Below are 144,179 nucleotides of genomic sequence, written 5' to 3' on the forward strand. Positions count from 1 at the left end.
TACCAAATGGGTCAGAAATACATCACAATAGGCTTCAAATACATTATAATGGGCCGCATCATGTGGGCCTCAAATACATCAAGTGGGCCGTATTAATGGGTTTCACCAATGGACTTCATATACACAACAGGGGAGCCCTACTCATGGGCCTCATATACATAACATGTGGGCCCTACACATGGGTCCATATGCATCAAATGGGTCACGTATATGAGTCTCAAATACATTAAATGGGCCACACGTCATAGGCCCAATACATATCACAATGGGCCTTAAATACAAGGCAGGTGGGCCCTATCACATGGGCCTCAAATATACATCATGATGGGCCTCAAATGGGCTTGGACCACATCAAAAAGCATTTCAATAGTTGTAGGTGTAATATGTGTATCACTGTACACTATTATTGCAAATGGCTAGGTCCACTTGAACTTTAGATTTGACTCATTCTTTCACCCATGCCATGAAATGATATTTCAAATGTTTAGACAGTATAGATATAACACATGCATCATGGTAAGGCCCACCGCCAGATGGACGGCGTGGGATACAAAATATACATTATAATGGGGTCCACAAAACTTACTGACATCACCAAATGAATGGATGGTGGAAATAACACTGCCTCATGGTGGGCCCCACTGTCCAAATAATGGACGATGTAGATAAACGATGTAGATAAAACATATACATCAAGGTGGTACCCACCATCCAGATGGACGGTAGGATGAAACACATACCTCATGATCATACACACAGAACTTGCTGTGCATGTACAACAATTATATAGCTAGTGTAAGGTACACTAGCCAGTCCATTCCAGGAGATGAGTCCCACGTGGGGCCCACCATAACGTTTATTTTCCATTCAATCTGTTTAGAAGGTCACAATGACCTGGATAAAGAAGAACAACAAAATTCATATATATCCAAAACTTCTGGGACCCAGAAAGGGTTTCAATGGTAGACATTCAATTGTTGTTGTTTATGACGGTGTGGTCCACTAGAATGCCGTGAACGGCTGATTTTTGGGATGTTGCAATGATCAAAGGGGCTCCATCAAATGGACAGTGTTGATGTTCAACATGCATTAAGGTGAGGCCCATGGTGGGGCCTGCTAACCTGTGTCCATGCTACGGACGCTGTCTATATTTTTTTATTTTTCTAGGGATTTTCATAGGTGGGGCCCACATCGAGATAATCCAGTCCATCCGCTGGGTTCTCCTGCTCGTGACGGGTCTAATAAGCCCCATATTCAACATATATTGACGTATAGAAACATCGCAGTGGGCCCTAGCAGATTTTAACCATAAATATTATTGTTCTCTACAATATGGCCCCCCAGAGATTTGGATTGGCTTCATTTTTTGGCTCAATGCCTAAAATAAGCTGGGAAATTGGATGAACGGTGGGGATTAGATCCATACATCAAGGTGGGGTCCACATGAGTGGCCCACCAGAATTTTTGGATCAAACTGATATTTGTGTATTCACTCCATCTAGGGATGCTGAGCTCCCAGCACGCGAACGGTCTGAATGGGGCACGCCACCAAAGTGGCCCCATGTCCAGCAATGGACAAATGCCCTGGATGAAACAAGGACATCTGGTGGGGTCCATGGCAGCATGGCCCACCTACTTTGGATCAAATCGATACTTGTATTTCTTTGTAGCTAGGCCAGCCCAAAAATCAGGCAGCGTGGCTATTAGATGGTGGACAGCAAGGTGGGTCAATCCCACTAGATGAACGGTCTGGATATTACATGCATCATCAGGTGGGCCACTCATCATAAAAGAAAAGGAAAGAGAGAGAGAGAAGCACCCACTTCAAGATCTTCCCCTTCAACTTCTACCCATATGCTCTAATGCCCTTACGAAATTTCCTCAATGGTGGAGATGATGCTATAAAGGTTGGATTGGTGAGGATCCAAGAGGGGTAGATTTTTGCGATGGGTTGAACGTCCATGGCTCTTGCAATCGGGAATGAGGAAGAAAGAGGGAGGGAGAAAGCGATAAGAGAGAGAGGGAGAAGTTATGGCTTGACATGATAATGTAAAGCCATCATAAATGTCTAGGTAAGGGGAGGTGTTGACTTAAGAAAAGGAGCCATTATTACTTGTGTAAGGACATGACATCACCCTCCTAGGGAATGGTGCCATATGGGTAGGTAGGTTCTGCAATGTGCAATCCACAGCCATTATAATGTGCGGGCCACAACTTATGATCTAAGCGTCACATTAACGCACAAGACGCAGCATTTGAACCGCGGCGATGATGCGGTCGTGACGGTATAAGTTTTGAGTCAAGCCAACTCAAATTTACGGGATGCAACTCAGGGTCATGCGCAAATATCGATTACAGGTCGAGGGTCACCAGAATTTGACCGAGAGGACCACGAAAGCCTACGGAACAGTACGGGCTAGGATACGAGCCTCACATATATGTTGAAGGATTGAAACATAATTTGTTAAGCATATATCAAATATGTGATAATGATCATAGTATAAAATTTTCAGATCACAGATGTGAGATAATTAACAATCAATGTCATATAATATTAAATGGTCGCAAGACCTCTGAAAATTACTATATCATTGTTGACTCTTGCTCAACAAAACATTCATGTTACATGGTCCAAACAGACAAAATTGAACTTTGGCATCAACGTCTTAGACATGTAAATTACAGAGATTTATACAAATTGAGTAAACGAGATCATCTACGTGGTCTACTAAAATTGAAAAAGGTAGAAAATAAAATATGTGATGTCTGTTAAATAGGCAAACAAATTAGGAGTAGTCATAAAAAGGCGAACTCCTTATCCACTACAAGACCTCTTAAACTACTCCATATGGACTTAGTTGGATCAACTCGAACAGAGAGTAGGAGCGAAAAGAAATACTTTCTAATTATAGTAGATGACTACACTAGATACTCATGAGTAGCCTTCTTAAGAGAAAAGTTGGATGCTTTTAACGAAGTCAAAACGTTAATTAAACATATCCAGACTGGAAAAGAACGGTCAGTAATCAGAATAAGAAGTGACCATGGTACTAAATTTGAAAATAGCATTTTTGAAAAGTATTGTAATGACCATAGAATATTACATAAATATTCTACTCCTAAAACCCCTCAGCAAAATGGAGTGGCTGAGCAAAAAAATAGAGGTCTACAAGAAATGCCCAGTGTTATGCTAAATAACTTAAAATTGGCTAAAAATTTATGGGGCTGAAGCTATTAATACCACATGTTACATTATTAACCGTGTGTGTATAAGAGCAGATAAAATTAAAACAACTTATGAACTTTGATTTAATAAAAAACCCTCTGTGAAATATTTTCGTACCTTCGAAAGCAAGTGCTTCATTTTCCGAGACCAGGAACATTTGGGAAAGTTTGAAGCTAAAAGCGATGAGGGTCTATTTTTAAGATACGCTCTAAACAGTAGAGCATATCGTGTCCTAAATAAAAGAACTGGGGTGATACAGGAATCTATAAATATTATTATCGATGATCAAACTGTTACACCCAAACTTAATCAAGATGATAGAATTATTGTAACCAATCAATTTGAACCATCATCAAAATGAGATTTAACCGAGATAAGATTAGTCAAGGATCATCCGACTAATCAAATACTTGGTAACCCTCACATTGGTGTTCAAACCAGAAGATAGTTAAAAAACTTATGTAATCATACTTGCTTCACTTCCCAGATAGAACCAACTAATGTAAATGAAGCCCTAGCTGATGAAAGTTGGATTTTGGCTATGCAAGATGAATTAAATCAGTTTATTAGAAATGATGTTTGTTATCTAGTTCCTAGACCTTCTGACAGACATGTGATTAGAACTAAATGGATTTTCAAAAATAAATCTAATGAATTAGGTAATATTATAAGAAATAAGGCATGATTGGTTTTACAAGGTTACACTTATATTAAAGGGATTGACTATGATGAGACCTTTGCACCAATTGCTTATCTTGAATCTATCAAATTATTTATTTCCATTGCATGCCATAAAAATTTTAAAATATATCAAATGGATGTTAAAAGTGCCTTCTTAAACGGTGACTTAAACAAGGAAGTATATGTTGAACAATCTAAGGGCTTTGAAGATCTCAAACTTCCTAATGATGTTTACCATCTTAAAAAGTCTCTATATGATTTACAACAATCCCCAAGAGCGTGGTATGAAAAACTGACTAAATTTCTACTTAATCAAAAGTTTAAAATAGGGAGTTTTGATAAAACCTTATTTATCAAAAAATGCAATGAAGATATATTGATTGTGTAAATATATGTAGATGATATTATTTATGTATCAACTTGTACTGACCTCTCCTCTAAGTTTGTAAATTCGATGAAATCAGAATTTGAAATAAATATGGTCGGTGAGCTAAATTATTTCATTGGTCTTCAAGTGAAACAGCTCAAAGATGAGATATTTATCTCTCAAACCAAATATGATATAAATCTAGTGAAGAGATTTGATTTTGAGAATGGTAAAAAATTTTAAACACCTATGGCTACAACACTCTAACTATCTAAAGATGAATTAGGTAAAAGTGTTGATTCTCGTCTTTACCATAGCATGATTGGTGGTCTATTGTACTTAATAGCCAACAGACCTAATATTTCTTTTAGTGTTGGCATATGTGCTAGATATCAGTCTAACCATAAAGAATCTCATTTATCTGCTATCAACAGAATTATCGGATATGTTGCAAGTACTGCTAACTTAGGTTTATGGTATCCACATGATACATCTCTACAAATAGTTGGATACACTGATGCTGACTGGGCAAGTAATATTGATGATATAAAATCTACAAGTAATGGATGCTTTTATATTGAAAACTGCCTTGTTTCTTGGATGAGGAAGAAGTAAAATTCAGTGTCATTATCCATCGCAAAAGCTGAATATATTGTGGTAGGAATGCTTGCACGCAACTTATGTGGATGAAACACATGTTAGCAAACTATGGTATTGATCAAGACACCATGAATCTATAATGTGATAATACCAGTGCAATAAACATTTCTAAAAATCATATTCAACATTCTCACACAAAACACATCGATATACGAATCATTATATTCAAGAATTAGTTGAAGACAAGACTGTTAAGCTTTAATACATTCATACTGAGAAGCAGCTTGCCGATATTTTGACAAAATCCCTAGACAACGTCAGATTCTCTAATTTAAAACATGTCATTTAATTATATTACATTAATTAATTATATTGTCTTTAAATAATTTTTTCTTTATTACATTTTATTAATTATTATTTTTATTAATATTTGCATAATAGAAAATTTGCAAAATTGTAAAATTTTTGGGTTGTTCGGCCAACCCATAGCTGACCGACCAATTTGGCTAGCCGAGCACATGCTCAGGCTAACCGAATTACGCGTGAAATGGGTAAAAAGGGGGAAAAACCCCAAATCACCTCATTTCCACTTCTTCTTCCTTGGCTAACCAGTGCTTCCTTTAGCCAATCCATCACCCTAGCTTCCTTGTAAGTGGTTTATTTACATTTTTCTTCTAAAATTAAGTTCTTTGTTGCATTTTATTTAAGTATTTTGCATTTATCTTAAATCTAGATCTTTCTTTTTTGGTGGGTTTGCTCTAAAATTTGATCTTCTCAAATCCATCCCCCATTTTTCTATTCCTTGTATATTTTCTTCCATAGAACCGAGATACAGGTGCACCATACGTAGACCTCATTTCGGTTCCTCTTCCCGCTCTGCTCCTCGGGTTGTGCAAACCATACGCGCACTAGATGATGATCCGGAGAATGTTCAAGAATTCTGCTCTCAAAGCATTATTATTGAGCAATCTGTGAATGTTGATCACATCCCTCAATATGGTCTCTTTGAACTCCTCTCCGAGGTAGGATGGAAGAAACTTTTGAAGTGGGGCTGGGCGACTTAACGTTCCATCGTAGAAGGGATGTATGCATCCATTAATGAAGTTTCTTCCAATAACTTAACATTTAATATTCAATTTATGGAAGAAACTATCACAGTAACACCCTCCATCATATCGTCCATTATGGATATTGAGATGGTGGATGATGGGGTACCTATGCCTAGTCTTTCTGAAGATGTGAACAATTCTGAAAGAAAATTGCTTAACTGGGTATTATGTGGTTTTGATGCCGAATGGCGGTCCAGTAACTCTCTCCCTACCTATAATTTACTTCCAAAATACTGCGTTCTTCATCTCATCTTCACATCTAATGTCTATCCCAGGGTAAGGAATAAGACCGACCTTACTCCCTTCATGATGCGTGTCATGCATGTTGTTGCATCCAGTATTCGTATTTGTCTTCCATCTTTGATTTCCTTCCTGATTATTCAATATCGCCTCCATCCATGCCATGACTCCATTCATTTTATATTCCTCATGACTTCCCTTGCTTTGTGCTTTAATGTTCAAATTCCCACGATCGAAGCACTGGAATTTGAACTCCCATTTGGTAATGCAAACCTGAATATGATGCCGTTAAACCCGCATCCTGACCAGCTAGGTGATCAGGTAGAAGCTAGTGAGGACGGCGTCAACATGGACAACATTTTTGCTAATTTGGATGAGTCAGGAGACACGAATGATTCTGATTTCCAGCCTTCTCAAATTATTGATAGGATGGAGAGTTTAGAGAAGAAGGTGGATATTTTACAAGTATCCCAGGACTTACCCCATCAAACTCAAAAACAGAACATGAAGTATGTCAAAAAGTACATTCATCGCTTTAACAGGAGTTTGAGGATTAATGATCCTAAGATGCCTGCACCGTGCTCATCTGAATCAAAATGATTATACAATTATGGTCTATAATAACTCTTTATTACTCCTTGGATCTGTTGCACTTGTACTTAGATGTTTCTCTTTAGACTACTTGGAAATTTGTCTTTATTCATTTGGATGATTTTATCATTAATCTTTATGACATTATCCTTGATATTTATGACTTCTATTATGCATCTTTTGGTATATTTCTTCCTTTGTCAACTTCTAACAAAAAGGAGGAGAGATTATGATATCCAGGGATATATTTTATTTGATTCATGATATGATATGTGAATGAATTTTTTTCTGATATGATATGGGATTATAATTACTTGCATTGTGAAAAATTGAATATATATATATATATATATATATGTATGTATATATGTATGTATGTATGTATGTGTGTGTGTGTGTGTGTGTGTGTGTGTGTGTGTGTGTGTGTGTATGTATGTATGTATGTATGTATCTTTGATTAAGTACTCAGGGGGAGCTACTAATGCATATTCTAAGGGGGAGCATCAAGTAAGAACTTCAAGATATGATACTACAAGTAGTTTACAAATGATCTTTTGAACCAGAGCATATTTTAGTATGATGAGTTTGTAAGATATTGTAATCTTGTATGATGAGTTGTGTATAATTGTGTTATGTCACGAAATTGACAAAGGGGGAGATTGTAAGTGCTTATACTTAAAGCACAGTTAGGATTATCAAATTTCGTAGTCTCGAATGAATCACAAGCACTCATGAAGATGTTCTTCGACAACTCAAAAAGACTATATAAAGACTGGATCAATATCTCAAAGAAGACTCATCATCACAAGCTTTAAATTGTCTTGATTCGAAGTTTGAAACATCTGTATGTGTCAATCATCAGGTGGTATAACCTTAAAATGACCCTTGGTTAGGTGTATTTCATATGATGTCATAATGAACATAATTCTAAGTAAAATACACTATAGTTAGGGCAGCCCGACTTCTAGTTCGGCCAGCTTAACTACATTCGGCTAACCCAACACATTTTGGGCAAGTATATAACAAGATAATGATTTTTCACGTCAAGTTCGGCCAACCTAACCTTGGGTTCGACCAGCCCGAAGTGTTCGGTCAAGTTTCTAGCAACATTAGATTTTTAGATCTCATGGAGATTCGGCCAGCCGAACCCTGTATTTGGCGAGCTGAACTGAAGGTTCGACCAACCGAATTTTTGAAAGATCTTATCCTGCAAAATCTGAGTGTCGCTTGAATGATATCGTTGGAATTCAGCTAGTCAAACCAAAAATCATGCCAACCAAATTTCCAAGACCTTTACCTATAAATAAAGGTCTTCTCTCATTCATTTAAAAAATGAAAATTTATAAGCTATATACTCAAGCAAGGAGAGAAAGTCAGAGCCATCTTAAGCTATTTGTATGGTAAATCTTATATTAATTTAGCTTATTCTATTTTCTTTTCTCAAGTTAGTTTTAATCATTTTCAATAGAATAATCCATACTCTACCTAAGAATCAGAGAATTGAATTTGTAGCATTAGGGTTTTATTTATTGAAAATACATTAGATCTCTATATTCTTTTTGGGTTGAACACATATATGGCTTCATCAAATATCCCAAGAAAGAAGATCGCTTCAATTAAGCTATAGTTACATCTTCAACTCGACATCAAAAGATAAGTACTATATTTTCATTTATTTACTTTTGGGTTTTTTTGAGATAGCCTGAAAATCTCAGTGGGTTGTTTTGTGTTGAGCCCGTGAAAATCACAAAGTGAGTTTTGTTGTGATAGCCTGTGAAAATCACAAGAATTGTATTAGTTTTTTAAGGTGACCCTGTGAAAACCTTAAAATAGTGAAAGCCAAAATTACGAGGATAGTAATTTTAGGAGTGGAGTAAGTGTGGGGTTAAGCACTGAACCACTATAACTCCTTGAGCAGCAGTGGTGAATATTTATTTATTTATTGCTTTCCTTGTGATTAAGTGTCACTTGCTAAGTTTGGTATTTTGATTTCAAAGACGTCGTGAAATAAGGTTGTCTTATCTAAATCTTTTAGGTAACGGTTGTCCTACAAACTATTTGGAATCAAGATTTTAATATTCTAAGTAACTGAGAATATTTGTTTTTATTATTCTGCATTATATCAAAATATTTTCTATTGTCCTTTTTTCCCCCCCCCCCCCCCCCCCCCTCCCCTCCAAAGACATCTATAGCTCGTCCTTTCAGCTATAAATGATGAATTATAATCAATCATATTGAACAACACCTAGGAACTCGTATACCTTCCTCCTAGGAACAAGTCTATATATAGGGTGTAGAGCTATACACGAATCGAGTTAGCTCAGTTAACTCACTCGACTTGACTTGAAAAAGCTCGATTCGACTCGATTCAAAACTGAGTTCAAGCCAACTCGAGCTGATTTTGGAGTTAGAAAAAATTTTGAGCTGAGTTCAAGCTTATCTAAGCTTAAATCAACTTGGATCGAACCAGTTCGGTTACTGGGTTATTTTGATATTGATGTTGCTTACCAAGGGTTCGATGAAATGACTTAACAAAGTGTTGTTTCAAGTGCATACATTCTCCATGGGATCAGTTGGTAGCAAGGAAGGTATGGATATGAAATAAATTACTATTAAAAAAAACATTACCTTATAAAACTACTCTTGTTTCTTGATTTTGATGTTGCCTACTGAGTATTTGATGAAATACATGTAAAATGTTGTTGTTATTTTGCATACTGTGAGAAATTGAAGGTGCGAAGGTGCACTTAATGTATTTATGAAAATGCCGCACAGGATCGAACTCAGCTCGAACTGCCCTGAGCTGTTGACCGAACCAAACCAAGCCAAGCTGGCCAGTTAGGCTTGAGGACCGAACTGAGGCGAGTTCGAGTTGGGGTCAGCTAGTGGCCGAGCCGAGTCGAGCTTGACTCGGTTTGACTCGTGTACAACTCTAATATGGTGTAAGTGGGTATTAAAAAGGAAACTTAAACCAAATGAGTTTATAGATAAGTTTAAAGTTAAATTGGTCACAAAAATTTTTAGACAAAAAGAATGATATGAATACTTTGATACTTAATTACCTGTAATTAGAATTACAAATAGTAGGGTATTGGTTGCAATAACATCTATATACAAGCTAGTAGTACATCAAATAGATGTTAAAAAAAATATTTCTAAATTGAGAGTTAGGAGAAGAAATCTACATGGAGAAATCTAAAGGTTATATAATTATAGAAAATAAAACAAAGTGTGTAGATTAATCAAGTCATTGTATGGTTTAAAACAAGCTCCTAAGCAATAGAATGAAAATTTTGACAATGTTTTAAAGTCAAATGGATGTCTAGTAAATGATGTAGATAGATGTGTATATAGCAAATTCTCTGGTGATGATGGTTTTATAATCTGCTTATATGTAGATAATAGGCTTATTTTTGGAACCAATGTTAGGTTAATAAATTCAACTAAGAAACTCATGTCTTCTGACTTTGATATGAAAGACTTAGGAGAAACAAGTATGATATTAGGTATTCGGGTAATCAAAAAATATGATAGTTGTTGATGCAGAAATCTAGTCGATCCTGCCTCACCTCCTGCAAGCCGCTGAGTACCTGTAATTTAATAGAGAACAAGAGAAGACATTGGGGGCGCCAGTTAAGGCCAGGGACCATTCGATGCCAATGTCGTGATATGGACTCACAGTAGGTGTAGTATAATTAGGATAGTTGTGTACCTTTCACCATAGGTAGGGCCATTATTTAAAGTTGTTTGGTGCTAGTTATATAGATGGTAACTTCTCTACTTAGTAGGTGCATATTATAGAAGTGATCTCCTTCCTGGTATGCTGCCCTTGTCTTCCCGAAATCTTCGGTGAGGATCCTGGGGAGATCTGATCTCAATATATTATAGGTATATTTGTATTCCGAGTTGGTGGTCGATATCCAAGGCCGACTTCCGAGGTCGAGGTCAATAGTCGAGGCCGAGGTCAATATTCGAGGTTGAGGTTGGTACTCGAGGACGAGGTCAGTACCTAGGCCGAAGTCGGTATCCAAGGTCGAGGTTGGTACCCAAGACCGACCTCCAAGGTACCTGAGGTCGAGTTCATCTCTTAAGGTTGACAAACAAAGCCAACCCCCAAAGCCATTAGTCGCACCAAAGCTCGGGTGATTTTTCGGCCCTCAAGCAATCCATTGTCATCGAGTCTAGCTGCTGGCTCATCTGTCTCATACATTTGTTTAGCTCCATTTTACCCATAATAATAGCCCCCTACTTCCGAGCTCTATACTTTATGAGCTCGAGAAGTTACTTTTGAACTAATGTATGAGAAGGTCAGCTTGTTCCATGTATGTTCCTCAATTTAGTTGCCTTTATGTGTGGGTGGTTATGTATGATGACTTAATAGATACGATAGTCGAGCATGTAGTAATAGGTCGTGCACGGCAGAATCAATAGGTCGACCTCAAAATAGTAGGCATTGTAGGATGCCGAGCACTACAGACTTTCTTCCTTTAAATTGAGGGAAGTCCTTTTGGTTGATCGTACAACTTAGTCAAAAGTTGAAAGAAATTCTCTTCCCTTGACATGGGGAAGTTCTTTTATTTATAGAATTCACAGTGGAGGACTTTCTTCCCTTTCATTAATAGAAGTCCTCATACTCAGTCGTGTAGTTCGAATAGTCAAGAAATCATTTAAAAGAAATTCTCTTCCCTTAACTCGGGGAAGTTCTTTTATTGTAGAATGCACAAGCATAGTAAATAGTAAAATACCAGTAGTGTCGCGAGCACTTTTTTCCCTTTGAGAAGGGAGGTTGCCCTGGTCGAGTAGGTCAGTTAGTCAATGTGCTCCTGAACTTCTTGACTCCTTAGGAGTTGTAGATCTTCAAGTGTTCAGCATTCCATGGGTGAGGTAAGAGCTTACCCTCCATGTCTTCTAGTCGATACGTCCCTCTACCTGATGTCGAGGTCGGGGTTGGCCTGTGAGCCTTATTACCGAGTTTGGTTAATTGTTTCAACTCGGTTGTCAGGTTTCCTTGCTCAGCTCAGCATCCTTAAGTACCTACTCCAGCTTGATGTTTATGAGAGTGTATCGATGGAAGTGACTTTCTGGATGTCAGTTGGTAAGTTGGCTTCAGTCTTGGTCATCCTCTTTCTTTCTTTTGGCGTTAATGGTAGAGGGCTCCCCTTCTTCCATTTGATTCCTATCCTTAGCCGAGTTGTTTCCTTATTGAGTAGCTCTTCGTGAACTAAAGAGCTCCTCAGCATTTGAATATTTTTTAGCTTGGTTAAGTAGGTCGGCAAGGGTAGTCAGGGGGTTCTTACCAATAGAGAAGAGGAACTTTCCTTGTTTAAGGCCAGCCACCATGGCAAACAGAGCTACCTGGTCGGAATAACCATTGACTTGGACAATTTCAGCGTTGAAACAGATGACGTAGTCTTTTAGTAGCTTGTCCTCCCTCTGAGTAATCATAAGGAGGTGGGTCGATGGATTTCTCCTATATTTTCCACCGATGAATTGAGTGATGAAAGCTTTACTAAGCTATGTGAGTGAGTTGATGGATCTCAGCTTCAGCTGCCTATACCACTTTTGTGCCACCCTTGACAAGGTCAAGGAGAATGCGCGGCACATCACCGAACTAGTTGCACCATGTAGCTCCATCCACACCCCAAAGGACTCCAGATGCTCGGCAGGATCTCCTGTTCCAGAGTAAGGAGCGATCTGGGGCATCCGGAACTTGGACGGGAGCTGAGCCCCTCGTGATGTTGTCAATGAATGGTGGTTCAGCTTCCTCAAGCATGGCCTCCACGGAGGTCGGACCCCGGGTAACATGCTTGTTGAATGTTGCCAAACTGATTTCGATCTCTTTCAGCTCTGCCCCCCCATAGGACCTCACTCTCTGCATCTTTCCATGCCTTCTCTTCTCTAGAATGTGGCACAAGTCAGACTCAATGATCTCGGTTATTTCGATTGCTTGTGTGGGGACTCACATGCATCGCGCTGATCAGTCCTTTACCACATACGAACAGCGAGGTACCAGTGGAGGTCGAGATTGCTCAGTAGGTGAACCTGTCAAGCCACAAACTTGGAGACCAGGCTCACAAAATTTTCAATCGTCGAATCTTGTGCCGACAGCCTCCATAGTGCCTCATTCTTGGTTACCAGCGCCCATATGCCAAGTTCCGATCTTGGGATCCTACAAGGAGGATTTTTTTTCCAACGTACATTTATCTCGTAAGAAGCATAACCACAAGTTTACCTAAATCACAAAAGCAACATCATCATCACATATCCACTAATATAAACATTTGAATACAATGCTGAAAGGGAAATACATATGTCAAAATCAAAACTCCAGAAGTCAGTTACATGCTCCAAGCTCCATGCTGCTGCAACCTAACATCACTTGCACGCATCTATCGTGCATAAGCTTATAAAAAGCTTAGAGGTTGGTGTAAGTGTGTGCACAAGGTAAGTGTCAAGTAAGCTATATTAGAGTAAGCAATGCAAATCATAATAAGGTAAATACTGAGAAAATAATGTAGATCTGCTATGCAATGCGGAGACATGGTAAGCCAAGTATTCAATACAATGCCATAAAGAGTCAAGTATTAGATGCAAAGGATGCAATGCAATATGCGGTGCAAATGAAATGACCAAACTGGAGCGAAATCCGGATGATAGTACGTAGTATCACAGGCTATGGGGTCCATCACAAGGGAATTCTATCTAAACTAGTCCCATACCTAAATTTGGATAGTCAGACTTAATGTGGTAAACTCCTGATCTCAGGTTAGTCCCGCGCCCCAACCGAAATCCTGGCCATTGTGAAGGTACACGTAGCAATTAGTTGCAGACCACCAACTCGAGTGTATAGTGAATGAATGAATGAATGAGTATGTAACTCCTGCTTAATAAGTCCATATATCAGTATAATTCCTCTCTGGGATCATCACTGGGGTCTATTACACTCTACGCCAGCTCGTCGCCCTTATCCGAGTGCATAACTGGCTAAGTGGAAGAGACCTCATTATCTGCCTGCCAATATCGGGCCCGGCTCGTCGATAGCGGACCCATTCCTCAAGCTAGTCAAACTCAACCTAGATATTGCCCCCTCACTCAGGCGGGTAAGGTCACACCCTCTCCCAACCGACCACGACACAGTGGGAGATGTGGCCTACTGGTATACGGCCCTCATGCGCTCATATATATCCACTCAATCTCGACGTTGGGGCGTCCTCCGGTACCAAGAGGGTTTAGGAATTTTCACCCAGGGCCATTTATGGTAGCTCGATGCTCGAACCAAACATTTTCGTTGTCCCATTTGGCTATCCACGATATGCCTATGGAGGCTATGACCCTGATGTTGCTAGGGCGTACAGTAATCACAACACACAATGCAAGATGCATGAGTCATACAATCTAGTCATGCATCAATCCTGCGCATACCGTGTGCTCATGTGAGATATCCTCTGCCTATCAGGGAGTCTCATAACAACCTACCCAATGACATATGCAATGGTCAACCACATCTCATAGCAAACATGCAGATGATGCGTATGGGCATGTATCATGATACTATGCTGTCACATACTCATAATCGGTGTCAATAATCGACATCAACAATCGACCTCGACAATGTGGACATTTAACCAACATTACTCCCAAGGAATGGCCCATTAGAGCCTAACATATAGTGGGCCCATGGCTTCACACAAGGGCCAAATATACAACATCATGGGCCTCACTCAAGAGCTTAATACACATCACGATGGGTCTTTCACATGGGCCCAATATACATCACAATGGGATCCATCGCCTAACCCTCGAATGCATCAAAATGGGCATCATCACATATGCCTCATATACATCACATTGGGCCTCAAACACGGCTGAATACACATCACAACGGGCCTTAAATATAGGCCGCATATACATCACATTGGGCCTCAAACACGGACTGAATGCACATCACAATGGGCCTCAAATACGGGCCACATATACATCACATTCGGCCTCGACAATTGGCCTCGATATCCGGCCTCGATAATCGGAATTAGCAGTCATACATGACAATCAGAATCGATAATCGGCCTCGATCGATAATCGGAATCGGCAAATCGGTCACGTCAATTGGAATTGGCAATTGACCATGACAATCGGAATTGATTGATAATCAGAATCAGCAAATCAGTCACGTCAATCGGAATCAGCAATCGGCCACGACAATCAGGATCGATCGATAATCGGAATCGGCAAATCGGTCATGTCAATCGGAATGGCAATCAACTATGACAATCGGAATCGATCGATAATCAGAATCGGTAAATTAGTCACGTCAATCGGAATCGGTAATCGGCCACAACAATCGGGATCGATCAATAATCAGAATCGGTAAATTGGTCACGTCAATCAGAATGGTAATCGGCCATGACAATCAGAATCGATCGATAATCTGAATCAGCAAATCGGTCACGTCAATCGGAATTGGCAATCGGCCACGACAATCGGGATCGATTGATAATCAGAATTGGCAAATCGATCACATCAATCGGAATCGGCAATCGGTAACAACAATTGGAATCGATCGATGATCAGAATCGGCAAATCAGCAACATCAATCGGAATGGCAATCGGCCATGACAATCAGAATCGATCAATAATTAGAATCGGTAAATCGATCACGTCAATCGTAATCGGCAATCGGTCACAACAATCGAAATTAATCGATAATCAGAATCCACCATTCTAGGTGGACCCACACGAGCCACAATTACATCAAGGTGAACCCACCGTTCTAGGTGAACTATCTACACCATACATCTATTTTTAGATATCATTTTAGAACATTACCCAAAAATGAACCATATCAAAGATCATATGGATCACACTCCAAATAGCGCTGGGGATGATGATTGGAAGATCATCTGGACCATACCACAAATAACAGTGGAGATAATGATTTTCACCGTTTAAAATTTTACGAGCCCACCATTATGTTATTTTCCATCCAATCTGATCATAAGGTCACATTGACCTGAATTAGAGGAAAAAATTTTTCATATTAATCCTGAACTTCTGAGAAACCAAACGGGTTTCAATCGTAGACATTCAATCTTCCACTGTTTATGCAGTGTGGTCCACTTGATAGATGGACAGTGTGGATCAAATTGCATCACGGTTGGACTCACATGGCACCGTCCAAATGGATGGTGCTGACATGCAGCACATACATTGAAGGTGGATCCCACAGAATTTTCTGATGTTAATGGCAACAACAGTTGCTGTGTGGGACCCAAAACGGATGGACGGTATAGATATACAATACATATATCTGGTGGGCCCCACCGTTCAGCAAATATGAACGACAGGGACAAAACATATATATATATATATATATATATATATATGTATATATATATATCGTGAAGGGGACCCCACGTATGCACGTTTGGGGTATAACACGTCCCAGGCGGGACCCACACTAGCTGACGTAAATACAGCAGTTATACATAGCTGGTGTGGGATGCACCAACCAATCTGTTGCAACAAGGTGGGTCTCACATGGGGCCCACCATATATACATATGGTATAAATATATATTCTAATATTATATTATTATTATTATTATTATTATTATTTTAAACTCAACATCCAACATCCAGATGAATAGACGGCTGGATGAAATGCGTTCGTAAAGTGACCCACTGTCCAAGCAATGGACGGTGTGGATCATACAATACATGCCCCAAGGTGGGTCCCATGTGGGCCCCATCACATAAATATATATATATATATATATATCATATACATATCTCATATATATTATATTATATATATATATATATATATATATATATATATATATCATATACATATCTCATATATATTATATTATATATATATATTTGAAAATCTCCAGCGTCCAGGCCCTGGACGGCCTGGATGTAAAACACATAAATCATAGGTCCCCACCGTCTAGACCACTGGATGGTGTGGATATGCATGACATGTGGGCCCCACCTGGATAAACGGTGTGGAATATATAATACATACTTCATGCAGGGCACACAGCATTTGTTGACGTCATGACAGCAGCAATTAGTTGTTGTAAGGTGGATGGATGGTTTAAATTATAACACATACCTCATGATCAATGCCCACAACTTGCTGACGTCTTTGGCAGTCAGGTGCTGCTGGTTGTCCAACAGATGGACGGCCCGGATGCAACATGTACACGAGGTGGGACCCACCAACAACGACAAGCTGATATTTATGCTTTCTTTCATATGGACTAGCCTAAAAATGGGCAACAAGGTAGGCTCCATAAACTAGATGGTCTGGATCTTTGATCACATTGGATGGGCCACACACACATATATCACCATAAAAAAAAAAGAAAAAGATAGAGAGAGAGAGAGAGAGATCAGTAAGAAGGGGAGGGACCTCGCCACTATGGGCCCTCCGTAGCTTACAATCACACACATCAAGATGGGTCCCACCATATGTGGGCCCTCTAATCATCAAAATCACCCACAAACAATGAAGATTCACCCACTTATCCTTCTTCTTCCTCCCTAGCCTTCTGATGCTCCAAAAGTGCTTCTTCAATGGTATAGATGATGATCCAAGGGTGGAGATGGGAGATAGGGTGGTAGGGAGTGGGCCACACATGGCTCTTCTCATGTAGAGCTTGGACGTTTCCTCCCTTGGAAGTTGCTTGAGAGAGTGAGAAAATGAGAGAGGGAGGAGTGGTGATGGGATGAAAAGGGATGGGTTCTCTTGACTTTGGTAAGAAAAGAATGGGCTAAGCATGGGTTGCTTTGACTTTGGGTGAGTGGGGAATGGGTGTGGGATGGATGTGTACTTGACTAGTACATTGATTGATTGATGTGAAATGTTGTAGAGATTCTCTCCGAATTTGCAACGCATGGTGTTTTCCTCGAACTGAATGCGGGCCCACATCTCTTAGCCTGGGTATCGCTTCAGCACGCGAGACGCGACGTTAGAACCGCGGCGACGACACGGTCACAAGTTTACAAGTTTTGGGTCGAGCCGACTTTGGTATACGGAACACGACTCAGGATCGCACACAAATGGCAATAACAGATCGCGAGTCATCTGAATTTGACTGGGAGGACCGCGAAACTATACGAAACGGTACGATCTAGGATACGAGTCTCATAACTCTCGCCACCTAAAAAAAATTCGTCCTCGAAATTTATAAAACAGACAAGGGAAGAGGAAACATCATTAAGTATATATGTCAAGGCTCAATTAATCTACAAAAAGATGAATATAGCGCTCTCTAATCTCAACGGTATAGAGCCATATCAAAAAATCTCTAAGTTATTCGAACTCGAGGACCTAATCATTCTAAGTTCTTAACAACCATAGAGTTTAAGGTAGCTATCAGCAGATATGTGATGTTATATTCAGGTATTCCCAAGTTATGCTCTAATACCAACAACTGTCATGCCCCAAACTCAGAAACTGGGCTCATAAAATTTTCGATCACCGAATCTTGTGCCGATAGCCTCCGTAGTGCCCCATTCTCGGTTCCCAGGGCCCATATGCCAGGTTCCGATCCTGGGATCCTACAAGGAGGATTTTTTTTCAATGTACATTTATCTCGTAAGAAGCATAACCACAAGTTTACCTAAATCAGAAAAGAAACATCATCATCACATATCCACTAATATAAACATTTGAATACAATGTTAAAAGGGAAATACATATCTCAAAATCAAAACTCCAGAAGTCAGCTACATGCTCCAAGCTCCATGCTGCTGCAACTTAATATCACCTGCACGCATCTATCGCGCATAAGCTTATAGAAAGCTTAGAGGGTGGTGTAAGTGTGTGCACAAGGTAAGTGTCAAGTAAGCGATATTAGAGTAAGCAATACAAATCATAATAAGGCAAATACTGAGAAAGTAATATAGATCTGTTATGCAATGCGGAGACATAGTAAGCCAAGTATTCAATACAATGCTATAAAGAGTCAAGTATCAGATGCCAAGGATGCAATGCAATATGCGGTGCAAATGAAATGACCAAACTGGAGTGAAGTCGGGATGATAGTACATAGTATCGCATGCTACGGGGTCCATCACAAGGGAATTCCATCCAAACCAGTCTCATACCTAAATTTAGATAGTCAGACTTAATATGGTAAACTCCTGATCTCAGGTTAGTCGCGCACCCCAACCGAAATCCTGACCATTGCGAAGGTACATGTAGCAATTAGTTGCGCACCACCAACCCGAGTGTATAGTGAATGAATGAATGAATGAGTATGCAACTCCTGCTCAATAAGTCCATATATCAGTACGATTCCTCTCTGGGATCATCAACGGGGTCTATCACACTCTACGCCAGCTTGTCGCCCTTATCCGAGCGCACAACTGGGTAAGTGGAAGAGACCTCACTATCTGTCTGCCAATATCGAGCCCAGCTAGTCGATAGTGGACCGATTCCTCAAGTTGGTCAAACTCAACCTAAATATTGCCCCCTCAATCAGGCGGGTAAGGTCACTCCCCCTCCCAACCGACCACGACACAGTGGAAGACGCGGCCTACTGGTATACTACCCTCATGCGCTCATATATATCCACTCGGTCTCAATGTTGGGGCGTCCTCTGGTACCAAGAGGATTTAGAAATTTTCACCTAGGGCCATCTATGGCAGACTTATGCTTGAACTAAATATTTTCGGTGTCCCATTTGGCCATCCACGATATGCCTGCGGAGGCTATGGTCCTGATGTTGCTAGGGCATACAGTAATCACAACACACAATGCAAGATGCATGAGTCATACAATCCAGTCATGCATCAATCCTACGCATACCGTGCGCTCATGTGAGATATCCTCCACCTATCAGGGAGTCTCATAATAATCTACCCAATAACACATGCAATGGTCAACCACATCTCATAGCAAACATGCAGATGATGCGTATGGGCATGTATCATGATGCTATGTTGTCGCATACTCATAATCGGTGTCAATAATTGACATCAACAATCGACCTCGACAATGTGGACATTTAACCAACATTACTCCCAAGGAATGGCCCATTAGAGCCTAACATATAGTGGGCCCATGGCTTCACAAAAGGGCCAAATATACAACATCATGGGCCTTACTCAAGAGCTTAATACACATCACGATGGGTCTTTCACATGGGCCTAACATACATCACAATGGGCTCCATCGCCTAACCCTCGAATGCATCAAAATGGGCATCATCACATGTGCCTCATATACATCACATTGGGCCTCAAACACGACTGAATACACATCACAACGGGCCTTAAATACAGGCCGCATATACATCACATTGGGCCTCAAACACGGACCGAATGCACATCACAATGGGCCTCAAATACGGGCCACATATACATCACATTGGGCCTTGACAATCGGCCTCGATATCCGGCCTCGACAATCGGAATCAGCAGTCATCCATGATAATTAAAATCGATAATCGGCCACGATAATCGGCCTTGATCGATAATCAGAATCGGCAAATCGGTCACATCAATTAGAATTGGTAATCGACCACGACAATCGGAATCGATCGATAATCAAAATCGACAAATCAGTCACGTCAATCAGAATCGACAATCGGCCACGACAATCGGGATCGATCGATAATCGAAATCAACAAATTAGTCACGTTAATCGGGATAGCAATCGGCCACGACAAACGGAATCGATCGATAATCAGAATTGACAAATCGGTCACGTCAATCGAAATCAGCAATCGGCCACAACAATAGGGATCGATTGATAGTCAGAATCGACAAATCGGTTACGTCAATCGGAATCGGCAATCGGTCACGACAATCAGAATCGATCGATAATCAGAATCGGTAAATCAGTCACGTCAATCAGAATGGCAATGGACACAACAATCAGAATCTATTGATAATCAAAATCGGTAAATCGGTCACGTTAATCAGAATCGACAATCGGTCATGACAATCAGAATCGATCGATAATCAGAATCGGTAAATCAATCATGTCAATTGAAATTGATAATCAACCACGAAAATCAGGATCGATCGATAATCAGAATCAGCAAATCGGTCACATCAATCGGAATGGCAATCGGCCATGACAATCGAAATCGATCGATAATCAGAATCGGCAAATCGGTCATGTCAATCGGAATCGATCGATAATCAGAATCGGTAAATCGGTCACGTCAATCAGAATCGGCAATCGATCACGACAATCAGAATCGATCGATAATTAGAATCGGCAAATCAGTCACGTCAATCGAAATGGCAATCGGCCACAACAATCGAAATTGATCGATAATCAGAATCAGCAAATCGGTCATGTCAATCGGAATCAGCAATCGATTACGACAATCAGAATTGCTCGATAATCAGAATCGATAAATCAGTCACATCAATCGGAATCGACAATCGGCCACGACAATCGGGACGATCGATAATCGAAATCGGTAAATCGGTCACGTCAATCAGAATGGCAATCGGCCACGACAATCGGAATCGATTGATAATCAAAATCGACAAATCGGTCACGTCAATCGAAATCGACAATCAATTACGACAATTGGAATCGATCGATAATCAGAATCCACAAATCAGTCACGTTAATTGGAATCGACAATCAACCACGACAATCGGGATCGATCGATAATCGAAATCGGTAAATCGGTCACATCAATCGGAATGGCAATCGGCCACGACAATTGGAATCGGCGGAATTAGCCTTGATGATCGGCCAAACAAGGCCTAAGGGAAGGTCATAATGTGGACATTAACCATTATTGCCCATTAATGTAGCCATTTAACCAACATTGCTCCCAAGGAGCGACCCACATAGAGCCAAACATATAGTGGGCCCATGGCCTCACACATCAAGTGGGCCACATCACATGGGCCGAAAATACATCTTAATGGGCCTCCTCATATGGGCCATAAACACATCACATCAGGCCTTGCCCGTGGGCCTCGAATACATCACAATGAGTCTTACCAAATGAGTCAGAAATACATCACAATGAGCTTACCAAATGGGCCGAAAATATATCATTATGAGCCTTACCAAATGGGCTGCAAATACATCACAATGGGCCTCTCACATAGGCCCAATATACATGACAATGGGCCGCACCTCATGGGCCTCATAAACGTCAAGTGGGCCGCATCAATGAGCCACACCAATGGGCCTCGAATACAAAACAGGTGGGCCCCATCACATGGGCCGGGTATACATCATATTGGGCCTCAAACACGGGCCATAATTATATTAAGGTGGGCCCACCGTTCTAGGTGAACTATCTACACCATACATCTATTTTTAGAGATCATTTTAGAACATTACCCAAAAATGAACCATATCAAAGATCATATGGACCACACTCCAAATAGTGGCGGAGATGATGATTGGAAGATCATCTGGACCATACCACAAATAACAGTGGAGATAATGATTTTCACCTTTTAAAATTTTACGGGCCCACCATTACGTTATTTTCCATCCAATCTGATCATAAGGTCACATAGACCTGAATTAGAGGAAAACAAATTTCATATTGATCCTGAACTTCTGAGAAACCAAACGGGTTTCAATGGTAGACATTCAATCTTCCACTGTTTATGCAATGTTGTCCACTTGATAGATGGATAGTGTGGATCACAATTGCATCACGGTTGGACTCACATGGCACCGTCCAGATGGATGGTGCTGACATGCAGCACATACATTGAAGGTGGGTCCCACAGAATTTATTGACATCAATGGCAACAACAGTTGCTGTGTGGGACCCAAAACGGATGGACGGTATAGATATACAATACATATATCTGGTGGGCCCCACCGTTCAGCCCATCTGAATGGCAGGGACAAAACATATATATATATATATCGTGAAGGGGACCCCACGTATGCATGTTTGGGGTATAACACGTCCCAGGCGGGACCCACACTAGTTGACATAAATACAGCAGTTATAAATAGCTGGTGTGGGACGCACCAGCCAATCCGTTGCAAGAAGGTGGGTCTCACATGGGGCCCACCATATATACATATGGTATAAATATATATATTCTAATATATATTATTATTATTATTATTATTATTATTATTTTAAACTCAACATCCAGCGTCCAGATGAATAGACGGCTAGATGAAATGCATACATAAAGTGAGCCACCGTCCAAGCAATGGACGGTATGGATCATACAATGCATGCCCCAAGGTGGGTCCCATCACATACATATACATATCTCATATATATATATATATCTCATATATATTATATTATTATTATTATTTTAAAATCTCCAGAGTCCAGCCCTGGATGGCCTGGATGTAAAACACATAAATCATAGGTCCCCACCGTCCAGACCATTGGACGGTGTGGATATGCATGACATGTGGCCCCCACCTAGATGAACGGTGTGGAATATATAATACATACTTCATGCAGGGCACACAACATTTGTTGACGTCATGACAGCAGCAATTAGCTACTGTAAGGTGGATGGACGGTTTAAATTATAACACATACCTCACGATCAACGCCCACAACTTGCTGACGTCTTTGGCAGCCAGGTGCTGCTGGCCGTCCAACAGATGGACGGCCTGGATGCAACATGTACACGAGGTGGGTCCACACGTGTGGGACCCACCAACAACAACAAGCTGATATTTATGCTTTCTTTCATATGGGCTGGCCCAAAAATCGGCAGCAAGGTAGGCTCCATAAACTGGATGGTCTGGATCTTTGATCACATTGGGTGGGCCACACACACATATATCACCATAAAAAAAAAAGAAAAAGATAGAGAGAGAGAGATCGGTAAGAAGGGGAGGGAGCTCGCCACTATGGACCCTCCCTAGCTTACAATCACACACATCAAGATGGGTCCCACCATATGTGGGCCCTCTAATCATCAAAATCACACAAAAATCACCCACAAACAATGAAGATTCACCCACCTATCCTTCTTCTTCCTCCCTAGCCTTCCGATGCTCCAAAAGTGCTTCTTCAATGGTAGAGATGATGATCCAAGGGTGGAGATGGGAGATAGGGTGGTAGGGAGTGGGCCACACATGGCTCTTCTCATGGAGAGCTTGGACGTTTCCTCCCTTGGAAGTTGCTTGAGAGAGTGAGAAAATGAGAGAGGGAGGAGTGGTGATGGGATGAAAAGGGATGGGTTCTCTTGACTTTGGTAAGAAAAGAATGGGCTAAGCATGGGTTGCTTTGACTTTGGGTGAGAGAGGAATGGGTGTGGGATGGATGTGTACTTGACTAGTACATTGATTGATTGATGTGAAATGTTGTAGAGATTCTCTCCTAATTCGCAACGCGTAGCGTTTTCCTCGAACTGAATGCGGGCCAACATCTCCTGGTCCGGGTATCGCCTCGGTGCGCGAGACGCGGCGTTGGAACCGCTGCGATGGCGCAGTCGCAAGGGTACAAGTTTCGAGTCGAGTTGACTTTGAAATACGGAACATGACTCAGGATCATGCGCAAACGGTAATAACAGATCGCGGGTGGCCGAAATTTAACCGGGAGGACCGCGGAACTATACAAAATTGGTATCGAAGGCCAAGGTTGGTACTCGAGGCCGACCTTCGAGGTACCTGAGGTCGAGTTCATCTATTAAGGTCGGTGAACAAGGTTGACCTCCAAAGTCATTGGTCAGCACCAAAATCAAGTGATTTTTCAGCCCTCAAGCAATCCATAGTCATCGAGTCTAGCTGCTCAGCTAGTCTGTCTCATACATTTATTTAACTCCATTTTACCTATAACAATAGCATTACCCTGTCTCAATCCCATTATGTTGAGAAAATATTAAAAATATTTTATCACTTTAATTAACTATATGTTAGTACACCTTATGATTATACTGTGCATCGCAAGAAGAATATAGGAAGTAGTGTATCTCAGCTAAAATATTCTAAAGTAATTGGTAGCCTAATGTATCCGATAAACTGCACTAGACCTGATATTGCATTTACAGTAGGTAGGCTAAGTAGATATATACGCAATCCTAGATATGATCATTGAAATGCGTTTAATAGAATATTGAAATACTTGAAAGGTACTTCTACATATAGTATTCGTTATACATATTATCCTCCTATGTTAGAAGGATATACTGATGCCATTTGGATCACTAATTTAGATGAAACAAAATCTACAAGTGGATATATTTTCTCCTTTGGTGAAGGTGCACTATCTTAGAAGTCTACTAAACAGACTTATATTGCTTGATCCACTATAGAATCTGAATTTGTTACTTCAGAAAAGGCTGGATTAAAAGCTGAATGGCATAGAAATATGTTCACAGATATAGTTTTGTGGCCAAAATCTATGTTTACTATATCTATTCACTGTGATTGTCAAGCAGCTATTGTAAGGGCTAAGAGTAAAATATATAATAGTAAAATTGAAAAGGCCGAGCTATACGTCCTATAGGGGGGTGAATAGGACTATGCTAAATTAAAAAATAAATGCAGAATTTAAATATTAATAGCACAAATAAATAATAAATAAGCACAAGTAAATAACAACCTTAAATGTGCTAGTATTGAGAGGTTGATACAAACTTAGTTCTAAATACAACCTAACACCAAAAACCAAAGGCTTATGATAGGACAACCTTACTAGAACATTTGTAAGTATCAAAAATCCAAACCAATAAAGAGGCAAAGGACATAGCAAATAAAATAAACTAAGTTATTAAAACATTCCCACAAGTGCATAAAATAAATTACACCATTCACCACAAGTGCTGAAAATAAATTACAACATTCACATACATAGGCACATTCAATCATCCACTACAACACCAGAAATTATAGTAGTTCACTTATGTGTACACCAACTGTTAGAAAACATCCACACAACTACTCCACTCCCTCGGGATATTAGCATTCACTATGAAAAAGGTTTTCAAATGTTCACCTTAAAACCTTCACAATTGTGTCTTTGATTGGGCTTACACAATTCCAAAAACCCCACACTCTAAGATTTTCTGGATCACCTCAGACAAAATCAAATAGAGATTTAGCAATCAGGGTTTTTGTGAGTCCGACTCCGGGTTTGGAGCGTGACAAATACTAAATGGTTTGGCACAACAAAATTTGACAATACAACGGGTGCTAGATTTTCACAATAGCATTTACAATCTCCCCCTTTGTCAAATTTGTGACAAAACCAAATAAAGAAATATGCAAAATAAAGAATCATGCACCAGTCATGTACAATAAAGAATCATGCACCATATAAGTAACAAATGATCAACAAACACTTCTCCCTCTCATTCCATTACTCCCCCTCAATCTAGGAGAGGTGATTTGTAGAACCTATAAAAAAAAATTTCCATACAGACTACACTCCATATTCTATAATCACACATCTCTACAATTTCTCCCCCTTTTTATCACAAAAGACAAAGGAAAGATGTATAAAGAGAAGAGAAGTAAATGAAATAAGAAAGGAAATATCAACATGATAATCAAAATATCAAGAAAAGGCACAATATCATGTCAATATACTAAAAACTAAAAAGATGTCCAAGAAATATCCCAACACACATGATTCCAACACAAATCCAAGAGCAGAAAATATTACTACATATCCAGAATAATAAACAAAAACTAATCAGATCCAGATGAAGGAGCAGGAATAAAAGGATCTATCTCATGTAGTCCCTTGTTAATGCGCCTAAGATATTTGCGCATGTATTTAAATTGAGTTTCTTGAGACACATGTAGACCCTCTAACTTCTCCTCAAGGGATCGCAAACACTCATCAAAATCAGAAGGCTGAAATTCAGGATCAGCCGCAGAGTCTGACTCAATCTCATCAAATAAATCGTCCATATTGACATCATCTAGAGGCAAAGCATCTTCCTCTTCAGTTGCTTCAGCAGCTCCACCAACACTCACATCAACTTGGCTAGGAGCCAACCTCAGATTCATTTTATTTATGTTTGAGTTGTTGAATGGAAGATGGTTAATGGGAGCTTCTCCAACAGGCATAGCCACAAGACTATGGGTGGCTAGTGTAATCATAAGATAGGCAAAGGGAATATCACTATGACATGGATGGAGATGAAACTGAATAATAATATAATAGATAAGAGATGGAAGACATACAGAGACACCAGTAACAATAGAGTGAAGGATGCAAGCCATGAAAGTAGTAAGCTCAGTCTTGTTACCAGACCTACGGTAGACATTAGAAATGAAAATACGATGGAGAATTTTGTATCTGTGTCACATAAATTTGGAACTGAGTGCATTCCTGGAACTCCATTCCGCATTCATGTTGTATAACACTCTAGTGAGCATTCTTTTCTCAGACTCAGACGGTTTTGCTACAAGAGTAAAAATAGTAATACCGTCAACATTAACTGAAAAATCCATCAATCCAGAAATTAAGTAACGGTCCACACCAATTGGACCTTCTCTGGTTATAATAGTAAATGTCAGATTCTCAGTAAAGAAGTCACTAATGCAAGCAAACATGGCCTGCGTAATGGAACAGTATACCAGACCGCCCCAATGTAAATCTTATCTCATCTTACAGATTGAAGGAGTGGAATAATACCAAAAGGAGCCAAATGATCAAAGTTGACTATCCGTTCAACAATCACGTTGCATAATCGAATATCCCGCACATACTCGGGGATCTTCTTCGAGTGACCGAAGATGGCGCATCGTGATTGGAGTGAAACGAGAAAAAGGACCACAAGAACCTTTCTTATTTCTACTCTCCATTGCAACAAGAAAAAACAAAAAATACAAGCAATGCAAGAGAGGAAAGAACGGTTTCAAGTAAATCAGATTTTTAGCTAGAAAACCTAAAAAAATCACTATAAACTTTGAAATAAACAACAAAAACAAGAAAATGACAGTACAAAGAACTCAAATCTATAAGGAAATCGAAAAAGATGCACTAACTATGGAGGAATTGAAGGTGGGTTCGACCGGTCATACTAGGGCTGGTTGGGAAGATGAAGCAAATGGAAAAAAATCCTTTTTAGGCAATAAAAACCCCCAAACCCGAGCAGGTCGACTGTTCAAGTACAGACTCGACCGGTCGAGCCACGACTGGTCGAGTGTGTACTCAACTGGTCGTGCACCTCAAAAATTCTATATTTTTCATATTTTTAAAATTTAAAAAAATTACAAAAATAAAATAAAATAAAAGCATGCAATATAGTACAAATAAACACATGCAATTTACATCATATTGCACATACTATATCCAATTTCAACTTAGCAAACCTGTTTTTGTCAAGCGGTTTTGTAAATATGTCTGCAAGTTGATTTTCAATCTAAATATAATCCACAGAAATAATCTTGTCTTCTACCAATTCATGAATATAAAGATATCTAATGTCAATATGCTTAGTTTGTGAATGATGAATTGGATTTTTAGAAATATTAATTGTGCTAGAATTAGCACAATAGAAAACCATAGTATTTTGTGCAAATCTGTAATCACTTAACATCCTTTTCATCCATACAAGATGGGTGCAAGCATTACCGGCTGCAATATACTTAGCCTCAGCTGTGGAAAGTGATACAGAACTCTATTTCTTACTATACCATGAAACTAGAGAGTTCCCAACAAAAAAGTATCCACCATTAGTTGATTTGCGGTCATCAATATTACCAGCCCAATCAGCATCCGAATAACTAGCTAATTGAACATTAGTATCATGAGGATACTAAAGGCCAAGTTTGGCCAAACTTGCGACATATCGCAAAATTCGCTTTACAGCAATCAGGTGGGACTCTTTAGGGTCTGATTGATATCTAGCATAGATTCCTACGCTGAATGTAATATCAGGTCGACTCGCAGTTAAATATAATAAACTACCTATCATGCTATGATACAATGTAGGATCTACACTTTTACCTGTCGAATCCTTAGAGATTTTAAGTGTCGTACTCATAGGAGTATTAAAATTTTTACCACTATCAATGCCAAACTTTTTAACTAAATTTAGAGCATATTTGGTTTGCGAGATAAAGAACCCATTAGGAAGTTGTTTTACTTGTAAACCTAAAAATTAGTTCAGTTCTCCAACCATGCTCATTTCAAATTTGGACTTCATTAAATCTACAAACTCAACAGCCATGTTAGAACAGGTAGATCCATAGAAAATGTCATCAACATAAATCTGTACTATCAATATGTAATCATTGTGTTTCTTAATAAAAAGTGTCTTATCAACACTCCATATTATAAAGTTATGACTTAGTAAAACTTAATCAATTTCTCGTACCATGCCCTGGGAGCTTGTTTCAATGCATAGAGTGCCATTTTCAGGCGATAAACATGATCAGTATGTTTAGGGTCTTCAAAACCCTTAGGTTGTTCAACATATACTTCCTCATATAAATCACCATTCAAGAACGCACTCTTAACATCCATTTGATAAATTTTAAACTTTTTGTAACAAGCAATGGATATAAACAGTCTGATAGATTCAAGACGAGCTACTGGGGCAAAGGTTTAATCACAATCGATGCGTTCTATCTGAGTGTAGCCTTGTACAACTAGTCTAGCCTTATTTCTTATAATATTACCGAATTCATCAGACTTATTTTTAAAGATCCATTTAGTTCCAATAATGTGTTTATCATTAGGTATAGGAACTAAGTACCATACATCATTCCTTACAAATTGATTAAGTTCATCTTGCATAGCTATTAACCAGTTTTCATCAGCAAGTGCTTCTTTCACATTGGCTAGCTCAATCTGGGATGTGAAGCACACATAATTACAAATGTTTTCTAATTGTCTATGGGGGCGCACACCAGTGAGAGGATTCCTAAGAATTTGATTAGTTGGATGATCTTTAACTTACCGTAGTTCAATGTCATTTTGACTAGATGAAGAGTCAGGTTTATCAAATAAAGGAACTTCATCTTCTTCTGAACTTGAGACAGGTGTATTCAAGTGATCATCTATAACCACATTAATGGATTCTTAAATTACACTGATCCTCTTGTTGAGAACACGATATGCTCTACTATTTATCGCATATCCTAGGAAAATACCCTTGTCACTTTTAGTGTCGAATTTTTCTAGATTTTTCCGGTCCCTTAAAATATAGTATTTGCTACCAAAAACTTGAAAGTATTTGACAGTAGGCTTCTTATTGAACCATAGTTCATATGCAGCCTTATTATTAGACTTTCTAGTATAAACACGGTTAGTGATATAACATGTCGTGTTCATAGCTTTAGCTCGAAGATTTTTAGGAAGTTTCATACTATTTAACATTACATTGGCCATTTCTTGAAGTACTCTATTTTTCCTTTCAACAACCTCATTCTATTGAGGTGTTTTGGGTGCAAAATACTCATGCAATATTTCATGATCGCTACAGAACTTTTCAAAATTGCAATTATCGAATTCAGAACCATAATCACTATGGATTTTGGTGACATCTGATTCCTTCTCAGTTTGCATACGCTTAAGTACCCTTTTCACTTTATCGAAAGTCTCAGATTTCTCTCTCATGAAAACTACTCTTATATACCTGGTAAATTCATCTACAATTACTAGAATATACTTCTTACCGCCTCGACTCTTCGTTCTAGTTGGTCTAATGAGATCCATGTGGAGGAGTTCAAGAGGTTTAGACGTGGCATTGGAGTTCACCTTTTTGTGAGCACTCCTTGTTTGTTTTCCAATCTAACATTCACCATAAAATTTATTCAATTTCTTTAACTTGGGTAGACCTCTAATTACTTCACTTTTACTCAGTCTATAAAGATTACGCTAGTTTACATGTCCTAGGCGTTTATGCCATAGTTCGATCTCATCAGTTTAGACCATGTAACACGATAATTTAGACGAGCTTGAATTACTAACTATATAGTAGTTTTCAGATGTTCTGTGACCAATTAATATCACAGAACCATTCTCATTAGAAATATCACACCCTTGGTTGGTGAATTTTACGCTATGTTTATTATCGCAAATTTGAGAAATGCTCAAGAGATCATTCTTAAGGCCCTCTACAATCAAGACATTCTCAAATGGAGGAAGATTAAAGAGTTAAACCGTACCTTGGCCAATAATCTTGCAGTTGCTACCATCACCAAATGTGACTAAACCATCAATTATATCTTTAAGATTGGTGATCAAGTCTTTATCACCTGTCATGTGTCTAGAACAACCACTATCTAGGTACCACTTTGATTGACTCGAAGCGTTGAAAGTGGTGTGCGCAACCAAAAAAGCAAACTTAGGAACCCATTTCATTACTGTTTTAGGTTTTTGAGTATAGTTGGTCTTTTTATGCTTATAGTTGTTGTATATTCTACCATTCGAGTTAGATTTTAGCAGCTCCTTAAGTAGATCCACAATTTTCTCGGCTAAGGGGTTATGATTTGATTTCTATAGTTGATATGGTTACTTTTAGATTTCATAGCCCGAAAAGTTTTAGGATTTTTGAAACTATTTTGATTCAGACTTTTCCCTTTTGAGTTAGAAGACTCTCCTTTAACAAATTTAGAAGGAGTAGTCTTATATTTAGGAGGGGTATTTTTATCATAGCCCAGACCAGATCTATCGCCACATTTTCTTAATCCGGTTAGTAGTCTTCTAGTTTAGAATCACCCTAAGCATACCTCTAAGTATCCTCATACTCAAGAGAGAAGAGACTTCTAATTTTAGTTTTTCATTTTCAGATTTTAGGTTTTCAATTTGAAAAGTTATGAAATCTAAATCGCACTTAGCTTTTTCAAAACAATCTGAAAAATGTGATTTTTCTAAGACTAGACTATCAAAATTTTCTTTTAATTTTAAAAACTTTTTTTTAAAAGTTTTAATTTTACAGCTATCTTACAACTTTCTCTGTATAGGGCATCATAGGCATCCTGTAAATATTCATCATTTTCAGGATCACTTCTCAGATTTTCATCACTTCTCAGATTTTCTTCATAGTTGAATCACAACTATCTGAGCAAGTGAATTTAGCTAGAGTCATTAAGGCTTTAACCTCATTAGTAGACTCAGGTTTAGAATCATCTGACTCAAAACAAGCATCAGAGCAAGACGATTCATCCCATGTGGCTAACATACCTTTCTTTTTAGATTTGTCCCTCTTTAGACATTTGTTTGCCAGATGCCCGTATTCATGGCAGTTGAAACATTGGTTGTCTTTAATAGATTTCCAATTTTTAGATCGAGTTCTTTTCTTTTCTGAAGGTTTTTGAAAATCTACCCTCTTTTTACATTTGAAAATCTTATAAAACTTCTTGGCTAATAATACCATATCATCTTCAGAATTTTCAGCATTATTTTGAGAAATATTTTTAGAAGAGTTAAGGGCGATTGACTTACCTTCTGAAGCCTTAAAGTTTAACTCATAGGTTTGTAAAGAACCAACCAGCTCTTTAACCCTCATATTATCCGTATCACGAAGTTCCTGAATGGCAGTGACCTTTGAATTGAACCTTTCAGGCAATGAACGTAGTATCTTTGTACAGACTTTACTTTATGGGATACGATCACTAAGACCCCACATAGAGTTGACTATGTCATTGAATTTAGTATAGAAGTCCATGAAATTTTCTCTTTCTTCCATACGTATCTCCTCAAACCGAGTGTTGAGGATTTGAAGTTTAGATTTCTTGACAATAGTCGTACCCTTGTGTGTCATTTCTAGAACATCATAGGCTTGCTTTGCAGAATCACAAGATATAATTCTTTTGAATTCATCTAGTGATAGTGTGCAAGTGATTGCATTTAAAGCCTTTGCATTGGCACTACTCTCACTTTTCTAAAGTATGGTCCAAGAAAAATAAGGTGCAACTCTCATAGATTTGGTTCCATCATTGCCTAGAACTTCATTGGTAGGAGGGGTCCATTTAGTCACTGTGGCTTGCACACGCTCTCATCTATGGACCTTAAAAAGATCCTCATTCTGGCATTCCAATAGGCATAATTGGAGCCATCAAAAGGTGGAGGCCTAGTAATTGAGAGGCTATTAAAATTTGACATCTTATAAGCTCAAATCGATTAGCTTAGGAAATGAATCCAAATAAAAAGAAACTATTAGGCTCTAATACCACTTGAAAAGGCCGAGCTATACATCCTAGATGGGGGGTGAATAGGACTATGCCAAATTAAAAAATAAATGCGAAATTTAAAGACTAATAGCACAAATAAATAATAAAGAAGCATAAGTAAATAATAACCTCAAATGTACTAGTATTGAGAGGTTGAAACAAACTTAGTTCTAAGGACAACCTAATACCAAAAACCAAAGGCTTATGGCGGGACAACCTTACTAGAACGTTTGTAAGTATCAAAAACCAAAACCAATAAAGAGGTAAAGGAAATAACAAATAAAATAAACTAAGTTATTACAACATTCCCGCAAGTGCATAAAATAAATTACACCATTCATCACAAGTGCTGAAAATAAATTACAACATTCACACACATAGGCACATTCAATCATCCACCACAACGCTAGAAATTATAGTGGTTTGCTTGTGTGTACACCAACTATTAGAAAACATCCACACAACTACTCCACTCTTAATATCCACTCCCTCGGGATATTAGCATTCACTATGAAAAAGGTTTTCAAAGGTTTACCTTAAAACCTTTACAATTGTGTCTTTGATTGGGCTTACACAATTCCAAAAACCCCACACTCTGAGATTTTTTGGATCACCTCAAACAAAACCAAATAGAGATTTTTCTAGCACAACCTCAAAAACCAAAAAGATATACAGAATGTAAATGTACTTATCTGGAAATTCTTCTTTGAAGAAGCCCGGTAGAACCGATCCGATATAGACGAAGATGTTTAATGTCCAGTCTCACAGATGAAAAGGTTCTAGTTCTAAATGATTTTTTATTAAATCAACCTGGGCTAGCTTGATTTGATTTTGATCTCAAGAAAGGGGAAAACTCAAATCCCTTTTCAAAGTAAGATTGGAATAAAGATCTCAAAATCAAATAACAAAAGCTAATTAAAGAAAATATTAAATGAGCATAATATAGCTTAAAAATATCACAAACTTATCTCTCAGAGTGGTGTCTTGATTACGCTTTTAATGAATGAATAAACTCTTAAATTCGTGCTCTATTTATATGTGAAAATACTGTTCACTCGACTGGTCCAAGAGTCGGTTCGACTGGTCGAAGGACTAACAAAATTTCAAATTTTCTAGCATGATAAGATAAGACCGTTACTCGACTGGTCGGGTGGCCTACTCGACTGGTCGAGTGGGACCCAGAAATTTGCTGGACTTTGAGTCGAGCTTGCACGATTGGTCAAGCACTGTTCACTCGACTGGTAGAGCAGTCTCGAGGACTGGTCGAGAGCCCAATAGAAAATTTTAAAAATTAGCAACAAACCTTGGACTGGTGGAGAAAACTCTTAAACTGGTCGAGCCAGTAGTTGGACTAGTCGAACAAGGTCTAAGACTAGTTGAGAAAATGACCTATAAACATATGAAATGACCGACATAAAATATGTAATAAGTATGACACAATCTAAGGTCAATATAGGGTCATCCAAACCTATTTGTGAGTAGGAACAAATGAAATATCATTCGCTTCTGAATATTCATATCTTGTGATACTTGAAGCTAGAGTTCGATCTCTTGAACTAGATCTTGAGTTATGCTTGAGTTCTTGAGTCTTTAGCGTACAGTAGTTGAACTTCAAATTTGAACTTGAGTTCTTGAATATGATCTTGAAACCATGAACTTGAACACGCTTCACTTCAACTTGAAGATGTAGGCAAGTTTGATGAAGATCCAGAGAACTTTGAAATGTATGAACCTGATCACTTCAACTTAAAGCATGATACAAATACTAAATGGTTTGGCACAACAAAATTTGATAATACAATGAGTGCTAGATTTTTCACAATAGCATTTACAATCTCCCCCTTTGTCAAATTTGTGACAAAACCAAATAAAGAAATATGCATAATAAAGAATCATGCACCAGTCATGTACGATAAAGAATCATGCATCATATGAGTAACAAATGATCAACAAACACATCTCCCCACATCTCCCTCTCATTCCATTACTCCCCCTAAATCCAGGAAGGCGATTTGTAGAACCTATAAAAAAAAATTTCATACAGACTACCCTCCATATTCCACAATCACACATCTCTACTATTTCTCCCCCTTTTTGTCATAAAAAGACAAAGGAAAGATGTATAAAGAGAAGAGAAGTAAATGAAATAAGAAAGGAAATATCAATATGATAATCAAAATATCAACAAAAGGCACAATATCATGTCAATATACTAAAAAGTAAAAAGATGTCCAAGAAATATCCCAACACACATGATTCCAACACAAATCCAAGAGTAGAAAATATTACTGCATATCCAAAATAATAAAGAAAAACTAATCAGATCCAGATGAAGAAGCAGGAATAAAAGGATCTATCTGATGTAGTCCCTTGTTAATACACCTAAGATATTTACACATGTAGACCCTCTACCTTCTCCTCAAGTGATCACAAACGCTCATCAAAGTCAGAAGGCTGAAAGTCAGGATCAACCGCAGAATCTGACTCAATCTCATCAAATAAATCATCCATATTGACATCATCTGGAGGCAAAGCATCCTCCTCTTCAGTTGCTTCAGCAGCTCCACCAACACCCACATCAACTAGGCCAGGAGCCAACCTCAGATTCATCTTATTTATGTTCGAGTTATCGAATGGAAGATGGTTAATGGGAGCTTATCCAATAGGCATGGCCACAAGACTATGAGTGGCTAGTGCAGTCATAAGATAAACAAAGGGAATATCACTATGACCCGGATAGAGACGAAACTGAATAATGATATAACAGATAAGAGATGGAAGATATACAGAGACACCGGTAACAATAGAATGAAGGATGCGAGCCATGAAAGTAGTAAGCTCAGTCTATTTACCAGACCTAGGATAGACATTAGAAATGAAAATACGATGGAGAATCCGATATCTGGGTAACATAAATTTGGAACTGAGCGCATTCCCGGAACTCCATTCTGCATTCATGTTGCAGAACACTCTAGTGAGCATTCTTTTCTCAGACTCAGACGATTTTGCTACAAGAGTAAAAATAGGAAAACTTTCATCATTAACTGGAAGATCCATCAATCCAGAAATTAAGTGACGGTCCACATCAATTAGACCTTCTCTGGTTGTAATAGTAAATGCCAAATTCTCAGTAAAGGAGTCACTAATGCAAGCAAACATGGCCTACGCAATGGAACGGTATACCAGACTGCCCCAATGTAAAATGTTATCTCATCCTACAGATTGAAGGAGTAGAATAACACCAAAAGATGTCAAATGATTAGAGTTGATCGTCCGTTCAACAATCACGTTGCGTAATCGAGTATCCTGCACATACTCGGGATCTTCTTCGGGTGACCAAAGATGACGTGCCGTAATTGGAGCGGAATGAGAAGAAGAAGGACCACGAGAACCTTTCTTCTTATTTCTACTCTCCGTTGCAATAAGAAAAAACAAGGAATACAAGCAATGCAAGAGAGGAAAGAACGGTTTCAAGTAAATCAGATTTTTATCTAGAAAACCTAACAAATCACCATAAACCTTGAAATAAATAACAAAAACAAGGAAATGGAAGTGCAAAGAACTCAAATCTACAAGGAAATCAAAAAAGATGCACTAACCATGGAAGAATCGAAGGTGGGTTCGACCAGTCGTGCTAGGGCTGGTTAGGAAGATGAAGCAAATGAAAAAAAAATACTTTTTAGGCAATAAAAACCCCCAAACCCGAGTGGGTCGACTGGTCGAGTACCTCAAAAATTCTGCATTTTTCATATTTTTAAATTTTAGAAAATTTACAAAAATAAAATAAAATAAAAGCATGCAATATAGTACAAATAAACACATACAATTTAGATCATATTGCACATACCGATATCTAATTTCAACTTAGCAAACCTGTTTCTGTCACGCGGTTTTGTAAATATGTTTGCAAGTTGATTTTCAGTCTGAATATAATCTACAAAAATAATCATGTCTTCTACCAATTCACGAATATAATGATATTTAATGTCAATATGCTTAGTTTTTGAATGCTGAATTGAATTTTTAGAAATGTTAATTGCGCTAGAATTATCACAATAGAAAACCATAGTTTTTTGTGCAAATTCGTAATCACTTAACATCCTTTTCATCACACAAGCTGGGTGCAAGCATTACTGGCTGCAATATACTCAGCCTTAGTTGTGGAAAGTGATACGGAACTCTGTTTCTTACTATGCTATGAAACTAGACAGTTCCCAACATAAAACCATCCACCGCTAGTTAATTTGCAGTCATCAATATTACCAGCCCAATCAGATCCGTATAACCGGCTAATTGATCATTAGTATCATGAGGATACAAAATGCCAAGTTTGGCAGAATTTGCGACATATCGCAAAATGCGCTTTACAGCAATCAGGTGGGACTCTTTAGGGTCTGATTGATATCTAGCACCGATTCCTACGCTGAATGCAATATCAGGTTGACTTGTAGTTAAATATAATAAACTACATATCATGTTGTGATACAACTTAGGATCTACACTTTTACCTGTCAAATCCTTATAGAGTTTAAGTGTCGTACTTATAGGAGTATCAAAGTTTTTACCACTCTCAAATCCAAAATTTTTAACCAAATTTAGAGCGTATTTGGTTTGCGAAATAAAGAACCCATCAGGAAGCTGTTTTACTTGTAAACCTAAAAAATAGTTCAGTTTCCAACCATGCTCATTTCAAATTTGGACTTCATTAAATCTGCAAACTCAACAGCCATGTTAGAACAGGTAGATCTATAGATAATGTCATCAACATAAATCTGTACTATCAATATGTGATCATTGTGTTTCTTAATAAAAAGTGCCTTATCAACACTCTCCATTATAAAGTTATGACTTAGTAAAAACTTAGTCAATTTCTCGTACCATGCCTTAAGAGCTTGTTTCAATCCATGGAGTGCCTTTTTTCAGGCGATAAACATGATCAGTATGTTTAGGGTCTTCAAAACCCTTAGGTTGTTCAATATATACTTCCTCATATAAATCACCGTTTAAGAATGCACTCTTAACATCCATTTGATAAATTTTAAACTTTTTGTAACAAGCAATGGATATAAACAGTCTGATAGATTCAAGACGAGCTACTGGGTCAAAGGTTTAATCATAATCGATGCCTTCTATCTAAGTGTACCCTTGTACAACCAGTCTAGCCTTGTTTCTTATAATATTACTGAGTTCATCAGACTTATTTTTAAAGATCCATTTAGTTCCAATAATGTGTTTATCATTAGGTCTAGGAACTAAGTACCATACATCATTCCTTACGAATTGATTAATTTCATCTTGCATGGCTAATAACTAGTTTTAATCAGCAAGCGCTTCTTTTACATTGGTCGGCTCAATCTAGGATGTGAAGCACATATAATTACAAATATTTTCTAATTGTCTATGGGGACGCATACCAGTGAGAGGATTCCCAAGAATTTGATCAGTTGGATGATCTTTAACTTACCGTAGTTCAAAGTCATTTTGACTAGATGAAGAGTCGGGTTTATCAAATAAAGGGACTTCATCATCTTCTGAACTTGAGACACGTGTATTCAAGTGATCATCTATAACCACATTAATGGATTCTTGAATTACACCAATCCTCTCGTTGAGAACATGATAGGCTCTACTATTTAACGCATATCCTAGGAAAATACCCTTGTCACTTTTAGTGTCGAATTTTCCCAGATTTTTTCGGTCACTTAAAATATAGAACTTGCTACCAAAAACTCGAAAGTATTTGACAGTCGGGTTCTTATTGAACCATAGTTCATATGCAGACTTATTATTAAACATTCTAGTATAAACACGGTTAGTGATATAATATGTCGTGTTCACAGCTTCAGCCCAAAGATTTTTAGGAAGTTTCATACTATTTAACATTACATTGGCTATTTCTTGAAGTACTCTATTTTTCCTTTCAACAACCCCATTCTGTTAAGGTGTTTTGGGTGTAAAATACTCATGTGATATTCCATGATCGTTACAGAACTTCTCAGCTACTATCGAATTCCGAACCATGATAACTACGGATTTTGGTGACATGTGATTCCTTCTCGGTTTGGATACGCTTGAGTACCCTTTTCACTTCATCGAAAGTCTCAGATTTATGACTTTCTTAGCTCATGGGCTCATAGGGTCCTCATAGGTGGTTGGAGGCCCACCTTAGACCTTGTTAGGACCATTTTCTCCTCAAGGCTTTATGACTCGCTTAGCTTGTGGGCCATTCCAAAGTATTGGGCCCCCACTAGAAGACTTCACTTCTCCTTAGAGTACATGTCTATGTATCTAGACCTTGTCCCTCTTTGGGTATGAGGAATATATTCTACAGGTAGTGCACCTACATCATTATGACCCATATGCATCATCTATATGAATTGATTGCATTGTGTGGTGGTCATAGAGGGATGGAGTTTCTCCCCTTGTGCACATTGAGTGCCTGAAGCTAGTGCATGATCTGTATGCGTGACTCATACATTGGCATCGCATTTCATGATGATTTTGCCCTTGCTTCATCAGGGTCTTGCCTCTACTGGGGTATTCATGGATGGCCGTATGTGTGGACACCGAAAATGTATTTGAGCATATTGGGTGCATAGGATGCCCATGGGTGAAATTTTCAAAACTTTTATGCTACCAAGGATCTGCTCCAACGCCGTGACCAGGTGGAATATATGAGTGCACGAGAGCCTTACACCATTAGGCCGCGACTCCCACTGTCATGTAGTCAGATGGATTTGGGTGTGGCCTTACCCGCCTGTGAGAGAGGGCATTGCTAGGCTGAGTCCGACCAGCTCGTGAATGGGTCTGCTATCTTCAGGCCTTGTTGGTGATTGATTGTCCACAAGAAGGTAGTGAGGTCTCCTAGCTCATTGACTGCATGAGTCTGTAGAGCGGCAGTCATTTTGAAGTGTACTAGACCTCAGTGATTTCCTTAATTATGATTGGATATGAGCACTGACATCACTTTGCATCGCATTCGCATCAGTTGTACCAACCTCTTTATGCATTGCCTTGGTATAGCGCCTAGTACTCATTGCATGATATTTATGATAAGCCTTGGTAAGGCTAGCGACATTGTCATTAATCATGTTTTCCTTCCTACACCTTCTACTATTCTTCTGTGCACCATTAACACACACCTTCACCACCCTCTAGGCTTTCTATAAGCTTATGCATGATTGATGCGTGCAGGAGATTCTAGACAAGCGTCGTAGCGGCAGAGCTTGGATAGGTGTTGAGCCGAGGACCTAGTGTTGCTGACCTTCCCTTCTTTCTTTTATCATCTTATGTATGTCCTTTTGGACCTTATGAAAAATGTAAAGTTCAAATTTATAGTGAATTTTATGATGTGTACCTTTGTTATTCTCAGATATACTTGCTGTGATCTTGGGTATGCTCATATTAGAAATGGTTATTTGGTTATGAAATCTTCCTTGTGGGATCCCAGGATCGGAACCTACCTCATGAGCAGAGAATGAGATACTACGGAGGCTGTTACGGCTAGAACCGGCTATCAGGTTCCTTGTTAGTCCAATTATCAAGTCTGGAGTGTGACAGGAGTTGGTATCAGAGCATAGCAAGTAATTCTATAATAACTCGGGATAACGTCGCATATCTGCTAAGAGCATAGGACAAGTAGTGTCCCGAGATCCTTCTTTTGCTCCGTATTGAGCCTATTATTATCCTAGTTCCTTACATCGTCGTTATTTTGTAGACGATGCCGCCTAGACGTGGCACCCGTGGACATAGCACCCGTGGTCATGATGCTTAAGGTCGTGGTGCCCGTGGTCGAGGCACCTGAGATACCCATTCTACTCGAGCGCATCCTGCTCTTGTTTTAGAGGATTTGATTCCTGAGGTCTTGATTCAGCCAGTTCCTCCTATGGCTCCTGTTGAGCCAGTAGCGCCCATACCTCCAGTTGATCCAGTCCTCCCACCTGTTCCCCCTCCTCAGCCTGTTGTTCTGGTTACAAAGGCTCCTGCTCCGTCAATCGCACCCGTGCTTCCTCTCGAGGTGAGTACCGCTCCTGCTTTCCCGACTGTGCCGGTTGGTGCCCAGCACTTTCAGCAGCTGATGCAGCTTGTTGCTACCTCGTTACAGACTCGTTAGCATGTAGTTGCTCTAGATTTTGAGCAGAGTGATTTGCCGCGCGCTAGCGCTATCTTTAGAGAGTTTAGACAGCATGACCCTCCGAGATTTAAGGGTGAGCCTGACCCATTTACCGCTGAAGCATGACGCACTGAGATTGCGAGGATTTTTGACACTATGCAGTGTCCTGCTAATCAGAGGGTTTCCCTTGCGACCTTTCTTCTTCATTGTGAAGCTCGTCATTGGTGGTCATCCATATCCAGGATGGCTGGGCCAGATTTCGTTTGGACTTGGGAGGAATTTGTGGTCCGTTTCAACCAGAAATTCTTCCCTAAGCATGTTCAGATTCAGAGGGCGATCGAGTTCGAGACCCTAGTGTAGGATGATTTGTCAGTATCATAGTATGAGGCCCATTTCTTGGCCTTGTCTAGGTTTGCTCCTCATTTGACCAGTGATGGGGGCTCATCTTTTTATCACTAGCTTGCGTCCTGCTCTTCGTAGCCATGTGGTAGGGCATTCTTTAAAAACATTCGATTAGGTTATCCACTGAGCATTAGTTTATAAGGAGGACTAGGCTATGACCTAGAGATCGAGAGAGCAGAGTTCTAGTGGAGACCGGAAGTGGAGAGCTCCAGCCGGCAATTCCAGGCAGTACCGTCAACAGAGATGGAGGGGCAGATCAGAGTTTACACAGCCTGCAACTCAGACAATAGCTTCGTCATCATCGTCAGCATTGTTAGCCGCTTTATCTTCTGGCCCCTTTTCTGGTGTTTGCTTCGATTTTGGGAAGGCCGGGCATCAAAGGCGTGATTGCCCTCTCCCCATACAGCAGCAGAGGCCACCGCAGTTGCCTCCTCCTCGTCCTTCGCAGAAGTAGCAGCAGCAGCAAGCTCAGCCTCCAGTTCCCGCTCCTAGGGCTCATCTTCAGTAGTAGAGGCAACCAGGCAGACCTCCACAGCAGAGACATCAGCAACAGTAAAGATAGCAGCAGAGGGGATATCCACACGTTCAGTCCCTGGGTCGAGTATGCATTACAGCTCATCAGGCATAGACTCAGGATTCACAGTCTTCCAGTTTGCTTCTCTTACTAGCTCAGGGCCGATTTTACTTTGCACAACAAGCGCCAGGCCAGGACCCGCAGTCATTGACTGGCGGAGTCGTCGAGGGTATTCTTCTTATTTCTGCTTACGTTGCTCATATTTTATTTGATTCTGGTGCCTCTCATTCTTTCGTGGCCGAGCAGTTTTGCCGATTGACTGGTATTCCATCGGAGTCCGTGTCTGAGGCCTTGGTCGTTTCGACTCCCATGGGGAAGTCGGTCGTGTTGATTCATCATTGCCCTTCTTGCCTGGTGTCAGTGGGCGAGATGTTTCTTCTCATCAATCTGCTCGTGATGCCGATAACAGGTTTTGATGTTATTCTAGGCATGGACTGGCTTGCGGAGTATTGTGTCGTCTTAGACTGTGCTGCGAGGACGGTTACGTTTCACATTCCTGGATTGCCAGTGTTCCAGTTCGTTGCTAAGCCTAAAGGAGAGCCGTTGTCTAGCTTTTTGGCTTATGTCGTCGAGGATTCTATGGCAAGGTGTATTGAGCAGCTGCCAGTTGTTTGCGAGTACCCAGATGTATTCCAAGAGATCCAGAGTTTGTCGCCGCGTCGATAGGTGGAGTTTCACGTTGATTTGGTGCCCGGTACTGTGCCTATCTCGAAGGCCCCCTACCAGATGGCACCGTTGGAGTTGAGGGAACTGCAGGAGCAGTTAGATGAGCTCTGGGAGTTGGGTTTTATTCCTCCCAGCAGTTCACCTTGGGGAGCCCCGGTATTGTTCGTGAAGAAGAAGGATGGCTCGTTGCAGTTCTGTGTGGATTACCGCGAGCTCAACAAAGTCACCATCAAGAACTGATACCTCTTCCCCATATCGATGATCTGTCTGACTAGTTACAGGTTGCACAGTATTTTTCCAAGATAGACTTGTGCTCCGGTTACCATCAGATCCAGGTTCGAGAGGAGGACATTCCGAAGATGGCTTTCCGGAACCGCTATGGTCATTTCGAGTTCTTGGTCATATCGTTCGGATTGACCAATACGTCCGTCGTATTCATACAGCTGATGAACAAGGTCTTCCGACCCTTACTCGATCAGTTCGTGGTGGTATTCATTGATGATATTCTTGTGTACTCAAGGACCCGGGAAGACCATGTTGAGCACTTGCAAATTGTGCTTGAGACCCTCCGTGCCCACCAGCTGTATGCGAGCTAGAGAAGTGCGAGTTTTAGCAGGAGGAGGTGAAGTTCTTCGGTTAGGTGGTGACGAGGGAGGGTGTCACTATGGACTCCTCAAAGGTTGATGCATTACGTTAGTGGGGCCAGCCCACGAACGCGTCCAAGATCCGTAGCTTCCTTGGTCTGGCGGGATATTATTGTCAGTTTATCGAGGTTTCTCCCGTATTGTAGCACCGCTGACCCGGTTGACACGGAAGGGCGTCAAGTTCGTCTAGAGTGACGCTTGCGAGATGGTATTTTTGGAGTTGAAGGACCGCCTCACGTCCACTCCTGTTCTCATTCTTCCTGATGGGAGTGAGGGTTTTGTTATATTCACCGATGCTTCCAGAGTTAGCTTGGGTATTGTACTAATGCAGTACGGGAAGCCAGTAACGTATGCCTCACGCCAGCTCAAGGTCCATGAGCTGAACTACCCCATCTATGATTTAGAGTTGGCTGCGGTTGTCTTCACACTGAAGGTGTGGAGGCACTATCTATATGGGGTCAGGTTTGACCTATTCTCAGATCACAAGAGCTTGAAGTATCTATTTTCGTAGTCCGAGTTGAACCTGCGTCAGAGGCAATGGATGGAGCTGTTGAAAGAATATGATTTCAACCTTCAGTACCACCCGGGTAAGGTGAACGTGGTGGCGGACGTGCTCAGCCATTAGCTGTGAGGCCTGGTGGCACATATGATGGTTCGGCAGTGGCAGATGCTCGAGGATGTTTTAGAGTTTGACTTTAAGTTCAATATGCATTCTTCTATTGTTCAGCTTTTGAGCTTATTGATTCAACCCTCTTTGGTGGCTAGGGTGATCGAGGCTCAGCAGTCGAACGAGTCACTTCAGGAGTACCATGCAGAGGCCGCATCTGTGGAGTAGTCAAACTGGTAGATTGGTTCCAATGGTAGATTACGCTTCAGAGGCCGATTGTGTGTCCCGGATGTGCCAGAGTTGCATTGTGATCTGATGACCGAGGCACACCGATCAAGACTTATTATTCACCCGGGCCTCACAAAGATGTATCGTGATATGAGGAGGCTGTATTTTTGGCAGGGGATGAAGCACTAGATCACAAGTTTTGTAGCCGAGTGTGACACATACCAGCATGTCAAGGCCAATCACCAAAGACCCACTGGTCCCTTGTGGCCATTGAGCGTTCCAGCGTGGAAGTGGGACCATGTATCGACGGATTTCATCGCAGGTTTGTTGAGGAGTCAGCGCGGTCATAACACCATCTGGATTATCGTCGATCGTCTGACAAAGTCTTCTCATTTCATTCCGGTACGTGCTTCCTAGTCTATGAACCGGCTTTCAAAGGTGTTCATTGAGGAGATAGTGAGATTGCATAACATCCCAATTTCGATCATTTCAGATTAAGACTCCAGATTCATGTCTCAGTTTTGGAAGAGTTTCTAGCAGGTGATGGGGGCCACTTTGTATCTCAGCACCGCTTATCATCCGCAGACGGATAGGCAGACCGAAAGGGTCAACTAGATCCTTGAAGACATGCTCAGAGCTTGTGTGATTAACTTTACAAATATTTGGGATGAGCATTTGCACCTCGCTGAGTTCGCGTACAAAAATAGCTATCATGCGACTATCGGCATAGATCCTTTTGAGGCACTTTATCGCAGACCGTGCAGATCTCCTAGTTGTTGGACTGAGGTTGGAGAGCGTCGTCTCCTAGGTCTCGAGCTTGTGCAGCAGACATAGGAAGTTATTGATGTTATTAGGCAGAGGATGCACACAGCTCAGAGCTGGCAAAAGAGTTTTACTGATCGTCGGCGTTGACCCCTCGAGTTCGTAGTCGGGGACATGGCATATCTCAAAGTCTCACCTATGAAGGGTGTGGTTCGCTTTGGTATGAAGGGCAAGCTTGCCCTGAGATTCATTGGACCTTTTAAGATTACTGAGTGCGTGGGCGTGTGGCCTATAGGCTTGCCTTACCTCCTGAGTTGTCCGCGATCCACGACGTGTTCCATATTTCTATGTTTCAGAAGTGTGAGTCGGACACTATCTCTGTGATTGATTGGTAGCTACTTAAGGTCCGTGAGGATGTTTCCTACACTGAGTAGCTGATTCGTATTCTTGATCGAAAGGAGCAAGTTCTCAGGACCAAGGTCATTCCCTTGGTAAAGGTGCAATGGGGTCATCATTTGAAGGCCGAGGTGTCTTGGGAATGCGAGGCCGAGATTAGAGAGCGTTATCCCCATTTGTTTGATGATTGATTGCTTACGTTTCCTGTATTGCCTTCTCTTATAATTGATGATTGAGATATATTTATGTTGATGTTTATGCATTTTCATGTTTCCAGTTTTGGCAATTTTGAGGATGAAATTTCCTTATTGGTGAGGAGAGCTATAAGATCCTACCCGAGTGTGTGCATTTCGTTCCTCTAGGTCTCACGGTCCTACCAGTCGAATCCCGGTGACCCGCGACCTTCGATTAGTGTTTGCAATCATCCTCAAGTCCAGTCACATAGACCCGACCCGGATCGACCCAAATTTAGTGTTATAGCTACCGCATCGTCGCCGCGTCTCGTGCGACAATCCGAGTTATAGATCATGAGTTATGGGTCGTGCTCATTCTAGGCCATTGATCGTGATTGTGGTGCCCACCTAGGATTTTATGCAAGTCTCTAGCCTAGGTTTCATCACCTTAGCCATCATAGGGTAGGTGGAGTAGACTAGGTCCTAGCCTACTTAACAAGCTAGCAATCATGGGTCCTCTTACCAAAGAGGGCTCCTTTTTCTATCTCCCATACAAAAGCCACTTTCCCTCTTCCCTTTATCTGAAATTTTCAGAATATTTCTTCTCTAGGGAGAGAGAGAGAGCCCCTTTCCTAGAAAAGCAATCATTACTTTGGCTAAAACCCTCCCTTGCTAGCCTTTTCACTTCATTTCTCGCCTTTCTTCTCTTCTCCTCATCTCTCCCTCTCTTTCTTCCCATTTCAACAACAAGAGCTCCCAACGTCCATGGCCTCCCTCCATTTCCAACCATGTTGAGAACTTCACATCCCACCATCTAACCCCTAGAATCCCATCCCAACCATTAATTCTTTCTCTTGGAGCTAAATAACCCTTGTGTTGAAGGAGAAGAAGTTTTGAAGGTGGGTGCTTTCAAGTTGTTGATTTCTCTTTTCTTCTTTGATCCTCTCTTTTCTTTTCATATGGGACATGTGGGACCCACCAATCCATGGTAGGGATCCCATTTGACCCTATGCATGTGACCCTTTGGCTCATCCTACATGCATGTTATGATACATGATGGGGCCATTCTCTAAGGACCCTGTCATGATGTATTATATTATATACTTTATTTCAAGGGCATCTAGAACCTAGAAGTCATGTTGGGATGGCATCCAAACCACCCATTTTAGTTATGGATCATGCATGCATTGGTTTATTGTTGCATGTACAATCTACATAGTTGTATGGATGAGATTGAATCTTGGGAGGGTTCATTAGTGGTGGGGCCCTACCCCCATGGCCGGGTTGTATTTCTTCTTCTCCTTTCTCTTATTATTGTGGATGATGATGTGTGTGGCCCACTTGGTGGGCCTAAGATGTCCCGAAATTCAGCAAGGGTAGGACACCCCTACTACCTTTTTCTATAGTTTTTGGACATGACCTTAGTTCATGATCTGGAAATGAGTGGGGTCCCACTAAGGAAGGCCACACACCCTTTTAATTGCTGAGATTATCGAGATATAGGCTAATATGTCCAGCCATGTATTGCTGTCCAAAAATCTGGACCATTGCATGGACTGTCATGGTCAATGTTTGGCATGGATTTTGGATCATGATTCCCACTATTTTCCTTATGATTATGGAGTGTAATATGAAGGTGTGGACCCCAGCTTAAGGTGTGATGGATCACACCTCAGATGGCCCATGAAATGGTACCCAAAAAGGGAGGCCCATAGGGGTGGGCGGTCCACCTTGTTGGATCCTCCAGCCCATATGTATGGAGGGAAAAACACAAAGTTTAGCTTAGTTTCTCTGAGGGGTGGGCCACTTTTGTGGACCTCACCTTACTGTATTTTATGGAAAAAATACTAAAACATCCATTTCCCCCTATAGATGAAGTTTGGGCCCACCTTATTGGATAAACATTACATGGATAGCAACATTTCACTCTAGATAGATTGTAATTTTGAATTTAATTAAAATACTTCTGAGTATCCAAAAATCATGAAATTTTGTGGAGGTGTGGCCCACCCATGGTAGGAACCACCTACCAATTTTTGGTGCTAACAGACCCCTGTGTACATCGTGGCAAGGGCTGGACCGGCCCACCACGTTAGGACATCTAGGTCAGACATATTTTCTGGACAGATTGTTTTCTTTAAATTAATTAAAAATACTTCCAGTTATCTAAAAATTGTGAAATTTTATGGAGGTGTGGCCCACCCATGGAAGTAACACCTGTAAATTTTCAGGGCCAATGGGCCCTTGTACCGATCGTGGTGCAGCCTGGAGTAGCCCACCAGGCTGGGACGCCCAGGCTGGAGTGTCCAGCCTTGGCTGGCCGTCCAGGCCACTTTGTGGGCCCATCTTAATGTATTTTATGTCCCACCGTTCATCCTTATGGGTTCCATAGGGGACTTGATCATCCTCCCCTTCAGTGGTATCCTATTGGGGCCCATTGGATGAGTTTTTGGGCCAAATACCTAGGCCCGTAGGACTGCCTACCATGGGACGCCCAGCCCATTGGGCTGCTGCTAGACGTCCAGTCCAGTAGCATGACCCATTTGATTTGTGTGTTTAATCTACTCCCTTCATCTAGTGGAAACCCCCCCCCCCCCCCCCGACATGTATGGGTCACTAGGAAATAAAATAAACATATAATTAATTAATTTCTAAATTTTCAGCAATGCCAGATTGTGGGTGGGCTGGAATTTCAGAAATAGACCCATGGTTGCTGCCCATAAATGAATGTTTTAGGGCAGCATGGTCCACCAAATTTGGGGATATTATTACACATATCTTACCTTATTTTTAATCAGATTTTGGGCTTAATTAGTGCATATTTGAGGCCCATTCCAATTGGGTTTTTATTGGACTGGTCTTCTTAGTTAATTGTTGGGTTTTCCTAGGCCCATTGTCTTAGAACATTTGATAGGCTCATTGGACCCTTGGGGCATATATTATCATGCCACTGTGATGGGTTTTATGGGCCAAATACTGAAGTAGTTGGGCCCTTGATTGCCCATTAAAATAAACCCATACTTGGGCCGAGATGTGAGGCCCAACTTACTTGTTTTAAATATAAGGATCACCCATATGTTGGAATAATGGGCTGCCCATTAGGCCCACCACAATGAGTGGACCCGTGATCTTTATGGTTGGGCCCAAACCTTGCTTGAGGGCCCACCATGTTGCTTATGTATTGGGCTTAGTGTATGACCCACTAGGCCCTGGATTACTTGGGCCTTGGACTTTGCTTTATATGCATAGCGGACTATCTTTTGAGACCCAGTTGAGATTGAATGTCTTCTTTAGTAGCCCTAAGGTAGGCCCATAGAGTCCTTATAGGTTGTTGAAGGCCCACCTTGGACCTTGTTAGAACCGTTTTCTCCTCGAGGCTTTATGACTCTCTTAGCTTGTGAGTCATCCCAAAGTATTAGGCCCCCACTAGAAGACTTCACTTCTCCTTAGAGTACTTGTCTATGTATCTAGACCTTGTTACTCCTTGGGAAAGAGGAATATATTCTACAAGTAGCACACCTACATCATTGTGACCCATATGCATCATCCATGTGAATTGATTACATTGTGTAGTGGTCATAGAGGGATAGAGTTTCTCCCCTTGTGCACATTGAGTGCCTAAAGTTAGTACATGATCTGTATGCGTGACTCATGTTTGACATCGCATTTCATGATAATTCTGCCCTTGCTTTCATAAGGGCCTTGTCTCCACAGGGGTATTCGTGGATGACTGTATGTGTGAACACCGAAAATGTATTTGAGCATATCGAGTGCATTGGATGCCCATTAGTGAAATTTCTAAAACTTCCATGGTACCAAGGATCTGCTCTAACGCCGTGACCGGGTGGAATATATGAGCGAACGAGGACCTTACATCTTTAGGCTGCGACTCCCACTATCGTGTAGTCAGTTGGATTGAGGTGTGGCCTTACCCGCCTGTGAGAGAGGGCATTGCTAGGCTAAGTCTGACCAGCTCGTGAATGGGTCCGCTACCTTTAGGCCTTGTTGGTGATTGGCTGTCCACAAGAAGGTAGTGAGGTCTCCTATCTCGTTGACTACGCGGGTCTGTAGAGCGACAGTCATTCTGAAGTGTACTAGACCCCGGTGATTTCCTTATGATTGGAAATGTATTTGATTTGTGAATTGGATATGAGCACTGGTATCACTTTGCATCGCATTCGCATCGATTGTACCAGCCCCTTTTATGTATCGCCTTGGTATGGCGCCCAGTAGTTATTGCATGATATTTATGATAAGCCTTGGTAAGGCTAGTGACATTGTCATTAATCATGTTTTCCTTTCCGTACCTTTTACTATTCTTCTGTGCACTATTAACACACACCTTCACCACCCTCTAAGCTTTTTATAAGCTTATGAACGATTGATGTGTGCAGGAGATTCTAGGCAGGCGTCGTAGCGGCAGAGCTTGGATAGGTGTCGAGCCAAGGACCCAGTGTTGCTGACCTTCCCCTCTTTCTTCTATCATCTTTTGTATGTCCTTTTGGACCTTATGAAAAATGTAAAGTTCAAATTTATATTGGATTTTATGATGTGTACCTTTGTTGTTGTCAAATATACTTGCTGTGATCTTGGGTATGCTCGTATTGAAAATGGTTATTTGGTTATGGAAATCCTCCTTGTGGGATCCCAAGATCGGAACCTGCCACAGGAGCTGATAATAGAATACTATGGAGGCTGTTGCGGCCAGAATCAGCTATCAGGTTCCTTGTGAGTCCAATTATCGAGTGTGGGGCGTGACAACTAATTAAAGATATTAAAGTTAATTTAGTAATTAAATTCAAATCCCTATATACTATGCACAACTACTTTTGGATTACAATCCAGGATGCTTAAACACAACGGGAGGATTCCAAATCTAGGAGTTACAAATCCAAGCTACCAAACAGGCCACAACAACACGGTGGACCCCACGTCCTGTAACTCCGGGTTAGAGGCAACTTCGCAACCCATTGGCTGGCTGTCTCATGGACTTCCCATGCTATTATTGTATCTTTATCAGCCATAGTTGTGACTAACCAGTGAGCGGTCAGGATTCACGAGCCGACTGATGTGCTTCGGCGGAAACGAACCGTGACTAGTCCGTTGCGCAACGAACCGGATTGCATGAAAGAGAAAAATGCAGCGAATGAGCTCTCTCTCACTCTCTTTTTCTCACATATTTTTCATCCTTCCTCCTTTGTGTGAACAATGCTTCGAATACAAACCCGAATCACTCCCGTCTCAGCCATTGCTCCTTTCTCCGATCAATCGAATTCGAATGCAATTTCCTCGGTTTCGAATACGTGGCATTTCTACATCCGCTTCACCTTCACAACCAAGAAGCGCTTCCTCCGTCGCGACAAATCGCTTATCGTTTCCTGCAAATCTTATAGCAGCGGATCCAGATCTTGGAATCGCGACGATGATGAATTCCTCCAGGCATTCGTCCTCACTCCAGGTCCGAATTCATCGACTCTGTCTGTCTCTCTCTCTCTCTCTCTCTCTCTCTCTCTCTCTCTCTCTATCTATCTCCTTTCATGTATTCTGTTGGGTAATTGGCAAGGAGAGGACACAAGCGGCACGCTGTCATAATTCTCCATCTATAATTGATGTTCCTGAAATCAAATAATTCGGATTGTGAAAGTTGTTACTTGTTAGGATAGCGCGATCAAATGAATAATTTATAATATATGGAATGAAAGGTAAAGACGAAATTTACAATGGATTCGGCCCCACCATTTGTGTAGTGGGTCTGTCGTGGATGGGAGTTGCCCATGAATCACTCTGGTCAGATGATCCTAAATGCCCAATTAGGCCCCTCTAATGTGGACCGTTGGTTGTACTGTCCCACTTCCATCGGAAGATGAGGAATGGGGCTCACTGAATTAATGGCCAAAAGGTGGGTTTGGCCCGTACCTTTGTTGGGTCGAACAAAAACTTGTTTTTCCTTTTGAGTGAGTGACATATGTATGATGTAGTTTAGAGTCCCTAACAATCATGTAAGTTTTCACAATCTGACTTTTGATCATGTGATTCGTGCATGATTTGGAAAGAGAATCCAATCTGCATTGTGACCCTTGTTTTCTAGTTGTTCTTTTTTCTTATTTATTTATTTATTCCAATTTGATAGGGGAAGCATTGACAATTGTATGATTTTAGAAACACTGCCATTACCACTTTCATGTATTGCTTTTGTTTGGATTGAGTCAAGAAACATGTGTTAAACATGATTATTTTGTTCATTCTTTTGCTCCCCTCTTTGCATATTTATCTCATTGAAGGTTATCTTCCTCAATGATCTTGAGCAGCCAACACAGAGATTCAGTCAAGGGATATTTTGGATGTCCCAAAATAGATGGCTGGGCAGGTCCCTTTCTGCCCAAATCAATATCTATAACATTTCAGCTTCGATTTGATGCGTTATAGATATTGATCGAGGGTTAAAAAGGTAGGGAAATGGAGCCTGCATGATGCATATTCTGTTTTCCCACTGATGCACAAATGAACGCAGTACCATTTATTCCACCGAATGTCTGTCATTATTTTTTAATTCCATTGACAAACATCTCCCGTCAAATCAACAGGCTCATAAATGTTCATGAGGGACCATTGGAAACCAACCTTTTCTGAGATCAACTTTAGGAAATGAAGAATTCCCCAGTGATTTCATTCACCCTTTCCACCCCATCTGAATTCCGGATTGTAAGACATCCTCGCGCTCTCCTCCTTGCAGGATATATCACTCCACCGACCCTGCCCCTATAAATCCCCCACCCCCGAGGAAGAAAACTCCTTTGTGTGTGTCTTTTTTTTTTTTTTTTGAAGGGTAAAGAATTGTATTAAAGAGAGAAAAGAAAAGAAAAAACAAACAAAAAGGAAACAAAAAGAAAAATAGAAAAGACTGGACACCCTTCATAGAGGTTCCCATTCCTTAATTAACAAGAACACTTTTGAAAGAGCCGAGGATGGTGAGCTGGTAATACTTCTGAAGCAGCAGTTGTTACGTTCACTCCAAATAGTCCACAATGCTGCTAGAAGAGCTAATCTCCATGTTCGTCTAGCATTCCTCTGTGCCAAGAGGAGAGGAGGCTTTTTGGAGAGGTGGGCATAACCTAGGAGATTTTGAAGAATTGGAGAATATTGGACCACAGGAAGGAAGCGAACAAGTAGGAGATGAAAAGATGACTGACTGATTTTGCATCCTTCATACAGAGGAGACAAATGTTAGGAAGGACCATACCGTGTTTTTGAAGTTATCAATTGTGAGGACTTTATTGTGGCCCACTAACCACGCGAAGCAACCTTTGTCAGGGCTCCGTAAGACCAAACATACCCGCAACCTCTTCCGGTTGCATTGGGCCTCCTATGCCGAATAAAGTCATGAAACGATCTGACAGAAAATAGGCCAGATTTGTCAATCTGCCTTCTAACTGCGTCACTTTCTTCAAGATGCTTCAGCTGCATAATAGACTTCCACAGAAAGGAGGCTCTATATAGAGACGATTGTCTGGATTTCCAATCAAAATCAGCCAATCCATATTTACTAGCAATGATGGACCGCCAAAAACAGTTCCCTTTGCAAGCAAAACGCCAAACCCATTTGCCCAAAAGGGCCATGTTCATGTCCTCCGTACGCCTAATGCCCGCTCCCCCTTCTTGGAGGCTTCTTATTATGGCAATTCTTTGGTATATTTGGGGTGATTGAAATAGTCGTTGCTTTTGGAACAAGGGATCTTTTGTGGAAGAAATCTTAGGGGTCGTTTGGCACCATGAAGTAACTGGGGGTTTCAAATCTAGGGGGTTTCAAATCCCCTCAAAGAGAGGGTTTGAAATCCAAGGCGAAAGCTTGGATTACATCTAAAATTCTTCTAAGAGTTGCATGTGTAACATGTGTGTCACTAGGCTATTAATCTATTGGGCACATGACCCACTGATGATATCCTAAAACAATCAGATTATCAATTGTATCACTATAATTACTTTAATACGATGATCTGCGCCATCCAAACATTGTCCATGTAAATCAATGTTAAAAATCTTTGTTTAGACAAATCTTTGGTCAGACATTCGGATGTGATCTTGTGCTTGTGGCCTATCTGAGACTTGGAATTTCATTATTTTCGGGTAAAGCATATAATTCAACGGGCTTATTATAACCATTGTGTCAAACATTACATACTTACATTAATTAAAGATATTGAAGTTGATTTAGTAATTAAATTCAAACCCTGTAAATATACTATTCATAGCTACTTTTGGATTAGAGGGGATTTTGAATCCAGGGTGCCAAACACAACAAGAGGATTTTGAATCCGGGGGGTTCCAAATCCATGCTCCCAAACAGGGCCTTAGGAAAGTTAAAAGCTCTGATGTGGAGTGGGCATCTTTTGTAAATGCAACAGTCTACTAATCTCTCTTCTTGTTTTGAGTTGTTGAGTTGGGTTGTATTCTTTTCTTGTCTATGGCGTTTGTTCTAATAAAGCACTGTTATATATATATCTCTCCCTCCCTCTCTCTCTCTCTCTCTCTCTCTCTCTCTCTCTCTCTCTCAAAAATAATAAAATAAAATAAAATAGCACATTTTGGCTTTTGACTTGAAAACATGATTACATTTATTCGTTGAGGGTAGCATCATTTTGAAATCCATTGAATTGGTGGCAATACTGGTTTGGATGATATAAACTTTATTATGTGTTACTATGACCCATACACAGCCATTATATGAGTTCTCAATTGATGGTGTCATGAAATATTACTTTTCTGGGTGCACGTTGATGTAAAATGTATCATTGATATGTTTTTCTCAATTTTCAGATTTTAAAAAAAAGAAAATTGAAAAAAATCATATGATTTACGATCGCATCTGATTCAACCCCTATAACGATTTGTGATACGATAATGATTATGACATACTCAGTGCATCCAGTCTTCAATGATCCTATTCCTACCATTCCAAAGGTTGCCATTGAACTTCCTATGCTTGAGAACCTCAGGACCGTGATTGGCAAAATGGATTCTCACCTTTGGCTTTGCTATTAGATGTCCATTCAAGCCTGCTATGTCATCCTTTGCATCAGCCTACACTGTGAATCCTACCAATGTCAATCCTCTGCCATAACCCATTTGACAGCAAACGTGGATGACTACTTCCAGAACTCCACAATAACGAAATGGCGATGAAATTTAGATTTGTTCTATTCCTCAGAAAATCCTTCTATGAAGAGAGGGAAGGCTTCCTGGAGCCCTTTCAACAGGTCTCTTTTCAGTGTCCTATTGATGCTTGAATTGAATCACCTGTACTGAAACTTGTCACACCTCGCAAGCTTGAGTCCCTGTGTACCAAGGTTTACCGAGATTCTAACAAGTTCTCCAGATACTTTACAGATGGGAAGGCATGCACTTCTTCCATGACATTTGTAGAGTGGACATGGAAACTAGCTACACTGACCTACAAAATTAATTGTGGTTGCTGGAAACCAGAAACCATTTCATCCTTATAGCTACCTTTCTCCTAGATGGCCACCTTTCCACCTAGTATAACTATTTCCCTGACAGTATATCTTTACTGGCATTCTTGCCTCACATAATGATTCACAAGAAGTAAATAGTTGATCTGGAATTATTGTGTTTCAAGGTTAAGTGCCATTCTTTAAAATTGACGTCTATAAGTTAGTTTCTTTTAAAATTATAGTTTGGAGAAAATAGAATTAATTGTAATGTATACGTTTGGTTGTCTTCGTCTCAATATTAAACTGTCTCTATAAAGTACAAAGCTCTTGCCTAGTTTGGATATGTTGACAATTGATATTGTTCATAGGGTGTCTTCTACCTTAGGTAAATGAAGAGATTTATTATATTTGTTCCAGTATTGTTACAAATTCTGATAGTGAAATGTGTTATTTTCCCAATTTATTTGGTGATGTAGATTTTGGATAATAGAGTCACTCATTTTCCTTTCTGATATTTTCAGAACTTTGACTGTCACCTTCCATTATTTTAATTAGTGCAGAAACAATCAGACACTACTATTTGCGTAGACAAGGGTTTCTAGACAAGACAAAATGGCGCTCGTCTGGTAATTTATTTCCTGTTTCAATTCAGGCTAAAGAACCCAATTCCAATGTTAGTTCATGGGCGCATGGGTTTCTTCGTCGGTTCCAGAGTCCCACAATTTTTCTTAAAATGGCTTGTGATAGAGACCTATTGTTGCCAATTATCGTAGGTATGTAGATGCTCTCACAAAGTCAAAATCTGTTTATTGTTCGCTAGCTGTGATATGATGTGTTCCTTATGGCCGTTTCTGTTGAGTTCTATGTATGAATGACTTATGTTGTTCGCTCATGCAGGGGAGTTCGCAATAGAAAAACTTATAGATGCTTTGAAAGAGGATGAAAATGGGGTAATATTTCTTTTCTTATTTTCAAGCATATGCCAGCTCTCAACTTACATTTAAGATTGAAAGATGAGCTTTGATACAGGACTTCCTAAATCAATTCAAGTTCATGAAAAATCTTGTTGGGTCACTGGGGTACGAGGTAAGAACCTAATTTTCCAATGGAAACGTGGTTGAGGATCTTAAGTAATTGTTTCTTTGGTGCTTATATTTGATTCTCACCTGTGTAGATCTCCACACATTTTATTTTTGTTGTTTGAGTACTCATGAAATGCTACAAGAATCTTGCTCCTATTTCCTGAAATCCTAATTTATGTTGCCTGAAGTTTTACTTCTTGGTTGTGCTATCAGTCCACTTTTTTTTTTTCTTATTCTTCCCCTTTATGTATTTTGTGTCATTGTACTATTCAACCCTTAGCAGAATACAAGTTGTCATCGTCATCATCGTCGTCATCATCGTCATCATCATCATCATCGTTGTCGTTGTCATCATCATCTTCATCATCGTCGTCATCGTCATCGTCGTCGTCTTCGTCGTCTTCATCGTCATCGTCGTACTCATCAACATCATCACATCATCAAATCCTTCTCCTTTTCCACTCTATCAAGGGCCATACCTTCAATTAGACTATAGGTAATTGATTCTTTTCTTACTACCTCCACCCACTTCCTTTTGGGCCTTCCCCTTACCCTCATCCTCATCATCATCAACATCAAATCCTCCTCTGCCTTTCCACTCTATCAAGGGCCATACCTTCAGTTACACTATAGGTAATTGATTCCTTTCTTACTACCTCCACCCACGTCCTTTTGGGCCTTCCCCTTGCCCTCTTAGGGCCTTCAACTTGTACCAACTTGCTCCTAACTAGCACAGTTCTTGGTATCTTCCATTGCACATGACCAAACCATGCAAGTCTCCTTTCCCTCATCATATCGCCTATGGATGCTACTCCTAAGTTCCCTCAAATGCATTGATTTTCAATTCTATCCTTAGCTTACCACCCATCCACCTCAACATCCTCGGTTCGCTACACTCCATCCTATGAACATGTTGTTCTTCAGCTGCCCAACATTCTATCCCATAAAGCATGGCTAGTCTTATAGCTATCCCATAAAATTTCTCTTTCAGTTTGAGTGGTACACGACAATCACATAAAATTTCAGATGTCCATCTCCATTTCTTCCACCTAGCTTGAATTCAATGGGCAACATCCTTCTCTATTTCTCCACTCTCATGAGTTATTGACCCAAGATATTGAAGGTGGTCATTTTAGGAAACTTCTTAGTTAACAATATTAACTAATTCCCCGTTTTCACTCTTATCTTTACTAAAATTGCACTCCATAACACTTTATTTTAGTCCGACTAATTTTAAATCCTATAGATTCTAAAGTACCTCTCCATCCATTGTCTTGTCAATAAAAACTTATGTCATTTGCAAACAACACACATCATGGGATCTCTTCTTGCAAATGGCTCATTAACTCGTCCATAACCAATTGGAAAAGGTACGGGCTTGATGCTGACCCCTGGTGTAAGCCTAGAGCAATTGAGAATTCACTCATCTCTCCACCAGTGGTTCTCATAGTTGTTACTACTCCTTTGTACACATCCTTAATCATGTCAATACATCATCTTGGAACTTTTCTTTTCTAACAGTTAACAAAATAACTCTCTGGGGACCATGGTATTAAAAAATGGTCAAGTAACAACTGGAACGGCAAGACCTGTTATGTGATACAGGGCTGTAACTAACCCCCATTTTAAAAAAAGAGAGGCCCATAATAGGCCTGTTACGGTTGTAATGATCGATCTGGGGTTATAATCAGCTGATATGGGCTCTTAATGGTCCGATATGGGGCCAAATACTTTTCTTTTTCCTTTTAAATTTCTTTTGACCATTATAGGGCTATAAAGTCTATTATGGGCAAGGTATTTTAATAACGATCACGATAACCATAATGGCCACTATAATCACCGTTACGATATTGGCTGTACTGGTCATGATATTTTTATTTTTTAATTGGCCTCTTACAGGCTGTTATGGGTTGTAATGGCTATTGTGGGCCATTTTTAAAATTTTTTTTTTTTAATTTTTGTTTTTTCAATTGTATCAGCCCCTCTATGGGCCGTTATGGGGCTATAACGGTCGTTGTGGGCCATTTTTCTATAATGGCTATTACGACCCCATAGCGCGTAATACTTCCCACCGTTACCATTACATAACGGCCGTAAACACCTTGGTTACAGGGGCTGTAGTGGCCATTATGGCCTGTATCATTATGGCCCTAAGGATGGCCATTACAACCATCATTACTCTTAATGAGTACCTTGCTAGGGGCCCTATCGTATGTTTTCTCTATGTTAATAAAGACTATATGGAGATCCTTCCTCTCTCCTTATACTTCTGCATCAATTGTCTAAGTAGGAAAGTAACTTTAGTGGTAGACCTTCCTGGCACGAAAGCAAACTAATTTTATGTTACATTTGCCTTATGCCTTAGTCTTTGTGCAATCACTCTCCCCCAAAGTTTCATAGTATGGTTCATACGTTTAATCCCACGATAGTTAGTGTAGCTCTGTATGCCTCCTTTATTCTTATAAATAGGTACCATGTAGTGTTCGAAGTATCGGTATCGCTAGAAGTTTCGCTGGCCAGGGATATGAAAACAATATCGATATCGCCGATAATATCATTGATAACCAGAAATGCATGAAAACATTGGAAAAATGGTGGAATTTTCAGCGAAACTTTAGGAGATGTTAAAATGTACATATTTGTATATTTAGAAATTTTTAAAAAAAATTGCAAAAAGAATGCATACATAACAAGTTTCCATTTAATGAGACCTTAAAAGCACGTGCTGGTGTAAGAAATCAGTCCAACCATCCCTTCCGACCAATTTAACCATCCAACCTTCCATCCAAACATACATCGATATTATATAATATCAACAACATATGATATTTCACCAAGAAATCATCAACAATTGGAAATGAAACAAAAGATTGTGGTCTCAATATCTCTCATGTTGTGATATCGATAATATCGAGATATTATCAATATTATCAATGACAAATTGAACACTATATACAACCATGTGCCCATGAAAAAATTTTGAAATATATATATATATATATATATATATATATATATATATATATATATATATTTTTCAATAAACAAAATTTTGATGATATCAATACGTTAGCGATATTATTGAAATATCATCAATACACTTATGATACAAGCATTAACTAGAGTTTACATAGTCGAAAATATTGGCGATGCATTGGCGATATTGATGCATTGGCAATACAAGCGACACCTAGAATTTACATAGTTGAAAATATTGACGATTACATTAGCGATATTTATATGTTGGTGATACTTAGCGATACATTGCTAATACCTAGAATTTCTGATACTACTAGAGTTATCGATAATTCGATATTGCTACCAGTGTTATTGGTATCGCTGAGCCAGAGATAAAGATAATATCAGAGATAATTCGAACACTGGTACCATGATACTTCTCTCTTATTCTTTTGGCATTTTCATTGATGTTACAATTTTGTTGAACAACTTTGTCAATCAAAATAACCTAGTATCTTCCATACATTCCCAAACCTCAATTAGTATACCATATGGTCCAAGGACCTTTCCTGTTTTCTTCTTTCTCAAAGCTTCTTTCACTTTAGATATGCTAATCCTATGGAAGCATCTATGGTCTTTGACGTCATTTCAGTTTATGGTTCCTTCTATCTCTATGCTTTCACAGTGGTTGTCATTTGGTATTATCTATATCATTAAAAAAATTCATCATTTCTAGATAGTTGCTAGGCTTTGAAACATGAACGTTCTCGTTAATAGCTTTTTGTAAATCGTCATTTCACCTCTAAGTTTCCTTATATGATTGACCTTCCCTTTTGAATAATTCTAAAACATCTTTTGCCACATTCCTAATGCACTTGGCCTTCTCATTCCACAACATTTACTTCCTTGATATTCCCCTTTCCTCATTCCATCAATTTGTTTATGAATAACATTGTTTTTTCTCATTATAAATTCCACAGCCTAGTTTTTGGACACCTATTAATTTCACTCAATTTTTTCCATATCTCAATGTAAACATCTATAACTATTAATTGATGTTGCGTAGTAAACTATCTCCTAGTGTAACCTTGCAATCATTACATATTGATAGTTCTATCTTCCTAAGTAGAAAGAAATCTATGTGATTTATATTTGCTTTAGTACTTGTCGTAGGCAAGGTATTCTGTAACAGTATAGTGGACATAACGACCAACACCGTTATCTTTACGATATGGGCTTAAACGGCCTTTACGACCTCTGTAACAATGAAAACTTATATCTGCCTCGTAACAGACTGTTACGGGGCTATTGTGGCCTTTTTATTTTATTTTTATTTTTTTTAGGGGGTGGGTTAATGAGCCAATACAGGTCATTTTTTATTTTTATTTTTCCATAACACCCATTATGGTTTCCACCGTTACCTTTACATAATGTCCTTAACGGCCCTGTAATGGTTGTTACTGCACACCATGGTTGTAGGCTTTTGATTTAGTTAGTTGCTTTGGCAGAAACCTCAAGTTTGAAAGCATCTTTGCAAAGAGGGCTTCTTTTCATGGTGAGTTTACTGGGTTGGTCATTTTAGTGCCCAATCCATACCATGTGGCAGTCTTAGAAGTCTTACTTGCACACTTCTACTTTTCGGGTTTTTGCTGTGTCAACACTTGGGGACGCTTACATGCTCCTTGATGGATTCAACATTACAAAATTTGTATGAGAACAAGAACTGATCTAGATGTCATTGGAAAGTGCCATGTGTTGGACATTTTAAGTGAAGTTTCCATGCATTATCCAAAACATTTCCTCCTTTCTCTAGGGGGGGAAAAGCAAAAATGGAATGTATACCAACCTTGAGAAGAAATTCCGAAGCATGTTGACCTTGGAAAAAAGTCAAAGTATCATCCATTGTAGAAAATTCGCATTGGACAAATTATGTCCATGCATCACACTATGTACATATCCATATACCATTAAGTGAGGTCTACAACCATTACGACCCCGTTATGTATAACGGTTGCCACCGTTACGTTTACGTAACGGCCTTTACGGCACACCACGGTCATATTCTTTTGATGTTAGTCATTTGCTTTGGCAAAAACCTTAAGTTTGAAAGCATCTTTGCAAAGAGGGCTTCTTTTCATAGTGATTTTACTATGGGTATCGCACCGTACCAATACAAGATTGGGTTGTAGTTGGAAAACTTATCAGTATCGGTCGATATATTGCGATATATCACAATGTATCGACAATATATTGATACATTGTGATATTTTGAAAACATTGCTGTAATAAATTTCCCAATATCATTGATGTGTATCGATGATATTGCACTTGCATTTAGTCCCCTTCTAAAATTTTTTGAAAATTTGCCAAAAATTCACAAAAAATTGATTTTTTTTTTTTTCTTCTGGGATTATGCTGCCAAGGGGATTTCAACCAATCCTCTTCATTTGTTTACAGAGAAGGGGATTTGGGTGTAGAAATTGAGATTGAAAAGTGTGGTAATGGAAACCCAATTAGTGAGAGATGAAGAGTGTGGTAACTTCTTTTTGTTTCCAAGCTTCCTCCAAACCGATCCTCTAAAGGGCTTGAGGACATTTTCATGATAATGGGCTCAGTAGGGGAAGTGGTTATAATTCGAGAGTAGTTTGGATAATGTAGTGTTAGCTTCATTTGAATGCACTTGGAGGAGGATGCAATCGAGCTTATTGAAGAGATCGATTTGGGGAGAGAGAGAGAGAGAGAGAGAGAGAGAGAGAGAGAGAGAGAGAGAGAGAGAGAGAGGTGGGGGTGGTGCTAAGCTTTCGAGAGGGTGGTGTTGCTGATTGTGGGCAATGATTTAAACATCGATAGTATCGATTGGTTGATACCGTTGGTATCACACAGTAACAATACAAAATTGGGTTGTAGTTGGAAAACTTATCAGTATCAATCGATATATTGCGATATATCGCAATGTATCGGCAATATATCAGTACATTGTGATATTTGAAAACATTGCTATAATAAGTTTCCCAATATTGTTGATGTGTATCGATGATATCGCACTTGCGTTAGTCCCCTTTAATTTATTTTTTTTTGAAATTTTGCCAATTTTTTTTTTTTTTTTTTTAAATTGATTTTCTTTGATTTTTATTTTATGGGATTATGCTGCTTAGGGAATTTCAACCAATCATTTTCATTTATTTAGAGAAGGGGATTTGGGTGCAGAAATTGAGATTGAAGAGTGGTAACGGAAACCCAATTAGTGAGTTTTTGCTAATTTAAATTGTTCTCTTGTTTACATTGCTTGAATTATGTAGAATGAAGTAAATAGTTCATGATTTTGCATGCTCAATTATGGATTTGACCTTTAATTTTCGAATTTGTGGAAATTTCGGAAAATTTTGAAATTTCCTTGATTTCACCCATTTAATTTGCAATTAGATTGTGGAAAAATCATGTGAGAGTACTTGGTGGTTGATATACAAATTGATGGTACTTGTTTGAAATTTTTGAAAAAAATATTTTTTGAAGAGTATTTTTTAAAATAATGAAAAATAAGATTTTTTTTTTTTGAAAAAATACACTGACCAAATATTATTTGTGCATTATGTTTATGTATTTTAAATGCCACATGTTAAAGTTCCTTGATAGACATTGATACACCATCCTCTAACAGCTCAAGCTTTTAGAGCAAATGGTTATTTGACCTGGTATCTGAGCGGAAGGTCAAGTGTTCGAATCCCGGGACCAACAAATATGCCTTCGAAATATATTCTCCCGCTAGGAAATTCAAATCCGGCCTAGGGACCGAGAAATCAAGCTTGGCCTATTTATGGTGTGAGTGTCCCTTTACACTTGCCCAGTTTGTTCCTGTGCGGAGCTCCACCCCGCATGTGCGGGGGAGTGTTAAAGTCCCTCGTTATACATTGATACACCATCCTCTAATAGCTCGAGCTTTTAGAGCAAATGGTTATTTAACACCACACTCATTTATTTTTAAAAAATAAGTTTAATTTTCTAAGAACTTTTTAAAAAATAATTTTAATTTTCTGAAAACTTCTTAAAAAAATTTAACAATATATTTTTTAAATAAATGCACTGTACATTGTAAGACAAATATAGTTCAATAAATTAATAAATTGAATGTGCTAATAAATGATTTGAATTGTAGAAATATTAGTGATTTTTATTTTTAATTTAAAAATAATTCATAATTAGGTATGAGGTAAAGCCTTACAGGTGTTTTGAGGGCACATGTATATTTTGTTTCTTTTTTAGCTTTTGAGTGTATTGGTTGTGTTTTCATACATCTTCCATGATTTATGAATTATATAAACTGATTTTGAATATCGTTGCATCACTTTTGTCAGATAACACATGAATTAGGACCCTCTACGAAGGAAACTTATTATGTGTACTTGCTTTTTGTGATATTTTGAGTTCTAGTGTGTAATAATGTCTTTTTTAACATCCCTTGAAGTTTTATTGAAAAATTCGACCAATTTCCCAATGTTTCCCCAAAACAACACTACATCATGCAATATTTCCCGTGCAATACCAATATGTTTCGGTATTCCAAGGGCGTATATATGTGTTGACATTGATACTTAATACTGACAATGGGGTAGAGGAGGTGAGCAAAGAGGAAGGAGCAATGGTTTGTGTCTATGTGAGAGACTGGTGGACATGTGACAGCTCAATGTGGGAGCGATAGGAGGTGTTGTCCAATTTATTCAATAATGGTAACGAACGACTGTTGAACTGTTACAGTACAAGCTGTAATGATCATTTTTTTTTTAAAACTTAAAAAAGTGAAAAATATTAGAAAAATGAGAAGATTTCAAATATGTATTATTTTCTCATTTTGAACCTGTTAATGATGTTGACCCCTTGTCCCCCTTTTTGTTTGTTGTGGTTGCCGAGGCTCTTAGCAAGATGCTTCTGAAAGGTCAAGAAGTGGGCTTAATTTGGGGATTCAAATTGGTAGAATCAGGTCCCTTGGCAATTCATTTCCAGTTTGTGGATGATACCATCTATTTTTGCGAGGCGGAGGTAGAAATGGTCAACAACTTGCGGAAAATCATCACATGTTTTGTAGTCTCAGGCTGTTGAAGTGCAAAATGCCCGCAGTTCACATGTCGGGGGAAGAGGTTCATCGGTATGTGAATTTATTTGGTTGCAGAGTAGTATCTTTTCCTTATTCTTATCTCAAGCTGCCCTTATGCATAGGAAAGCCGGCGAGGCATCTTTCGGACCCAGTTGTTGAAAGAATAGAAAGAAAGCTTTCTTCTTGGAAGAGCCGGCATCTATCCTTGGGAGGCCATTTAACCTTTGATTAAAGCGGCTGTCTCCAATGTGTCCCTATATTTTATGTCGTTGTTTCAATGCCCTGACTCTTTGTTGGAAAAGCACAAAAAGCTTAGGCGTGATTTCCTTTGGAGCAGCAAAGAGTATAGGAAAAAGTTCCATCTTATGAGGTGGAAGGATGTGCGTAAGTCCTTGTTCAGAGGGGTTGGTTTGCGGGAGTTGGAGCATATGAATCTCGCCTTATTAGAAAGTGGTTGTGGTGATTCACTATAGAGGAAATAAACTTATGGAGGGAGGTGACGGCTACAAAATATGGAAAGCTTCATGGCATAAAGCTTCGGGGCTATGGAAAGCGATTTTTTCGATTGCTTTGAAGTTTAAAGAAAGTGTTTCCTTTGTGGTGGGAGATAATACTCGTATTCGCTGTTGGAAGGATCTTTGGCTGCTTCAGATCCTTAATTTGGATAGTTGTATTAGTCCAATTTGTGATAATAACTATTAGATGGGCTTGATTGGTATTTGATATACATTCTGATGCCTGATCATTATTTGAACAACTTGTGGCGTAGATGCATCCTTTGATTGCTCGTGTCTAGTCTTGGATGCATCATTTTTTCCTTTTTTCCTTCTTTCTTTCTTTCTTAAAATAAAATAAAATAAAATAAAATAAAATTTCTTAGTCCATTTTTCTTTTTGCATACATTTTCAATGATGGGAGCATCTTTCTTGACCTTTTAAAGTTTTGGATCATGTTCAGAATCCATTCATTGATACCTTTAAAGTTCCACAATTTAGGAGGCTCGATCATCCAGCTTCACCACATGATACTGTACTCAATGTTTAAATTATTGGTGATAATATTGAATTATTGCCGATATTTTCGGTATTGCTACCCTCCGAGACCGAAAACCCTGTATTTCGTTTCTCTCCTGGATATCAGAGAGATTTCGCTGACTTTTTCAGATTTTACCATTTTTTTTTGAAATTTCGCCGACAAAATCAAGCCGTAAATATTGAAAAAAAATAAATAAATCAAAATTTAGAAATACCTCTTTCCGAAAGATTGAGAAGTGATTGGATAGTGGATTGACATTGCCGGTCTTTAAAAGTATGAAATAACCCAAAAAATCCGGGATTTGGGCGAGCTTTATTCTAATCTTGTTGGGATTTTCGTCGAAAATTGAATCTATGTTGTGAGCTTGAAGATGCTTCCGAGATTTCAGGGTTATAATACCTACGGCTACGGCAATGGTTGTGGAGAAGTAACTTGTGTTGACTTTAGGGTTTTGGAAGACGGGTTTTCGAAACCCTCTTTCGAAGCACTTTCCTTTTTATTTAACTTTTATGTTTTTCTAAAATGTGTATTTGACACAATTAAAAAGCATGGGTCACCACCATTTTGCCTTGAAACAAAACTAATAGATTAAGTAACTTTTAAGCTATTTTATAGCGTGAGTTTCACACAACATAATAAGATTAGTTCATCACTATTTTGCATACACAAATTAATAGTTAAAATAAAACTTTAAAAAAAGGTGTGATGGTTTGGGAAGTGGATTAGGTACGGCCTGTGCCTCACCTGAGATGGTCCAGCCCATCATGATGTATTTGTCCATCTGTTTCTCAAAATGTTTTAGGGCATGAGCCCAAAAATGAAGATCCAAATCTTTGGTGGACCATACAACAATGGTGATTGAATACCATATCATTAAAAGCTTCTTAGGGCCCACCTTAATGTTTCCATAATGATTATTTGCCATCCAACCCATTGATAAGGTCACATAAACATGGATAAAGGATAAAGAAAATATCAGCTTGATCCAAAGCTTTTGTGGCCCATTAATGGTCAATGACCCTTGTTTTCTATGATAAGGTCCTCTTGAGAATTGGATCTACTTCATTTTTAGGCTTATGCCCTAAAAGGTTCTTACAAAATGGACGGATATGGAATACATCCATCAAGGTGGGCCTCGATGGTTGGTTGGTTGGATGGATGTTTGGATGGATAGATGGGATGGGTGGATGGATGATTGGATGGGCGGGATGGATGGATGTTTGGATCTGACACCGCACCTAATCAGCTCCCGATGGTTAGATGGTTGGATGCATGGATGGGATGAGATGGGATGGTTGGTTGGTTGGATGGATGTTTGGATGGATGGATGGGATGGATGGATGGATGTTTGGATGATTGGATGGGATGGATGGATGGATGGATGTTTGGATGGATAGATGGTTGGATGCATGGATGAGATGATGGATGGATAGATAGGATGGATGGATGGATGTTTGGATGGATAGATGGTTGGATGCATGGATGAGATGATGGATGGATGGTTGAATGGATAGATAGGATGGATGGATGGATGTTTGGATGGATGATTGGGTGGGATAGATGGATGGATGGATGTTTGGATGGATGATTGGATGTTTGGATGGGATAGATGGATGGATGGATGGATGGATGTTTGGATGATTGGATGGGATGGATGGATGGATGGTTGGATGGATGGATGGATGGATAGATGGGATGGATGGATGGATGGATAGATTATTTGATGCAATGGTTGGATGGATGGATGTTTAGATTATTTGATGCGATGGATGGATGAATAAATGGGATGGATGGGTGGATGGTTGGATGATTTGATGGGATGGATGGATTGTTGGATAGATGGGATGGATGGATGGTTTGATGGATAAATGGAATGGGTGGATGAATGTTTGGATGATTTGATGGGATGGATGGATGGATGGGATTGTTGGATTGAAGGATGGATGAATGTTTGAATGATTACATGGGATAATTGGATGAATGGGATAGTTGGATGGATGGGATGGGATGGTTGGGTGATGGATGGATGGTTAGTTGGATGGGATGAGTGTTTGGATGGATGGACGGCGTGGATATACCATACATAAATAGGGGGGCTCTGGAAATGTGTGCTTTTTTTAGTTAATTTATTTTTACATGTCTTAATCATTTTATGTGAATTGCATTTGTATTATAAACTCATTTTAGTTACTATTAAAGTGATTTCTTAGGACATCGCATGCTTTTAGGCTTTTATTACATGAAAACTTATTATGTATGCATTTCTTTTTCTTTTTTTTTTGCAAATTTTTTATTCCTAAATATGTAAATATGTGTGTTTTGGCATGTCTTGAAGTTTCGCTGAAAAATTTCACCTTTTTCCCCATGTTTCCCCCTTTTTCCCTACATTTCCGGTTATCAACGATATTATCAGGAATAACGATATGTTATTTTTATCTCCGGCCAGCGAAACTTGTGGTGATACTGACAACTCGAAAGCTGACTGTACATATATCTTCTTTTTGCTTTCAGGTGAAAATGGTGCGGATAACAGAAAGAGTGGTAAATACTTACTATGCCCGCATATATCTTGGCAAGGTAGTGAAAACATTTACCCCACATTTTATTCTTTAAAAGGTTGTTATGGTTGTTAAGTGGACACATGAGATGACTTATGTGATCCACTTGGTTTTGTTGGAAACGCAATTTGTGAAATCATTTTTATCAACATAATAAGGCTTATGTTGTTTGCAGCCAGGTGAAAATTCCATTACAAGTGTTGATGCACGCCCATCAGATGCAATAAATGTGGCGGAAAGATGCAAGGTATCATTTTCTGCAACATTTATCCATATATTTTTATAATCCGTTGCGTGATAGATAATAGAAATGGTACTGCAGAAACTGCAAGTATAGTCTTGATATGATCTATGATACCTGAAATATTACACGCATTAGTCTAAATAGAACTAAAGTTCATCATAAACACATTAGTCAAAGGCAACAGTTCACTAGAGAAAAACACATTAGTCAAAGGCAACAATTCATTAGAGCAAAATGCATTAGTCAAAGGCAACAGTTCATTAGAGCAAAACAACAGCACATCATCCTCAAGAGCTTAAATAGAATGAAAGTCTCAAGTTCATTGGTAGCAAATAGAGTGACAAATGTTACATTTGTTGTTAACTTGAGGCAAGTCAGCCATAAAAAGGATGAGATGGTTGGCTGTCCTGCCATCATAGTGAAGGCACCTAAATCTACCATGATAATGTAGCGTGATGATCATTACTGCCTATTATTCTACCCCCATCAGGACTATCATTATGATCTTGATCAGCTTTAGGACAACAGACTTCTTTTATGATTTTATTTATATTTTCTTCTTTTGTGGATAATTGAATGCAGGCACCGATTTATGTAAGCAAGAATATTGTCTCGACTGATGCTATTAGAATTGTTTATGGGAAGTGGAGAGGAAATGATGCAAAGTCTAATTATGATGTATCCTTGGACAGGTAACAATCATTCATGTTCTTCCTCCATTTTGCTTACACTCCCACTTTTGGAGTCTTACATAAAAATACAATGTGTTTTCTATTTACTGCACCTAATGTTCTGCAGCCTTATGTTATTTGTATTCATTTCTCAATTTTGCCTCAGGTGCACTAATTTCTCTGTGCACTACTCTCTATGTGGTTGAGAAAGGATTTGATTGTATGCTTTGGAAGCTTTTGTTTTGGGAGGAATTATCCGATCCACAACCTGATGCTTTTAATGCATATAAAAGTTTCCATTTCTGACAAGTAGGGCCCATGGTTTGGTAATCTGGATAATTGGTTTGTTGCACTCTATGGTGGATGAAGCATGCCCCAAAAATCTCATCGACCCTCATAACCTTTCGATTTATGGCCTACATAGTTAAGAAGAGAAACACAGCAACAATCCGCTTGATTGGCAGCCAGGATATTCTACTCCGGGAAATCTTTGGGGCATATGGTTCATCCATGGTAAGATGCAACAGAACATTGATTTTGATCACATAATCATGGGACCTGCTTGTCATAATTGAAAACCCTTTTTTTTTTTTTTGGAAATGCGTCATAATTGAAAACGTGCATATTATTTGCAGAGAGTTGAGTTCATTTCCTACAATTTCTCTTGTTTTCAAACATTGACGCAATTAATGTTCTGAGCTACCTTTACTTGATGCTAGGAAGTTGTTAGGCCCAACTATAATTCTACCCCCTTTAACTCACCTTGCTAAAACCCTGACCCTAAATTTCCAAAACCCTAACCTAAAACGTTAATGTGGAAAATGCTAACACTAGCCCTCAGCCTTGGCCCACCAAGGCCTATCATTGGAAACCATGTCTCTATGTCCTACTTATCATGCCCATCCTAAACTCTAAACCTCTACCCGTGAGAACTACCAAAACTTCTCTGAAAAAATCATTTCTGTGAGAGGAATAAATCCCAACCTCTTTCTTGAGATAATTCTACATCACCTTCTTCTTTCTCACGATGAAACATGATAAAGCGACCTTTTCTTTTCTGCTGAGGGTAGATTCTGCTCACAACCTTTAGTCAAGATATCACAAAAGACAGTGACAATAATCTTGATCCAATTAGATACATATTCCAAGAGTCACTGTGCCTTAATGGAAAAAAAAAATAAAAATTGGCAGGATTTAGTTTAGAATTTGGAAAATATTGTATTAAAGAAGAATGATCAACTGATTATCATCAGGATAAGTCTACAATAATGCCAGTATTCTTGCAAAACTGATCCATCTATTTCTACAACTCACTTGACGCAGCTTTCATTGGGACCTGCTCAGTTGCAAGATGGGCAAATGATCATGCTGACACTCCTGATCAGAAGAAAGAATTCTATGGTCAATTGATGTAACTTCTCAATCTAAGAGGGAGTGAGGGAGGCTGAATGCCAAAAATCAGCCAAATCCGAAACTCAACTGGGCCATACCATCTGAAATCATGTGAAATTGTTCCCCAAACACTGAAAACCACTTGGTGGGGCTCACCTAAGTTTTTGAGATGGATGAAACTCAGTGTGACCCCTCATCCTAGTGGGACACACACGATGGATGGGCTGGACGTTTGAACCACATCTCAGTGAACCCTATAAACGATCGTGAAGGTTTTAGTGGGTGGATATGTACTCTTAACTGTTATATGTGGTGTGGCCCAGCGAAGTCATTGATTGGCCTGATTTTCAGGCCGGTGGTCCACCATGGAGGGGTGCATCTGATTGATGGGGTGGATGTCCGTCATAGATCACAGTGAGGTCCACAGCTCAACCTCATGGGAAGCTTCCCATGAGGTCTACCTCATAGTACCTTCTCATGCATGTTGGAAACAGCATCTGACTTTGGAGTGGGAACTGTATCTACGTAGTAATTCATCATACCTTTAAGGGAAGAAGCTTTTAGGTTAGGTTAGTCTCCCTTGGCTTTCCTGAAATAGCTCACTATACCAAATAAAACCCAGATTACTGGACACTGAGCTTCCCTCTATAGCCCCAAAAGGTTATTATTATTTACCAGTCTCTTTTAGACTACTGACTTAATTACCACTAGTCATGTTTTTCCGAGATTGCCCATGTTCTAAAAATATGAGAAGAGATGGAAGATGGAATAGAGAAAGTTGTTTCTAATATTCAGTTAGGTGGTGCCAATATATAATGACGCACATTTTGGCGTAGAGCAATTTTGCCTCCTATGCTATCAATATAGGAAATTGTATTCGGGTTATACTTCGATTACTTGAGAATACAAAAATGATAAAATGACCCCTCAATACGCATGATACAATATACAGAAATATAAAATGTTAAGTGTTTGGTCATAACCAAAGTAGTTGTGCTAATCCTAAGACAATAGCTTTTAAAGACTGTTTGCTAATTGTAATAGAGAGCTGTGTGAGGTGGACTCTTGTTAATATCAGTGTTTCAAATAGCGCTCGTAGCGTAGCCGTAGTTCTACGTAGTGTAGCTAAATAGTGTAAATCCCTTGTAGCGTATGCTACAACTACATAGCATGTAGCATTTGTAGCATAAGCTACAATGTTTTTTTTTTTTTTGAAGAGTGATGAGAATATTTATTTTTATTTTTTATTTTTTTAGTTTTGTTTGTTAAAAATAGTGTAGAACTCATATTATATATATAAAAAAAAATTAGATGTAAAGTTAAAACCAAACCTTTCTTTGTTTACTTTCACTTAAAATGGTGGTGATCCTATGTTAAAGTTGGTGAAACTCATGCTGAAAAAACCTTAAAAACTAAACTTAAAAGAAAAAGGGTTTCTTTTTCTTTTTTCAAAAACCCCTCTTTGTATAGATGACATATGTACTGTACTTAATAGTCTTAACTTGTGGGATTTTTATTTCTTTTCATACTTGTGAGTTGTGAGTTGTGATTTCAATTAGATGTTATTAATTAAAGTGGTTTGATTCAAAAAATTTAAAGTGGTTTGTTTAGAAAGTTGTTGATGTGATAATTATTTGATTTGGTTTATGACTTTATATGTGGATTGGCTTTTGGTAAATGATAATTAACAACTTGAATATGCTTATACTTGAAAAAATGAATCATCTTTTAGGTATTTTTATATTTTTTGCTTTTTTCTTACTATTTATCATTTTTTTTCTATATTTAAATTAAAAAACAGAAGTATCATGTAGCTTACGCTACACACCACGCTATTTATGCTACATGCTACAGAGGGTTGAACGCTACGCAACATGCTACCACTATTTAAAACACTGGTTAATATATGATATTAGAGAGGGGGAAATGAAGAAAGACAATACCTGTTCAAAAAAAGAAAAAAAGAAATGAAAGAGATAGAACAAGGGAGAATGAGATTATGCCTACTCTCTCTCACACACAAATATATTTTATAATACTAAATGGTTAGAAGAGACAAGATCACAATAAATGAGAAAAAAATCCTCCTAGTATGGTGCTCCACAATCACATACAAAACTATGACTTGTTAGAACTTGGATGCCATATGTGTCCAACTTGCGATAAAATACTTGATAGGAGCTTTAGTGAGAATATCAGCATATTGGTCCCTGGACTGAGCAAAAAGAGTGTGCAACATGTTGGAGGCAATTTTCTCTCTGACAAGTGATAGTCAACTTAGATATGTTTCATTAGGACTAGAGGAATTGTTGTTGTCAGAGATGTCTTAAATCTCATTTTGAGTTCGATGACATTGAAGCCGGTTGATGCCATTAAGTTTTGTTCGGATTTTCGCCCTTGCTCGCTAGACTATTTTTGTTATTTTTCGATGACATCGAAGCTAGTTCGATGTCATCGAAGGTTTACGCAGATTCATTTGCGGAAACACAGATTCTGCGGTTTTTATTTCCTATTATGGTTCTACTTGTTTCTAAAGCTATATAAAGGGTTGTATACGGAACTAGGAGGTATTCTAAGGGAATTCTAAGGCATTTTAGGGTTTCAAGGGGTGGAGAAAAGGAGAGGTTTGAGGATTGCTCAAGCCGGGTAAGTCCTCTATCTTTGTAATATGTGCTTTTCATAGTGGAATTTCTGTTGCTTTGTGCCGTGGTTCTTTCACGCAAGGGTTTTCCACGTTAAATCTCTGTGTTCTCTTGTGTTTGCTTGGTGCCCTTGGATTGCTATCCTAGATCCATCTCTGTGTGATTCCGCAACACAAATCCCAATAAGTGGTATCAAAGCTATCGTTGGGGCACAAATCTCAATATGTGGGATCAACAATAATGGGAGATATTGAGAAGTACTCATGTAAAAATAATTATGAGTTATGGAAGATTAAGATGATTAGTCTATTAAGGAAGGTGAAGTTAAGGCTCTTGAGGAGCGAAAATCGACTCTGAAAGATGAAGAATGGGAGACTCTTGATAGTAATGCTTTAGCCTCCATCCGTTTATGTCTCACGAATGGGGTTCTCTATAATGTTTTGAGGGAGAAAATTGTAGCTAAGTTATGGGCAAAGTTAGAGGATATCTATGCGAAAAAATCCTCTGAAAATTGCCTACACTTGAAGCTACAGTGGTATAATTTCAAGATGGCAGAGGGTGGAGATTTGGAGGCTCACATCAACAACTTTAATAAATTGGTTTGCAAATTGCTGGATATGGAGGAAGTGATTAAAGATAAGGAACAAGCATGTATATTGTTGAATTCTTTTCCGGCATCGTATGAGTCATTCAAGGACACAATGTGCATCGCAAATAAAACCCTGAGTATCGACACCGTTATCTCAGCCTTTCAAGGGAAGGCCATGAGAAAACTAAACGACAACATGGAGACATCTTCTGATGCACTGTTTACGAGAGGCAAGAATTCTGAGCAAGGTACAGGATCTTCAAGACCTAGATCCAAATCCAATGGCAAGGGCAAAGGAAAAAGTGCTGGAACTGTGGGATGACTGGACACATGAAGAAGGATTGTACCAATCCTAAAGCGAAGAAAGAAAATTCAACGGCTTCTTCCAAAGAGGCCAATGTTGCCACATCTGATGAAGAGACAAGTGGTGGTGATGTACTGTCTGTGTCCATGATAGGACACTTACACGACAATCATGGAGATGAGTGGATCCTCGACACAAGAGCGTCATATCACATGACTCGTCATCGGAGTTAGTTCGCCAGTTACAAGGAATGCGATGGTGGACAGGTTTTTATGGGCAATGACAATGCCTGTAATGTTGTGGCTATTGGTACTGTGAGCATCAAGATGTTTAATGGGATGGAGCGTACCCTGACTGATGTCAGGCATATTCCTGATATGAAGAAAAGTCTAATTTCTCTCGGTGCACTCAAGGCTATAGGGTGTAAGTTCACTGGTATCGATGGTGTCCTTAAAGTTTCAAAAGGGGCACTTGTTGTTATGAGAGTACAAAGGTACGGAAACCTTTGCAGGTTGATCAAGAGCACTTCAGCAGGTGGAGCAGCAGCAGCTATTTCAGATTCCACGTCCCTATGTATGTGGTATGCTCGTTTGGGCCACATGAGTGAGCGATGCATGAAGGTACTATCTGATTGTTGTTTGATTCCAACTTTTAAAAATTCTAATTTAGATATATGCGAGCATTGTATATATGGTAAACAATCTAAATTATCTTTTAAAACTAGAAAACATGTGTGAGGGAGTGCTTGATTATGTGCACTGACGCATGGGGGCCATCACTAGAGGTTTCCATTGGGGGGTCGTCATGGTTTGTTTCATTCATTGACAACTATTCCAGGAAAGTTTGAGTCTACTTCATGAAACGTAAATCCGAAATTTTCACCATATTCAAACAATGGAAGGCAATGATGGAAAAACAGTTGGGCTAAAAATAAAGGTTTTAAGGACTGACAATGGTGAAAAATTCACTTCCACTGAATTTAATGAATATTGCAAGGATGAAGGGATCATTAGGCACAACACAGTGTGCCACACGCCTGAATAAAACGGTGTGGCTAAGCGAATGAATCGGACTCTCTTGGAGAGGGCCCAATGCATGCTAAGTAATGTTGCGTTGGGCAAGGACTTATGGACTGAGGCCGTTAACACGGCTTGCTATTTGGTGAACCAGTCTCCTTCTACGACAATTAAATGTAAAATCCCAGAGGAAGTATGAAGTGGTTATAAGCTGAACTACTCAGATTTGCGCATATTTGATTGTGAGGCTTACTCTCATGTACCGTCAATTGAGAGAGATAAGCTAGACCATAGAGCCAAAAAGTATATTTTTGTTGGCTATGGTGTTAGTGTGAAAGGTTACAGGCTATTCAACAAGGTCACACGCAAGGTCATCACTAGCCAGGATGTCAGATTTGATGAAAGCTTCCTATTCCACAAGAATGAGCAAAAGGAGCAAGATGAACCAGAAAGGTTGATCATATACATCTAAATTGACACAGATGATACTCAGGTAGAGACATGCACAGACAGAGGTATAAGATCAGGTGGTGCAGCCACCTGTGAGAAGAAACCCACCGCGTGATCGCAGGTTACCGGCAAGATACAGGGATGATTCTAATATTGCATATGCCCTCGTTACTGATGAGGAGGACTCATCTACTATTCAGGAGGCTCTCAGTGAGCCTAATGCAAAAAAGCGGAAGGCGGCTATGGACGATGAGATGGACGCGTTGCACAAAAATCACACATGGGAGTTGGTGGAGCTTCTAGTGGGCCGAAAAACGATCGAATGCAAGTGGTCATTTAAAAGGAAATAGGATAGATACAAAGCAAGGTTGGTAGCGAAGGGTTATGATCAAAGAGAAGGAATCGACTTTACAGAGATATTCACGTCGGTAGTTAAGCAAGTGTTTATTAGATTCGTGTTGGCGCTGGTTGCCCAATACGATCTCGAGTTGGAACAGATAGATGTCAAGACTGTATTCCTGCACGGAGAGTTGGAAGAGCAGATCTACATAAAGCAACCAGAGGGCTACGAAATTAAAGGGGCAGAGGAAAAAGTTTGTAGGTTAATGAGGTCGTTGTACGGCCTGGAACAGTCACCTAGGCAGTGGTATAAAAAATTTGATTATTTCATGTTGAGTTAGAAATTTACTCGGAGTGAATACGATCACTGTGTCTATTACAAGACATTGAGTGATGGCAGATTCATCATCCTAGTATTGTATGTTGATGATATGTTGATCGCCAGTTATTATATGTCTGAAATCAACGTACTGAAGACTCAGTTATCAGGGACATTCGAGATGAAAGATCTGGGGGCTGTAAAGAGGGTTCTCGGCATAGATATTCATATAGACAGGAAGAGGAGCAGACTTTGGTTATCACAGGCAGAGTACCTTGAAAAGGTGCTGATCAAGTATGGGGTGGACCAAGCAAAGCCAGTGAACATTCCCCATGCGGCTTACTTTAAGCTTTCCTCAGAACAATATCCTAAATCAAATGAGGAAAAGCAGGTTGTCTCATGTGCCTTATTTGAATGTGGTTGGCAGTTTAATGTATGCTATGGTCTGTGCGAGACCAGATATTTCACAGGCAGTCAGTGTTGTGAGCAGATACATGTCAAACCCCGATAAACAACATTGAGAAGCGGTGAAATGGCTACTTCGATACATTCAAGGTACAAAAGACTACGTCTTAACTTTTGAGAAGACATGAGCAAAGTTGGTAGGATATGTGGATTTAGATTACGCAGGCAATATGGATTCCAGAAAGTCAACTTCAGGATACTTTTTTGTACTAGTGGGTGGAGCAATCAGTTGGATGTTGAAGCTTCAGTCTGTGGTGGCTCTTTCCGCGACCGAAACAGAATATATAGCAGTGATAAAAGCGTTTAAAGAATGTGTTTGGCTTAGAGGCATGATAAATCAGTTGAGACTTCAGCAGGAGGCCATGCCGGTTAACTGTGATAGCAAGAGCGCTATTAATTTGGCTAAAACTTTTGTTTATCACTCACGCACTAAACACATTGATGTTCTTCACTATTTTATCCGACAGGTACTTGAGGAAGGAGGCGTAAACTAGAGAAGATTCACACCAGCGTGAATCCAGCAGACATGCTCACCAAGGTTGTTCCAATGGAGAAGTTCAAGTTCTATGTAACTTCTCTGGCGATGGCGTAAAAGGAGGACAGAGTGTGCACGAGAAGCGTTGATGAAGCTATGATGCGATACAGAGATAAGAGAAGAGGACAAGAAGCTACACGTTTGAAGATTGAAGACATGGTGGAGATTGTTGTTGTCAGAGATGTCTTAAATCTCATTTTGGGTTCGATGACATCGAACCAGCTTCGATGTCATCGAAGCCATTTCGATAGCATCGAAGCAGGTCAATGCCATCGAGTTTTGTTCGGATTTTTTCCCCTGCTCGCTAGACTGTTTTTGTCATTTTTCGATGACATTGAAGCTAGTTCGATGTCATCAAAGGTTTATGCATATTCGTTTGCAGAAACGCAAATTCTGCAATTTTTGTTTCCTATTCCAGTTCTACTTGTTTCTAAAGCTATATAAAGGGTTGTATACGGAATTAGGAGGTATTCTAAGAGAATTCTAAGGCATTCTAGGGTTTCAAGGGGTGGAGAAAAGGAGAGGTTTGAGGATTGCTCAAGCCGGGTAAGTCCTATATCTTTGTAATATGTGCTTTTCATAGTGGAATTTCTGTCGCTTTGTGCCGTGGTTTTTTCCCGCAAGGGTTTTCCACGTTAAATCTCTGTATTCTCTTGTGTTTGCTTGGTGCTCTTGGATTTCTATCCTAGATCCATCTCTATGTGATTCCGTAGCACAAATCCCAACAGGAATCACATCTTGACTATAACATAGTAAGCGGATAGGTACGGGAATACTGAATCCCATTTCCTGAAGAAGTCATCTGACCCAAATAATCTCTTGAGCTGCATGTGTGATTGCACAATGTTTTGCTTTGGCAAACAAATGGGCAACTAGAAACTGCTTCTTGCTTTTCCATGATACAAGATATCCCCAATGAGAATAAAATAACTAGATTGAGGACAAACAGGTGTTGAATATTCCTATTCATGGCAGAATCAAAGTCGATCTCCAGGTGCTCCGGTTAACTGGAGGGCTTAGGTGTGATAGTTGCACCATATAGAGGAGCCTATTCCTCAGTGGGCTGGTGATGTGGACTACGGGATTAGGTTTCCGAAGTGACAATCTGAGGTTAGACCTACTGATCATCAGATGGCTGCTGGTAGCCTTATCAGCATCCATAAAGGTTAAGTAGTGCTAGATTGCTCAGGTTGAAAAACCATGGATCCATGGTAAATAGACTGGTTATATGTGTAATAAATCTTTGTAGAATGGGAACACGATATAAACAATGCAAGGATGTGGACCAGGGGATTAAGTTTCAGAAGTGACAATCTGAGAATTTGACCTACTCACCATCAGATGGCTGGTGGTGGTCTTATCTGCATCCTTAAAGGTTTAGGCAGTGCTAGACTGCTTAGATTGAAAATCCATGGATCCATGGTAAATAGACTGAAAATAAGGCAAGGATAATGTACTACATGAAGTAGAATGAGAGACATGATTACTGTAGGAGTTCAGAAGAGGGGGTGAGAGAGGTGGAGGGAGGGAGGGAGAGGTCAGTCTTTTTTCAATAGGAGAGGAAAGGAGGATGGTACTCCACATGACTACAAGTATACATGAGAAATACATCTCTCTACACATAAATACACGCATGCACACAAATTATGTCTCCCTACATGATAAACTGTGGGATCAGATGCATATCTGAGTCAAATGTCATGACTATCAGCACTAGTGTTACATTACTTGTTTGGATTAGTTGGAGTTCTTAAAGACCTGCATGAGCCTGAGGTGATATGCAAAGCTGAAGCTGTCCCAGTTTACTTACAGAGCCGGTACGTATTGCATCCATGTCATCCATCTGTAATGTGCTAGGGAGCAAAGGTAGCAGCTGCAAGAATGTAAACAATAGGAAGGTCAAAGTTGTGACTATCATCCACACCTAGTCATGTTCACATTCACGCCCAAAATCAGTAACCTTAATATTGTCCACAACTGCATCCAGGTGGAGATGATCCACAGCCACCTACTCTCTGACCTGTGAAATTTAATTATAAAGATTTGAAGAGGAGGAGATTTGCATGAAAATGATGTTAAGAAGATGCAGATTGTACAATTTGGAACATTTATTAAAAAGATTAAAACTATGTAAATCATGTGTGAAAGCATAAATAGCAGAAACTGGATCTCAAGAACTGTTGGTAGAAGTGTGCAGAAGGTAAAGATGTCATGGGAGTAGAAAGTGGGTGTTTAGGGCAACAAGAGAAGTGTTATTGTGTGTTAGTCCAAAAGATTGACACACACACACACACACATATTAACTTGAGAGGAGCATGCACATACTTCTCCATAGGAGTACATGGATAACACAGACATAATTACATATATTTTCTTACACTCCTGCTCAAGATTGGGCATTGATATCACTAATGCCCAGCTTGGAACACATACAAAGAAGATAACGAAAATCGACATGGGCTACCACTCCCCCTCAAACACAACATGGTGGGATACAAAATCTTTAATTGCTGCTTGTCTTTAGATTGGGCTCTCGCCGTCCATTAAATCTTCTCTTCAAATAGTAGGCCAACCAAACTCAACAACCATTAAGGCACCAAACCACCATTCATATACAAAATCCTCTCAAATACACGTGCAACACTGCATAATAGGTGATGAGGACGTTACTTCATGTAAGTCTTTGCGTGCGTATTAGAGAAGGAGGCGGGCCGCACCGATTTCTTTGTGGCTAGGTGAGTACCCATTATTATGTTGAAGACCCCATGTGCATGCGCGAGCATTTGGAAGACCCTACACTGAGAAAATGCACATGGGTTGCTTTAGGAGTGATTTGGATGGTCGGATTCGAGGGACGTGACGGTCGGACCATTGGATCGCATGGATCACATGATCGGGCCATTGATCGTGGGTCATTTTCATCATTATTGGTCATTATTTTCTTTGAGGATTTAGTTTATGGTTGATTTATGCTTTGGACACCTTATGAGTTATTTTATTTGATTTTTCATTAGACTAGGGTTATTTTGGTCAAAATTTATGAGACGGTTAAAATTGTAATTTCAAAAAGTTCTTGAGACTATAAAAGAGGGGGGAACGTGTGACCTCTCATTACTTTGGTTTTGAGAAAAAAAAAAGAAAAAATAAAAAAAAGAAAAAGAAAAAGAGAGCTTTTTGTTTTCTTCTATCTTCATGTGATGTGAGGGTGGCTTCCATGTGAATTGGAAGGAAGATCGGTACAAAACTTATCTTCATCAACAGAAGTGTGGGGCTTCCTTCTATCCCCTACACTCTCATCTCTTAATCAACAAGAAAGGTATTCTTCCACGTTTTTTGATTTTCGTTCTCCTTCATCCAAAGTTATCAACATCCTCCCGATCTTCATCCCTTATACATCCAAACCCTAACACTAAACTTAGATATCTCAAATCTTCATATTTCCCCAAATAACCAAACCCTAATTCTTCACAACCTTCAATTGAACCCAAATTCGTACATTCCCTCCATACAAAACCCTAATTCTCTTATCCTAGTACCTAAACCCCTCAAACCCTTACCTAATTTACCCCATTATCCTTAATTCTTCCCCAGTTCCCCCAAACCCTAATTTCATCAATGGTAGTGTTAGACCTTCCCTTTTGGAAATGGGCTTACCTTATGCTATTTGGATGTCCCTACATTCATTAGATCCTAGTTTCCCTTATTTAATGGTTTAGTAGCATGATGCTTGGTAACCTAGGCTTGAATTATGCATGATTTCCTTTTGGAATTTTGGTATTTGTGATGATGGTAGAAAGTTTTGTGATTTTTATTAATTAATTTAATTTTTTTGAGTTCATGCATAGGTCCTACATCAATAGGTGAGTGAACTATGCTCACAACCGTTGAGAGGGGGATTACATCCACAGTGGCATGTGAAGACACGTGGCACATTGCACAACATGTGAGTGAACTACACCCACAACTGATAACAAGGGCCTATAATGGAAGAGATGATGAACAAAAAGGGAAAGTTCAAGTGCTTGTAGAAATCCTCCATGTTAAGTTTAGTTAAGCATTATGTCAAATAATTTGTGTGTTGTACCCTAAAGCACAGAAAGAGAACACTAACTACGCAATCACCATCCTCAACATGAATCCACATCTCATTTCATAGCCTTACAACACAAATAATGAAGACACAAGGAAACTTCAAAAAAAAAAAAAAAAAAAACACACACACACACACACACAAAACAAGGGCTGCTAACACCCATCAAAAAATAAAACACATTGTAGAAAATTTGCGATTCTTGTTTCTGGCAATTGGTAATGATCAACTGCACCTAATTCAGGTGACAAATCTCTACAAAAATCCCCCAGAAAACAGCACAGCAAGAAATCTAAATATGGACCATTTCCTGACTTCTGTTTTGCGTGAAACACCCCAAAAACTTACTAAAAAATCCTAGTAGATAATACCATAAATCTTCTAAAATCATCCTCTTCCAGATCCTATACCTTGTCTGCTTCAGATGTCCACCCAGTTGTATTTGCTGACATCATCTACACTGTTGGATGATGTTGGGAGTTAACCCACTATTGTATAGAGAGAGTATGTGTCACATTATTCAGTGAAGAAGACAAATAAAGAACTTAGATCATACCACAGATAAACATTGTTCAATTCTGAAGGGAGTGGTTAGGGATACGGCTCAAACTTTTTGAAATCCTGTTGCACCCAAGGTGCAGCAAGCATGTTGCACATTTACTAAAATGCTTATTGGTATTTTTTGTTGTTTTTCTAATGATGAATCATTTCTTTTGCAGTGCTGCAGAAGGACCGGACTCACTAGCTGAGGAGCTTGACTTGCTAAGAAAATTAAATATAGCCGTGAGTGAGGAAAGGTACAATGATGCAGGTACTTGAACAAACATAGCCTCAACATGGTTGTGAGTTAATCATGGATGCCCATGGTATTCTTGGTTCTCCTGAAACTAGTTCTTTCCCACAATATACTCATTAGCTCCTTACAGTGTTTCCTTTTTCTGGCAGCAATGTGGAGGGACCAGCTCACCAAGCTTCGCATGTCCAAACATGAACATTAGCGGCTTACTAAATGAGAGGTGCAAACACCTTCTGTACTTGGCTGCATTTTGTGTATTGTGCTTTGGAAATTCTAACATGGAAGACCAATTACATAGGTAAAAGGCAGGTAGTCCCAGTTTACTCAAGTGAATCGTGTCTGCCAGCAGGGCCATTTGGGCTGTTATAAAACCCACTTGGGGAACTGGGACACCATAGATAGAGGCGGGCCATCCTTTCTGTTTCAGTGAAGATGACCCGAATCATTCAAAAACTGGACTAGAAACCATTGACCATTCTATGATTTTATCTTTCCACGGATAAAGAAATGGTGAGATTCACCTGTGGAAACTAATAATTTGCACATTGCCCATTCATGTCGTGCGACTTACCTTTTTGAGAAGTTCCTATAATCCGTTTGCATAGGCCTGCCGGCAGATTATGACTTCACAATAGTGGTCTGCAAACTACAATAACTGTCCTCATTTCCATATCTGGTGTGCTGCACCCAAGTTGGATACATGGCACAACAGAAGATTATTAGTACTGTCTTTGGGTGGGGCTCACCATGTATGAACCACTATTTGCAGATCAGACATGTTTGAGAATTCTCCACATATTTAACATCTACCCATCCGATTGGTGGCCGTTGCAACTCGTTGATTTTTTTATTTTTAAATTTAATGTTGACCACTGTTATTTTTGCTTCCTACCATTCATTTGTAGGACAGTTAAAATCATTTGTGGCCAATACACATGGGGACCCACCCAATGAACTAGTCCATTATGTAGCGCCATATCTTGGAGCTCACGATAAGGATCATCAATCTATGGTGCATCTAGTACATAACATCTCATCTAAGGGCCCGTTTTAGAGCTTGTATTTTGAATAACTCCAATTCTGAATCAAGGTGATTCCGAATCCTCAGTCGTGTTTGACAGCTTGTAATCGGAATGCACTTGATTCCAAAAATTGAAATGCATTGAAATTCTGTAGTACATTTACAAGAGTTTGAATGTGATTACTAAATTAATTTTAATATCCCTAATTAGTGTACATATGGGATGTTTGATAGAATGATTGTAACAAGCCCATTGAAATATATACTTCGGCAAAAAATGCTGAAATTCCAAGCCTCAAGTGGGCCACAAGCATATTATAAAAAACGAGCAACTAACCAACATTTCTTAACTGTTGATTTACATGGCCTGCATTCCAAAAATTGAAATGCATTGAAATTCTGTAGTACATTTACAAGAGTTTGAATGTGATTACTAAATTAACTTTAATATCCCTAATTAGTGTACATATGGGATGTTTGATAGAATGATTGTAACAAGCCCATTGAAATATATACTTCGGCAAAAAATGCTGAAATTCCAAGCCTCAAGTGGGCCACAAGCATATTATAAAAAACGAGCAATTAACCAACATTTCTTAACTGTTGATTTACATGGCCGATCTATTGATGTAATTTTAGTGATGCAACCGATAATTTGATTGTTTTGGGGTATCGCCAATGTGTCATTTGTATTAGCCTAGCGGCATCTTTGTTACACATGCAGTAGTGTGGAGAAAAGGGGAGGAGAGAGAGAAGAAGAAGAAAGAGGAGAGTTTGGGGAAAAATATTGTGATAGGCTAAAATACCCTAACACAATGTTTTATTAGAATAAAGCATATAGTACATCGCCGGAGAGGAGGAAAGTGTGCACACACATATATTAAAAAGCCACTAACCGTACTAACTACATACACTATACACTAACACAGTCTATACTCCCCCTCAAGTTGGAGCATAGATGTTGATCATGCCCAACTTGTCATGAACACGATTGAGAGCATCTTGACTCAAAGACTTTGTAAGGGCATCGGCAAGCTGATCCTCGGATCGAACAAAAGGGGTGATGATTTCCTTAGAAGCAACTTTCTCCCGAATAAAGTGACAGTCGACCTCAATATGCTTGGTTCGCTCATGGAAAACCGGGTTACGAGCAATATGGATGGCCGCTTGGTTGTCACAATGAAGAGGAGCAGAATCCGAAGGAGGATAGCCAAGTTCTTCAAGAAGGTTGCGAAGCCACACGAGCTCACGCGTTGTATGAACCATAACACGATATTCTACTTCAGCCAAGGACCAGCAACAACCGGTTGCTTCTTGCTCTTCCATGTTATAAGATTTTCACCTAGAAAGGTACATAAGCCAGATGTAGAGCAGCGAACATAAGTACTACTTGCACAATCAGCATCGAAATAGCCAAAAAGATGGAGATGACCATGCAACTGAAGTGGAGGCCAAGACCCGGCGTCGGGGCTAATTTTAGGTATCGAAGTATGCAGTATACAGCCATGAGATGGGAAGCACGAGGAGCTTGCATGAATTGGATAATAACGCCTACCGCAAATGAGAGATCTGAGTGAGTAATAGTCAGGTAAATAAGCTGGCCTACAAGTCGTCGATACATCCCGGGATTAGTAAGGAGAGCACCATCATCTGGTCGAAGCTTCTGTGAAGTATTCATGGGGGTGGTAGCATGCTTGTACCATAACATGCTGGTCTCCATGAGGAGATCGAGCGCATATTTTCGTTGTGACAAGACCAATCTGGATGAGGAGCGATCAACTTCAATTCTGAGGAAGTAGCAAAGAGGACCAAGATCCTTGATCTCAAACTTGGTCTTCAAAATTTTTTTGACCTCCCACATTCCAACATAATCACTACCGGACAGTACAATATTATCTACATACACAATGAGAACCATGATGCCTATTGATTGACGACATATAAAGAGAATGATCGGCATGACTACGAACAAAGCCAAACTCCATGAGAGCTTGACTAAATTTTTCGAACCATGCACGTGGGGATTGTTTGAGTCCATAAAGAGTCTTCTTCAACCGACATACAAGCGCAGGGTTGTGGGAAGCAATAAAGCTAGGAGGTTGATGCATGTAAACTTCTTCTGTAAGGTCCCCATGGAGAAATGCATTCTTAACATCAAGTTGAAACAAGGGCCATGATAAATTAACGGCCAAGGAGATCACAACGTGAATCGAATTAAGCTTAGCTACTGGAGAAAATGTCTCGAAGTAATCCACACCATGAGTCCGTTTGTAACCCTTAGCAACAAGATGGGCTTTATAGCGATCAATGGAATCGTCTGGAAGAAACTTGATCATATAAACCCATCAACATCCAACAGGGTTTATGCCCTAAAGGAAGTAATACAAGATCCTAAGTATGATTCTTCTCAAGAGCAGACATTTCTTCTACCATCGCCTTTGTCCAGTCAGGACTTTGAAAAGCATGTGAGAGAGACTGAGGAATAGCCTGTGATGAAAGGGAAGCTGCAAACGACTCAAAAAACGATGAAAGATGATCATATGAAACAAAATTAGTAATGGGGTATTGAGTACAAGATCGTGACCCTTTGCGTAAGACAATGGGGAGATCTAAACTCGAGGTAGGATAGTCACTTGGGCCAACATCCAAAGTGAGCAGAAGGGTAGATGAATGAGCGCGTGAAGATTTATCTCGACGATGATACACCCACAGAAACTTAAGGTCACCTAAATCACCAACAGGATGCTGGACGGAGGAAAGAGGAGTTTCCCTGTGATCACCAGTGGAAAGTGGAAAGTGGAAGAGGATAAGAGTCATGCTCCCCCTAACTTGCAAGATGATCATAGAGGGATCGACCTGGAGCGGAGAAAAAAGAAATATCCTCAAAGAAGGTTACATCGGCAGACATTTCTTGCGTATCAATGGGTCAAAACATTTATACTCTTTCTGACTCCAAGTGTACCCTAAGAAGACACATTTAATTGCCCTGGGGCCAATGTTCGAGTTGTCGGTATCGCTACAAGTTTCGCTGGCCGGAGATAAAGATATAATATTGTTATTGCCGATAACCGGAAATGCAGGGAAAAAGGGGGAAACATGGAGAAAATAGTGGAATTTTTCAGTGAAACTTCAGGACATGCTTAAATACACATATATTACATATTCAGGAATGAAAATTTTGAAAAAAGAATGCATTAAATTAGAAGTTTCTATTTAATCAGGGTCAAAAAGCATGCGTTGTCGTAAGAAATCACTCAAATAGTAACCAAAAAGAGTTTATATGATACAAATGCAAGCTTACAACAATTAAGACATGCAAAAGTAAATGAATTGAAAAAAATACACATTTCTGTCCATGTTTCATCCCTACATAGAGTGACGAGGTGGCTCATAATCATTGTCTAGATCTCGTGGCAGTTGAGAGTAGTACTGTTGCCCAACATGTTGGCAGTACTGTTCCCAGGTCATCCTCTGCTCGTACCAATTGAGGAACTCTCTTATGTACCTCTGATAGTCATTCTCCCCAAACTGTACGAGTACGCTTAGACGCGAGAATTACGTGATATACATCGACGACATTTCCTAAGCAGGGTACTGAGGGAACAAATCAAGTCCAATCCCGACTCCTTGATAGTATTGCTACCAGTCATACGGGTACCCCGAATATCCTCCTGTCAAAGAGTTATGACTCGAAGAACTATCTTCCGGCTGCCTGTACCCATGGGTAGATGAGCGTGACTGAATGTCAGAGCTGTCATGGCCATACCTGTGATATCCCCCATGAGCATAAGGTGGGACGGAGGTGGAGCTCCCCTGATCTGAATTTATGTCCATAGATGACAAGCTGCGTGTGAGAGCATCAGCCGCGGCGCGTCCGGCTTTCTTCTTTAAACGACGCTCAAACATATATGTGGGCTCCGATGCTCTCGCCCTGGATGGTGGACGAGATCCATGGTCCATGTCCTGAGTGATATGGTTAAAGCTCTGCTCCTCAGTGAATTGGCCAACGGATCGTTGGCTCCGAGCCGTCGTGTACCCCCCACCACTGCCACTCCCACCCCCACTAGTACCACCTATACTAGTGTCGGTGCCTCCGTCCCCTCCCTCATCACCGTCGTCATCGTCGTCGTCGTCGTCCCCAGGACCAGTGTCGAGTAGGGGTTGAGTCTCATCATCATCATCACTCACTACGACTTGATGATGGGGAGGGGGCCGTGAAGATGCTTCCTCACCCTCATTGGAACGTGCCGAAATCCTCACCAAAGGATCAAAGGAGTCTGTATCTGCCTTCTGTTCGATTACTACATGATCGACATCGATACCTAGAGCCGCTGCTCCCTCAGCTACCTGTGGAGCAGGGCCTCCCTCCGCATCATCTAAATCAACTGATTTGACCCACTCATAAAGTGGGTCCTCATCATCATCACCTATTTGTGCCACGTTACCTATAGACAACAGGTCCAACGAGTCCTGATTTTTCTCCATGTCTCGATCTACCTGCAACTGCCTCTCTCGTAACTTCATATTGTAGTGGAGTAAACGAGCTTTTGCAGCTTCTCATATGCTAGCCTGTTCCTCTTGCTGGTGTGTATGAGTGACCATGTGCTCTAATTCCTCTCACACGGTGAGGAGGATACAGTCTGTGCGAGAACACAAACTGCCAATAACTGCAGTGCGAGCGTGTCGACTCCGTACATCGCCCACCACTCACCTATATATCCATGAGGAGCTTGTTTTAGTTTGAAGTTTAAGCGAAAAATGTAATTACCTAATTATGTTACCATACTCACACAGCATCATCATTTCAGTCAATGCTTTTGCTAGTGCGGATGAGAACGTACCCCTCGCATCCCTAAACCGCAACACAGCATCATCATATAAAGTTTTTCACTCTCCTCACATCCTGAATATTCTTCTTGACAGAATCCCTCATCCCTATCTCCTCGAGCATTAAATCAATGCAGTGTGTCACACATGGAGTCCAATAGAGATTGAACTTCTTCATCAATTTCTTCCCCGCCTTAACGAATGCACTGCCATTGTCCGTCACAACTTGGACAACATTCTGGCACCCAACATCTCTAATCACTCCTTTTAGGAGAGCATATATGTATTCGTGATCTTTTATTCTGGCCGATGCATCAATGGATTTGAGAAAAACCGGTTGTCCTCTACAGTACACCATGAAATTGGTAATGGACAATTTCGTGGGTCCTATCCACCCATCACACATGATTGTCACCCTGTACTGCTTCCAGTTCGGCTTGAGTCCACGTACCCAAGCCTGCATCTCCTCATGCTCCTGATCGAGGTAGACGCCAAGAATCTCCTGTGGCGTGGGAGGTTTCACGCTGCGCCCGGCACGTTGCACCTCCGCAATCATATTTTTGAAGTAAAGACTGGCTGTTGCATTTGCTGGTACATGGCTCAAGATGAACCACCTAGATATAGCGCCACCCACTTTCTCCCTGAGCCCCTTGCTCTACATATTTTTTAATCTTTTTTTATTAACGCCTACGATGGGTGCATCTAGGACACGAGCGCTTTGCATGCGTTGTAGGCCATGCCCGCTGCCTCCCTCAAATTGTCTACTGCTCCCACCAGCCTCATGTCGGGACGTCCTAAACGACGGCCTACTCTCATCAACCCGTCTTCTTTGCTCCCCTTCCCACTCTGAAGCTCGAGACTCACAAATCACTTGTCTAAAATCACTCATTTCTCGAGCCGTAACACAGTCATCGGGATACGCGATCCCCTCATCGTCATCATCATCGTGCTCGTCAAGAGCACATAGGCCCCGGCCAGTGCCTCGTAGCTCCTCCCTCATATCCCTCTCCCAATCCTTTTGCTGCAGCTTACGTGACTTCGCTTCAGTCAACACTCTTCTCATCTCCTCTCTCACTGGCCTTGTTACACTTGGACAGTCTTTCACATTCTTGTATCCCCCTGCCAAATGTTCCTTTAGCCCAGACACTCCTCCACTCCGTATCACTTGGTCACAATAGTTGCATATGGCCCTATATTTATTCCCCTCCACTGGCCGTCCATGTTTCCACCCAATGTCCCTTGCTCCTCCTTTTCCCGATCCATACGACATTTTGCTCCCTAGTAGTATACAAATTTACAATAATCGACCAAAAAAAAAAAAGTGCATCAGCTCGTATTCAGTGTAATAAGCCCAAATCATTTCAAGGGCTAAGATGTTAGATCAAATCAAAATTTCATATAAATTACAATTGAAGAAAGAGTTTGCAGATTACATACTGAGTAAACTTTATGGGGCCTATTGTGATTTATACATACAACATGATGGGTCCATGTAAATAAAGGGTGGACATTATCTCCCAACTTGTTCCCTCTGGTGTAGCCCATTTATTTAACTGATCATCCTGATTTTTGGGAATTTTATGTATTTATTCTATATCCACGCCGTTCATCTGTTTTTGTATTTAATTATAGAGTACTTGAAAAAAAAAAATGAACCAGATATAGTCTCAGGTGGACAATGCAAAAGGAAACAATTGTGATTGTACGATCCACCGTTAAACACTTATTAGGACCCACCGTAATGTGTTCGTAATGTTTATTTTCCATCCAACCCGTTGAAAAGGTTACATAAATCTGGATGAAGTGAAAAAACAAATATCAGCTTTATACAAAACTTTTGTGGCCCATAATAAAGTTCAAGTGGACCCCACCATAGAAAATAGTGGGGACAATGACATCCACTGTTCAAAACTTCTTAGGGGCTATAGTAGTTTCCGAAGAAGCTGATATTTTTGTTTTCACTTCATCTATCTCTATGTTAACTTATGAATAGGATGGATCTCAAAAATACATTATTGTGGGCCCTATAAATGTTTCAACGGTGGATGTTATGGCTCCCACGGTTTTCTGTGGTGGGTCCACTTGAAATTTAGATCTATCTCATTCTCTTTGTAATGCCATAAAACGATGTCTACAAATGGTTGGACGGTATGGATACAACACATGCATCATGGTGGGGTCCACAGAGCTTGGTGACGTTACTTCAGTAGCCATTTGGCCACTGACCTTGTTAGTATCTAATTCGCGCGTGACTCAGAGTTTAGGCCGTCTGGTGATCGGTGCTCTGTGGGCCCCACCATGATGTGTATGTTTCATCCATTCCGTTCATCCATTTTTACAGACCATTTTAGAGCTTTATACCAAAAATGATAGGAATATAAATCTTAGGTGGACCACACCACAGGAAAATAATAGTGATTGCATATCCACCATTAAAATCCTCCTAAGGACGGATGTACTGTTTATTTGACATCCAATCTGTTGATTAGGTCATACAGATCCAGATGAAGGGAAAAACCAAAGATAAGCTTGATCCAAAACTTTTATGGCCCTCAAAAAGTTTTTAATGGTTGAAGTTTATTCACATTGTTTCCAATAATGTGGTCCACTTGAGACTGTTATATACCTCAGTTCTAGTATCATTTTATAAAATGATGTAGGAAAATAGATAGGCGGTATGGATGAAACACATTCATCATGGTGGGGCCCACAGAGTACCGACCACTGGCCATTAGCGGGTGGCAGGCGTCGTAGCCAGTCTATTTCTTTTGGCTACAGCTCTTGTCAATAGCCAATCCACCCCAAATCGAATTGCGTACTGCGTACGCTCTTATTGTACTAAGTAAACTCAGTTGGGCCCACTGTGAATTTATGTGGTTTATCCACACCTTCCATACGTTTTTCCATCTCATTTTAGGCGTCGAGCCCAAAATTGAAGCTTATACAAATCTCAAGTGGACCATACCACAGGAAACATTGGAAATAATGATTTCCACCGTTGAAACCTTTCTATGCCCCAAAGTGATGTTTATTTTTCATCCAAACTGTTCATAAGATCAAACAAACATGGATGGACGGAAATCCAAAACTTTTGTGGCCCCCAAGAAATTTTCAACGGTATAACTTCAATTCACACTGTTTCCTGTGGTGTGGTCCATTTTAGCCTTGTATATCCTTCGGTTTTGATATAAGGCCCTAAAATTATCTTGTAAAATAGATGAACAAACTAGATAATTACATAAATCACGGTGGACCCCACAGAGTCTACTCAGTGTTGTACTTAGTACGTAAACCCCTTCCATCCACGCCCCTTTCAAAAGTAGCGCAGGACTCGGATTTCCTTCCTGCGCTGCAAGCTCAGGTGGGGCCCACTATGATGTTTGTGAAAAATCCTCCCTATCCATCTGTTTTGTGAGTTCATTTTAGGACATGATGCAAAAAACGAAACGTATCTAAAGCTCAAGTGAGCCTAAAACGTGATAATTAAACGTCCACAGTTGAAATATTCGTGGGGCCACAGAAGTTTTGATTCAACTAATATTTTTGTTTTGAGTTCATCCCAATAGTAATGACGTTATTAACGGTATGGGTGGCATCTTAACATCACTGTTGAACCCCAGGAGGGTTTCAACGGTAGGAATTTCCCTAACCACTTTTTCCTATCGTACAGCTCACTTAGAGCTTTGGAAACGGATTGGCTACTCCCCTTCCGTGCTCTGTGGGCCCCACCATGAGGTATGTGTTTCATCCATGCCGTCCATCTATTTTATAGATAATTTTATGGTATGGAAAGAAAAAAAAAAGGTATATCCCAATCTCAATTGGACCACATTAGAAGAAACAGTGTTGAATGAACTTTGACCATTCAAAACTTTTTGAGGGCCGTAAAAGTTTTGGAACAACCTGATCTTTGTTTTTTCCCTTAATCTAGGTCTGTATGACCTAATTAACAGATTGGATGTCAAATAAACAGTACAGTGGGCCTTAGGAGGATTTAAATGATGGATATCCAATTACTATTATTTTCCTGTGGTGTGGTCCACCTGATATTTTTATCCATCTCGTTTTTAGATAAAGCACTAAAATGATCTTTAAAAATGGATGAACGGAGTGGATAATACACATACATCATGGTGGGGCCCACATACATCATGGCTGGACCACATCGCAAGAAATAGTTGAATTGCACGTTTACCGTTGAAAAATTCTTGGGGGCCACAGAAGTTTTGGATATGCTTAAATTTTGGGCTCATCCCCTTGAATTAGATGGAAAAACAGATGGACGGCTTAGATAGACCACACATACATTCAAAGTGGGCCCAACTGAGTTTAGTCAATATGATAGGAGCATACTCCTCAGTCCGCACAGGCGTTCGTCGGATTTACCTCCCAGGGCGAGAGGTATTTCGCATTCGCAGGGCACAAACTCCTCACCGTGAGAGGGATTTTCGCTCGGCGAAATCCGATTTCCTGGTGCAAGAGCGATTTTCGCTCGATGTGAAATCCGATTTCCCAGTGCGAGAGGGATTTTCGCTTGAAGGAAGAAATTAAAAAAACCCTAAAGAGGGGAGATGGCGAGAAAAGAGGGGTTTTGCGTACACATACCGGCTTTGTTGATCGAGAAGCTCCTCTTCCAGCTCTGGTTCCGACATCCGATTAACCAGGTACGAAAATCACTCTGAAATTTGTTTTCCCGATATTTATCAAAGAAAAGAAGGGTAGGTAGCTACAGTTTTCTTGTGGGGTTGGTGGCTACAGTCGATATTCTGAAAATATCGGACAGACGCCGATAATATCTCTCGATATATCGTCGATAATGGAGTACGAAATGGCATATTCTGATAATATCACCCATCTCAAAAAAATCGCTGATATTTCGCCGATTTTTCGCCGACAACTGGCAGAGAAACGAATTTAGAGGGTTTCGGTGTCGCAGGGATGGCGACACCGATATTATCGACATTTCGCCGATAACTCGAACACTGCCTGGGGCTAAGTTTATCATTATTTCCATATAAAATTTGAATAAAGCATGTGCAACCAAAAACTTTAGGTGGTAGAGGAAATGAATTATCATGAGGATACAGTATATTTTGGAGCAACAAGTTGTCGTATATATGATACAGCATATACTTGGTATCAAAGCTTAGATCCAGGCATTCCGTATCCAACAAGTTGAATGGTGACAACTATATTCAATGGGTGCAATATGTAAAAGTGTTCTTAAGAGCTCGTGAGAAGTTGTCGTATATTTTGGATGATTCTCCAAGATCTACATATGCTACCTACAAGTTTTGGCCAAAAGAGAATTATCAAGTTATTGCATGGTTGTTGAATAGTATGGATTCCTCGATTAGCCACTCAGTGATGATTTTATCCTTGGCTAAAGGCATTTGGGATACGCTTCATGATATGTTCTCGGAGTCTCAGAAATTTTCACGAGTATTCCAACTTATTCAAGAAATTGGTCGGTTCCAACAAAACTCAAGATTATTAAAAGATTACTATTCGACGCTTCGAGGCATGTGGGATGAGTTGGACCTATATCAGCCCATACCTTCCAAATGTAAAGAGGATCATGAACATGCCCATAAGCAACAAGATGATACTCGTATCATGCAGTTTCTAGCCAGGTTGAACTCTGATTATTTTCATGTTTGAGATCAGTCCCATTGACGATAGTCTATGCCATGTGTTAGCGCGTTACTAACTCTGCTCTGCCTTCTCCTTCATTTGTGCCATCGGAGTGTTTGGTACATCTTGCTGGCGATTAGTCATCTCTTGGCTTTCGGGTACCATCCTTGAGTTTAGGGCGCATTTCTAGTTATGGTGGTCGTGGTAGAGGTCATGAGGGAGATTGTAGTTGTGGTGGTCGTAATTTTCGTAGTCGTGGTGGACATAGACGAGGACGTGATGGTTCTCGCATTTATTCGCATTGCGGGGGAACTAATCACCAGGGTGTCTCGTATCCGTTACAATACGGTCGTATCGGTCGATACGTAATGGTAACGGCCGACACTGTTACACGATACGGGGTTGAAATAGACACCCCTCCGATTCTGTGACCGTAACAACTGTTACGAGCCTAAAGAAAATAGGACAAAAAGAAAAAAAAATTGAATGCCTCTTCCAAATTAATTATGTAACTAATTTATCTTCCTTGTTGTAATATCATATGAGTAATCATCATCATCATCATCATCACCATCTTCTTCTTCTTCTTCTTCTTCTTCTTCTTCTTCTTCTTCTCTCTCTCTCTCTCTCTCTCTCTCTCTCTCTCTCTCTCTCTCTCTTCTTTCCCTCTTTTTTCTTTTCTCTCTTCTTTCCCTCTTTTTTCTTTTCGGTTTCCCTCTCCCTTTTTTTTTTATTTTTTGTGTTTTGCAGTGCACGCTGAACAGTGCACTTGCACTGTTTTGTTACATGGGTCAGCTGTAATGTTTATTTTCCATCTAACCTGTTAATTGGGTCACACTGATGTGGATGAAGGGAAAACACACACGTCAGCTTAATCTAAAACTTTTATAGCTCCCAATAAATTTTTAATGGTGGACGTTTAATTATTGTTGTTTCTTATGATGCGGTCCACCTGAGCTTTGGATCTGCCTCATTTTTGGGCTTATGCCCTAAAATTATTTGGCAAAATGGATGGACGGTGTGGATATAACACATTCATCATGATAGGGCCCAAAAAACTTTGACACTCATGTGCTACACTTCACAATCCGAGTCCTGCCTAATTCGGGCCCTTAAAAAATTGTACATGAGACATGTATTAAATTAAATTTTACCAATTAAATTATGAACTGTAGTTGCTAACTCATAATGCCAAAATCAAATTGTTTTAATTGTTAATTTGTGGACGCTTATTTTTTAAAATAGGGCCTTTTGATTTTTTTCATGATTCACTATCCAATAAATGTCCACCAATTCATAAGTAGGATAATGTCAATAAATTGCATGAATTTGAGGCTGATTTGAGGCATGGATTGGTCCTCCAAGTCATCCCCAAATTGGCAACGCCATCTACCTGAATTTAATTTCATTTTTTTAAAGAACTATTGGAAGAAATGATATCAAATTGTTAAGTATATAAATTATATATTTAGAAAATTAAATATATGAATTTTGTAGTCAAATTTAGATTATCTGGTTCATAAATTCATCAGACAGTCCGATACAACTTCTCACCAAAGAGTAGACCGTTACACTGCCATAAACATGTTCCAATTTATAAATGAATGCATATTTAGAATACTTAGAATATTCCGGATTTAATCCATATTTTTTCATATTTTTTTGGCAAAAAATAAAATAAAATTGCACCGTTACGGGCCGTTACGCCCCCGTATCGCCGTTACACTCTCGTATCCATATCGGTATCGGAGGGCACCATTACACCAACCGATACTGATACGGGATACCCTGCTAATCACACTATTGATTATTGTTGGCAGATCCATGGTCGTCCTACGTATGCCGTTACTTTTGCTGCATCCACAGTTGCTCCTGAGGTACAGTTTTCCACCCCAATAGTCGAGCAGTCTACTTCAGGGGAGTGTCTCATCATTTCTCGGGCTGCATATGATGTCCTTATACGGCTTCACGTTCGTGATATTCCTGAGCTATCTCACGTAACTTCGGCCCAGTCAGGTACCGCTCTTCTTACGTCATTCTCTTTTACCTCCCGGGTCATAAGACTCTGGAGCTTTCTCCCATATGACTGGTAAGTCACAATTCTTTTCCTCTTATTCTCCTTCTCCCTATACTCAGTATGTCACAGTCGTAGATGAAACTCAAACTCCCATCTCTGGGATTGGTTCCATGCTTCTTGCTTCTTCCTTGTCTTTGTCCTTAGTCTTGCATGTGCCTCGTTTTCCATTAAACTTATTGTCTGTTAGCTCTCTTATTAAATCATTAAATTGTTCCATTACCTTCTTCCCTTCCTATTATTTGTTCTATGACTTAAAGACGAAGAGCGATTGGTGAGGGCATAAGCGATGAGGCGTTTATCTTCTCGATGATACACCCGTTTCTGCTTCTAGTACCCTTTCTCTGAATTGAGAGTCCATGACACGGTGGCACTACCGTTTAGGCCACTCATCAATAACTAGATTGAGAATTTTGTTTTTCTCCTTATCTGTCACTAAACCGTTATATTGTGATATTTGTGAATTGTCTAAACATCATTGTGCTATGTTTCCTCCTAGCTCTTCTGAGAGGAAATCTCAACCTTTTGTTTTGGTTCATTCGGATGTCTGGGGACCAGCTCCGGTTACCTCCACTAACCACATACACTATACACTAACACTCTCTATACGTGCAACTCTTCTACCTTTGAAAATGGGCAAAAAGGAAGATGATTCCGAATCATAGCAGGAGGGATTTCAAAACACAGCAAAATTGTGTATTTGAAATACCTCTGATTCCAAATACCTCCCAATCCACACTGCATAACAACTTTTCGATTCTGAAGTCACTCCAGTACACATTGCCAAATGACCCGCTGTTTGGATCCATTCATTTGTCAATCTGGATTTGCCAATCCAGGATTTGCTTTGAATCCAATGTTTTTGGCCTCTAGGGATGGGCCATCCTCAAGATTGGTGAATCCACTTGGCAATCCCAAATCCCCGAAATTGGGGATTGACCACTATCAAGAAGGTGTTATTGGACAATCCAGGGATTGATGCCTCCTCCAACCCTGTGAGCTTGGTTGTCTAATTGCCATCCAACTATCTAACCACCGTCTGATCACTGTCTACTTTCTCTTGAGTTTTCCTCTTTCCTTTCAGATCAATCAACCAACCTTTCAGTCCAGGATGTCAACCAAACAATAGATCTATTGATCTTAGGAGTAAAAAATAAATAAATCCAGGATTGACTACTCTGATGGTTCATAACTCCTGCAGGACTAGTAACTCCCACCATTCAAACAGCCCCGTCCTGATTTTTGTGATCAATCATTCAGGCTGCACTCACACTACTGATCATATAAGCTGCAATTGCACTTTTTACAATGGACCTTTTTCCCTTGACAGATTTTCAAGTGGAGGAACAACATTCTGACGTGCACGTCCATGAACTATGGGAAAACTGCCATTATGATGGTTTGTACAGATCTAATTTGTTAACTAGAACTGCTGCTGTGCTTGTAAATGTAAATGTATGAGTTTTATAAATCTCTAGCTATGATCAAATCCTCTCTTGTGGTTGTATCGTCATAATCTAAGAGTGGAAGTTGTCGACCATGCCAGTCAACAAAATTTTGTTGCCATGAATAGATTCTTGGTCATTTCCATCATTCTACACAACCACTTGATGACCAAACACATACCCGCACATATACATGCACATACCTACATACATACATACATACAATTTATATTTACCATTTAAAAAAAAAAAAAAAAATGGTTTAAGATGGGGGTATCTTGGAGCTGCTGTTTCACCATGGACATGAATGTCAGCTTGACCAAGTGATCTTTTATGGAATGGTGGGCATCCAAAATGGAAATGTTTGGAAAAGCTATGATTGGAGTAACTGAGTCAACTATGCCGGATTCATCATATGCCCCAGGAAGTTACACCAAAGCCAGTGTTTACTACATGATCCGAAGCACTTGATTCCTCTGTTAACCTAACTATCATGTAGGTAAACCATGCATCTTAATGAATGAATACTATCATAGAATATATCCCTTGTTATGATTTGAGTAACTGAGTCAACTATGCGGGATTCATGTCCCAGCAAGGTACTCCTGAGCCAGTGTTTACTACATGATCTGAAGCACTTGATACTTTTGTTAACCTACTATCATATAGGTAAAGCACGCATGTTAATGAATGAATACTATCATAGAATATATCCCTTGCTATGATTCAAGTAAATGAGTCAACTATGCCAGATTCATATGCCCCAGCAAGTTACACCTGAGCCGGTGTTTACTACATGATCTGAAGTACTTGATTCTTTTGTTAACCTACTATCATATAGGTAAAGCATGCATCTTAGTGAATGAATACTATCATAGAATATATCCCTTGCTTGGGAGACCGCAAGATGGTAGACATGAAAAAATTAGGGTGGTGATACCCATTGAAAACAACCAATAATAGACAGAACAGATCGCAATGTTGCTTTGATGGCCTTCGAATGGAATAGATTCCTCCCCATTGGTCTGTGCAAAGAAAAAGAAAGAAGAAAGAAAAATAAAAAACTCCTATTCACATGGGCTCGGTACATGCCATGGAAAACCTTAAAAAGAAATTGAAGTTTGTATTTGTTCTTCTTCTCCTGTTTTCTTTAGGTTTATGAGGTTACTTCCGGGACCTTCAATTACTACTTTGTAACGCTATGTTTTCTCAACTTACTACTTTTCATCATAACAATGGTGAAAGCTTTATAGCATTATGTTCTTATCTTTTTTGATTTTTTTTTTTTTTTGGCTAGAGTCTAATTTCTAAGCAATTACTATGAAATAAAATGAGATATTATTCCTTCAGATCTCCATTATCATGTTCCAATTTGATCATCTCTTTTGCCTCCTCTCATGAAACACAAGAAACCCTTCGAAGGTTCTTGATGCATCTGGATCACACAAGTTGGTAGATCAAAGATCCGGCCCATCCAAGGGTGGTGATCAAGGAGGATCTAGACTATCCATCCAATCATTTAGGTTGAACACTAATGTTGTCCTAACATGTGTTATGGAACCTAAGTAGTTATCTACTTGTTAGAGTTTGGTTGAACCAGTTTTCCTTTTTCATTTTCGCCATATATTTGGTGGGCTATTTTTTGGGTATTAAGTGATGCCGGCTAACATGAAATTGGTCCCATTTGAAAACCTATTAAATTAGCTTTCAAACAAGCCCATGATCTTGCCCTTTTTTAAAAAAAAATAAAAAATTAATTAATTTATTTATTTTTATACTGTGAGTTACAACTAATTTACAAGAGCCTATAGGGCTGGGATGGGATTCAATGGTATTTTGATCATTCTTAATATTTTAGTGAACTAGTTGGTTAAGATTATAAGTAATATATGGTTAAAATTGCATTACGATTTATTTTACTTTGAGAATCAAGTATATAAGCACATGAAGACGTTCCTATGAAGAGTGAGGATGGATTCAAAAAATAAAAAATAAAAAAAAATCTCAGGCTATAGCATATGGTGCTTGCCTTTGGCATGTGTTGCCATGGTAGAAGAAGAGGGTGGTTTATTGTGATTATTGCTAGCAGCAGCTAGTAGGCTTTGGATATCAATGCTTTATTTATTTATTTATTTAAATTTTATTTTTTAAATCATATTACATCTGTGGGGAAATTTAGGACCTATTTTGGTATCAATCCATAAGTAACTTTGATAACTCTTTTAAGTTACTCTGGTTAGCACCCTTTCAAAAGAAACCATCACTAAAAAAATTCTTTAGTCTGTCTCTCTACATAATGGAGAGTCCAAATAGACGACCCACATCGAAGGTGGGGCCCACACGATGGATGGTCTACATCAAAGGTGGGCTCCATATGATGGGTAGTGGACGTTGAAGGTCTCCCCCACATGATGGACAATTAACGTTGACAATGGGTCCACATGATGGATGACTCACATCAAGGTGGGCCTCACATAATGGGTAGTTCACATCAAAGGTTGGCCTCTAATGGTGAATGACCCACATCCAAGGCGCGCCCCACATGATGGACGACCCACGTTGAAGGTGGGGGTCACACGATGGACGGTTTGCATCATAGGTGGCCCCACAAGAAGGGGGATGGACATTGAAGGTGGGGCCCACATAATGGATGACTTGTGTCAAGGTGAGTCCCACATAATGGACGATCCACATCAAAGGTTGACCCTTAATGATAAATGACCCACATCTAAGTTGGGTTTTGCATGATGGACGACCCAAATTGAAGGTGGGGCCCACACAATGGACGATCCACACTAAAGGTGGGCTCCACATGATGGAAGTGGATTGCTTGTGAAATCTAAGCTACTTCTCTCTCTCTCTCTCTCTCTCTCTCTCTCTCTCTCTCTCTCTCTCTCTCTCTCTTTTCTAGATCATGTAATGACATGGGTCCGAAAATGAGGCAAATCCAAAACTCAAGTGGCTGCACGATAAGAAACAGTGAGGATTGAATATTGACTGTTGAAACATTTGTGGGGCCACGTGTTGGATCATGCTAATATTTTTGTGTTTTTAGCTCATTCATATGAGAATGACCTTATGAACATTATATATGGCATATATACATCATGGTGGAACTTGGGAAGGTTTCAACGGGATGCATTTTCCTACTCACTTTTTCTAATTGGTAGTCTAGTTGAGTTTTGGATGTGCCTCATTTTTCGGCTCATGTTATAACATGATATAGAAAAACAGATGGTTGGGTGAATTTCTCACAAACATCACAGTAAGCATAGTTGCCTGTTACATGAATTTCTTGCCAAAGGCTTTTATAAGCAATTTGCATCCCCACGTGATGAGCAATGGATATTGGACACTGAAAGTGAGCCCCACATGATGGATGACCCATATCAAGTGAGCCCCACATAAGGATAGTTCACATGGTGTGGACACTGGAGGGAGCGTAATTCCTCAAGGGTACGGGAGATCTACTCTCTTCCTTCCACTGGTTGCCTTGTTCAAAGGCTTTTTTGTGATGGGGTTAAAGGATGTGATATTTAACCAAAGTCGCCACTAACCAATTATTACGATTCTACAGTCGGTTAGAGTTTGTAGAAATGCTTAAGATTGAGGACCCGAAGATCTTTAATCCTAAGATGACTTATGAGTTCACGTTCCAAAGATTCCGAGTAAGGGACTGTGGTTACAGAGAGGTAATGTGTTAGGCACCCACTCTACCTGTACAGATGTACGGTCTTTATTTAACAAGATCTGACTAATTTTTGAAGAACACGAGTAGTTCTTGTGTGCAGAAAATGTAATGCTTTATAGATATACGTTCTCTCACTCTTACTCTCCTTGGTGAAAGGATGGCTAAGGCTAATCTGTGAGCTCTCTGAAATGAGAAGGCTCTCTGATGCTTGGTGTGTATTGGTGTCTCAAATGAGAATGGGAGGGGGGTTATTTATAGTCTCCCAACTCAATTTTCTTGTAATTCCTGGTGATCCTAGGATTAAAATGTGTTTAAATAGCTGGGATTAAAAATTGCTATACGGCATCATCTCATGCGTTGGATGAGTTAGTAAAATGGTAATTTTGGGTAAGGAAATGAGCTTCGGAGTAAATGCACCTTAACTCTACACTTAAGGTTCAAAAAAGGAGAAACCTAAATGCTTGAGGGATGCTGCCCGAAAAAAGGGGAGTGCCATGTGTGCGGGGGCAACCTGGTTACCACCGGTCCCTACTTGGATTCTTTGCTTTGGCAGGCGACATCCTCCAAGCGTGTGGAGGCTCTACTGTAAGGGTTCTTGCTTTAAAGTTTTGACTATCTTTCCAATTGGGCTTAGGTTCGAGATTGGTTTTGGACTTAACTAGATGAGTTGACTGGGTTATGGGTTTGGGTAGGTTGACTGAGTGAGTTGACTCAATGAGTTGACCGAGCTTTAAGGTTTCGGATTAGGTTGACTGGGTTAACTAGGTTGGATGTGCTGAGTTTAGGGTTTAGGACTAGGGTTCCTAGGGTTTAGACTTCTAAGGTTAGGGTTTAGGATTAAAGCGTGCTTGTCCATCCATCCATTCAAACTCTATTAGTTTATCAACTCGAGGTGGACTGCCTACACATGAAAGCTTGGCCCCTAATGATGAATCATTGCATCTAAGGTGGGCCCACATAATTGATAACTCACTTTGAAGTTAGGCCCCGCATGATGGGTGGTCCACAAAAGGTGGGGCCTGTATTATGGATGGCCCGCATCCATTGTCTGACATGATGGATGTCCCACATCCAAGGAGGGCTCCATATGATGAATGGCCCACATCAAAGGTGGGCTCCATATGATGAATGGCCCACATCAAAGGTGGGCCTTACAGGGTGGATGGTCCACATTAAAGGTAGGCCCTACACAATAGACGGTACACATTGAAGACAGGGCCAAGGCGGGCCCAACATAGTGAACGTCCACTTCAAAGGTTGGGCTCGTATGATGGATGATAGAGGGATGCGTAGATAAGTATGGGAATCATACTTAAGTAGAAACCGAGACAAGTTACCTGAGGTACAGGTAGCTTATGTAAAGTAACTATCCAAACAAGCCCTTAATGATTTAATCTTCAAGAAAATAAAGGTATTTGAATAAAGATTCTCACTTTCCAATTTGGTTGCATCAGTTCCATGTCATTTGGTGCTGAACGTACACTGTGCTTGGTTATAGATTCTAAGCAGTTAGAATCTGAGCAAAGATTTTGTAAAGAATTTTACTTGGTTGAAAGACCTTTATCCCTTGTGTTGGAATATCTCAGGTTCTGAACAGAAGCCCAACTGGATTGCTTTAACATTATTAAAAAGTAAACAAGAAGACCCCAAAAGCAGTCAACTGAGTCTATAACGAGGTTGCCTGACTCATCTAGACTAGGAATAAATTTCAAAATTTTCAAATTACAAGAAAAGAAAGGAAAGTAAATAAATAAAAGACAACAAAACCCAAGGCTACCCTTTGGATGATTCTGTGCTCTGTATGCTCCAGATATACATAGCATCTCAACCATACACATGTCACACATCTATGGTGCTTGACTGACCAGTCTAAAAAGGTTATTGTGGTCACGATCTTACCGTATGGTTGGTGCAATTTTCTCATTTTTTACTCTATTGTTGATCTTCACATTTGCAGCTGCTTATGAAACAGGTAATGTAGTCTGACGGATCTTCATTTCCTCATTACATTTGACTGACAGCTTTTAATTAGATGGTAGCATCTAATCTCAGGACCAAAGAATAAGAGATTAGCCTGATTTTATTCTCATGAAAAGTAGCTCTCCTTAATGTAATATGATTCTATTGCATAGCTTCAAAAAAAAAAAAAAAAGGCCTAAAGTGACTTGACTTGGTCCTTAAACGAGATGGGTCAATCTAATTTTAATCATACAGATGGTGGGAATAGCTGGTCACTTTGGAATCTCCTGAGAAATACAACTTTCAGTGGCAAGCAAAGCATTTGAAACTTCACAGCTGATGGTGCTACTTTATTAGGAAAAGCTAGTTGGAATATACAAAGAAATTGTTAGTGCTGAGATCCTTCGAGGAATGATCCGGTTTTGAAACATGTACAATTAAAATTTGTTGTGAATGAACCCCATTGCTATCTAATGGAAGCGGGCATTGGGCCACACCGTGTCCAGCAACCTGCTAATGCTCTTTCACACCAGTTCATTTGTTTTTCAAGTAATAAAAGACACTGTAAACATGCTAAACAGAAGAAGAGATAAGAGTCACCACAATTTCTACTACAATAAGTTTATTAATATAAGAAAATATGGAAATCCTTTTCACAGGAACTTCCTTTCAAGAGGCAAAAGCCAGTAATTCTTAAAAAGCTACGTGAATGATCCCACATAGATAACTAGTCTAACGTCATCTGAGGGAAATACATAGTTTTTTTTTTTAAAGTGAATTTATTAGGATGGATTAGAGCAGGCAAGGTGGGTGCATATAGCCGAGGTGGAAAACCCATTGAAATTGGATCCAGCTGAGGCCGTGTACGCACCCATGTTAAGGAACACAAGCCAGTCGTTCACCTGAAGTTCTGGCAGTTGATAGCCGTTCAGCACCGTATCAAGCGCATCACATGTGGGCCCGAATACAGTTGATGTGTAGGCTCTCATCCCTCGGCATGCGGGATTGGAAGGGTTTGAAACACATGCTAAAGGCAGTGCCAATACTGTCGCATGATCGTAGAGTATGCAGTTCATGGACCCGTAGATCCCATCATTGATCCAATACTCCCTCAGCTCACCACGCACACGCTTCCCAATGATGTTGGTTGCCAGTGTGAATGCAGACTCAGCAAAGAACCGTCCTGGCTCTGCCATCAGTGTTAAGCCAGTTTCGTTAGGGAAGTATGTCTGGAGTGCAGCTTTGATGGCTGCTGCAGCCTCAGCAAACGATGGGCCTGCTGTGAAGCCGCCTCCAATATTGAGAATACGCATGCGTGGCATTCCGAGCCGGGATGCTGCGTCGAACACCGCTTTAGCAGCTGCTATAGCTCCTTGATAGGCGCGTGCATGTGTTGCACCGCTCCCCACATGGAATGACACACCAGCGACAGTGAGTCGAGCTTGCTGGGCAGCTTGGAGGAGTGGGTTGATTTCTTCCGGTAATGCGCCGTACTTAGGTCCCAATGGACAGCGAGCGCCACCATCATCAGGTGCCTTGAAGCGGAGCAAGAGTGCACATCGTGGGTGCCACTTGCATATCTTTTCAATCTCATCCTTTGAATCAAAGGTAGTAAGATTTACACCAATGTTGGCGGCGTACTTGATCTGGGCCTCTGCCTTGCAGGGGTTGGCATAGACAATTCGATCGGCAGAGACGCCAATACCTAGTACGGCATCAATCTCAGCCCGGCTTGCGCAATCGAAGCCTGCACCAAGTGCGGCGAGTGCGCTTAACAAAGCAGGCTCTGGATTGCACTTAACGGCATAGAAAGGTCGAACATTGGGTAGTGAAATGGCCCATTTGTCCATGAGGCCCACCACTACCCCTAAGTCCAATACATAGAAGGGGTCTTTTTTAGCATCATCTTTCCCATTGATGATGGATTGAATAAGGTCAATGACACCTTCTTTTGAGTTCTTCCCAAGGGTTGAGACTTTCTTTCCCTTAACCCCAGGGGAGCTCAGCACAGTCGGGAGACCCTTGGGGCTTGACCCTACAGTTCTCAGCTGGTCCAATGCCATAGAGAGCAGTTGGAGTATGAGATGTGAGATGAGAGCTATGGAAATTCATTTGGGTATTTCACCTATATATATGTGTGCATTGAGAGAGAGAGAGAGAGAGAGAGAGAGAGAGAGAGAGAGAGAGAGAGGAACCACCAATAAATGGTGGTGGAGAGAAAGGGGTGAAATAATTGAGATACCTTTTTCGCCCCAAAAGAATCAGCACAAAGCTTAAGAAGAGATAATTAAAATCCAATACATTCACTTAAAGAGGATTTACTTAGTTAACTAAGGTTGAGAGAGACATATAAAAAAGCTTTAGCAATTGAGATTAAGGGAAAATATTGTGTGGTTGATTGATTACAGGCATGTGTGGGTCCCTTGTAACGACATTCACCACCCATGATTCCTACAAACCGCGTCTACTACGCGGAAGCGGCAAATGATAGAAGGGAAGTTGGTGAAAGCTACATTACATGTGCATGAAGGATTACCAAAAGGTAGCAATTTGGACTTCGCATATACCCCATATGGCCCCATGAATTGGAAAATTGAATGCAGCCCCAGATTTAAAAGACTGTTTGCCAACAAGTCCTTGTAATGCTTATAAAGTAGCAATGAACTTTGGTGTCAGCTGAGGGCCTACTCATTGGCTAAAACGCTTCACATATCGTGTCGGCGCACTTGTATAGGAAAATAGATGATTAGAATAGAAAAAGAAGCGAATAAAAAAGATTATCAATGGTCTATTTTAATGAGATGTGTTTGACTCATACGACGCAAGCATAACCTAACTTGTCCATCATATGTATCTATCAGTGCATGTCATCTTTTGGGCCCTAAAATCAGGTTTAGCAGTAAATTAAGAAACAAGTTGGGAGTTAACCTACACCCTTGATTTTCTTGGAAGGTTCACTGTGCTGTGTATACGAAATCAATACCATTTGATCTAGTTGAAGGGTTGAGCTAAAAATCAGTCAGTTTTGAAACTCAAGCAAACCCTAGTGTAAGTCAAGGATAGATGTCCCCTCTCACATTGTTCCCTATGTTGTGAACTAGGGGCCAACTAGGGGCCCGTTTGGCCAACTGCATTAGGTGGGATTAAGGTGGATAGAATTGTAAAAGTAACAACAAATGTATGTGTAAGGTATTGTCCCTAGATTGGGTGTATCCCATGTTTTCCAATACCATGTTTGGAATGTATGCAATTAAAAGTAAATCCTGGGATTTCCTTTCAAATTACACTTGGGTAAAGGAAAAATTCATCATCCATGGGATTTGAAAATCCCATCTCACACTTTCCAACACAAGGCTCATTTTCCAAAGCCTATAAAATTAATTTTAATCCCATCCGACACTCCTTCCAAACATGTCATTCCCAATCTGGAGGTGGGATTAGCAATGCAATCCCATTTAATACAACTTAATACCACTGGCCAAATAAGCCCTAGAGGTATGCATACAAGTATTTGACTTCATAAAAATAAAAAAAAAAATCCTACAAATCAGTTTTTTTTTTTTTGGATTTGGATTGAGCATTGGATCAGGATAATTTTTGATGCTTGGGGTACATCTGATTAATGGGTTGGATGGCCTTCATAAGATCACATGGGCTCCATATTTGCCTAGTACCAGTACCACTGGAGCACAAGCATCCAATCCTAGAAAGAAAAAGAAGAAAAAGAGCACCAGGATGTTTTTACAAATATGCAAATGATGGGGGACTTGGCGGTTCTTATTCCCTTACACACATCCCTTATTCCTTTCCACAACTCCCTCACCTATGAGGATTGAGCTTCTTTCTTTTGGTGCATTATTATGGGAGAGGAAGGAGCATGTGGACAAAGGCAAATAATGCTACCTCATCTCAACCCTTCTTTATTCGCTCTAGATAACCTTACGCTTTCCCATCCTTTTTCTCCTTTATTTCTTTCTTTGTAATCAACAATTGTATTGGCTTCTTTTTCTCTTCCCGGGCTCAAATAACCGTTTTTAAATTCAATTTTCTTACCAAACTCCTCTTCTCCCACCCTTTTCGTATTGCTTTTCTGTACTCTTGCAGAATATTATGATTGATACACAGGCACCAAAAAAAAGAAAAAAAACAAAAAAGAAATATATATTATGCTTGATACACTACAATTTGTGCGTGTGCTGACCGAATACATGAACTCCAGTTAAATCATCCAAATTGCTGAAACGACTATCAAAATTGTTGAAAAAGCATAACTTCTAATTCATGAATTCTATTGGATATTTTTCATTTCAACTGTCCAATAAATGTCCACCGGTCTGACATTCATATAGATATATCTAAACTGGAATCCACAAATTTGGATTGTTTAATTTGAACTTGTATGCCACATATGCAATTTCAAAGTGACTATGTATCATCCATCATGCTCTTCCAGAGTATCAAAGTTTTTCTCTCTAGTTTGAAAGTTCAGGCCTATGAGTGCCCCACTAAAAGAGAAATTGACCCCTGTAGACGCCACCTTTTACCCGGCGTCTTTTGAAAGCGCTCCCAAACTTTACTTCTCCAAAGCAAACCATTCTCAATAAAAGAGAAATTGACCCCTGTAGATGCCACCTTTTACCCGGCGTCTTTTAAAAGCGCTCCCAAGCTTTACTTCTCCAAAGCAAACCATTAATGGTCACACTATTTGCATACAAAAATACCCTTGCATTCACAGTGGCTAAATACCTATAGCTACGGTTATAATTCGTAGCTAAAGATTGTGAATGCAAGGGCACTTTTCGTATGCAAAATAGTGTGCCCATACAGAATGGTTTACTTTGGGAAAGTAAAGTTTGGGAGCGTGTTGAAAAGACGCTGGGTAAAAGGTGGCATCTACAGTGGTCAATTCCTCCCCACTAAAATGGGTTGCAATTCCTCTTCCATGGAGCTTAAACACGTGTGAATTTGAGGCCCAAATGCACGATCCATACCTTTCAGTTGGTCCACCATGATGTATACACTCATTCTCTAAAATTTCACGACCACATGATTACCATGTGGGACGTGGCATTGAGGTGAATCGAAACCATTGAATTATCAGCCGACAGTCTTGATAGCTACCGTTGCAACTGTCATCGAATCAGCCCTTAGAATTTAGAGCACTCATGAACGAAAAGCTGCAAATAATGATCGACGAAAGATTCTTCTTACACACCTTTGATCACTAAGGAGGGGTCCACCATGGATTCCACATCAATACAAAATCACCCTAATCGGATGATCACAGCCATTTAATAAAAGCCCTGCAAAATGACACTTATGCTGAAATGGTTCTGCCACTCGTTGAGCTACTAAATGGTTTTACCATTCATTCCACGACCTTATAACTGGATGTTTACCATCAGATAAAGGCGATCCGGGGCCATTTCCAAAACACAACTGGCCCCATCCTATCCAGTGGTCTAGACCGATTCCAGGTGGTCCACCTCGCCTGATGTAAAGCAGGTTGCGGACAGTTTCATGGCCAAGATGGATAAAAAAAGGCCCGATCGAAAGTGAAAGTGATCCGGACCATCCATACCTTAAAACCGACGTATCTCGCAAACCAGAATGAATTATTTGTGCCATTTTGAAGTAGGACAAGCTACTTTAGCCACTCAACCAGCATAGTCGGGTCACACACTGAATTTGCAAAATACCATCAGATCCACTGTTAAATTCCTGTTTTAATTTCCATTTTACTATTTATAATAAGTTTTAATTTGAGTATAACTCTTCAACAGTTGGGCTTTAGGAGTTGTGCCCAACATGAAAAGTGCTTAGAATAATTAGGTGAATAGCATGGTAAAGCCAAATAGGACACTTACTATTTTTGGCCGAAAACCATGCACACTAGTGGGAATCACGACCGTCTATAAATAGTAAGTTTACTATTTACAGTAAGTCGCGATTTCTAGGAGTTTTAATTGTAGTTTAATTCGGAAACTTTTCTCATGGCTTAATATCCCTGTTTAAAGGGTTGTATACTCATTTATTTCAATCATCAATCAATTTACGAATTTTCTAAAATTTATTTTTACTTTTCTTATTCTTTTTCTCGTGGGTGGATTTGAGAAGTCTCTGTGAAGAGTTCGAGATTCGAAGTAGTTATCCTTGAAGAAGATGGTGATAGACCTCATCACGTTCATCCCTGTGTCATCGCGAGCGGAATTGTGATGAGAACATAGAGGAGTTCTTACTAGATCATTTGTTAGGGAAGCATGTTTCAGTTCCACTTAGGGATATCAATGGTTCGGGTCAAGAGTGTTGGGTTTTTTCAAAATAAGAAGAAAAGAAATTTTATTTTGGGAAAAGAATGGTTGTGGCTTTGGTGATTGTTGGTGTGAATGGTGATGCCTCTTGGTAAAGGGAACATCTTTTGAATTTGAAATGGAGGGATGCCATTGTTGGAAAGTCACCACCATTGATGAAAAGACACCATGGAAGAAGATGTCTTTTCATGAAAAGAGCCTTAAACATCTCTTGTGATTCTATATAAACTCATCTTTAGGTCAATTCGAATTCACAATTTTCAACAATCTCCTCTTCACCTTATTCTTGGAAGGTTTTTAGAAAGATATAGTTTTTAGGCGCTAAATGTAAATAGTTTTCAGGCAGTAAATTACAAACCGTTTTCAAGGGGTAAATTGTAACAACACAGAAGTCAACGCTGTAAAAGTGAGTTCGGGGTGTGATTTTTCGATTTTATAGGTTGAAACCCACATTTCTCCGGTCTTGGAGAAGAGGCTTATTGTATCCTGGAGGCGTATTTGTTACAACCCTCTTGCAGATTGGTTTAATCACCAGTAGGGTGTGAATATCGCCTTAAAGATAGCGACATCGTAACGCGCCTTAAGCCTATCTTTAAGTGATTCATTTTTTATTTTTCACCTTCAATCATAACAATTTTAAGGCGATATTATGGCCTCTTCTATGGGTCATCTTAACTTTGTTCGAATTACACCATTCGACGGCTCAAATTTTCTTCGATGACAATCGAGGGTCCATCTCTTCCTCACATCACTCAAGTTAAATCACGTGCTCACTCAAGATCTTCTTTCACCGCTATCTGACAATGATACGTTAGAACAAATTCAAAAGAGACAAAATTGGGAGCGTAACGATTACTTATGCAAATGTCATATCTTCAACGCTCTTTCTGACTCATTATACACTGTTTACCGTCAAAAAAAGACTGCTAAGAATTTGTGGCAGGCGTTGCTCACCAAATACACATCAGAGGATGAAGGCAATAAAAAATTCTTTTTAAGTCAGTTTTTAGAATTCAAAATGTTGGATGAAAAATCTGTCCTTGATCAAGTACATAAGTTATAGGTCATCATCTAACAGATTATTGCCAATGACACTAATCTCGACGAATCCTTTCAAGTATCTACAATTATTGCTAAACTTTCACATAAATGGAAGGATACTAGAAAATCATTGAAACAGAAAAAAGAGAAAATATCCTTAGAGGACCTCCTAATGTTTCTTCAAATAGAATAAGAATTAAGGCTCCATGACAAAAAAGAAGAACAATAGGAGGCCTTAGGTAACGTTAATATAGTCGAGAATAGTGTGAATCGGGAATCAGATAAGTCACCTTTCAAGAAAGATAATAGGATCAAACCTCATAACCAAGGGTTCAAAAAGAACACATCTAAGAAGGGTCCATACTTCTTTTGCAAAATCCCTAGTCATTTTAAGAAAGAGTGCTGAAAATACAAAAAGAAAATGCAAGAAAAGAAATGGCAAGTTAATATGATGAAAGACATAAATCTGGCAGCTGTCGTCTCTGAAGTTAATATGTTGAATGGTGGGTAAATTCTGGCATTACCAGACATGTTTGTAGAAATTACAACATGTTCAATTTTTATGAAATAGTGGGGGATAATAAAAAACTATATATGGGGAATGCCTCCATATCTAAGGTTGTAGGTAAAGGAAATGTACATCTTAATCTAACTTTCGAAAAAGTCCTTACTCTGAACGATGTGCTGCATGTACCAGATATTAGGAGGAACCTTATATCAACTAGTCTACTAACTAAGTTTGGATTCAGACTCTTATTTGAATCTGATAAATTGATTGTGTCTAAAAATGGGGTATATGTAGGGAAGGGTTATGTATCTAATGGAATGTTCAAATTGAACCTCATAAATGAAAATTCTTCTTCCGTTTATATGTTTGATTCACATGATGTTTGACATGCTAGATTAAGACATATTAGTTATCGTAGTATGGATAATATGTCTAATCTTAATCTAATCCCTAAGTATACAAAACCTAATGACAAATGTAGTATTTGTGTACAATCCAAAATAACTAGAAAACTGTTTCTAAGGGTGGAAAGAGAATCACAACTCCTAAACCTAGCTCATAGTGACATATATGAAATGAGTGGTTTAATAACAAGAGAGGGAAAGATGTACTTCATAACCTTTATAGATGATTTCTCTCGTTAGACCTTAGTATACCTATTGAAGAATAAAGATGAGGCACTACAAAAATTCAAGATATATAAGGCAGAAGTTGAGAAGCAATTAGACCGAAAGATTAAAATTCTAAGGTCGGACATGGGAGGAGAATATCTATCCTTAGAATTCTCAGAGTTTTACAAAACTTATGGTATAATTCACCAAATTATAGATCCCTATTCACCCCAACAAAATGAGATAGTAGAACGGAAAAATAGGTCTCTCATAGACATGGTAAACTCTATGCTCAATAATGTAGGTTTAAGTTCAGAATTTTGGAGAGAAGCCCTGTTGACTGCCTGTCATATCTTTAATAGGATACCTCACTCTAAGACTTGTAAGACTCCATATGAACTATGAAAGAATAAGATTTCTAACATCTCATACTTTAAGGTATGGGGTTGTAGAGCCTTAGTTCGACTTGCTTATCCTAAAAAGCTTAAGATAGGGTTGAGATCTCTTGAGTGTATTTTTATAGGATATGCACAAAATAGTAAGGCTTATAGGTTTCTAGTTGTAGAATCTAATTATGCGATCCCGATAAACACCATAATAGAATCTAGAGATGCTGAGTTTTATGAAAACTCATTCTCTTTTATAATTAGAAAAGAGACAAGACCTCAAGATCCTAGTACAAGTAGTAGTTCTCAAATACCTGATTAAGATATTAGAAATCTCGATAAAGAGGACATAGAACCTATAAGGACCAAGAGGATCAGAACAGGTATATCTTTTAGACCCGACTTCTACCTTTTGCTAATAGAAGGGGATATAGATAATATAACAAAGGAAACCATGTTGACATATAATATAAAAAATGATCCGATAACAATCGATGATGCCCTTAGATCTCAGGATACTTCTTTTTAGAAGGAAGCTATAAACGATGAGATGGATTCTATATTGCAAAATTGAACATGGAAACTTGTGGATCTACCCCCAAGATCAAAATCAATAAGTTGTAAATGGATTTTCAAAAGAAAATTAAGATCAAATGGAACTAAAGAAAGGTTTAAGGCCAGACTAGTGGCTAGAGGATTTAGATAAAAAAAAAGTATTGATTTTTTTTGATACTTATGATCCAGTAGCAAGGATATTAACTATCCGAGTTTTATTTGCTCTGGCATCCATTCATAAGTTAGAAATCCATCAGATGGATGTGAAGATAACTTTTTTAAATGATGACCTCGATGAAGAGGTTTATATGGAGTAACCAGAAGGCTTTATAGTTCCAGGACAAGAAAATAAAGTGTTTAAATTGATTTATTCAGTATATGGACTTAAACAAGCACCTAAATGATGACATGAAAAATTCGATAAAGTAGTCACCTCATATGGTTTTAAAATTAATGAATCTGATGAATGTGTATATTTAAAATTCTCTGATAATAAAAGAGTAATTATATGTCTCTATGTATATGATATGCTAATCTTTGCTACATATTTAGAAGTTATAAATAACACTAAAAGATTCTTATCATCTAGTTTTGACATGAAGGGTATGGGTGAAGCTAATGTGATTTTAGGTATTAAGCTATTAAGAAACAATGATGGTATAACTCTATCTCAATCACATTATATTGAAAAGATACTCAAAAAGTTTGATCACTATAATACGAATCCGGTTTTTACTCCTTTTGATTCTAATATCAAGTTAATTAAAAATAAAGGTCGTAGTGTATCTCAGTTAGAGTATTCCAAGGTGATTGACAGTCTTATGTATGCTTTGATTTCTACTCGACCTGATACTGCTTTTACAGTAGGTAAATTGAGTAGGTTTACAAGTAATCCAAGTTTAAATAATTGGAATGCTGTCTCTAGAGTACTTAGATACTTGAGAAAAACTATTAACTATGGTTTAACATTTTTCTGGTTACCCTAGTTTAGCTGAAGGGTATAGTGATGCAAGTTGGGTCACTGATTCTAATGAATCCAAGTTTACTAGTGGATGAAGTTTTACACTTGGAGGGACTGTCATTTCTTGGGAATCCAAAAAGTAAACTTGCATATCTCACTCTAAAATGGAATCTGAATTCATAGCTTTGGCAGCTAATCCAAGTTTAGATCATTGGAATGCTGTCTCTAGAGTACTCAGATACTTGAGAAAAACTATTAAATATGGTTTAACATTTTTCTGGTTACCCTAGTGTACTTGAAGGGTATAGTGATGCAAGTTGGGTCACTGATTCTAATAAATCCAAGTCTACTAGTGGATGAATTTTTATACTTGGAGGAGCTGTCATTTTTTAGAAATCTAAGAAGCAAATTTACATATTTTACTCTACCATGGAATCTGAATTCATAACTTTGGTAGCTAGTACTAAAGAGGTAGAATGGTTAAGAAACCTGTTATTAGAAATACCATTATTGGTAAGGCCTTTATCACCGGTCTTTATCTACTGTGATAGTGAAGCGACACTATCAAAAGCATATAACAAGACTTATAATGAAAAATCCAGACAAATCATTCTAAGGCATAGTTTTGTGTGGCAACTACTTGGTGATGACGTTATAATAATACAATATGTACGATCTATTCAAAATCTAGCGGACTCATTCACCAAAGGACTAGCAAGGGATGTTGTCAGTAGAACATCAAGAGGAATGAGACTTAAGCCAATTTCATAGACACCGGAGAGGAAAACTCAACCTAAGTTAATAGGTTCAATGGGCAAAGTACCTCACAAGAAGTGTCTGAAGCAGCAATGTACATGTCTATCTGTCTCATTCTTGGAGATATGTATAGTGCTGAGTACCTGTAATGATAAAAAAGAGGATGAGTTGTTGCTATTAATGAGTCCTTTCAAGGGTGATATAGTTACAGGGGCATTCATAAGGACTCACCTATATGAGTATTGGAAGTGGGGCCACTTCCTGATGTTCGAGAGTTTTGACTACTTTCATGAACTCATGAATCTAAGACAGAGCACAAGGCTGTTAATGTGCTATAATTTTAAAATACATGACAATTGAAATATATGTGTGTGTAACATGTCCGGTTGTGTCATATAAAATACTTAGTTCAAGACCATAGTCACTAAGGATTTTGATTCAACTTTGATTTGTTCACATTAAGTGAAGATTCAAGTCCATAAGACACCTTTTCCTATGCACATATTTTCCTTACATACCCTGACCTCTGTATTTTAAAAAATAGTAGGAGATTGTTGGGTTTTTTCAAAATAAGAAGAAAAGAAATTTTATTTTGGGAAAAGAATGGTTGTGGCTTTGGTGATTGTTAGTGTGAATGGTGAAGGGCAAATTTTAGAGCTTCCCTAGCTTGGACGGTTGCTCTCCTTGGGTGCTTGGGAAAAATGGGTAGAGAATGAGAGAGAGAGAGAGAGAGGGAGAGAGAGAGAGAGAGGGTGTTGTAAGAGAGAGGTGATGGGTGATGGGTGTAAGGAAGGGATGGGTAGAGAGAAAGAGTTGACTTTAGGGAATGACTTGTGTAAGAGGGGGATGGGTTGTGTACTTAACCTGTATTTGATTGATTAATGTGATGGATGGTAGAGATTCTCTTGAGATTTGTAATGCGCAGTATTTTTCTCAAAATAAACGTGGGCCCACGACTCCTCTCTTGGGTATCGCATCGGCGTGCAAGACGCGGCGTTGCGACGGTGCGGTCGCAATGGTACAAGTCTCAGGTCGAGTCGACTCGAGTTGACAGGGTGTGACTCGGGGTCGCGTGTAAATGCCGATTATAAGTCGCGGGTTACCGAAATTCGATGGGGAGGATCGTGGGAGTCTAAAGAACCGTACAGACTAAGATACGGGCCTTACAACTCTCCCCTCCTAATAAAAATTACGTTCTCGAAATTTACACTATAACACAACTAGACAGAGCTCACAAAGGAAGGGAAACTATATCACTATATATATATAAAACCAGAACCACCACATACAATCAACATCGAAGAGATGGGGACAACGCTTGCGAACCTCAACCCTGCTCCCAAGACACCTCATTTATACTATGATGACTAATCTATCAAGACGGTCCTACGGCTTGGTCGCACGAATCGTTGACGAATCCTCTTGATGACTGAGGGTCCTACCGGTGGCCTATATTGTTGCCTCTGCTGTTACGGTCTCAGAGGCTAGCGCTGCTGCTACTGTGGGCGAGGACACTCCCACCTACGGTGTCCTATCCCACCGCATCCATAGCAAACACTTGAGAATGGTCTCGTGGCAGGGGCTGCCGAGGGTGGGGGCACTCTCAGATGCGGTGCCCCGTCTCACCACAATTGAAGCATACACTTGAGGACTGATGTATAAGTGGTGCAAATGCTTGGAAGGATGGACCATTCCTGTGCCTCTATGGTCGTCGACGTCGCTGCTGCTGGGAGCTACCAAAGGGGGCCTCCCTTTTCCGGTCTCCTCCATGGAAACACGGGAGATTAAGTCACCTATCGTTGCATAGAAGGGAGCTCGCACACTCCTGCTCAGCCTGGGCAGGTGTATCCGCGGGTTGCCTATCCTGCCCCTAAATAACCACGATCATTGCCTGCAACATCTGTTGCAGCTGATCCGCGCTGGTCTCGGACATGAGAGCCGCTTGGCTTGCTCTCTTAGGCGCCATGTCCTACAGTTTGGAATAAGGGCCTATTATCCTTAGACACTGTCGAATATACACATGATGAGGAGCTCTATCAGAAAGTTTATAAGTTATTCGATCTCGGAGACCAAATCATTCTAAGTTTTTAACAATTATAGAGTGTAGGGTAGCTATTAGCTGATATGTGATGTTATCCTTAGGTATTCCTAAGTTATTATCTAATACCAACTTCTGTCACACCCCAAACTCGAAAAACGAGCTCACAGAATTCCCAATCGTTGAATCCGGTGTCGACAGCCTCCTTAGTACCCCATTCTCGACTCTTAGCGCCCATACGCTAGGTTCCGATCCTGGGATCCTACAAGGAAGATTTTCAATGTGATTTTTTTAATAAATAAAGAAGCATAACCACAAGTGTACCCAAATCATAAAGGCAACATCATCATTACATATCCATTAATATCAAAAACTTGAGTACAATACATGAATGAGAAATACAAGATAAATGTCAAAAGCTCCAGAGGCTCTGTCGCACGCTCCTTTTTCAGCTTGACTGGTCCTATCGTCACCTGTATGCATTTATCGTGCATAAGCTTATAGAAAGTTTAGAGGGTAGTGTACGTGTGTGCGCAAGATAAGTACCAAACACACAAATATCAACATAAGTGGAATACTGACAAGGCTATAAGTCATTCAATATCAGAGTATGCAATACAGATCAGCTATGCAATGCAGAGTCATTATGAGCCAAATATCAGATACCGAGGATGTAATACAATATGCAATGAGAATGAAATGACCAAGCTAGAGTATAAAGTTAGGATAATAGTATATAGTATTGCAGGGTATGGGGTCCATCACAAGGGACTTTTAACCAAACTAGTCTCATACCTAAATTTGAATAGCCAGACTCAATGTGGTAAACTCTTGATCTCAGGTTGGTCGTGCGCCCCAATCGAAATCCTAGCCATTGCGAGGGTACACATAACAAATTAGTTGTGCACCACCAGCCTGAGTGGATAGTGAATGAATGAATGAATGAGTAAAATGCTGAGTATGCAACTCCTACTCAATAAGTCCACATATCAGTACTGTACATCTCTGGGATCATCAACAGGGTCTAGTACAGTCTACGCCAGCTTGGCACCCCATTAAGTGCACAACTGGGTAAGTGGAAGAGACCTCACTATCGGTTAGACGGTGTGGATCAAATATATACGTCATTGGAGGGGGTTGTGGTCTCACAGCCCCTCCCTATTGTTAAACAACAAGGACGTTGCTTGGACACTTACAATTTGTAATTTGTAAATTTTATATATATATATATATATATATATATATATATTGTTTGTGGTGTTGTGTGCACGTGTGTGCATGGGTGGGTGGGTTTGTGGCCAGCCCAATGGGCACACTTGGACTGTTTGGATGGCATACAAATATTTTGGTGGGGCCCACTATCAATGGGTCCCACATGAAGTCTATAACAATTTAGTTTTTGTATGTTTTCTTCGATACATCCACACCATTAATCATATCATTATCATCATTATAATTATCTTCACCATCAATCATATTATCTTCATTATCCACACTACCTCTAACATTAAAGCATCATCTTCACCATTCATAAACATAATGAAAACAAAATAAGAATGAGTGGGGAGGGTGTACTCACCTTGATGGACTAAATGGATGGTTGAGATGGATGGAAGGGATGTGATTGATGGCCCACCAAGATCATTCATCAAAGGGTGGAGGAGTATTTGTAGAGAAATAAATAAATATGTGGTTAGGTTAGCTTAGGCTAGGATTATGCAAATTTGTACATAATTAGGACTTAATGGTATAATAAGGAGACATGGGGTGCTATGGTGTGATGAGGTCATGCATAGGATATGGTATGAAGAAGAGTTGACTTTGGACACACATGAGAGACAGAGAAGGGGGTATGGGTGCATGACATCACACACATGGGTAGAGATTCTCTCACCCATGCGTGGCATGGTGCATGTGTGTATTGCATGTGTTGTGCACATGTGTGGAATGGAATATATGGCGCCATGCGCACATGATACACCAACGATTCTTCGCGGCGTGTCTCACTAGCACAGTATCGTATAGATGCATGGGTGGTACCTTCGCGATCACGACGATGGGGTGGTTGATATGAAATAGGTTTCGAGGCCTTAGGGTTCCGGTCAGTCGGGTGTGCACTATGCACAGCTAGTTCAGGTCTCACCAAGGGCGTCAATAATCGTGCACATAGGCATAGAAAATGGTACAGAATGGACGAGGTCTTACAGTCTACCCTCCTAATAAAAATTTTGTCATCGAAATTTCTAGTCACAAATATATTATCAAACTCATAATGTGGAAAGCCAAACATACTTATCACCACATATACCAAACAATCATCCATCAGGCACTAGAGGACATCGCTTGTGGCTATCTGCCTCATGCTTGGGTACTATCATGCCCCAAATTTGGAAACTGGGCACACGAAATTCCCGATCACCGAATCCGGCGCTGACAGCCTCCGTAGAACCCCATTCTCGGTTCCCTGCGCCCATTCGCTAGGTTCCGATCCGGGATGCTACGAGGAGGATTTTTTTTTAACATCAGTTTAATTCGTAATAAGCATAACTAAAGGCATAACTCACAAACAACAACCAAAAACTTCATTACATTTTCACTATGATAAAAAACTTTACAAGTACAATGAGCACAAAGGGAAATACAATGATAATGAACAAAAAGCTCCAAGATGATCTGCAAAGCGCTCCTGTTTTAGCGCTGCTGCGCTCCAACGTCACCTGCACTCAACGGTCGTGCATAAGCTTATGGAAAGCTTAGAGGATGGTGTAAGTGTGTGCGCAAGGTAGTAGTTACGCAGTATCAGAGTAATGCGGAATATGCTCATGAATCCATGAATTCTATTAGCCGTACCAAGGCCATGCGGTGCAAGGCATGAATGATGTCGGCTGTATCAAGGCTATGCAGTGCGAAATGCAACTCAAGCATGGGAATCCTCATCTAAGTCCACATATCAATATAGCTCAACTCTATAATATCACCGGGGTCTAGTATACTCCAAACCAGATTGTCGCCCCATCGCGCACAATAAGGTGAGTGGAAGAGACCTCACTATCCGCCTGCCAATATCGGGCTCAGCTTGTTGATAGCGGACCCATTCCTCGAGCTGGTCAAACTCAGCCTAGCTTTGCCCCCTCCACTCAGGCGGGTAAGGCCGCACCCCCTTACAACCGACCACGACACAATGAAAAGTACAACTGTCTGGTAATCGACACTCGGCGCTCATGCACCCACTCGGTCTAGACGTTGGAGCAACCTCTTGGTACCATAAGGGTTTAGGGACTTTCACCCAAGGATATCTATAGCACCCCATGTAGAACAAGATTTCTGGTATCCAATCCTGCCAACTACGATACGTCTGTAGAGGCTATGGCCCTGATGTCGCTAGGGCGTATAGTAACCATATCACATAATGAGAATGCATGAATCACACTATCCAGTCATACAACAATCCTGCGCGTATCGTGCGCTCATGTAGGGCAACATCGCCTATCCGGGAGCCCCTAAATAATTTGCCCGAAGGCATATGCTATGATCAGTCACTTCTCATATCAAGCATACATATGATGCGTATGATCATGAATCATGGAACTATACTAAACATGTTATATGGTGATGGACGCTGTTCATAACGAAGATGGGCCTAGACGGCCTACAAGTATGGGCCTAACAATGGGCCCTAGGGAGAATTATAATGCGGACATTTAACCAACATTATTCTTACAATGTGGACGTCAAACCAACATTGCTCCCAAGGTACGACCGCCAAAAACATCATCAAATACATCATGGTGGAATCTTAATCAGATGGGCCGATTCAAATGGGCCGAATCAAATGAATCACCATAGGCCTCACATGTGGGCCTCATATACAACAAATGGGCTACACAGCTTAGGCCTCGTAAGTACCAAATGGACCACGAATCTAGGCCTAACAATACAAACAAGGGGCCCCGCCCATGCGCCAGAATGCATCATGATGGACCTCATAGATGGGCCGTACCCATGGTCTTCAAGTGGCTTGGACCATACCAAAATCATTTCAATAGTTGTATGTGTAACATATGTATCATTGTACACTATAAATCCATGGGGCCCATGGCCCATCAATGAGGACCAGCACTGCCCAAACTTTGTCCATATACACCAACACCATCCAAAATTTTGTCCAGGTGCATTAGTACCTTCAATACATTGCCCCATGTGCGTCAGCACCATCCCTACATTGACCAGGTGCGGGTCCCACCATTAGGACGGCTGGGGTATTCATACATCTCACGTGGGACCCATAGAACAGCTGACATCAGTCCAGCAGTGTGGTTCCCACCATCAGAATAGTGGGAGGTATATATACATCACGTGGGACTCAAGGAGCTTGCTGACGTCAGTCCAGCAGTGGGTCCCACCATCATAACGGTGGGATGACTATATACATCATATGGGACCCATGGAATGTATTGACGTCAACAACTAGTGGGTCCCCCATCAAAAACGGGTGGACGGCATAGATAATACCCGTGCATCTGGCTAGGATCCACCGTAAGGATGGATGAACGGCTTGCATAAAACACATGCGTCATGTGGGACCTACCACCTGCTGACCTAATGGACAGTGGGCCTGGATATCACGTATACCTTATGTGGGGCCATACTTTTGTTGACGCCAAGAGGCAGCACCCTGCTGCTGGCCGTCCATACATGGACGGCCTAGATTTAAAAGAAATGGATGGACGAGGTGGGTATGACCCATACACCACGGTAGTTCCACAGCCAGAACGGCTGGATGGTGTGGGTATGATCCGCACGCTAGGTGGGTCCCACCGTCCAATCATTTGGACGGTGCACGGACACCAGCCAAACCACTTTCCAAAGCAGGTGGGTCCCCACGTGGGGCCACCATATATATGTATTAATGTATATATATATTACATATAATACAAATATATATTATATTATTATTATTATCATTATTTTATTTTATTTTTTTAAAAGTAACTGAGACATCCAGCGTCCAGATGGACGACTGGATGAAATGCATAAGCTAGCAGCCCACCGTCCCAGCAGATCTGGACAGACGGCTGGGATGGAAGGTGGGTCCCATGTACATGGACCTTGTACATTAGAGGTGGGTCCACACGTGTGGACCCACAAGCTGCGGAGGAAACTGATATTTGTATTTTACCCACGTTCAGCAGCGACTGTTGCTGGACGGTGCGCGTACCACCCATGTAAACAGTGGGGTCCATATCCATGGATGTCGTGGATAAGGTCATGTGGGCCACCAGCCATCACACAAGAGAGAGAGAGAGAGAGAGAGAGAGAGAGAGAGAGAGAGAGAGAGAGAGAGAGATGACGGAGAGGCCCCGCCACTATGGGCCCCTCTTGTATACAAACATACATCAAGGTGGGTCCCACTACATGTGGCCCTTTAATCACAATAAATGCAAATGTGGGACCAAGATCACCCACCGTCTTCTGCTTCTTGGTTCGTCGGAAAGGTAGCTGCCTAAGCTTCGATTTCAATGGGGTATGATGAAGTTTGGATGGTTGAGATGGAAGTTGAGAGGGTAGGAAGTGGGCCACATACAAAGTTTTCTCAAGGAGGTTTTTGGGAGGGCTTTGGACGTGTGGTTTTTCTCTAGCTTGGGAAAGTGAGTTTGAGAATGAGAGAAAGAGTGTTGTAAAGAGAGGTGATGTGTGATGGAGTGATGGATGGGAGAGAGAGGGATGGGTGTGTAACGCCTTTTTTGACCTTTGTGGTTGCTTGGTATAAGAAAGGCATGGCTGGTGTAAGAACTTTTTGACTTTAGGGTTGCTTGGGGATGGGTGAGAGGTGATGGTGTACTTAACATGTACTTGACATGATGGGATGGATTGATTGATTGATTGAGGTGACATCTTGTAGAGATTCTCTCATAATTTGCATGCGCGGCATTTTTCTCGCACCAAATGCTGCCCTACATCTCCTAGTCAGAGTATCGGATCGGTGCGCGAGACGCAACATCGGAACCGTGGCCACGGCGCGGTCGCAAGGGTACAAGTCTTAGGTTGAGTCGACTCGGGTTGACGGCATGTGAATCAGGGTCGTGCGCACATGCCAGTTAAGGATTGAAGGTTGCCAGAATTCGACTGGGAAGACAGCGAAAGTCTAAGGAACGGTACCATCTAGGATACGGGGCTTACAGCTCTCCCCTCCTAATAAAAATTTCATCATCAAATTTTACATAATCATCGCAACTAGTCATAACTCATGAGGAAGAAGAAATGTAACATCACTATATAAAATCAGAGATAACATACAAAATACAACACAATCAATCATAAAAAAGATGGGAATAATGCTCTTGAATCTCAGCCTCACGCTTCCAAGAAGCCTCCTTGACAGAATAGTGACCCCACTAAACCTTCACCAATAGAATGACCTTGGTCAGGAGGACCTGCTCCTTCCGATCAAGGATACGGACGGGCTGCTCAATATAAGAAGTATCCTCTCGAACCTCTAACGGCTTCCAATCTATAACAGGAACGATGTCTAACCCACACTTCCTCAACATAGAGACATGAAAAACATTGTGAACGCCAGACAACTGAGATGGTAAGGCAAGCCGATAGGCTACGGCACTAACGCGCCCAGTGATCTCAAAAGGTCCTATGAATCTCAGGGCAAGCTTGCCCTTCACTCCGAATCGAACTACGTCCTTCATGGGCGAGACCTTGAGATACACATGGTCCCCTACATCAAACTCAAAGGGACGACGCCGACGATCAGCGAAACTCTTCTGCCGGCTCTATGTTGTGCGCATCCTCTGCCTGATGGTATCAATAGCCTCTGATGTCTCCTGCACAAGTTCGGGACATAGGAGACGACGCTCTCCAACCTCGGTCTAACAACTCGGTGATCTACATGGTCTATCATATAGTGCCTCAAAAGGAGCCATGCTGATGGTCGCTTGATAGTTGTTATTGTATGCGAACTCAGCCAATCGAAGATGCTCATTCCAGCTACCCTCGAAGTTAATCGCGCAGGCCCGAAGCATATCCTCAAGGATCTGGTTGACCCTCTCGGTTTGGCCATCGGTTTGCGGATGGTACGCGGTGCTGAGCTGCAAATCAGTCCCCATCGCTCTCTAGAAGCTCCCCCAAAACTGAGACATGAACCTCAGGTCTCAGTCAGAAACGATCGAGACTGGAACGCCATGCAGTCTCACAATATCCTCGATGAATAATCTCGCAAGCCGGTCCAAAGGCCAAGTCGCACGAATCGCAATAAAATGTGCCAACTTTGTCAGACGATCCACAACAACCCAGATGACGTCATGACTACGTTGAGTCCTCGCCAAGCTCATAATGAAATCTGTCGACACATGCTCCCACTTCCACATCGGGACACTCAACAGCTGCAATAGACCAGGGGGCATCTGATGATTGGCCTTGACACGTTGGCATGTGTCACACTCGGCCACAAAACTGGCGATCTGACGCTTCATCCCCGTCCAAAAATACTGTCGCCTCATATCGCGGTACATCTTCGTCGAGCCAGGATGGATAGAAAATCGCGATCGATGTGCCTCGGTCATAAGATCTCTGCGTAACTAAGGAATATCCGGGACACATAATCGGCCTCTGAAGCGAAGTCCACCATCTGTACCAATCTGCCAATCTACCTGAATATCAGATGCTACCTTTGCTCATAATCCTATAACGACTCGTCTGCCTGCTGAGCCTCGATCACCCTTGCGACAAGAGAGAATTGAATCGACAGGCTCGATAACTACACAATAGAAGACTACAAGCCAAACTCAAAGTCGTACTCTTCTATATCCTCAAGCATCCGCCACTCCTGAATCATCATATGCGCCACCAGGCCTCGTGGCCGACGGCTAAGGGCATCCACCATCACGTTCTCCTTACCCGGGTGGTACTGGAGATCGAAATCATAGTCCTTCAGGAGCTCCATCCAGCGTCTCTGCCTCATGTTCAGCTCAGACTGCGAGAAGAGGTACTTCAAGCTTTTGTGGTCAGAAAAGAGCTCGAACCTAACCCCATAGAGATAGTGTCTCCACACCTTCAGTGTGAAGACAACTACGGCAAACTCTAAATCATGCGTAGGGTAGTTCAACTCATGGACCTTGAGCTGACGAGACGCGAAGGCCACTGGTCTCCGGTGCTGCATCAAGACAGCACCCAACCCAATATGCAAGGCATCAGTAAATATGATAAAACCATCACTTTCAAAGGGAAGATTGAGGACAGGAGCAAACGTGAGGCCGTCCTTTAACTCCATAAATGCTCGCTCGTAAGCGTCGCTCCAAATAAAATCTGCGCCCTTCCGAGTTAACCTAGTCAGCGGAGCTACTGTTGAGGGTCAAATATTACATATCAGACCCCAGCTATTGCCTGATTTTACGTACATAATAATGCTTAATGTCATATTTTAATTGTGTTTTTATTGCAGGATGTAATCAGGAGCGTGAACTGAAAAATAGTATCAAAAGCGTGGATTTGACATTCCAAAGTCACCAGAGCAAGGGACGCACTCCAGAGAATCAAGACTGAAGAATTTACATGCCAAGGATTCGAGGAAATCAAGCCACTCATGTTAAAGAGGCCTGGAATTGGTGAAGAATGCAAGATCACATAGTTCCTGCCATCCGATTGGCTCGAAAATTCATAAATGGCCTGGGAGATATAAATAAACCGTACATATTAAATTTCAACCATTGGAGATCTCGGGAAGTGGGCCAACAGACAGATCAGCCCATTAATATCCAATGTGGGGTCCATCTACTATCTGGAGCTGCCTCAAATATGGTCTCAACGCCTTAAATAAAGAGACTAATTGAATGAATGGATTGAATTTTGCAAAAACATCACAATGGGCCCCGTATGTACAGCGTGTGTACATAATGTACACATGTACCCGCCGCGCGCCGAACCGAGTAAGGCGGGTCAGCAGGCGCTGACCTGCGTCTTCTTCTCAAAACGGCAACTGCCATTTTGGCGCTGCGTAACGGATGGACGGGGTCCATTTTGCGGACGCTAGTGGGCCCCACAGAGTGACCGTACGGATGATCCAAGCCGTCCATCGTTTAGAGGGCCACGAATACATCAAAACTATGCTGACTATTTGTACCCATGCAAGCACACGTGCGCGATATAGAGGCCATAAGTGGACTTCCCTGCAACGTTCAAATTGATTTTAGCATGATTTCTTCTCTGGTCCAAGTCAATGGACATTCAAAACCATCCGTTTCTGATCATAATTTTGAGGGCAATCTAATGGACGGGGTAGATTTCCATCAAAGCACCTCTGTGGGGCCCACCGATCACGACAGCACTGGACGTGCGAAAGGCTACGCACGTCCGTGAAATCCAATTTTTTTGGCGGTTGTGGCCCACCATCTTTGATCATATGGCAGATCAGAACCATCCATCATGTAAGCCAGTCAAAATACTTCCAAGATACGTTGATTTGACAGAAATAATGTAAGGAACACGAGAATTATGATGCCCCGAACTTGGCTGCGAAAAGGCTTTCGCTGCGTGTGCGATAGCTTTCCAAATCCGATTTCCACCACTCCAGCAGCTATAAAAAGAGTTCCAAAACGTGGAGAAGGGGGTGTGCTTGAACATGGGACGTCAGATAGAGAAAGAGAGGCGGAGAGAGAAGTGTTGAAAATTTTTATATATTTTCTTTATTTATTTTTACTTTTTCTTATGAATTATGTTGAGATTTAGTCTGATTATGTTAGGCTAAACCTCTTAGCTAGGGCTAAGAGGTGAAGCTTGTGACGTGATGGAATGATCCTACGGTTTGATTCATGTTGAACTTGTTATTGATTGGTTTGATTTTAAGGAAGGTTTTAGTTTTTAATGGTTTATTGTGACTGACATTACAGTAAATCTGCGATGGCGTGAGTTTTTCCTTTTCATTATCCTGATTATGCAGTCAGGAAGTCCCGTTGTTCACCATCATGGTTGGATGATGGAATCCTTCCTAACATTCATACATCTATCTGATTGATTGTTGATTAATGTAATTCTGTTGTTTATTTTGTCTCATAGGCATGGTTTTGTGATGGAATCAACTCTAATTCTCATAGCTTCCATCTCTTTGAAAACTAGATCGAAGGAAGTTCAGATTGAGTTTTAGTGATATATCTTCCAACTGGATGAAGATGGGACTCGAAGTCCAGTTGAGTTCATGAATCAAGCATAGATCTCCCTGATCTCTACAAGTAGATCCTCTGAATCCCTAGTTTCCTACCTCTAAATTTCTTAAGTTTTACATTAATATTTCACCATTATTCCCTCAAATTCATTCGATTTAGATTTCATCTTAATCTAGTTCTAGTTCTAGTAAGTTTCAGACTACGCACAGGTTTCAGTCCCTTGGGATTCGATCTCGGTCTTACCGAGTTTATTACTACATCACAACCCTATACTTGGGGAGTGAATAAGTTTTTGGCGCCGTTGTCGGGGATTGACGATTACGTTTTCTAAAATTAACTAGTTTTAGGATTAGTTTAAGATTAAGATTTTTCTAACTTTAGGTTTAGATTTTTCTGATTTCTAGAAACTAACCTATTTTCTTGTTTTGTAGGATCCTGACACAAACTTCTAAATTGGTAATCCCTTTCTAAATTCCTCTACTTTTTCTATTTTTAGAATTAGGGTTTGAATTTTAGAAATTTTCTAATTCTAGTGTTTTCCTATTTTTGGGAAATAGTTTATTTTTAGAAACTTTCCTCTTTTGTTTTTAGAAACTAGGTTAGTTATTTCCCTTTTTAGAAATTCTTTCTTATTTTATAAACTAACTCATCCTTCCTTTATTTTATTTTTAGAAACTTTCTAATTCTGGAACTTTCCTTTTTAGAAACTAATCTCTTTTGTTTTCTTTTACAAGATCTTAACTTAGGAACTTCTCATTTGGTACCATCTTTCTAACTTCTCCTCTTACTTTTTGTACTTTTCTAATTTTAGATTTAGATTCTTCTTTTAAGTAACTTTCTATTTTCTAGTTTTGAAATTTTTTCCTTTTTTTAGAAACTAACTTTCCATTTTTATTTTTTGTAACTTTCTTATTCTAACTCTTTTAGAATCTAACTTTGTTTCCTAATTTATTTTTAGAAATTTTCTACTTGTAGACTTTTTGTTTAGAAACTAACTTTTCTATTTTGTAGGCTTTTAAGATAGAAATTTCTAATTCGGTAAGTTCTTTCTCTACTTTCAATTTTTCAAATTTCTTTTAGTAACTTACTTTCTAGTTTAGGACTTTCCTAATTTATTTTAAATTTCCACTTTCTTTTAGGAATTTCTTCTTTTAGAAACTAGTTTACTTCTTTATTTCTTTTTAAAGATTTTCTAATTTTAGACCTTCTCTTTAGAAACTGATTTGTTTTATTTTCTTTTGTAGGTTTTTAACTTAGGGACTCCAATTTGGTAACTGCTTTCCAACCCTCTCATTCTTTCTAGATTTTCTTTTCCTTTCTTAGGATTAGGTTTCGAATTTGATTAAGGGCTATGAGTGTTTCATGCCCAAGTGGGCCCGTGACAACACTCGACGTCTCTTGACTGAAGGAGGATTGGTTGAGGGGTTGACTATCCATCGCAGGACTAGACACCACTCGAAATCCCCTGAGTTAATTGAAGTGATGGCTGAAAACCAACCTCTTCTACCCCAACCTAGGGTGGAGGACATTCAGGATGAGAATGAGGTGTATCAAGCACCCCTGCCTCGTACTTTATGAGATTATTTACAACCAGCGGGGGTGAGTACGCCCTTATGCATGATTTTTCCTAAAAATACAGGACATATGGACATCAAGCCAGGGGTTATCCAACTCCTTTCTAAGTTCCATGGGCTTGAATCTAAAGAACCATATCTACATTTGAAAGAGTTTGATGAGATCATAGCCACTTTATATTTTTAAAATGTGTCTGAGGACACAGTTAGGCTAAGACTCTTTCCTTTTTCCTTGAAGGAGAAGGCTAAGACGTGGTTACATTCACTGCGTCCTAAATTCATTAGCACATGGAATGATATGCAAAGGGAATTTATAAAGAAATTTTTTTTACATCATAAAAAATTACCCTTAAAAAAGCAATCATGAACTTCACTCAATAGGAGGATGAAATATTTTACTAATGTTGGGAAAGGTTCAAGGATTTGGTCAGTTCATGCCCACAACACGGCTTTGAAACGTGGCACATTACAATTTTTTTTATGATGGACTGACATCTTCCATGCGCCAAATGGTTGAGACAATGTGTAATGGAGAATTCATTAATAAAAATGTTGACGAGGTATGGGATTACCTCGATAGTCTTGCTGAAAAAACACAATCATAGGACTATTACCCAAAATTGAACACCACGTTTAGGCTGATTCAATCTAAGGAGAAAGGTGGATTGTATCTCTTGAAAGAAGAGGATGATCTGAAGTATAAAGTGACTATGCTTATAAGAAAAGTTGAGGTCATGGAAGGAAAGAAGGATAAGGTTAATGAAAGTGTTTGCAACATCTGTGATTGCAACATTCATACAACTGAAAATTGTCCTACGATACCCGCCTTTTGAGAAGTGTTGAATGAACAATCCAATGCCATAAATAATTATCAAAGACCTTTCAATGGACCAACCTCTAATACGTACAATCCTGGTTGGAAAAATCATCTAAACTTTAGTTGGAGAAATGGATAAACTGCTACCCCTCAAAGTTTCTTCAATTAAAATCCAAATCAAGAAAAATCTCAAGAGGACTCGATTCAAAATTCCATGAAAGAGCTGACCCAGGCAATGCGAGACTTTAAGCAAAAGATGGATTCACGTATGACGGTTATAGAAAAGGGGATGCTTCCTGCACAACCGCTCCCCAATCCTAAACCGCAATACGAGATAAGTGATCCCAGCTCTTCAAATTAAATGGGACACGCTAAATCCATCACCACTCTTAGGAGTGGGAAGATCATTGATAAAATCCTTCCGGTTAGGCCCAAAAAGCCTCAAGAACCAGAAGAGGACAACAATAATGGATCTAGTGAGGCCCCATAAAAATTAGAATCGGAACTTCTAGAAAAGCCAGTTGCTCCATTTCCCCAACGGTTGGTCGCATCAAAACCTCTCTCTAACTCTCAAGATATCCTAGAGGTGTTGAAACAAGTGAAAGTCAACATTCCTCTACTTGATGTCGTAAAATGGATACCTTCATATGCCAAATTTCTGAAAGACTTATGCACGACCAAACGACGGCAGAGTATTCAAAAGAAGATCTTCTTGACCGAGAAAGTGAGTGCCATCCTAAAGCAAGACGTGCCACAGAAATTCAAAGATCCTGGTAGTCCAACCATATTATGTGTAATCGGGGACCATCGAATTGATCACGCACTTCTTAACTTAGGAGTGAGCATCAATCTGATTCCCTACTTGGTATACAAACAGTTAGGTTTGGGTGAATTAAAACCTACCCTAACCATACTACAACTTGCTGATCGCTCTGTTCGTATACCCAGAGGGATAATTGAGGATGTGTTGGTCCAAGTTGATAGATTTTACTACCCTGTAGATTTTATTATCCTGGACACCAAACCCATCAATAACATGAGCACTCAGATTCCCGTCATTCTTGGTCGCTTATTCCTTGCCACTTCAAATGCAATTATCAATTATAGGAATGGTGTCATGACTATGTCTTTTGGGAATATGACATTGGAGTCAAACATCTTTTTCAATAATAACAGAAACTTAGAGGATGATGACAATTTTCACGACATTAACATGATTAACTCTTTAGTGGAAGATACGACACCTCTAACCTTATCCTCTGACCCTCTAGAGATGTGCCTGGCCCACTCCCATGATTTTGATGATGACATGATTAGGGAGACATGTGCTTTGCTTGATACTGCACCGGTACTTGAAGTTAACCGGTGGAGGCCACAATTTGAAGAGTTGCCCCAAACTTATGTAGTGCCTCTACCATCTAACCTCAAGCAACCGAAGCTTGACATAAAACCTTTGCCCTCTGATTTGAAATATGTCTATTTAGGTTAAGATAAGACATATCCGGTGGTGATCTCTGCCTACCTGGAGAAAGAACAGGAGAGTATGCTTATATTTACTCTCATTGAGCATAAGGGAACCCTTGGATGGACGATAGCGGACCTCAAGGGGATCGATCCCTCGATTTGTACTCACCGCATATATCTTGAGGATAATGCTAAGACCGCTTGGTAATCACAACGTAGACTAAATCCAAACATGAGGGAAGTGGTTAAGGCCAAGGTTCTTAAACTATTGGATGTGGGTATCATATACCCCATATCTGATAGTCAATGGGTGAGTCCAACTTAGGTAGTTCCTAAGAAGTTCGGGATCACCATCGTAGCCAATGCTAATAATGAACTCGTGCCAACTAGAGTTACTACTGGTTGGAGAATGTGCCTTGACTATAAGAAGTTGAATACCGTCACGAGGAATGACCACTTTCCTTTGCCCTTCATTGATCAAATCGTGGAAAGGCTAGCTGGTCATTCCTATTACTGTTTTCTTGATGGGTATTCGAGCTACAATCAGATTGAAATCGCCCCTGAGGACCAGGAAAAGACCACATTTACATGTCCCTACGGCACCTATGCCTACAGAAGGATGCCATTTGGATTATGTAATGCCCCTGCCACCTTTCAGCGATCTATGATGAGTATCTTTTCTGACATGGTGGAGAAATATCTAGAGGTCTTCATGGATGATTTCTTTGTTTTTGGTTCATCTTTCAGCGAGTGCTTAGAAAGTCTTAAATGTGTGCTGAAAAGATGTGAAGAAAAGAACTTGGTACTTAATTGGGAGAAGTGCCATTTCATGGTTCATAAGGGAATTGTCCTTGGACATATTATCTCGTCCAAAGGAATCGAGGTGGATAAGGCAAAAATCGATCTTATCTCTAACCTACCTCCACCCAAGAATATTAGAGATGTGCGATCCTTCTTAGGACATGCAGGATTTTACAGGCGATTCATAAAGGACTTTAGTCTCCTCTTTCGTCCTTTATGTAATCTACTTCAAAAGGATGCACCATACGAGTGGACTAAGCCATGTTAGGAAGCTTTCACTAAGCTTAAGGGCATGTTGACTAGTGCACCCATCATACAACCACCCGACTGGGGCGTTCCTTTTGAACTTATGTGCGACGCGTCTGATTATGCTCTTGGGGCGGTTCTAGGCCATATAAAAGATAAGAAACCCTACATTATTCATTATGCAAGTAAGACTCTAAATCCTGCCCAAGTGAACTACTCGACTACGAAAAAAGAACTCTTGGTCGTAGTGTTCGCTTTGGATAAATTTCGGTCCTACTTGATTGGATCCAAGATCATTATTTACACTGATCACGCGACGCTCAAGTATCTTTTGTCTAAGAGTGATGCTAAGCCCCGCCTGATACGATGAATCCTCCTACTCCAGGAATTTGACCTAGAAATAAAAGATAAAAAGGGAGTAGAGAACGTAATGGCTGACCATCTTTCTCGCCTTAATCTCTTTGATTCCCTTGAAACGACACATATCAATGACATGTTCCCTGATGAACAATTGTTCAGAGTCTCCCATTCACCTTGGTTCGCTGATATTGCTAATTATCTTGCCATAGGTTCCATACCGACACATTGGATTGCGTAAGATAAGAAGAAAATTTTCACTAAGGTACGTAACTTTTTCTAGGATGATCCATATTTGTTTAAATATTGCTTAGACCAAATCCTGAGGAGATGTGTGCCAGAAGATGAGCATCAGAGTGTCATCTCCTTTTGTCACTCACAGGCCTGTGGTGGTCACTTTTCTGCTAAAAAGACCACGGCCAAGATTTTGCAGTGTGGCTTTTACTGGCCCACTATGTTCAGGGACACTCATGAGTTTTGCAAAGCTTGTGAGCGTTGTCAGAAATTAGGAGCGTTGTCCTATCGAAATATGATGCCCTTGAATCCCATTCTTATCATCAAAGCATTTGATTGCTGGGGCATTGATTTCATGGGACCATTCCCTCAATCTTTTGCAAATCTATATATTTTGCTCGCTGTAGACTATGTCACTAAATGGGTTGAAGCGATTCCGTGTCGAAATAATGACCATCGCACAGTCATTAAATTCCTAAAAGAAAACATCCTTTCCCGATTCGGAACGCCTCGAGCTATCATTAGTGATGGGGGCTCACACTTTTGTAATAGGCCATTCGAGAGTTTAATGAAGAAATATGATATCTCTCATAAGGTGAGCACCCCATATCACCCATAGACAAGTGGGCAAGTTGAGATTTCCAATAGGGAGATCAAACACATTTAGGAGAAAACGGTTAACCCTGACAGTAAGGATTGGGCAATCCGATTGACTGATGCCTTATGGGCTTACCGTACTGCGTTTAAAACCCCTATTGGAATGTCTCCCTTTAGACTTGTCTATGGGAAGGCTTGCCACTTGCTTGTGGAGTTGGAACATAGAGCTACTGGGCAAAAAAAATTTAATTTCAATCTAGACAACACTGGCTCGCTACGCAAACTTCAGTTAAATGAACTCGAAGAAATCCGGAACGATGTGTACGAGAACTCGAGAATTTATAAGGACAGAATGAAGGCGTTTCATGACCAACGTATTCTACGAAAATCATTCACACATGGTCAGAAAGTCCTTTTATATAATTCTCGATTACATCTCTTTCCAGGTAAGCTTCGATCTCGTTGGACAAGCCCTTACATTGTGGTCACTGCGTATCCTCATGGGGCCGTTGAGATAAGAGATCCGGACAATGGCAAGGAGTTTAAAGTAAATGGACATCGCTTAAAGCCATTTGTTGAGAAATTTGATTTAGAGGACATGTCCATACCTCTGACTGATCTTATTTACCAGGATTGACCTCCTAATCTGATGGAGGTATAGGTAGGTTTTCTGTTTTCATAGGACTAGGGTAGTTTGCTTTATGCAGTTCTAGGTTCATTCGCTTTCTACATTTTTTTAAGATAATTTTCTTTTATTGGTTTCTCTCTTGTGCTGACTTACTTTCATGTTGAGATCCTTGTGTAAAAACTTCTTGAATCCCTCATCCAAGTACAATTTTTCCATCAATTCTCATTTACTTTCATTGTCTCATGTACATTGTGAGCATATCTTTTACATTAAGGACAACGTAGATTTTTAGTTGGGGGTGGAGATTAGGTTACCTAATCAGTGTTTTCTTGGTCTTAAGCGCGAAAATTGTGAAAATTTTTAAATTTTTCTGGAATTTTGTATGAATTCGAAGTGGTTTTGACGGCCATCTAGGGCACTTAGAATTTCAAGATATGTGATGTTGGTAATTTATGACTATTGAATTCAGTTATTTGTTAGATTTTTCAGTTAAGTTTGAATTGTTAATCCATGATTAGAAGTTTTAAATATTGATTGAGTCATGATTTCAAAACACATCTCGCTTGCACTTTAAGGGTTCAGTTCGATATTAAAGGATTAACTTGGTGATCACTAAGCTTGAAAGGAACCAACCTGATAAATTGAAAGGATCGGGCGATTGTCTACATCATAAGTTTGCTCCCTATAGGTGTAGATTCAATCCCTCATGGATGATATGTGAAAAAGTTGGGTGTACAGTCTTCACCATAGGTTTGCTCCCTATAGGTGAGGATTCGATTCCCCTTCTTGGCGTTACTTTTACTAGAAATTTCAAAAGCTTATTAAAAAAAAGGAGAAAAAAAGAGATAAAGGATGATCTGTGAAGTAAGTTTGGGTTTAGGTTTGGTTGTCATGAATTCTCTTGTTGGTTACCAATGATATCCTGAAATAGAGAAGTGAATTTTAATGATGATAAACCGAGATTAGACTATACACTCATGGATCCTAATGTTTAGAATTTTTTTTTAATTGGTGGATTAAAACTTTGATCTTAACTATGAAATTTACTGTGCGCGTGAGGCTAGGAGAGAGTAATGCCCAACATTTATGAATCTTAAAATTCTAGTATTTGATTTATTTTTCAAAAATCACTCGAGTTCATATAAATTGTCCTATAATTCTCAACTTATTTTTTGCAAACTTTGCTTGGGACTAGCAAAATGCTGGTTGGGGGTTGTGTTGAGCGTTAAATATTATATATCAGACCCCAGTTATTGCCTGATTTTACTTACATGATAATGCTTAATGTCATATTTTAATTGTATTTTTATTGCAGGATATAATCAGGAGCGTGAACTGAAAAATAGTATCAAAAGCGTGGATTTGACACTCCGAAGTCACGAGAGCAAGGGACGCACTCCAGAGAATCAAGATTGAAGAATTTACATGCCAGGGATCCGATGAAATCAAGTCATTTACGTTAAAGAGGCTCGAAATTGGTGAATAATGCAAGATCACATAGTTCCTGCCATCTGATTGGCTCAAAAATTTAAACATGGCCTGGGAGATATAAATAAACCATACATATTAAATTTCAACCATTGGAGATCTCGGGAAGTGGGCCAACGGATAGATCAGCCCATTAATCTCCAATGTGGGGCCCACCTAGTATCTGGAGCTGCCTCAAATCTGGTCTCAACGCCTTAAATAGGGAGACTAATTGAATGAATGATTGGATTTTTCAAAAACATCACAATGGGCCCTTTATGTACAGCGTGTGTACATAATGTACACACGTGCCAGCCGCGCGCCGAACCGAGTAAGGTGGGTCAGCAGGCGTTAACCCGTGTCTTCTTCTCAAAATGGCAACTGCCATTTTGGCACTGCATAATGGACGGACGGCGTCCGTTTTACAGATGCTAGTGGGCCCCACAGAGTGACCGTACGGATGATCCAAGCCGTCCATCGTGTAGAGGGCTACAAATACATCAAACCTATACTAACTGTCTGTACCCATGCAAGCACACGTGCGAGATACAGAGGTCATAAGTGGACTACCCTGCAACGTTCAAATTGATTTTAGCATGATTTTTTCTCTGGTCCGAGTCAATGGACATTCAAAACCATCCGTTTCTGACTAAAATTTTGAGGGTAATCTAATGGACAGGGTGGATTTCCATAAAAGCACCTCTGTGGGGTCCACTGATCACGACAGCGCTGGACATGCGAAAGGCTACGCACGTCCGTGAAATCCGATTTTCCCGGCGGTTGTGGCCCACCATCTTTGATCATATGGCAGATCTAAATCGTTCATCGTGTAGGCCAACCAAAATACTTCCAAGAGACGTTGATTTGACAGAAATAATGCAAGGAATGCGAGAGTTATGAAGCCCCGAACTTGGCTGTGAAAAGGCTTTCGCTGCGTGTGCGATAGCTTTCCAAATCCGATTTCCACCACTCCAGCAGCTATAAAAAGAGTTCCAAAACGTGAAGAAGGGGGTGTACTTGAACAGGGGACGTCAGATAGAGAAAAAGAGGCAGAGAGAGAAGTGTTGGGAATTTTTATATATTTTCTTTATTTTTTTCTGCTTTTTCTCATGAATTATGTTGAGATTTAATCTGATTATGTTAGGTTAAACCTCTTAGCTAGGGCTAAGAGGTGAAGCTTGTGGCGTGATGGAATGATCCTACGGTTTGATTCATGTTGAACTTGTTATTGATTGGTTTGATTTTAAGGAAGGATTTAGTTTTTAATGGTTTATTATGACTGACATTACAGTAAATCTGCGATGGCGTGAGTTTTTCCTTTTCATTATCCTGATTATGCAGTCAGGAAGTCCTGTTGTTCACCATCGTCTCCTGGGCATGGTTGGATGATGGAATCCTTCCTAACATTCATATATCTATCTGATTGATTGTAGATTAGTGTAATTCTGTTATTTATTTTGTCTCATGGGCATGGTTTTGTGATGGAATCAACTCTAATTCTCATAGCTTTCATCTCTTTGAAAACTAGATCGAAGGAAGTTTAGATTGAGTTTTAGTGATATATCTTCCAACTAGATGAAGATGGGACTCGAAGTCTAGTTGAGTTCATGAATCAAGCGTAAATCTCCCTGATCTCTACAAGTGGATCCTCTGAATCTCTAGTTTCCTACCTCTAAATTTCTTAAGTTTTATATTACTATTTCACCATTATTCCTTCAAATTCATTCGATTTAGATTTCATCTTAATCTAGTTCTAGTTCTGGTAAGTTTCAGACTATGCACAGGTTTCAGTCCCTTGGGATTCGACCTCGGTCTTACCGAGTTTATTACTACATCACAACCCTATACTTGGGGAGTGAACAGCTGCGATATGAGAGAAGCCCTCAATGAAACGCCGGTAATAGCCCACTAAACCAAGGAAACTGCGGATCTCGAACGCAATCGTGGGCTGACCCCACTGACGCACTGCCTCAACTTTCTAGGGGTCCACTGCGACGCCCTCCCTCGTCACCACGTGACTGAGGAACTTCACCTCCTCTTGCTAAAACTCGCACTTCTCAAGCTTCGTATATAGTTGGTTGAGCGGAGGGTCTGTAACGTAACCTCCAGATGCTGCTCGTGCTCCTCACGGGTCCTCGAATAAATCAGAATGTCGTCGATGAAGACTACAACAAACTGATCGAGATAAGGGTGGAAGACCTCGTTCATCAACTGCATGAACACTGCGGGTGCATTGGTCAGTCCGAAGGACATGACTTGAAATTCGAAATGACTGTAATGCGTCCTGAATGCTGTCTTCGGAATGTCCTCCCCTCGAACCCGAATCTGATGATAACCGGAATGCAAGTCAATCTTCAAAAAGAACTGGGCACCCTACAGCTGATCAAACAAATCATCAATCCTCGGGAGCGGATACTTGTTCTTGATCGTGACTTTATTGAGCTCGCGGTAATCTACGCAAAGCCTCAACGAGCCATCCTTCTTCTTTACGAAGAGTACCGGCGCTCCCCACGGTGAACTGCTCGGACGGATAAATCCCAACTCGCGTAACTCGTCCAACTGCTTCTGCAGTTCCTGCAACTCCAACGGTGCCATAAGATACGGGGCCTTCGAAATAGGCGCAGTACCGGGCACGAGATCAATCTGAAACTCGGTGAGTCGGTGAGGCGGTAATCCTGGAATCTCCTGGAACACGTCGGAAAAATCGCAACCACAGGCAACTGATTAATACAAGCGGAAACAGGCTCCTCAACGGCGTAGGACATCAAGCAAGATAATGGCTCTCCCTAGGGCTCTACAACAAACTGAAACTGTGGCAAGCCTGGTATACAGAATGTGACTGTCCTTGCAGAGTAGTTAAATATGGCGTGGTACTCGGCAAGCCAATCCATGCCCAGGATGACGTTGAACTCAGACATCGGCAATGCAAACAGATCGGTAGGCAAAAAGATATTCCCAACCAGAACGGGGCAAGACGAGAAAAATCGGCCGAACACTGCAGTCTTTCCCAAGGGAGTTGATACTGACAAGCCCTCATGAGCAGACTCCAACGACAAACCAGTCGATCGGCAAAAACTCTCAGCCACAAAAGAATACGATGCACCAGAATCAAATAACACATGTGCAATGCATGCAGATACTAAAAGTATACCCTCGACGATTCCTCGGATGACTGCCGGTCCTGCTGAGCCACATAAAACCTAGCCTAAGCCGGCTGGGGAGGTGTCTGTTCTCTCTGAGCGTGCTGCTGCTGTTGCTAAGGTGGTCGAAACTGCTGCTTTTGATGCTGCGGTCTCGGAGGCTGGTGTTGATGCTGCTGCTGAGGTGGCCTCGGTGGTGGGGGCTGATGTCACTGCTGTTGTGGGGGTCTCTACTGTGGCTGTGGTGGAGGCTGCTGTGGACCTCTTTGCTGCTGCTGCTGCTGCTGGGGGCGAGGACACTCCCACATACGGTGCCTCGTCGCACTGCACCTAAAACAAGAGCCGGTGAACTGCCTCGGAGGCGGTGCTGGCGCTTGGAAGGCTGGGTGACCTGTATGCCTCTGCTATGATCGACCCTACTGGGAATCACTGGAAGGAACCTGCCTCTTCTGGTCTCTCCTCTGACCGCGATCGGACTGAGAATCGGCTCACTCAGCTTCAAAAATCAGGGCCTTCTGTACCACTCCCTCGAAAGTCAGGAGCTTATGCCCAATAACACGGCCTCGAAGACCGTAACGTAAGCCGTCCTCAAATCGATGGGCTCTTCGCTCCTCATCATCCACCAAGTATGGTGCAAATCTGGACAGTGCTACAAAACGAGCAGCATACTGAGCCACCGTCATATCACCCTGCACCAAGGCCTCGAACTCCAACACCCGCTGTCGTCGAATTTGATCAGGAAAATACTGTCGGTCAAACCGATTTACAAAATCCTCCCAAGTCTAAATAAAATTAGCGCCCGCTGCTCAGGAGACTGACGTCCACCAGTGCTCAGCCTCACCATGGAGGAGAAATACGGCTAATCGGACTCGCCGCTTAGTCGTGCATTTCATCGTCTCGAATATCTTCTCCACATCGGCGCGCCATCTCTCTGCTACCGTAGGGTCTGGTTCACCCTGAAAACACGGGGGATCGAGCCGTCGGAACTCTCAAAGGAGGGCATTCGCATGCTCCTGCTCTGCATGGGCCGGTGAAACAATAGGGTGTCTGCTCTGCCCCTGAAATGCGGTCATCACAGCCTGTAACATCTGCTATAACTGGGAGGCACTCACGGATACGGTTGGATCCACACTGGTCTCTGGTGGAGGAGTAGCATCCTCAGGATGGGCAGTAGGAACCATTGGTGGTGGAGTGGGGATTGTAGGTGGTAGGATGGGAGCTGCAGGTGGTGGAGCTGGAGTATCAGGTGGTGGTGCGAGAGTCGATCGGGTCACTCTCCGGCGTGACATATCCTACACGAAAGAGCGAAGGCGCCTGTCAACTTTGAAAACTCACGAAGGCACGCTTGTTAGGGGCCTATAACGGAAGATCGCTAAACTATCCAAACTTCGGGACTTAGTCATTCTAAACTCATAGCAGACATGTAATTTTGTTCTTGGTTATTCCTAAGTTATGCTCTGATACCAACTTCTGTCACGCCCCAAATTCAGAAATCGGGCTCACAAAACCGGGGTTGCTTGGGGATGGGTGAGAGGTGATGGTGTACTTGACATGATGGGATAGATTGATTGATTGATTGAGGTGACATCTCGTAGAGATTCTCTCGTAATTTACACGCGTGGCGTTTTCCTCACACTGAACGCTGGCCCACATCTCCTAGCAAGAGTATCGGATTGGCGCGTGAGACGCGGCGTCGGAACCGCGGTGACGGCGCGGTCGCAGGGGTACAAGTCTTGGGTTAAGTCGACTTGGGTTGACGGCATGTGAATCAGGGTCGTGCTTAAATGTCAGTTAAACATCAAAGGTTGCCGGAATTCGACCGGGAAGACCGTGGAAGTCTACGGAACGGTTCGGTGTAGGATACGGGGCTTACAGGTACTAAGTATAGTCTCTAGGTTCTTGAGTAGGGAATCCTATTTTGAGTAGGTTCTCAAACCGGGAATCCTAAATTCATGTCTTTAGATTCATACAAATCAGGGGTACTAATAGTATTTAGGTTCTCGATCAATAATGGTGGGAGACCTAGTTTAAGTTCTTCTATGATTTCCAACTGCTAACTTTGCTCGTAAGTGATCCTAAATTTTACGCTCTGATACCACCTTTTGTCACGCCCCAAATCTGGGGACGGAAAGCTTCCGTGATGCCCCGAATCCAGCACTCAACTTCCATACACCAAATCCCGAGTTCGGTGCACTACAAGGAATATTTTTGACTGAATTTTTTTTTATAAATAATAATACCTGAACATGATGATCCGTAATCACAGTACTAGCCACGGTCTCCATTATAAATCCTGATGGTTACAAGTACAATGCTTTTCTAAAAGGTACACAACGTCAATATTGCCAAATCACAAAATAAATACAATGCATCGAGAAAGCTATGTCCTCCAAGTTAATCCTGCCCTGAAAAAAAAAAAGGGAAATAGGAAGTTTAGGCAAAAAGCCTAGTGAGTACACTCGTGTGTGCGTAGTGTACAAGCACGCAGTAACAATCAAATATCAGAGTACACAAGTTGAAGCATAGTGACCAAGTAATGCTGCATAAATCCAAGATGGCATGATACAATGCAAGACATGATATAGAAAAGTATGTGGGGTGTATGCAGGTATACAAATCCTGTAACATCCCGAGATTTCATGGCCAGAGTTCATACTCGTGTCTGATAAAGTCAGGTGTTAATAATGTAAAATTCATATGTTATGGAGATTGTGTCTCACCATCATTCTAGATCGCATCCAGATACGTCTTAGAGGGTAGCATTCACAAGAATAAAAGTAACTAAATCCATTGTTTCATAATCAAATAAATAATCAAATGCTCTCTCAATGGGAGCTTATTACAAGTTCTAAGTTGTAATGGAATTTAAAGAAATATACTGTAAACTAATTCTTTTAGCCTATTCAGTAAAGTCTTCAGCCGGGATCTGGTCCTCTAGGTCCTCGACCTGTATGTCACCTACATCATCTATACGGTTGGGAGAGGGTCAATGCCCTACTCATAGTGAAGGTTATCCTTTAAGATTAACAGTAATTCAAGAGATTCATGAAAGCAAGATAAATGTTCTAATATGTCAAGTGTTCCACACTACAAGAGGTATCAATGTACAAGCAATCTATATGAGATGCATGCCTAGCAAAGCATATGCGGTGTATCACACCTAATGATCGCCACAATGTGGAATATGGTTATAGTTATCTGACTCGACCCGCATCCCATACTACGGATATTCATCGGCGTGTCCCACGCTTAACATGGTTTTATGCGGTTGTCTTAAGACAAACACCACACATGACCAGGTGAATCTCGCAACCCGGATTGGAGAGACTAAAGCGACAACCAACCCCCTAAAAACTGGAAAAGGAGCGACTAAAGCGACATCTAGTTCTAAAAAAAAACCAGAAAAGGAGTGACTAAAGTGATAGCAGTTCCCCAAAAATCAAATAAGGAGCGACTAAGTGACATCCAGTTCTCCAAACTGATGTGTCACGTATATAGAACGATTTACATACACTAGCTGTTGCACTCTCACCTGAGAACATGGAATTACGTGTCGCCCGAGGGTCACTACCGAAAAACGTATTACGTCCATGATATTTAATCGATCGCTAAAGGAGGGATTTCCAACATATTACTTACATTAAAAAAATATAATCTGAATCATGGAGGTTCTGAAATAGCAAGACACATGCCTAAGCCTTAAAGATAAATGACACGAGGCCGATATATTAAAAAGAAGAGTGACAATGGTCAACTCAACAAAAGAAAAGTAGCAATGGCTAACTCAATAGATAGAAGGGTAGCAAGTGCCAATTCAATAACAAGAAGAGTGACAAGGGCCAGCTCAAATAAATTTGATAAGGTAGGGCAAGACTTGTATCCATGGCCTCACATAAATTCAGAGGAATCACTTGTATTTGGCATCATGACATAATCCCAAAGGCCAATAGTTGTAAGGATGTTAACCAAATCAATTGATAGGATAATTCTCAGAAAATATAATCATAGAAGGCGGAATAACTCACCTTAATAAAGGCCTGAAAAGATAGATAATTTATATCACAAAAGGTATAAAAGAGGCCAATAATTGATGGTGAAACATATAATAGGCTAAATTAAATGAAGGCATGAAAAGGCAAAATCATATACATGAAGGCATGAAAAGGCAAAATCATATACATAAAGGCATGAAAAGGCGGGATAAAATATTCAATCGAATTAGCGTAAGCATAAAAGATAAAACTCTCACCTTCAGTATTTTAATCATCTGTTAGTAAGGTTGTTAGCCTAGTGAGATCTTAAGGTTAAACCTGTTTTCCTTTATCCTAATTCATGAATTCGAGATGGTTAGGATTAATATCAAGGTATGGTTTAGTAGACTTGAGGCTAGATTTAAACTAATTTCTAATCTAACTAAGAATTTCAAATTAATAAGTCATACCTGCTAACGTGGTTGGTTAGAATCACTCCAACTCAGGCCCAACTATTTGCTAGACTGAGTTGACCCGAAAACTCCCTTCTTCCTTTTCTTCTTCTTCTTCTTCTTCTTCTTCTTCCTTTATTTCTTTCTTCCCTTTTCTTTTCCTTCCTGTTCCTTCTTTCTTTCTTTCTTTCTTTCTTTCTTCTTTTCTTTTCTTTCCTTTCCTTTCTCTTTTCTTTTCTTTTCTTTCCTTGCTTTCTCTTCCACAGTCGGACGACAGTCCCTTTTATAGACCGGGAGAGGACTTTCCAGGTCCCTACATCGGTTCTCTGCTGCCCTGCATAACTATTAGGCAGGGAGCCTCGGAAATCCTTTGTGAAATCTCCTTGTTGCGTAGCAGAGACCAAATGCAATACCGCGATCATTTGTTGTCTGATCAGCCAGATTTTCTGGAGGTTTGGTCCGGTCGTGGCTATTCTGTCCGACGAACGGTCCAGATCTGCTTCATTAACTTGGCAGTGGGCCCCACCGAATCCTCGCACGATGCTAGATTGCATACCCGAACGCGGAAGGAGGTGCGAAATAGAGCTTTGGCTAGACCTAGCTGCGAACCAGATCTTGCGCGCGTGTGGGATTTTCCGATTGAGGAACCGATTGCTGTGTGGTCGGATTTTCTGTCCGGACGTGATGGACGGTACGGATCGATCCTTCGATCATCTACGGTGGGCCACACTTCTATCCTGTCGGAACCGCCGTTCGGCGTGCGTAACAGAGGGAGAAATCCCACTTTGAGCGGGATTCCATTGGGTCAAACAGCGTTCTCTAGGATGTTCTCTAGGTGTGGTGTGGTGCATGTGCACTACAAGTGGGACCCTTAGTGATGTTCTCTAGGAAAATCCACATTGTCCATTTGTTCATTCATCTATCTAAGGGGCCGAGTTCCAAAGTTGGCGCATATCTAATGATCAGGGGATCCCAGATCCCATGATCATAGCTTCTTCCTACGTTTAGACCACATCTATGATGATCTAAGGGTTGGAATCTGTTGTGTACGGTTAATCTATCCTGATTGCGCTTGGCGTCGGCTTATTACATGTTTTGGATCGTGGAAATTCATGTGATTTTAGAGTTTGGGTTCTAAGGTGAGGCGTTTTTATCATTATTCCTAGTTTAGGAGTTTTTTTTGGGAAATTCGTTGGTTCCACTTACTTGTTGAGCATGTTTCTGTACAATTTTTAAGGAGGGATCATATTTCCAAACCAAGGATGGATGCCTTGTATTTCGATATCGTTCTCAATTATGTGTTGCATTGTCTTTCTTGGTAAAGCTCGAGACTTTTGATACTCGAGTATCAAAAGTTCGGGGCGTTACAATTCCTCTTCTAAAAGTCCACATCACAATATAGTTATCATCACCAGGAATCACCGGGGCCTAGTATCCAGAGCAAATCCGAAACTTGTTGAATAGAGGCCTCGTATACCCGCCTTATCAGTGGGGGGCCTATAGCCATGCCAATACCCACCCGGCACGCTGGTAGCTAACCCATCTTAGGGGCTGGTTAAACCCAACCACATTCGCTCTAACTCTTTAGCTAGGCGTGGCCGAACCTTTTCTCACCCAACCGCGATGGGAGTCAAGCTTACTATGGTCTTCGGCACCAGGTGACCCATGGCATCCTCCCGGCCTTGACAATGAGGCTTGAGGGTACCACTTGAGGTTTAGGAAATTTCACCTAGGGGTCTGGGACCCAGTATAAGAAATTCAAATTTTCGGTGCCCACAAATACCAACCACGATGCCACTAAGGTGGTCTTATTAGTATAACCACAATGTTGTTGTGGTGTTTAATCCATCTCATGAGAATGTTATGCAAAATGCAATGATAATCCACAAGCACGTTATGCATATAATTGCACTCAAGGAATGTTATGCATGTAAGCCACATATGCATACGAGGCAACCCTAATACCAATCGGAATCCTCTACCAACTACATCTGATCTGCAATCCACGCTCATCGTGGAAAGCATATATATGTAATATTAGCATCAGTATAAACATAAATTACAATGTAACATCAAGTGAGCTTTAGGGACTTCAACCCAGGGACTGTGCTTGATATATTCGCTTAGGGACTTCAACCCAGGGACTAACCTCGCGGTCTCTCAGACCAGATAACATTCGCACATACTCCATCATGTGCACCCTGCCCCAACATCCTCTACCACATACTCCATCATGTGCACACCGCACCGACATCCTTTACCACATGCATATAATCTTTGCCTGATCAAAATATGCACACCATGCACTCCTCATCCATGATGCATATACATGTATGCGTGTGTGTAGATGAATATGCACAAATATCATCAGACCAATCAAAATGATCATGGTACTAACATGGTAAAATAGTATTCTAATGTGCATTCTCCCTCATGATCTATAATGCCCTGAAAATCGGGGGTCGAGCAGGTGCCCAACTCTCAAGTTCTAACGCATTACTTATGCAACATAAATAATGATGATTAAATGTTGTCCATATTAGTGCATTAAACATGAATGAGATTATACCAAAACAGCATATCACACTCCAGAGACAAGTGAATTTTGCAAGCGGAAGACTGTATTAGATGTATAAGATATATGAACTGTAGTAAGTCTACGAAGTATGATCAGGCTACTTGGTTAAACATGTACATGTATACCCCCAAAATGTACAAAATGAATATACATGTGTGCTCTAAAATACAATCATAACGAGTGTAATGACATCTAGTCAGCATCCCTATAAGCCCCGTCGATCAGAACACGGTTTACATAGACACGCCTGATAGTTGCATATAGGAGAAACCCTCCTCATCATCATAAAAATTCAGCTCCGCCTCATACGTATCGTCATCATCTGAAACTAAAACAGAGTCTGGTGGGTGTTTAAAGCACCGTCCTGTAATGTGGGAGTGAGTGATCAACTCAA

General features: G+C 40.3%; 2 protein-coding genes and 1 non-coding gene across 17 annotated transcripts; 1 reads left to right on the top strand and 2 right to left on the bottom strand.

Annotated features, from left to right (window-relative positions):
• The first annotated feature begins 50,528 nt into the window (after positions 1 to 50,528).
• On the top strand, positions 50,529 to 96,517 carry LOC131243216 (bifunctional nuclease 2). Of its 15 annotated transcripts, none has more exons than XM_058242393.1 (10): positions 50,534 to 50,907; positions 55,459 to 55,671; positions 55,796 to 55,848; positions 55,928 to 55,984; positions 67,574 to 67,639; positions 67,796 to 67,867; positions 68,447 to 68,556; positions 81,396 to 81,487; positions 81,603 to 81,692; positions 94,775 to 94,929. In XM_058242393.1, exons 1-9 carry the CDS (start codon positions 50,658 to 50,660, stop codon positions 81,665 to 81,667), a joined length of 978 nt encoding a protein of 325 aa, XP_058098376.1. In that variant the 5' UTR covers positions 50,534 to 50,657; the 3' UTR covers positions 81,668 to 81,692; positions 94,775 to 94,929. The 15 variants fall into 15 exon arrangements, 14 of the variants coding, with proteins under 14 accessions (XP_058098385.1, XP_058098386.1, XP_058098376.1 ...); XM_058242401.1 differs by having other exon boundaries at positions 81,396 to 81,473; positions 81,622 to 81,692; XM_058242391.1 differs by lacking the exon at positions 94,775 to 94,929 and adding an exon at positions 82,378 to 82,691.
• A 6,202-nt stretch (positions 96,518 to 102,719) lies between these two features.
• On the bottom strand, positions 102,720 to 104,231 carry LOC131243218 (ornithine decarboxylase-like). The gene has a single exon (XM_058242404.1). It carries the CDS (start codon positions 104,184 to 104,186, stop codon positions 102,906 to 102,908), a length of 1,281 nt encoding a protein of 426 aa, XP_058098387.1. The 5' UTR covers positions 104,187 to 104,231; the 3' UTR covers positions 102,720 to 102,905.
• Positions 104,232 to 127,378: 23,147 nt separating this feature from the next.
• On the bottom strand, positions 127,379 to 127,485 carry LOC131244888 (small nucleolar RNA R71). The gene has a single exon (XR_009170659.1). It is a non-coding gene; the product is annotated as a small nucleolar RNA R71 (small nucleolar RNA).
• Positions 127,486 to 144,179: the final 16,694 nt, after the last annotated feature.

This window comes from Magnolia sinica, chromosome 4 (genome assembly GCF_029962835.1).
Source record: "Magnolia sinica isolate HGM2019 chromosome 4, MsV1, whole genome shotgun sequence".
Taxonomy (NCBI): Eukaryota; Viridiplantae; Streptophyta; class Magnoliopsida; order Magnoliales; family Magnoliaceae; genus Magnolia; species Magnolia sinica.

Bases quoted from the DNA above. Each gene is read 5' to 3' on its own strand.
- LOC131243216 (XM_058242393.1), top strand. From the start codon at position 50,658: ATGCTTCGAATACAAACCCGAATCACTCCCGTCTCAGCCATTGCTCCT. The intron at 50,908-55,458 runs GTCCGAATTCAT...TAATTAGTGCAG, and splicing joins GGCATTCGTCCTCACTCCAG to AAACAATCAGACACTACTAT. The intron at 55,672-55,795 runs GTATGTAGATGC...TCGCTCATGCAG, and splicing joins ATTGTTGCCAATTATCGTAG to GGGAGTTCGCAATAGAAAAA.
- LOC131243218 (XM_058242404.1), bottom strand. From the start codon at position 104,186: ATGGCATTGGACCAGCTGAGAACTGTAGGGTCAAGCCCCAAGGGTCTC.